The 144179-nt window shown below is 34.2% G+C and overlaps 1 pseudogene; it reads right to left on the reverse strand.

Moving 5' to 3' along the window:
* Positions 1-125356: 125356 nt before the first annotated feature.
* LOC101042361 (small integral membrane protein 7-like) lies at positions 125357-125656 on the reverse strand (annotated as a pseudogene).
* Positions 125657-144179: the final 18523 nt, after the last annotated feature.

Genomic DNA, 144179 nt, shown 5'->3' on the forward strand with positions numbered 1-144179 from the left:
AAATCAATCTCTTCAGGAACACATTATAAACACCCCTCAGATAATCTTACTACTTTTTTCCCCATTAATTCTCGATCTTGCATTCAGTGTGTTGTTCAAAATCTACATATATACTCATATTAAAACCAACTGATTCAATAACATCACAAACATTCCTAAATTTTTTATTTGAATAATACCTCATATTCATACATAAAAGAGATTGATGTTTTAAAGCTTCTAAACAAAAATAAATTATATGCTAGAAAAATATTTTATAACAAAAAATTGCATCCATCTACATACAAAAGAGTCCAGAGAGAATGGCAAGAATCTTGTAATGATTGGAATGGCATCATTCAGGAATGGTTTTAAACAGTTCTTGAGTTGTTTAAAATCAACATATGCAAACCTACAAATGTAATCCACCACATAAAAAGAACCAAAGACAAAAACCACATGATTATCTTAATAGATGCAGAGAAGGCCTTTGATAAAATTCAACAGCAATGTATGCTAAAAACTCTCAATAAACTAGGTATTGATGGAACATATCTCAAAACCATAAAAGCTATTTATGTCAAGTTCACAGCAAATATCATACTGAATGGACAAAAAGTAAAAGCATTCCCTTTAAAAACTGGCACTAGACAAGGATGCCCTGTCTCACCACTCCTATTCAACATAGTATTGGAAGTTCTAGCCAGAGCAATTAGGCAAGAAAAAGAAATAAAGGAAATTCAATTTGGAAAAGCAGAAGTGATATTGTCCCTATTTGCAAACAACATGATCATATATTTAGAAGACCCCATCATCTCAGCCCAAAACCTCCTCAAGCTGATAATGAACTTGGGCAAAGTCTCAGGATATAAAATCAATGTGTAGAAATCACAAGCAGTCCTATACTCCAATAAGAGACCAACAGAGAGCAAAATGAAGAGCAAATTCCCATTCACAATTGCTACAAAGAGAATAAAACACCTAGGAATATGACCAATGAAGGATGTAAAAGATCTCTTCAAGGAGCTCTATAAACCACTGATCAAGGAAATAAGAGAGGACACAAAGAGGTGGAAAAACATTCCATGCTCATGCTTACAAATAATCAATATTGTGAAAATAACCATACTGCCCAAAGTAATTTATAGATTCAATGCTATTCCCATTAAGTTATCATTAAGCTTCACAGAACTGAAAAAAAAAAAACCACTTTAAACTTCATATGGAATCACAAGAGAGCCCACATAGCCAAGACAATCCTAAGCAAAAAGAATAAAGCTGGAGACATTACACTGCCAGACTTCAAACTGTACTACAAGCCTACAGTAATCAAAACAGCATAGTACTAGTACCAAAACAGAGACATAGACCAATGGAACAGATCAGAGGCCTCGGGAACAATTCCACACATCTACAACCATCCGATCTTTGACAAACCAGACACAAGCAATGGGGAAAGGATTCCCTGTTTAATAAATTGTGTTGAGAAAACAGGCTAGCTATATAGAGGAAGCTGAAACTGGATCCCTTCCTTACACCTTATACAAAAATTAACTCCAGATGGATTAAAGATTTAAACATAAGCACTAACGTCATAAAAACCCTAGAAGAAAACCTAGCCAACACCATTGAGGACATAGGCATAGCCAAGGACTTCATGACTAAAACACCAAAAGCAACAGCAACAAAAGCCAAAATAGACAAATGGGAACTAATTAAACTTAAGAGCTCTGCACAGCAAAAGAAATAATCATTAGAGTGAACTGGCAACCAACAGAATGGGAAAACATTTTTGTAATCTACCCATCGGACAAAGAGCTAATATCCAGAATCTACAAAGAACTAAAACAGATTTACAAGAAAAAAACAAACAAACCCATTCAAAAGTTGATGAAAGATATAAACACACACTTTTCAACAGAAGACATATATGTGGCCCATAAACATATGAAAAAATGCTCATCATCATTGGTCATTAGAGAAATGCAAAGCAAAACCACATTGAGATACCACCTCATGCCAGTTAGAATGGCAATCATTAAAGAATCTGGAAACAACAGATGCTGGAAAGGATGTGGAGATAAAGGAACACTTTTACACTGTTGGTGGGAGTGTAAATTAGTTCAATCATTGTAGAAAACAGTGTGGCAATTCCTCAAGGATCTAGAAATAGAAATTCCATTTGACCCAGCAATGCTATTACTGGGTGTATACCCAAATTATTATAAATCATTCTATTATAAAGACACATGCACACGTATGTTCTTTGTGGCACTGTTTATGATAGCAAAGACCTGGAACCAACCCAAATGCCCATCAATGATAGACCAGACCAAGAAATGTGGCATGTATACACCATGAAATATTATGCAGCCATTAAAAACGATGAGTTTGTGTCCCTTTAGAGACATGGATGAATCTGGAAACCATCATTCTCAGCAAACTGACAAAAGAACAGAAAACCAAACACCACATATTTTCACTCATAGGTGGGTGAAGAACAATGAGAACACTTAGGCACAGGGAAGAGAACAACACTCACTGGGCCAGGTTGAGGGGGTGGAGGGGAGAGGAGGGGAGGGACAGCAGGGGTCAGGGGGGAAGGAAAGGGATAACATTGAGAGAAATGCCTGATGTAGGTGACTGTGGGGTCGGGGGGAAGGAGACAGGAAACCACCATGGTATGTATGTACCTATGTAACAATCCTACAGGATGCAGAATGTACACATGTGCCCCAGAGCCCAAAGTATAATTAAAAACAAAAATTATTCCTGACTGTTGCCATTGCAGTCATTGAGTTGTTAAGTTCTTTATGGCACCAGTATATAACTCTCAAATTTTCTCCCAAATTTACATAAAATAAGTACACACAACACAGACTACATCAAGAGTGAAGGAGGTAGAACAAGGTGGGGCTAGTTTGCATTCCCGTACACCCAGTCCTTCCTCAATGTTTTCAGGGCCCCCCAGAGAGTTGAAACTCCACTCCCACTTGGCTTCACACACATACCGACAAATTCACAGGACTCATCCTAGACCTAAGCTTCCAACTTGCCCTGACAGCAACACAGTGGAATGAAGTGTTTTCAGCAGGCACTATAGTTGGCACTCTACCCCTCCTCCAACTTAGTGTGAGCGGGGTCCAGATGGGACCTGAGTTTCTGCCTTCCACAAGGCAATAAAGTGAAATGAGGTGGATAAATGCTTCATTTTCCACCCTCTGTGTCAGCAGAGCCCAGAGTGGGCTGAGCTTGCATCCCTACTGAGTAAATAAGACAGTGCTAATTGAAATGGCTTTTACTGGGAAGATGTCAGTGTGGTTGAGGGGAGAATTGTCCTCTTCCATAATCCTCTTCGATGAGGCAGTGTGAATCAATGCTCCATGTTTAGTATGATTTTCATGGGGTCTAGCAGAGACATGAACATATAGCTCCACCTGAACCTGTATGTAACACCTAAACAGGGTGACTTAAGTGCTAAAAATGAGGTTAATGAGGATCCAAAATCTTAGAACATAGTACCCAAAATGTCCAGTGCAAAATCAATAGTTACTCATCATACCCAGAGCCAGGAGAACCACAACTTGAATATGAAAAGACAATCAATGGGTACAAACACTGTGATAAAATAAATGTTGGAATAATCTGTCAAAATTTTAAAGCAGCCATCATAAAAATGCTTCAACATGCAATTATCAACACACTTAAAAAATAAAATAATAATAGAAAATATGAGCAAATATTAACAAATAGAAAATATAGAAATTATAAAAGTAGAAATTACAAAACTTAAAAATAAAATAACTAAACAATTACTGGATGGACTCAATAATAGTTTAGTGACAAGGTGGAAAGAATCTATAAATTCAATGACAGATAACATGAAAATAAGTATTAAAAATGTAATACTACTTACACTCACTTAAAAAAGGTAAGAAAAATATCTAGTTATAATTAAATTGGTAAAATCATCTAGTATAATTAAATTGGTAAAACATATATACATTCTATATACTGAAATTTACCAGATACCAATAAAATTAATTAAATAAGATCTCAGTAAATGTAGATGTACCTTATTTAAAAATCTGAAGATCTAATATAGTAATAATATCACTTCTTCCCAAATTGATTTGCAGATCAGCACAATAACTACCAGAATCCTAGAACAATGTTTTGAATAGATAAGCTTACATTTAAATTATTTCAACCAAAAGAATGAGGAACTAAAATGCTAACAAAAAATTTTAAAACAATAACAAAGTGCGAATTACTCAGTTTTATGCCGAGATTTGTTATATGTCTGCAGTTTTAAGTCAATATGATTTTGCTGAAGGAATAGCCATGTTGGTCAATGGAACAGAGAATGCAGAAACAGACTGACAGAAATATGACCAGTCCACATTTGAGGAAGGTGCAAAAGCAATTAAAATGAATAATGGACAGTCTTTTCAATAAAGGTGCCAGAAAACTTAGAAATCAGTGACAAAAAAAAGGAGAAATAAGAAAAAATAATTTTACATTACCTAGCCAATATACGCAAAAATTAAAATAAGTCATGGACTTAAACATAAAACTTTTAAACTTTGAGAAGAAAGCATAGGAGAACATATTTGGAACCAAGCACTAAGCAAAGGATTCTTACACATGACATGAAAAAAAATGATTCGGAAAACAATAATAAATTGGACTTCATCAAAATTAAACATTTTGTTTTAGGAAAACCCAGTTAAAAAAAGGAAAGAAAATGGCAACGACAGATTTAGAGAAAATATTTATAACCACATATCTGAAAAAGTCGGGTATCTAGAATGAAAAATAATCCACAAATCTCAACAGCAAAAACAAACAATTCAATTATAAAATGGACATATATACAGACATACATTTTCTCAAAGAGGAAATACATATGGCAAATATGTACATGAGAAGGCTATCATTAGCCTTTAGGGAAATGAAATTAAAAACGATAATAAAATATTACACACATATCACAACAGTTAAATTAAAAAACAGTGATAATACCAAATGCTTGTGAGGATGCAGAAAAACTCGATCCTTCATACATTATTGATGAGAATGTAAACTGTTATAACCACTTTGAAAATAGCTTGGCATTTTCTTATAAAACTAAACATGCAGTCACCATATGATTCATTAATTGCTCTTTTGTATATTTAGCTCTAAGAAATGAACTTATATTTGCACAAATATCTCTACATGAATGTTAATAGAAAAAGAGACAATATCCAACGTTTATATATAGCAGAATTCCTTTTATATAGCATTTTCAAAATGTCAAAACTACAGAGATACAGAATAAATTAGTGGTTGCCAGCACCATGGATGAGAATGCCGGGAGATATATGTAAGTACTAGAAAGTAGTATGAGAGGGATTTCTTTCATGGTAATGAAAATATTCTGTATCTTGATTCTGGTAGAGGTTATATAAATCTCTACACTGGATAAAATTGCACAGAACTGACTGGGCGCAGTGGCTCACACCTGTAATCTCAGCACTTTGATCAGTCGAGGTAGGCAGATGACAAGGTCAGGAGTTCAAGACCAGTCTGGCCAACATAGTGAAACCCTATCTCTATTAAAAATACAAAAAAAATTGAGCTGATCCTGGTGGCAGGTGGCTGTAATCCCAGCTACTCAGGAGGCTGAGGCTGGAGAATCGCTTGAACCCAGGAGGTGGTTACACTGAGCCAAGATCGTGCCACTGCACTCCAGCCAGGGCAACAGTGTGAGACTCCATCTAAAAAAAAAAAAAAATGCACAGAACTTACACATAAATACGCACTAACAAATGAATTCATGTTATAAACATGGAAGCTGAATAAAGTTTGTAGACTAGTTAATAATTACACACTGATGTCAGTCTCCTGGTTTTAGCATTGTACTACAGTTATATAACTTACCACTAATGGGATAAGTTGGGCAAAAGGTACATGAGACTCTGTACCCTTTTTTGTATATAATTATTTTCAAAAAATGTTTAAAAAAAAGAACAAAAACCAATTTAAAGTTTAGAGGATAATATTGCCTTTTCAAAATGTGGACAAGTTCAAATATAAAATGAAATTCTAGCAATATCTCAGTTACATTATTTTTCTACTAACTGAGTGAAAAGAATTCTAAATTTTGTATCTGTTAAGAATTTTTTTAATTACCAGAATTATTCTAGGATGTGAAAACTTTAAGTTCACAATAAGGAATTGAAAGAGTTTTCCTGACAGAAGCAATTATACTACATTTTAACTAAAATGTAAAAATTATTTATAATGATCTTAATAAATTACAATGATTTTATTTGCAAGTTTTATCATCCCCTCACCATAATGGTTAGACACACACTGATAAATGGCCTATGTTTTTAGTCAAAATTATTCTAATACTTGGCACAATCAACCAGATAGATATGAACTTGCCTGAAAAATTTCTTAAGAGGAAATTTAAAAATCTAATAAATAATTAAGAACATATAATTTAATAGGGGCCATAAAGAATGAATACTAATTCATATCAGACCTTTACATCTGGTCTAAGATGAAAACTGGGCAAGGTTAAAGCTATTACAGGGATATGTTTTTAAAGGGTATCATTGAGATTAACCTTGCTTTCTCTCATAGTCACATCCACAGGACCTGCAAATCCATTCACTCTTCCTTCAAGATTCATTTAGTATCCAATTTTTTTTTCTGCCATCCTGATATAAGGTACAATCAGCTGTCCCCAGAATTACTGCCGTGATATGCGAAGTGGTTTTTCTTATTCTGCCTTTGCTTCCTACATTCAGTTATCAACAGAGAACCACAAGGATACCTGTAAAATGTGAGTCAGAGGATGCCATTTCTCTGCTCAGAAGCCTCCAATGTTATATAATCTTAATAAGAGTAAAAGCGAAGTTCTTGAAATGTCCTACAAGATATGACCTGTCAGATCACCTCACCTCCTACAACTCTCTCAATTACTTTATCCAGCCACATTAGCCTCCTGACTATTCTTTAGCACAACAAGCATGCTCTTGATTTCGAACCTCCGTACTTGTTATGTGTTATGCATTGAACACAGTTCTTAAAAATAGATGCATGGTTCTCCTTTATTGTCCCTTTCAGGTGTGTCTGATCAACGGTCAACTTACCATTGAAGCCTTCCTTGTTTACTTTATTTAAGATAGCTTTATCTCCCTCACACTGCCATTAAGAAAACAAAACAAACAAGAAAGTTCTACGACACTTAACACAATCTGATACATTTTACTGCGTTGTTTACTGAATGTTTCCCATATTGTCCCATAATACATGTGTTTGTTTACTATCTCCCATAACAAACACGCATAAAAATAGTATCTACCAAAATATTCACTTAATTTCCAGTGGTATCATTCTTTTTATGTCCATTAGAAGTGAGCCATCAGCCTCTTTAAATTGTTCTAGAGCGTAGTTACTATGAATCCAACTCCTCAAAGAAGTACTTTGCCAAACACAACTTTTCTTTAAACTTCTATATCTTTTTCCTTTCCTCCACCCACATTCATTACAGAACCTTGAGATATATTGAAAACCAAACAAACAACATTTGTTTAAAAGTTTTGAAAACTGACCAACTCTAAAGGAAACAAAACATTTAGAATTCATTTGAAGCAATAAAAGCAATATAAAATTGCTTAATTTAATAAACTGTATTTAATAAAACAGGTTTGCTCTATTTACTGGCCAAAAAAACCTATGTTTGTTTAGGGCTTTATTACATATACATATTTACTATACACATATGTGTGTGCTTGTGTGTGTGTGTGTGTGTGTGTGTGTGTGTTTGTGTGCATGTGTGTGTAGTGTGGTGTGTGTGTATTGCATTTAGGGTACCCAGAAATCACAAGGATTTGAAAAGATTATCATCATTTTAAAGATCAGGAATATTAGTCTCAGAGATTAATCTGGAAATTAATGTGTTACAATTTGGAGTCATATAAGAATCAGAACTAGAATTACAACCCTGTTTTTCTGTATCCAAAGTGCTTTCATTTTGCTGCTGCTACTATGCTGCTCCTTAATAATGACTTTTTGAAAATTGGGAGTGGTGCTTATGCTTTCATAATTTATCATAATAAAAATAAAGTAAACATTTTTATTATTTTTATAACTGAAAAAATTAGTAAATAAAACCATTTGGTCTTAATAATTTAAATAATTTAAATTTAAGACACTGGAGATATGTTTAATAATAATATTCAGTGATGGCAGCAGTTCAGTGAATAGACACTGTTTTTTCTGCTTCCAGAAATTATAAAAAGAACTATCTTTTGGGGGTCAAATTGGCAATGTATATCAAGTATATTATAAATGTTAATATTTTTTACTCAGTAGGTCAACTCCTGGAATTATGGGATTATATCCTAAGAATAAGCACATAATTCTACATAGGGCATGTTCATTACAGTTACAAAATTTTAAAAAAGTGGTGACATCTTCAATACAAATGATGAAAACATTATCACTATTGAAATTCCATATAAAGAATTTTATTCAGGCCAGGCGCGGTGGCTCAAGCCTGTAATCCCAGCACTTTGGGAGGCCGAGGCGGGTGGATCATGAGGTCAAGAGATCGAGACCATCCTGGTAACATGGTGAAACCCCGTCTCTACTAAAAATACAAAAAATTAGCTGGGCATGGTGGTGTGTGCCTGTAATCCCAGCTACTCAGGAGGCTGAGGCAGGAGAATTGCCTGAACCCAGGAGGCGGAGGTTGCGGTGAGCCGAGATCGCGCCATTGCACTCTAGCCTGGGCAACAAGAGCGAAACTCCGTCTCAAAATAAATAAATAAATAAAATAAAATAAAATAAGAATTTTATTCAGCTTTAATGTCATGGATTTCATGAAATTTTAATAACATAAATGTTTTTGATATGATCTTAATAGTAACAATTTATAAAACTGTATTTTGCCATATCATTTTTTTTTTCTGTTAAGTCTGTTTTTTGCTATATGTTACTGAAAGTCAGAAAGTTACTTTACAGCCTCTTCTTGTTGACGATGTTTATCTCTGGTGTTGCATCTAAGCAGTGATAAGATCACTGAGTAATGGAGTAGAGAGGGGGAAGCAAAACTGATTACTTTGTCCCCAAAGGAGCTCCCATAAGAAGACTGAGAAGTAGTTATTGTCCCAAAATAAGCAACTACCCCAGGATGAGCACCAAAGGGAAGAATTCAAGTTCTTAAACAAATATCTAAGTGATATCAAAAGAGCAGTTGAGTGTGGGAAGAACAGAAGGTATAATTCATTGAAAACTTTAAGACATAAAAGCTATATATGACAAACCACAGCTAATGCCATACTTACCAGGGGAAAACTTAAAGCTTTTTCTCTAAGATCTGGAGCAAAACAAGGATGCCCACTCTCACCATGATTACCACTCCTATTTTGTATTGTACTGGAAACCCTAATCAGAGCAATTAGGTCAGATAAAGAAATAAAAGACATCCATATTGGAAAGGAAGAAGTTAAATAGTCTCTGTTTGCAGATGACATGATCTTACATATAGAACACCTTATAGACTCCACCAAAAAATTATTAGAACTAATAAACAAGTTCAACAAAGTTGCAGGATATATCAACACACAAAAATTAGTAGTGTTTCTATACATCAATAGCAAACTATCTGAAGAAGAGATCAAGAAAACAATCTCTCCGGGCGCGGTGGCTCAAGCCTGTAATCCCAGCACTTTGGGAGGCTGAGGCGGGTGGATCACGAGGTCGAGAGATCGAGACCATCCTGGTCAACATGGTGAAACCCCGTCTCTACTAAAAATACAAAAAACTAGCTGGGCGTGGTGGTGCGTGCCTGTAATCCCAGCTACTTAGGAGGCTGAGGCAGGAGAATTGCCTGAACCCAGGAGACAGAGGTTGCAGTGAGCCGAGATCGCGCCATTGCACTCCAGCCTGGGTAACAAGAGCTAAACTCCATCTCAAAAAAAAAAAAAAAGAAAACAATCTCATTTTAATAGCTACCAAAATATTACTTAGAAATAGATTTAACTAAGGAAGTGAAAGATTTATAAAATAAAAGATAAGAAACATTCATCAAAGGAATTGAAGATGACAAATAAACAGAAATAAATCTCATGTTAATGGATTGGAAGAAACCATCATTAAATTGTCTATCCTACCCAAAGCCATCTACAAACTCAATGCAATCTATATCAAAATACAAATGACATTCTTCACAGCAATGAAACAAAAAACAATCCTAAAACATATGTGGAACCACAAAAGATCCTGAATAGCCAAATCAGTCTTGGGTGAAAAGAGCAAATCTGAATATATTACACCACCTGACATCAGAATATATGGCAAAGATATAATAGTCAAAACAAGATGATATTGGCATAAAAACAGACACATAGACCAATGGAAAAAAACAGAGATCCGAGAACTAAATCTATATATTTACAGTTGACTGATTTTTGACAAAGGTGACAAAAACATACTCTAAGGAAAGGACAGTCTCTTCACTAAATGGAAAAATTTTACCAATGTGCTAAAAAAATTTGGAAAACTGAATAGCCATATGCAGAAGAATTACAAATGTGTGACATTACTAGAAGAAAATGTATCTAAACAGCTTACAATACTTGTTTGGACAACAACTTTTTTTAGATGAACTCAAAAACACAGGTAACAAAAGCAAAAATATACAATTGGTATTACAGTAAACTAAAAAGTGTTTGTATAGCAAAGGAAATAAGAAAGAGACAACCTACAGAGTGGAAGAACATATTTGCAAATATACATTTCATAAGGGATTAATATTAAAAATACATAAGGAAATCAAGCAACTCAATAGCAAGAAAACAACCTGATTAAAAAATAGGCAAAGGTTCTGAAGAGTTCTCAAAAAAAGACATGTAATGACCAAAAGGTATATTAAAAATGCTTAGTCCTCAGAGAAATGCACATTAGGACTATAATGATGTATCACTTTATACTTGTTAGAATGGATATTATCAGAAGAGAAAAGATAATGTGTTGGTGAGGATATGGTGTAAAGGGAATTTCCACACACAGTTGGTAGAAATGTAAATTAGTACAGCTATTATGGAAAACAGGATAGCGATTCCCCCAAAAATTGAAACTAGAACTACCATATGATCTAGCATTCCCACTAGTGGATATGCATCCAAAGGAAATGGAATTAGTATGTTGAAGAAATATCTGCATTTCCATGTTTATTGTAGCATTATTCACATAGCCAAGATATGGAATTAACCTAATTGTCCCTCAGAGCATAAATGGCTAAAGAAAATATGGTGTATATATACACAATGGAATACTATTCAGCCATAAAAATAAGGGAATCTTGTCATTTGTAACAACATGAATAAACCTGGAGGACATTGGGTTATGTGAAAAATAAGCCAAGCACAGAAAGATAAGCGTCACACAGTTTTACCCTTTTGTGGAATCTCAAACTTTGATCCACAGAATTAGAAAATAGTGTGGTGGTTACCAAAAACTGGGGCAGTGTGGGAGAGGTTGGGGAGATGAAAGGGCATGGGAAAAGGGCAGTCAAAGGATATGAAATTGCAGTTAAGTGAAATAAGTTTGAGAGATGTATTTCACAACATGGTGTTTATAGTTAACATCCTATGCTAAGAGAGCACATTTAAAGTTCTCACCACAAAAATAATAACTATGTGAGATAATGCATATGTTGATTGGCTAGATTTATTCATTGCGCAATGTATATATTCTTCAGAACATGATGTTGTACATGGTAAATACATATAGTTTTATCTGTCATTTAATTTTATCTGTTATTTAATTTATCTATTATTTAATTTAAAAACTTTTAAGGCTTTTATTTTGTTTCACTGTATCTTCTTAAGGTCCTTTACCATCTTCTATGGAGTATTATCTGTAAAATTTTTAATTCTGCCAGAAATCTCACCTACTCTATTTGAGAGATTAGACTATGATATAAGCTCACCATTTACATATAAGCTATTTGCATTTTTAAGAAAATCCACTTACCTGCTGTAAATATCTATATCTTTGCTTTCCAGTAGGGATGGAGCCAGCTCTGACTGGTTTCTTTTATAGTCCAAAATTTATTAAAACGTAAATGGCAATGATAATGAGCAGCTAATCTCAGAGACATGCACTCCACAGTAACTCTGATAGTCTCTCAATAATAGGTTCATTAGTTAGTTAAAGTTTTTATTCTTTCTATAATCTTTTCTATTATATTTTTTATTTTGTATATTCCCACATTTTAAATGAGCATAAACTTACATTTCTTTTATACTTAGAAATATATTAACATTGTACCAACATACTAAAAAAATTTCAGTAGTAATGCTTGAAACAATTACCTACAATTTATTTAATATCTCCATAGAATAACAGGATATTTATTTGTTTTACTCTAAGTGAGATATAATAAAAATAACATTGGCTTGGGAGTGAAATCTATGTGACCTTGGACTAATCACTTGACTTCAGAGCACTTTTGCAATTTAAAAGCCCAGATTGGCAACACTTTCCTTCCACAGTTTTTGTGAGGTTGAAATAAAACAAGTTAATATGAAAAATTATAATGGGCAATGTTTATTTTATACTAGGCAGCTAGGAAGAAAAATGATAAACTCTAAAATTAATTATTTTTTTGAAAAGTTATGATTAATCAGAGTTCTTTTTTTTTCTTGTTTTCTGTGAAGTACCAAATTTTTACAGACAGACTATTTGAATTTTAATAGCTTCTACTCTGCCCCTGCCAACCCTCTATCATCCACTTCCTTCCAAAAATTGATTTTATTGTGGCATAGATGTAAATGAGTAGTTGTAAAGTATGCCCTAAATTTCTAGCAACCTGCAGGGTTCAGGCAGTTTGAATATTTTAAAGCAAGTATTTCTTATCAAAAATTCCTTGAAACATAATAAGACTGTGATTCCTGGCCTAACTCATGAGCCAGGAAACTAAATCACTATTCTGAATGTCATTGTGGTGGTAGACTTGCTTCTAATATACCTGCAGTAAATAGTTATCCTAAGAAGATAATTGAAATATTCTTGTGAAAAAGGAAGCTATCAATTGCTGAGAATTATTGAACATATTGTACGTTAACATAAAACAGTATAAAAGCAAGTTGAAATTCTTCCTGTTACAAATGATACTTTAAAAGTAGATACGGTTCCTGAGTGATTCAGTCCTCATTAGTTGAACAATTTCTCTGTTCTGAGTCAGAGCAAATATTATGATGTAGAAATTGGGATGGAAGCCAGGTAACTCTGAAAAGTTGAAAGCTTGGCTCCCATTCCTAGAAGAATATCCACTGAAATAAAGTAAGCCCTTGTCAACAAGACTAAAGAACATTCAAGCAAATTAAGTCACAATCAACACACCCACATACACACACACACACACACACACACACACACACAAACACACACACACACACACACAGAGAGAGAAAGAGAGAGAGAGAGAGAGAGAGAGAGAGAGAGAGAGAAAATATTTTATATTAGACTATTGGTAAAATAAAGAGTCTCTTTGAATTAGTGAGATTGAAACCAGGTTAGAAGTAGGAAATGACATTCCAATGCTATCATCTCTAGAAGCTCAGAAAAGCAGAATCAGTAATAAGACATACAAGGACACCAAGGACAGTCCTTGGACTCTCTTGAAAGGTATTCAAGCTATTTGGACCTGATCTGGCTTTGTTTGATAAACTGGTAGTTTGCCCAGTAATGGAAAACCACTGTAGGATCTTAAACATGATTTTCCTGAAGTGACTATTCTCAAGTAGATATGTATATACACAAAAATTGGTATAAATATAATGGTAGAAGTTTAGGGTATAAAGATTTAATTTATGAAGATACTAAGACAACTACAAGTTAGATGCAGTAGTCAAGATTTGCAAGGCCCATGTTTGGAAAAACCCGCCTTTAAGAACAGACGTTAAGAGACTGACATTCTTGAAGAAGCAAGTTGGTATCTCACTGTGGTTTTAATTTGTATCACCCAGATAATTAGTGATGTTGAGCATTTTTTTCATATGTTTATTTACCATGTATATTCTCAAATATACCATATATATTCTCAAATATATATATATATATTTGAGAATCGTCCATTCAGTATGAAAATTCCTTAAAGAACTAAAAGTAGAACCAGCATCCAATCCAGCAATCTCACTGCTGGTTATCTACCCAAAGGAAAAGAAGCCATTAAATGAACAATGCACGCACTTGCACATGTATGCTTTTAGCAGCACAATTCACAATTGCAAAAATATAAAACCAGCCTACATATCCATCAACTAACAAGTGGATAAAAAAATATTATATATGTAAACCATGGAATACTACTCAGCCAGAAAAAGGAACAAAATAATGGCATTTGCAGCAACCTGGATGGAATTGGAGACCATTATTCTAAATGAAGTAACTCAGGAATGGAAAACCAAATATCCTATGTTCTCACTTATAAGTGAGAGCTAAGCTATGAGGATGCAAAAGCATAATAATGACATAATGGATTTTGGGAACTTGGCAGGGAAAAGTGAGAGGAGGGTGAGAAATACGAGGCTATACATTGGGTGCAGTGTACACTACTCAGATGATGGGTGCACCAAAATCTCAAAGTCACCATTAAAGAATTCATCCATGTAACCAAAAATAACCTGTTCCCCAAAGCTATTGAAATAAAATATATAGTATTTTGAGGGGAGGATCTTCAGTGGGGAAGGGTGAGGGGGTGGTGGAATGTAAAAGGCTATACATTGGGTAGAGTGTACACTACTCAGGTGGCAGGTGCACCAAAATCTCAAAAAATCACCATTAAAGAATTTATCCATGTAACCAAAAACACCTGTTCCCCAAAAACTATTGAAATAAAGTATATAGTAATTTAAGGGGAAGATCTTATTTAATTCAAAAATATAAAAAATAAGATAATTTGACCGCTCATAGTTAGTGGAAATATATTAGAACATTTGTTTGCATATTGGTACTAATTAAAGAAAACTTGTATATAAATGTCCTTTCTTTATATCTAACATAACATTATATTATAAACAATTTCCATGTCATTACATTTTTGTAAACATAATTGAGTAAGTAGATAATGTTTTATATTGCATGGATATCACATAATTCATTTTTTCATTTGGAAATTTCACTAACGTAATAAATTTTTTTTCATTCTGAAATTTCACCATCGTAATAAAAATCCAACAAACAACTTCTACATAAATATTTGCCAGAAATTATTTTTAGGTTTATTTCAAGAAAAATAACTGTCTCTAAGGTTAGGAAACTTTTTGTATCTTTTGATTTATACTGGAAAATTCCCTATTAAAAGTGTAAAGACTTACACACTTACTTGTTGGATAAAAATATGTTATTTTTAAGCATTTAATACTGAATATTATAATTTTTTAAGGATTTTTTTCTTAGTGTCACTTTATTTGCCAATACTTTGATGATTAGTGAGAATGAGCATTTATTTTTTATATATTTATTAAGCATATATTATCAAGATGTCTTAGTTGTTCAGGCTCCTCTACAGAGTACCATAGACTGGGTGGCTTATAAACAACAGAAATTTATTTCTCATGGTATTGGAGGCTGAGAAGTCCAAGATCAAATTTCCAACAGATTCATTGTCTGTTGAGGGCTCACTTCATAGATGGCTGTCTTTCTTCTTTGTCTTCACATGGTAGAAGGGACAAAGTTTTCAGGAATTTTTATAATGGCAATACCCACAATCATGGGGTCTCCACTCTCATAACCTAATTGTCTCCCAAAGTCCCCACCTCTACATGGTATCACGTTGAGAGTGATGTATCAACATACGAATTTTGGGGGAACACAAACATTTAGTCTGTGTCACAAAGCAAGAATCCAGATCAAAGTAAGCATTCAGTTATTCATGTAGGGCAAGATCTAAGTCAGGTTGGCATTGGACAGGTGGCAACTTCATACTGGCACAGAATATTGGGTGAGAATCTTTCCAGATTAAGGTGATATCTCATCCTAGTGAAAAGAGAAAGGCTGAGCTTGCAAGTCAAAGATTTGCGACCTCAGCTGTATGTGAAGACACAGGACTCAGAATCTGGGAAACCAGGCTATAATTGGTAAAAGGTAAAAAATGCATTTGAATTTATGTTTATTCTAATCATTTAATCTGTTGACCAGTCAATAAATATAAAATATTTATTTTAATATTTATGTAAACTATAACTTGTCTAATTGATAAATATGCCACATCTTGGCACCCTAGCAGATTAGAATATATACCGAATTATAGTTCATAAAAAATTATCCCGTTTGGACAAATGAATCTGTTTTCACACTGGTTTAGGAAATGCTGCACTTCCCATTTTTCTCCTGGGAATTTGCCTTGCTCATTAAAGTATTAAACATTCTGAGACATATTGCAGTAAACAATTGTTTAATTTTAATGCAGAATTTACAAAATGTAATGTCAATTTCATGTGGTGAGTTTGTTGGTATGTAAAACCTATTTGCTTCCACTAAGACTGATACTCTTTATACAAACACTTTGAAAAAGCTGATAAAACAAATTAAAATATCAGATTTTAGAGCTATTTAAAAATACATTTATATCCTGATGCTGCCACCCATGAATTATATAAGTTATCTAAAATCTCTTGGATAATTACTTAATTTTTCTGAAAATTTATTTTCTTATCTACAAAATTGAAATTAATAATAATATAACAATTGATATATAGGGCTCTTGTTAAATTAGCAAACCACGTCTATCTATTATGAAACATAGTAGAACTTCAAGAAAATCTAGTTATTATTATTAATGTAGATGCCTTTTAAAGTATTCATTTTTAACTGGAAAATCATAAAATTATAATTTTTTAGATAAATAGGCATTTTGTGGTAATTTATACACTTAGTGTTATGTAGGGAATCTTGGTATTTTGAAGTAAATACCCAGTGCCAGACATAGTCATTTACTTTTTAGCATCCATTTGAATTTAAAATATTGGCTCACAAGAAGATATCTACCATATTTAGGAGCAAGCCAGTTTTAACATTATTATTATTATTATTTTTTTTGAGACGGAGTTTCGCTCTTGTTACCCAGGCTGGAGTGCAATGGCGCGATCTCGGCTCACCGCAACCTCCGCCTCCTGGGTTCAGGCAATTCTCCTGCCTCAGCCTCCTGAGTAGCTGGGATTACAGGCACGCACCACCATGCCCAGCTATTTTTTTTGTATTTTTAGTAGAGACGGGGTTTCACCATGTTGACCAAGATGGTCTCGATCTCTTGACCTTGTGATCCACCCGCCTCGGCCTCCCAAAGTGCTGGGATTACAGGCTTGAGCCACCGCGCCCGGCCCAGTTTTAACATTATTATAAATGAATTGAATAATTTAAAAGTGTATATATTTTTCACACATTAAAAACTGACTAAAATTAAAATCACCTAGTTTTCCTGTGACATAAGTAATTCACTAGATTGTCTAGGTTTTCTTCTATGAAGTTAAAAACATGAATTCTACATATATAATATTGCTAGGAGGCATGTTAGCTTATTTGTATTTAAAATTCACAAATAAAGGATGACTGTTTGTGAATATGTCATATTATAGACATGACCTGCATAATTTATAGGCATTTATAGATAGATGGGAGTACTGATACCCCCTCCTTGCTCTATGCATATTTTTGGGAAAACAACAAAATGGCCCATAATAGCTGGGGGAAAACAGGCATAGGCATCAGGTGTTATTCATGTACACACAAATTCTAGTATTGAATTACATGTACTCATATTTCATTACTGCTCATCGTGTTAGAAATTCAAATTAATCATAATGCCTTTCAGCTGTTCTTGACAAAAAAAAAAAAAAACTCCCTGAGCATTTCTCTCCCTTGAGGCAAAAGAAGGTGAAACTCATTTGCATCCGAAAATACCATTACCTCTAAGATTTTATATTCCTTGTAACTCTCTCCAGCTTTTGGGTGGTTTGCCATGAAATTATGCCTGCTTTATAACTATTTAATTTCATCCCATAATGGAAAGTGATTATAGAATAGCCAAAGGCTTATATAGTTAAGTAGCCCTCAGAATACTTTTTTTTTGTTTTGGTTTGGTTTTAACCATTTTATAGAATTTATGTTAAATTCATGACAGAATATTCCCAGGAATCTCCCTTTCTCAAGACCAGATAACACTACCTTTATAAAATGTATTTGAATTTTAGCATACACATTGGTTAGTTCTATAGTCAATTGTGATTGGTACTGAATTTTAGTGAAATAGAAGAACTCATGCTGCTCCGGGTTTACTTGATTAAGGTAGTTAGACTACATAGATAAAATGTAAAATTTTATGAATTAAAATATTCATAAATTTCTTCCTTAATCAGAATACTTACTTTTAATAATAGAAATACCCTGTTTCAAACAGATTGAGAAAAAATTCCCAGAAATATAATTTAGAGCAAATAATGTATTAAATGTTCGATTTGAAGAAGGGTATTCTTTCTAGTGATAAGACATCATATCTACTTATGTTGAGAAATTTCTTAGATACTTTCCTCAGCCTTTGCCTTCTCCACATGACTTGCCTCAAGCAGACTTCTTAAAATCCATATCTTTTTGGCCACAGGTTTGAAATCCACATATTCACCCTCACTGGGCATGTCCTCTTGAGCATGTTTCAAGAGATACTTTTTATTTTCCTTTTACTCTGCCCTCTGTGTAACTTCCAATTCCTGCTAATATTGCCAAAGGTCATTTTTTAAAAGATGTGTTATAAATAACTCCCCAAAAAACCAACTTGCAGAAGTGATTTTACAAAAAAAAAAAAAAAAAAAAAGAAATGAGCCACATTTTCCTTTACGGAATATAATTCTCCCAGGCAGCAACTGTGGGACTCTACTCTCTAAACCAGTGCCTAAGTTTTGCTTATGCACAATTTTGAAAATCATCACACTAAATTGAACTAGCTACACATCAACATCTCTCTCTCTTGGAATTCAGGACTGTTAGAACTGTTTTCCAGTCTGTGGCTACAGTCTATATAACTTCGAATCCAATGTGCAGAATAATTAAAAGCCATTACATGGGGATTACTTGGCTAGAAAATATGAAGAGAAAAGTATTCTATATCTGCGGATTGCCTGCCAAAACAGCACTAACAATGTTTTCAAAATTAATATTTAATAAGGTATATGTACTATATGGTATTTTAAATTCAATGTAGTAATTTACTCTTTGTATTTAAATTGCAGCTATGTGTATTAAATAATATTATATAAACTAGAAAATGTATATTACTTCAACTTTTATCCTCAACACTGGGCAATGTCTAGCATTCTGTTCCCTATTATATAAAATTACTCAAACATGTAGTTTATTTAGGACTTTGTACAAAGATTGAAAAGTTATCATTGCCAGCCTTCCTCTGACTGTTAGTATTGAGAACATAAAAAGCATGCAGAAGCCTTCAACATCAGCTGTTCATTTAAACAATAACCTCAACGCAACCACATATCCTATGTTGATAAAAATGTGCTTTTCATAAAAGGAAACTTCAGTTTCCAGTTCCACTCTCCCCTCAGATATCTTCTTTCCAAATATCATTCCAGTGCAGGGGAGTTAAAAAGAAAACAAAACAAAAACCTTCCTTTGAACCAATGTCTAGAAAGTACAATTATTCTCTGTTGTTTATTTGACATAAGCTGTGATTCTTACACCATTAACAGCAATAAACTATCTTATCTAGAGGGCAGAATTAGTTTGAGTAATTTAAAGTTCAGATTTTTCGTTTTATAAAAAGATATGCAGATATCTGTAATTCATAATGTGTTCTTTAGGTATCAGTTTCTCCAACAATGGATATTTAATGAGTATATCTTGTATATCATGCATTGTATTGAAATAGTACAACATATAAAGTGAGGGTTAAACAAGGCCTTAGAGTTAATCTCATTTAGTTCTTCAACATAGCAAATGAAAAACATCATATTACAGACAATCTTGGTTTTGAAGCTTATTGGATACATTTTGGCAGGCTGCAGGGATGGGAAATAGTTAAAATTTGAATGAAGTAACAGCAAGGCAAGCTGTAGGACTTCCCTTGAGAAAATTAAACAGATTGGCAATTCAAAGTTACTTTCATCCTTTTGTTGATAGAGAAAGAGTCTCATTGTCATGGCTAGGATAAGAAAGTAGCATTTCTTTTTTTCTCCAACTTTTAAGTTCAGGGGTACATGTGCAGAATGTGCAGGTTTGTTACATAGGTAAACATGTGCCATGGTGGTTTGCTACACAGACCATCCCATTACCTAGGTATTAAACCCAGCATCCATTAGTTGTTCTTTCTGATGCTCTCCATCCTCCCACCTACCAACCTCCTACAGGCCCCAGTGTGTGTTATTCCTGGATAATGACAGTACTTGAGGACTGTGTGGCAGCACTGTGATTCTACATAAGTAATACTCTCTGGGAACAGGGCACTTATCAGGGCCTGTGAACTTGGGGAGAAGGATCATGGCAGGTCATGGGCAAGATGAAATAAAGATAGAAGAACTCCCGTAAAATTCCCTAAAGTAGTTGACATCTGAATAAAGGACATTGAGTAGAGTTTACATGACATCTCCATAAAGGTAAGAATAAGGAGGAAATAGGGCTTGGTAAACATCTAGAAATCCAGGGCTAACTTAAGACTCTCTGTATATCTGACTTTCTTAATTCCAGCCTGAAATTATTGGTAGGAATAATCCTGTGAGAACCTAGGTGTGCCTGATTTTGTAGGACCAAGTATCGGTGTCTACAGACAAATGCAGATAGCAAGACCTAGCAAACCAGTGAAACCTATAGAAGGAAAACAATTTCTCCAAGGCAATGAAGCAGGTGACTGACTAATTTAGGGACAAATCCCAGATCTCTCAATTTTAGGATCATAATTATTAAACTATATCTCTAGTCTTTTTGTTCAGAGGACAGGGGAAAACACAAATGTTATGAAGGTAAGCAGAATGAAGAATCAGGTCATATTGTCTGTTCAGTAATGCAGTAAAGAAAGAAAATATTATAGAAATTACACAATAAACTGTTTCCATAACTGTCTCTGTCCACCCTGCTCTGCTTATCTCACATTTAGGGCAGAACAATCTAAAATGCAATCATGTCAGGTAGACTCATCCTGTATATGTTTTTATTCAGTTAATCACCAAATTTTTGTTTCTCTCAGAAATCATATTTTAAAGTATTTCTTTTGAAGCCTGATGCTCTTGGAAATTATGGTGGACAATATCTTAGGAAGATTAAAACAATAGAAAAGGCATTTATGTGAATATAAATAATAAACTATGTGCAGTTTTACAAGCCAGGACAGAATTACAAGGGTCATCAATCCTTGTGTTTCAAAGAGTAAAATGATAACCAGCTGGAGTTAGGAAAAAATTTTCCCCTGTGGTGTAATATTGAACAATTGGACAGGTGCTTTATGAAAGGTAATTTTTTTCTGGCCATCCACTGAAGCATCTAGTTTAGGTCTTTATAAAATGCCAGTCTAATGGGCCATTGATCTTTTCAGCAAATGCAATATGTAGGAATCTCGTTTTTCCAGAAGTAATCAATAAGAATCTTAAACCCATGTTGAAAAAGAAAATAAAACCATACAAGTGATTTACTAGAAGACCTATTTAGAAAAGAGATAGGCTATATTGAAACTTAATGATCCTATAGTCACCAGAAAAGCAATAAAAGAATGATCATGTTATATATGAAAGTGCATTTATAGTGATAACATTGGAAACATTTATACCTCTATGTACAACATCATTCAGGGAAGAAATGAGTTTACTTAGAGATATAGGAGTTGAAATGTGCCTATATGAAATTTTCAGCATGTTTGATATAACTCATATGTATTTGAAATGAAAACAAAACAGATTTTGAGTTTACTGTTTAGAATCATTCTGAGTTCCTGTTTCTCCTTATATTCATATTTGATTATGAATAGAGTTTTGATGTAATTTCAATGCTTTCCAGCTTCTGTTGTAAACAATTCTTAAAAGTTTTCATTATGGAATTGAAAAGAATAGATAATAAATTTGTTTGAGTGAGTGCATATTTAGAAATGTTTCACTGTACATTCTGTGCAATCTGAAATATAGCAGGGGGCTCTTTCTTCAAACCATATAATGCTGTATTAGTTAAGGCCTTTGCATGTTCTAATGCTCTGTTCAGCCTGCCAGAAAAATCAGTGATATAGTGAACATTCAGACTGAAACATCCTGACTTCCTCTCAGCATCGTGTAAAACCTTGAAGCAGACTGTGACCATCTTATCCAGGAACCACACAGGCTGGAAAGAGGCAGAACCATGTGAAAGAGTGCAGATGTTCCATAACCTCCAAGTGTGGTTTTAGGGAAATATTATCAGCAATAATCTGTTCATTCGTTTATAATATTTGCAACTGTATAATTAGAAATCAACTTGGAACCTTCTTTTTCCATTCTAATTTGTTTTCTCAAAGCTGGACTCTACTTCTGATTTAATTCCTTCAAATGGTTTCTAAAGTCCAGTGGGGGTGGGGGCCATGGGGGCTGTATCAAAATCCGGAAGGACAGGAAGAGCCACCTAGCCCTATACTTGCTCTTCTGTATTCTATCCTACCCTCTCTTGACAGACAGCTTAAAGTCTTCGACTTGCAGATTAAATACACATTTCCCAGATGCATTTTGGTTTTTCGACAAAATTGAGGCAATCCTAATTTTGCCCCTCTGCCTTTTGCAGTTTTTCAAATTCACCTTTTTCCCATTGCAGCATATTGTTTTTCTGGGGTGTGATGTTCATGGCAGGAGGTTTCAAAAATATTTGCAGAGGAGGCTTAGAGAAGATGCTATTGTTTAGAAAGCTACGTTAGCTTGAGAGGTAATTTGGTTTTTACAGTTGTAAGAGGATGCAGGTATGGAGCAGAATAGGGGATTTGGATAATTTTTCAAATTCTCCCATTTCAAATCTTATATCTTATGGTGAATTTTTAAATTATGCTCATATCCTGATAATCACAATTCACTGATAGAGGACAAATATAAGTTAATCCAAACTTTACAAGGCAGGATACAAATCCCATTGTTTAGAAATGTATACTGGCATTGATTACCCACATTAGTATGAGTATTATATAATTTATCATAAATAATTATGTTCCCTCTGGGTAATGATGAGAGATTTATGTTATGCAATATATATTCTGTCACTGATAACACTGCTATGAGTACTTAAATGTGGTGATATTTAGTGGGTATGTATTTATAGATAATGAATATGGTCTATCCTCTCAACCAAGACAATGTCCCATATATGTAATTGTGTATGGCACACTTCTGCTTGGATGCACTGCTGTCATATGAAACTTCCCTCCTTCGACGATAAACTCTTGATCTTTATCCCAGACCAATATTCCCTTCAGTTAGTATTTCACCTTTTTCTGAGTCACTTGACCTGAATTCATCTGTGATTCACAGTTTCTCATTTTCCTTTGTTTCATATTTGTAACCCCCAACACCCAGATTCATGTAGTCATGACCCATTCATGGAATATTGTGATGCCCTTCTAATTGATCATAACACATGTTGTTGCAAAAATCATACTTTTAAAGTATGTTTTTGGTTCTATTGGAAACAGAATGGACACACATATATAAGCATGTTCTAAAACAATAGATAGTGAATGATTAGGAGTGTGTGTTGAAAATTTAAACCTAAAAATCATCAAATAAATACAGTTAAATATCAAGATTAATATTCTTATATTCCAGTGGTATAAAAATTTAAGAAAAACCATAATGCCCTAGACTGGCAAATGTGGAGGAATTTGAGCCTTGCACTCTGTTGATGGACATCTACATTTGTGATTTTATTTTGTTTTGATTTGTGTGTGCAATTATAAATTTTTACAACTTTTCTGAGGAGTATTTTTAAAAATATTCTTGTGATTCTCAAATATTGTATTTCTAAAGTGTGTTATCTTGATTAAAATAAGAACTATATTTATAAGAGAGCTTATTTTAGCATTGTTTATAATGTTTGAAAGATCTAAAACTACCAACCATCCACCAATAGAAAATTGATTAGTATTATTATGATATGTACTTGTAGCTATATGATATAAATCCATTAAATTCTTTTTCTGTAGGAAAGAACATACAGATGGTTAATTATATATCATATAAAGCCATTAGAAAAGAAAGGATGGCAAAGACCCTTTTTAATGAGGCTTCTTTTTTATGAGATGTAGGTATAAAAATGTGCAGTTGTGTAAACAGAGGAAGGAGAATTCTGACTAAATCTCTCAATAATTGGGACCAAGAATTCAAGAAAATGGGATCAGAGACAGAGAACAAATGTGACCTAGAAAAGCTCAAGCAGTAAACCTAACAAGAAAGTTTAAGCTATTTTTAAAGCCTACTTTTACCTAGTTTATTTTAGTAACTGTAAATTCTAAAAATGAAGCTATTCATAAAGATTATTTGAGTTGTTTTCAGATAATTAAATGCATGAGAAATGGAAGGAATTTGAGATATAGCAGTCAGAAACAGAGCAGTGCACCAAACATAACTTAAAAGTTTATAACTTTACTTAAGGTAAGTCCTAATGTGACACCAACTTAAAGCTGAATTAGACAGGAATATTGCAATGAATAAGCAAAGACTATTCACAATATACTTAGCATAAAACAGGTTCAATAAAAAAGGTTCTGCAATAACACTCTATGTAAGAGTTTATGGAAACAATTAATTGAATAAAATTGATGTAATGTCTTATGTACTACTGCATTTTACATATTCTAAGGCAATGTGAAGGCTAATTACATGAAAATCGTCGACATTTTATAATGAAAACAATAGCTAAAGTTACTCATATTACCACAGAATATAAACAAAATAAATTAATTTAATTGGCCATTATATCAACATTATTGGAATTATTTAGTATCAATAAAATATTTCATTTTTGAATGTTTATGTAGTTATTACAGGGAGTAGTACTATCATTAAAATAAACACCTGTTTCTCGTATTGGCTATAAAATCTTCTAGCTCAGCAATTTAAAATAAGCTGATGTTGCTTTTTCAGTATCATCTGCAATTTTCTGCATGACTTCTTAACAATTTTGAAAACCATATACTGTGAGGGGGTTGCAGGAATTGCAAAAAAAAAATTTCCTATATTCTTAAAGCAATATGAGCAGATAAATTTATGCTTTAGATGATTTACTCCCAAAATGGATTCTATTCTGTTTTTGGTTTCTTATGGCTCATACATACACCTCTAAGATACTCAAAATAATTAAAAAGAAATCTAGATTTTTGAATTGTTTAAAACGTAATACTATAAGAGAATAGACATGTATTATCACAGTATTTCTTATATGTCATATTTAGAATAAAATATATTTGTTGTTTCTTACATGTCATATGTACCTGAAGTGTTCCTTGTCCCACATATCTAATCAAGCTTAGCTTTATGGATTCCTATAAGACTATGTTGTCATAATTGCTTATCTGAAATTATGAAGCCATGATTAGTGTTATTTACTTACACTAAGTAGTTTACAATAACAATTATCTTTTAGTGTTTATAAGTATTTAACAGCATTGTTTTGTTATATTCCCACCCAAACGTTGGAAATTTGTATTTTATACTCTCTATCATAAAGAAAGTAAGGATCAGAGAGCTAAGGTAGCATACCCAAGGTCACAAAAACAGGTAAATAATAGAGCACAAACTTGAAATTATGGCTCGCAGACTCAGGTTTAACACTTTTCAACTATTTAATTTCTGTGAATTTATTAAAGATTTTACAATTTTTCATTATTTTACAATTTTAAAGTTTTAGATATTTTACTATTGATGTAACTAACAAAATATATTTATTCTATCTTATCATGTTTTTAAAAGGAGTAATACCTATCAAAATGGCTAAAATTTTAAAAATGTATACCAAATGTCGGTGAAGATCAAAAAACCCAATCATACTTATGATTTACCAGTAGAAATTTAAAGCAATATAACCACTCTAGATGACAATTCAGCAGTTACTTGTAATACTAAATATGCACTTACCATATGATGTAGAAATAGCATGCTTGGGCATTTATTTCAGAGAAATGAAAACATATGTTCATACAAAAATCTGTACATGAATATTCATAGCAAATTTATTTGTAATACTCCCTGAACTGAAAATGATCCAACTGTCCTTCTAAATGTGAATGATTAAGCAAATTGTGATACATCTGTATTATGAAATACTACTCAGTATTACAAAGAACAAACTTGTTACATACAACAACCTGGGTGGAATCTCTATATAAAAAAGCCAGTCCCAAAATATCAGGAATGGGTGTGTGAATGTAAAGGAGCACCACACCAGAAGCTTGTGGCGATGGAATAGTTTTGTGCCTTGATTGTGGTGGTTATTACACAAGTCCACACAGATGATAAAAATGCATAGAACACATGCCAACGTAAATGAATGCATCTAAAATAGAGTTTTAAATAAATTCTGTGGATTATACCAATTTCAACTTTCTGGTTTTGAAATTATACTATAGTTAAATGGAAAATTATCACTGAGGGAAACTAGGTGAAGGGTACGCAAGTCCTCTCTATACATTATTTTGTAACTTCCTATGAATCTATAACTATTTAAAACCTATAAAAGTTTAAATAAAATGATTAATGAAATCACAAACTTCTGCCGTAAAACCTTTCTACTGGGAATGCCTGAAAATTCGGGGATAGCAAAATTTATTAACTGATGATATCACTAGTTTAAAGAAGACATGCACTATATTATTTGTTGCCTTTCAGGGCTACTTCATTAAAAACAGACAAACAAACAAACAACAACAAAACACTTGCCTATGTTATGCCATTTTCCCAGTCACTTTCTAGGTGAGAGTAAGAAGACATTTTGACCATACCACTGCAGTACTTGGTCCTTCATCTAGGCATAAGCTTTGATATATACATGTAGCTTCTTGGAGGATGGGAAGTAAAATCAATATTTCATCAATTTTTTAAGAAATAAATTTTAAAATTTCTTGACAAAAAAAGGAAATGAAAAGACATCATGCCACAATATGTCTAATGCAGCAGAAGCAGTATTAAATTGAAATTTTATAACAACAAACATGTATATAAAAATTGTAAAAACATTTTGAATCAACAAAATAATGGTATATCTCAAACAAGAAAAAATCAAAACCAAAATTAGTTGAAGGAAAGAAATAGTAAATATCAGAGCAGAAAACAAATGAAATTGAGACTAAAAAAAAAAACCACACAGAATATCAACAAAACAAAAAATTGGTTGCCTGAAAACAAACAAAACCAACAAAACTTTAGCTATAATGAGACCAAAAGAGAGAAGACAGAAACAAAGTAAAATGAAAAATAAGACGAAACAACTGAGGTTACAAAAGTATAATACAAAAAATCATTAGAGGTTGTCATGGAAAACTATAGGCCAACAATGTATAAAACTTACAAGATTTAAAAAAATTCTCAGAAACATACACCATATGAAGATTGAACCAACTAATAATGAGTACTAAGATTGAAATTGTAATTAGTTTATTATTATGGAAAAGCTGAAGGCCTGATGTCTTCACTGCTGAATTGTACCAAACATTTAAAGAAGACTAATACCGATTTAACTCAAAAACTTCAAAAAATCAAAGGGGAGAGAATACCTCCATATTAATTATAAGAGGTCAATATTACCATGATACCAAAATTATAAGAAGAGGAAACTATAGGCCAGTATCAGTCATGAACATAGATGCAAAAATCCTCAACAAAATACTAGTAAACCAAATTAAACATGTTAAAAAGATCATTCACCACAATCAAGTTGGATCCATCTCAGAGATTTAAGCTTGAACTTGGGAGATGGTGGTTGCAGTGAGCAGAGATTGAATCACTGCACTCCAGCCTGGGAAACAGAGTGAGACTCCATCTCATAAATAAATATTTCACTTGATACCTAAAAAATGCGTTTGATAAAATTCAACATCCCTTCATGACAAAAACCCTCAATAAATTGGATAAGGCAGGAACATACCTCAACACAAAATAAGCCATATACAATAGACCAGCACTAGCATTCTACTGAAGAGGGAAGAACTGAACGCCTTTTCTCTAAGATCCAGAACACGACATGGTTGCCCCTTTTCTCCATTGATATTAAGCATAGTACTGGAAGTCTTAGCTAGCACAATCAAAAAATATTTTTTTTAAAAAAGATACACAGACTTGAAAGGAAGAAGTAAAACTATCCTTGTTTGCATCTTATACTTAGTAAAAGTAGAGAAAGACTCCACAAAATAATCTATAACTAATTTAAAAATCTATAACAAATTTAGTAAGGTTTCAGGATACAAAGTCAACATGCAAAACATCAGTAGCATTTCTGTATGCCAACAGTGAACAATCTGAAAGGAAATTATGAAAGTAGTTTCATTTATAATAACCACAAATATTATAAAATTAAATACCTAGGAATTAATCAAAGAAGTGAAAGACCTATACAATGATATATAAATCCAGGTATTTATGACCATTTCATTTTTAAAAAAAGGTACCCAGATCATACAATAGGGAAAGAGCAGTCTCTTCAATCAACAGTGCTGGGAAACTGCTAACTATACATAGAAAAAACAACATAGACTTCTGTCTCTCACCATATGAAAATCAAATAAAAGTAAATATGTCATAAATAATAGCTGGAACTTTGAAACCTCCAGAAAAAAAAAATTGGATAAACACTCCAGGACATGTCCTGGCAAATCTTTGGTGTGTTACCTCAGAAGCACAGGTAACCAAAGCAAAAGTAGACAAATGGTATCATATCAAGCCAAAAAGCTTCTGCACAGCAAAAGACACAATCAACAAAGTGAAGAGACAACACAAAAAATGGAAGAAATTATTTGCAAACTATCTGTCTGATAAAGGCTTAATAACAAGAATATATAAGGAACTCAAGCAATTAAAAAGCAAATAAAAATATGATTTAAAAACATGCAAAAGGTCTGAATAGGCATTTCTCAAAAAAATTATACAAATGGCTAACAGATATTGAAGATAATCAAAAAAATGGAAAAAAAATCTTCAATGAGTTATCATTTTATCCCAGTGAAAATGGTTTCAGTTAAAAAAATATAAAATAATAAATGCTGGTGAGGATGTGGAGAAAAGAGAACTCTCATATGCTGTTTGTGGAGATGTAAATTAGTATAGCCACTATGGAGAAATATACAGAGGTTTGTCAAAGAACTAAAAATTGAACTACCATATGATCCAGCAATCCCACTGCTAGGTGTATAGCCTGCAAAAGGAAATGTGTATATGAAAGATAAGTCGGCACTCTCATGCTTATGTAATAAAGTTTGCGAAACACTGAGCTCACACACCTGTAGATTGATGAATAACAGGAGATGTTGATATTACAAGGCTAAATCATGTTCTCTTAACTGAGATTTCTGAAAATAAAGATGCAACTTATTAGGTTGGCACAAAAGTAATTGCAGTTTTGCCACGGAAAGTAATGGCAACAACTGCAACTACTTTTGCACCAAGCTAATAGAATGTCTGAATGGCACCCTTTAATCCAATGTGCATTTGGAGTATTCAGGCCAATCAGGTTATTTGAATACATAATCTCTAAGAAACCTACAAATTTTGAGATGAAGAGACTCTTTGTACAAGAGCACACTGATAATTAATGGTAGATCTGAGCAAGGAGAACAGGCCTTCTGGATGTATGCCCGGTGCTCTTTTCACCCAATTTTTTCTCTGTTGATCAGATGTCCTGGGCAATAAAAACTGCTTGTCAAAAGTTGGTTATAACCGACATTTTCAAATAAAGTTCAATTTCTTACTTTTTTTATTACTTACCAGTAGTTTTGATGTTAAGTAATTAATTATTGTCCTCTGTCTATAAACTCAACATAGCAAAACAGTTATCTACAACAATCTATTATGAATGTGCAAAAATACATCATGTCATTCAAATTTTTCAGTTCGTTTAGGTAACTGTGTAAATTAGAATGATAGATTGAAATAGGTCATCTATTTCTTTATTCAGCATAAAGTATTATTATCTAAGATCATTAGGAATAGCATTAATTCCAACACTGGTTTAATATCCTTAGTCATGTGTCTCAAAAAATATGCTCTTTAGAACATTAAATTTAAAAAATGTTCTATAAAGGAAAGTTTCCTGTTGCAATACGTTCAGTAAATACTGCATATTCTGTATCCCGAGTTCTTAATAATCAATATTAAGAAAATTGCAAACTCTGAAAAGTCCTACAATAAAGAATCCTACTCTTCTATGCAGTTTTCCAAACTTAATTGATATAGAACCTATTTTTCCTGTACAACATATTAACATCCAATATAAATGCTATTCTATAGAAGATAATTAGTTACTCCTTTCTAAATTTGCTGGATAAATCTAACAATTGTTAAGATTCTAAACTACCACACATCCAGGGATCTTCCTGTCTGTCAATTCACATTAGCATCTTAATTCCCTCTGCTATCCAGCTTGGGTCTATTCCTGAGATTATCTTCAGTGTGTTGGTCAGTCCTGTTAATTCTACACCATGGGAATGAATTCATATATCATCTACAAACTGTATACACTTGTTTTTTGCCACCATTGATTTCTACTATATGCTCTAGTGATTCACTGACATTAATAATACTTCCATTTTTTTGGATACCTACTCTACTATACTATAATCTCAGTGAGGACAGAGGTCCTTTCTCTTTAGTCATCAGCATATTCTCAGAATCTATCATTGTATCTGGCACTAGAATGTATTTAGTATATGTTAATTGAATTACTGAATGAATGAATAAATGAAATAATGCATTAAATGGCTAATGAGCAAGTTAGGGCTTCTCAATGCTTACACAGAAGATTGCAGCTGTGGGTTGCAGGGAGATTGTACCTTTCAAGTGTTTTCATTATTTTTAATCGTGTATTTTGTAATTACTACTTTTTTTTAGAAAGAAAGAAAAAAAAAAGAAAGAAAGAAAGAGAGAAAGAAAGAGGAAGAGAAAGAGGGAGAGAGAACGGGAGTCTTGCTTTATTGCCCAGGCTAGAATGCAGTCTGAAAATGGGTATTAAAAACCTCTTTTATGCCAATAATTCTGCTTAACAATGGAGACAGGAAGGAATAAGGGAGGAAAATAACAAACAAGCAGCCAACCAATATTTCATTTGAAACTGTGAAATGCTATGCAATTACTGAAGAGTGATTTACTTCCAATTAGGTAGTCACTTTTAGAGTAGGTGTGATGTGGTACTGAGAAGAATGTATGTTTTGTGGACTTGGGGTGGAGTTTTGTAAATGTTTATTAAGTTTACTTGTTCCAGGTCTGAGTTCAAGTCCTGGATATCCTTGTTAATTTTCTGTCTCGTTGATCTGTCTAATATTGACAATGTGATGTTAAAGTCTCCCACTATTATTGTGTGGGATTTGAAGTATCTTTATAAATCATTAAGAACTTCCCTTATGTATCTGAGTGCTCCTGTATTGGGTGCATATATATTTAGGATCGTCAGCTCTTCTTATTACATTGATCCTTTTACCATTATGTCATGTCCTTATTTGCCTCTTTTGACCTTTGTTGTTTTAAAGTCTATTTTATCAGAGGTGAGAATTGCAACTCGGGCTTTTTATTTTTTATTTTATTTTATTTTTTGCTCTCCATTTGGTTGATATATCTTCCTCCATCCGTTTGTTTTGAGTCTTTGTGTATCCTTGCATGTGAGACAGGTCTGGATGCAGCATACCGATGGGTTTTGGCTTTTTATCCAATTTGCCTGTCTGTGTCTTTTGATTGGGGCATTTAGTCAATTTAAATTTAGGATTAATATTAATATATGTGAGTTTAATACTGCCATTTAATGCTAGCTGGCTGTTTTGCCCATTAATTGATGTAGATTTTTCATTATGTTGATGCTTTTTACCTTTTGGTATATTTTTGGAATGGCCGATATTGGTTGTTCCTTTCTATGTGTAGTGCTTCTTTCAGAAGCTCTTGTAAGGCAAGCCTGGTGGTGGTAAAATCTCTGAGTACTTGCTTGTTCACAAAAGATTTTTTTTTCCTTCACTTATGAAGCTTAGTTTGGCTGGATATGAAATTCTGGGTTGAAAGTTCTTTTCTTTAAGGATGTTGAATATTGGCCCCCACTCTCTTCTAGCTTGTAGGGTTTCAGCTGAGAAATCTGCTGTGAATCTGATAGGCTTCCCTTTGTGGGTAACCTGACCTTTTTCTCTGGCTGCTCTTAGCATTTTCTCCTTCATTCCTCAACCCTGGTGAATCTGATGATTATGTGCCTTGGGGTTGCTCTTCTTGAGGAATATCTTTGTGGTGTTCTCTGTATTACCTGGAGTTGAATATTGTCCTGCCTTGTTAGGTTGGGAAAGTTTTCCTGAATAATATCCTGAAGAAGAACATTTTCCAGCTTGGATTCATTCTCTTCGTCACATTCAGGTACACCTATCAAACATAGATTAGGTCTTTTCACATAGTACCATATTTCTTAGAGACTTTGCTCATTCCTTTTTACCCTTTTTTCTCTAATCTTGTCTTCTCATTTTATTTCATTGAGTTGGTCTTCGACCTCTGATATCCATTCTTCTGCTTTGTCAATTCGACTGTTAAAACTTGTGCATACTTCACAAAGTTCTCGTATTGCATTTTTCAGCTCCATTAATTCACTTATATCCCTCTCTAAATTGTCTATTCTTGTTAGCATTTCATCAAACCTTTTTTCAAGTTTCTCAGTTTCTTTGCATTGGGTTAGAACGTGTTCTTTTAGCTCACAGAAGTTTCTTATTATCCACCTTCTGAAGCCTGATTCTGACAATTCATCACACTCATTCTCCATCAGGCTTTGTTCCCTTGCTGATGAGGAGCTGCAATCCTCTGATGGAGGAGAGTCATTCTGATTTTGGATGTTTTTAGCCTTTTTGCGCTGGTTTCTTCCCATCTTTTTGGATTTATTCACCCATTGTTTTTGTAATGGCTGACTTTCAGATTGGATCTCTGAGTGGATGTCCAGCTTGTTGGTGATGTTATTTCTGTTTCTTCGTTTTCCTTCAGCAGATGCCCCTCCCCCACAGAGCTGGACCTTCCCAGGTTCAGCTGTGCTTGCTGTGAAACTCTCAACCATCAGCGTTCCCCATCGCTGCTTTTTTTGTGGGGGTGGGACCAGCTGAGTCCTATCAACTGGTTACCTGCCTTGGAGTTCCCTTATTTGCTTTTCCTAATTGAATGGTCAATTCTCTCCCAGGATCTATGCAATTTCCTGTGTGGCGACTGCGCCGGCTAAAACAGCAGCGTCCGCTTTTCTGCCCAGGAATCTCCCAGTCTGGCTCCCCACTTCAGTCCCCTCTTCAATCAGCTGCATGGGTGACTCTGCCTTCCCGGAGCTCCAAACGCCAACTAAAAGGGCACCCAGTGCCGCATACTCTGCAATAGGAACCACTGCTCTGGGATGCCGGCAAAACAGCTGTGCCAGCCAAAAGAGTCGCACTGATGACCCGTGGGGCTCCTCTGCTGGGAATCTCCTGGTCCACGGGCAACAAAAATTTGTCTGGAAGTCTGGCATCCACTCACTCCCTGCGCCTTCACTGGGAGCTGCACTCCTGAGCTGCTGCTAAATGGCCACCTTGGATCTCTCTCTGTAATTACTATTTACAGTATCTTAGACAAAGAAAGCTTAAAGGTAAGAATTGTATCTCCTTAATTCTATAACCTCACATCTTAATATTGTAAGGTTTATTGCCGAGGTAAAATGAGGAAACTGAGGCAAGTATAAGAAAATGTGAAGCTAACTTATTCAGCTCTCGGGCGAGGTTCTGTGTCCAGGAAGGGGCCAAGGAAGTTGTGCCCGGCTGTTCGGCGTGTGGGGTTTTTTGGGGAGGGAAGGCAATTGATTGGCTATTGGGGAAACAAAGTGAAGGCAATTTCATTGGCTGTTGAGAAAGCAGGAAATGCATGGAGTGAGCTGCCATTGGTAGGTGGGCAGGACCTTGGGTAAGTGGGCCTGCTGAGGGCATACGGGGAAGACTGGTACCGGGCAAGGTTTGGTGGAGCTTCTTTAACATTTTTTGCAGTGTTTTTTAATAGCGGGCTGGGAGTTGGGTGCATATTTTAGTGCTGAGTGTGGGCTTGGGTATGGTATGCAGAGGTGGGTGTGGAGAAGCCATGTGGCAAGGCCAGATAATGAGCTTGGGTGATGACTTAGTTATCAGGCATGGAGAGAGATGGATGTGTCCGTTTAACCCTCTGCGAGGCAGTTGGCCTTACAAATATAATATCTAAGCATAATAATACTTAATGTTAAGAAAACAATACTCTATACTGCCAGTGTCTCCTCAACCAAGCAAAATACTCTTTTAGGTACAATGTGGTAACTTTACCCAAACCAATACCTGTGATTATTTCCAAAGTTTTTCTCCAAATATGTTTATTAAATGTACATATACAGTCCTAAATTAATAGGTAAATACAATACTTTTTCAGATGGGAAAAGTCACATTAAAAGATAGGCATAAAACAGAATTGTTAAGTATTAACTTAGGTCCTTTTTAAGAAAAATTAGTAAACACACCTCTAAATCTTGTTCAAAACCCATTCAATTATTTGACATCCTTGTCATGTTGTATGTCCTAGGAGCACTTTATCCTGTACCCAGACCAAATATTCAATGCCCCACTTGTTGACTGTTTTATGTCCTATATTAAAATTAGAATTTCTATCCCACACTAAAATTCTTCTTCTTCAATTATTATAGTCATACTATTAAGGTCAAATTAATATATGCTAACATGTTAATGGAGATACTCTATTACTCTGAACAAATATTGTCAATTAAATGTAAGGCAATAATATAAATGAGAAATCATGATTGAAAATAGAACTTTAGACATTGTAGTTAGTCTAATTCAACCTCTGGGTTTAAAATTTTGTGTGAACTATTTGTTTGCTAGAACTTCACTGTATCTATTATATCAAACAAACTACTTACAGGCCACATGCAAGTCCAAAATCCAGCGTGGCAGTCAAATCTTAAGGATCAAAAATTATCTCCTTTGATTCCATGTCTCACATCCAAATCATGCTGATGCCAGAAGTGGTTTCCCATGGTCTTGGGCAGCTCTGCCTCTGTAGCTTTGCAGGATACATCCTCCCTCCTGGCTGCTTTCATGGACTGGCATTGAGTGTCTACAGCTTTTCCAGGTGTACAGTGCAAGCTGTTGGTGTATCTACCATTCTAGGGTCTGGAGAATGGTGACCCGCTTCTCACAACTCCACTAGGTGGTGTCTTAGTGGGGATTCTGTTTGGGGGCTCTGACTTCACATTTCCCTTCCACACTGTCCTAGAAAATGTTCTCCATGAGAGCCCTGACCTGCAGCAACCTTCTGCTTGGACATTCAGGTGTTTCCATACCTCTTCTGAAATCTTGGCAGAGGTTCTCAAACTTCAATTCTTGACTTCTGTATACCACAGACTCAACACCACATGGAAGCTGCCAAGCCTTGGGCTTGCACCCTCTGAAGCAATGGCCCGAGCTGTACCTTGGCCCCTTTTAGTCACAGCTGGAGCAGCTTGGACATGGGGAACCAAGTCCTTAGACTGCACACAGCATGGAGATACTTGACCTGGCCCAATAAACCATGTTTTCCTCCTAAGCCTCTGGACCTATGATGAGAGTGGCTGTCATGAAGACCACTGACATGGCCTGAAGATCTCCATTGTCTTGGGAATTAATATTAGGCTCCTCAATACTTATGCAGTTTTCTGCAGCCGGCTTGAATTTCTCCTCAGAAATTGAGATTTTCTTTTTTATCATGCTATCAGGCTGCAAATTTTGTAAATTTTTATACTCTGTTTCCCTTATAAAGCTGAACACCTTTAACAGCATGCAAGTCACCTCTTGAATGCTTTGCTGCTTAGAAATTTGTTCTGCCAGATATCCTGAATCATCTCTCTCAAGTTTAAAGTTCACCAAATTTCTAGGGCAGTGGCAAATTCCTACCAGTCTCTTTGACAAAACAAAGAGTCAGCATTGCTCCAGTTCCCAACAAGTTCCTGATCTCCATCTGAGACCACCTCAGCCTGAACCTTATTGTTTTATCACAACCAGCGTTTTTTATTTTTATTTTTATCAAAGCCATCAACAAGTCTTTAGGAAGTTCCAAACTTTCCCACATTTTCCTGTCTTCTAAGCACCCCCTCAAACTGTTCCAACCTCTGCCTGTTACCCAGTTCCAAGCCTGCTTCCACATTTTTGGGGTATCTGCTCAACAGCACCCCACTCTACTGATGCCAGTTTGTTGTATTAGTCCATTTTCATGGTGCTGATAAAGATATGCCTGAGACTGGGCAATTTCCACGTGGCAAAGGAGGCCTCACAATCACAGTGGGAGGGCAGAAGGGGCAAGTCACATTTTACTTAGATGGCAGCAGGCAAAAATAGATTGTGCAGAAGAACTCCCATTTATAAAATCATCAGATCTAGTGAGACTCATTGACTATGATGAGAACAGCACAAGAAAGATCCGTCCCCGTAATTCAATCACCTCCTACTGAGTTCTTCCCATGACACCTGGGAATTGTGGGAGTTACAATTCAAGTTGAGATTTAGGCCAACCATATCTGTCTCCATTTATAAAAGCTTTAGAAAGACAGTCTTCCTTGCTGTATTAGTTAGCTGGGGTGTGAAGCTTTCCCAGCTCTTTACTTGAACAGGGCAACTCTTCCAAAGCCCCATTAGAAGGAGTCCATTACAGTTCTCTGCTCAGATTGTTTCATATAATTTATATTCTTCAACTAAGTATAGGAAATGATAATAACAACAATAAGAAGAATTTGTTAATAGAGTTAATCAACATTATGTAGGTTAATTTTTTTTTCATATGAAAAGCACTTGGTAAACTAAAGAGTGCAATATTTTCATTTGTTATTTTGTTAAGCCATATAAAACAAACTAAGCAAATTAGTGAAATTTTTTCTGCTCCATTAAACTACGTAGACATCCAAATCTTATTACATTACTGGTTTTCAATTACTAATGCTGATTGTATTATCAAAGCAGTATTAGAAAAAAAAAAACGGTTTATTTTTGTAAGGCAGTGTATACAAAAAATCTTCTGTAATAGGTAATGTATCTTAATATTGTGATAAAAATGTGAATATTTTATACATTTTCATGGATTTCTTTTAATATTCTTGAATCTAATGGGTAATTGTAACTTTTTCACTTTGAGCCAATATTTATTAATTTAGTGGCTTTTATTTGGATGTGTCTCATAATCTACTTCATATAAGGCACCATGTTTCAATGAAACATCAAGATTAGTTCACACTGAAAATTTAGAGGAAGGATTGTATGCATAGACATCACAAAATGTAGTGTTAGAAATCTAAATGTAGATACACACTCATTTTCTACTGGCTGTAATCTTAAGGTAAATTACTGATATACCTTTGTTTATCTCATTTACATGAAGGTGACATAGGGAGAGCTCTAATTACTGTTGAAGACTGAAGCACTATGAATAAGCATGTTATTGAATATTAGACTATGAATAACATGTTCATTGTCTAATAACACCCTGAGTATAAAAAATGTGTTAATAATTCAAATCATTCAAAAGTTTGACTTAAATAGAATCACTGTAATTATCTTAACTTTTATTCTCAATGTCAAAAATAAGAAAAAAATAGATTTCTGTTTCTGACAATATACATAGAAGACGGGTTTAAAAAATTTCACTTTATGAAAAATTCAATAGCATAACTTCTATAGAATGGGAATAGATAATTTACACTACTAAATTGGAATGGCGTTGAAGTTAGGTTTACTAATGCATGATATACACACACCAATATCCACCATTTTGTGGACAGATATATGAGTTATGAGAAAAGTATATACTTGCTTTACTATATTGACTGAAATAAGGAGCACTTGTATCCCCTGCACCCCATCAACTTACTTTTATCCTTTTGTAGTTAATTCTTTTATCAATTCCAGCCTCCTGACAACCATCCATCTTCCTTCTGTCCCCATAGTTTTGTTTTTTCCAGAATGTTACATAAATGGAATAATATATAGTATTCAGTATAAAGTATGAATATGGCTTCATTCATTTACCATAATGTGTTTGTGAATTATTCATGTTGTTTTGTGTATAAGTATGCTAGCTGCTATTTTTTTTTACTGATGGATATTCTGTTCTTTGGATGTAACACAAGTTATTTATACTTTTATTAGTAGAGGTATATTTGGGTTGTTTCCAGTTTGAGGAGATCATGAATAAAGCTGCTAAAAAACCAGAGTGTGTGTATGATTTTTACAAATGTCAGTTTTCATTGCCTTATGGCAAAAACTTAGTAATGAAATTGCTGAATAATATGGTAAGTGGTTTGTTTAACTTTACAAGAAACTACCAATCTGAAGTAACTATAGGGTATTGCATTCCCAGACAGGAATGATAAACATCCCATTTTGCATCATGTATATACTAGCACTTAGAATTTACAGTGTTTTTTATTTTGTTTTGATTTTTACTTAGCTATTCTAATTTTATTATATTCTAATAGTCACTAATGGTATAGTGATTCATAGTGGTTTTCATTTATATTTTTCTAATGAATAATGATATTTAACATCTTTTCATATGCTTACTTGCCATCTGTTTATTCTCTTTGATGAAGTCTGTTCAGATCTTTTCCAAATTTATATTGGGTTGTTTGCTTACTTGAAATTTGATTATAAGTCTTTCACCAAAAATGTGTTTACCTATGCTTTATTCCAGCTTGGAGCTTGTAGGTTAATTCATTAATCATGTCTTTTGAAGGTTGGAAGATTTTTTTACTGTGGTAAGAATTACCCTGTTGACATATTTTTAAGTGCTTAATACAAAATTGTTTACCGTAAGCACCATGTTGCCAGAAGATCTCTATAATTTATTCATTATAAATTGCATAATAGAATATATGTACTTACTGATCAGCACCTTCCCATTTCCCTCTTCATTTATCCCCTGGAAGTCTTCATTCTACTATCTGTTTCTGTGAGTTTGACTATTTTGCAAAGGTGCAATCTTGGCTCACTGCAACCTTCCACATCCTGGGTTCAAGTGACTCTCTTGTCTCAGCCTCCCAAGTAGCTGAGATTACAGGTGCACAACACCATGCTTTAGTAGAGATGGGTTTTCACCATGTTGACCAGGCTAATCTCAAACTCCTGACCTCAGGTGACCCACCCTCCTCAGCTTCTCAAAGTGCTGGGATTACAGGCATTAGCCACCGTGCCCAGCCCAGTATGTGTATTTGATTTGCTTACTTCACTTACCATAATGTCCTCCAGGTAGATCCATGCTGTCACATGTGGCAGGATTGTTTCTTCTAAGGATGAATAATATTCAGTTTCTCCATATATCACATTTTATTTATCCATTATATGTCAATGGATAAAGATTTAGATTTATTTTATTTTATTTTATTTTATTTTATTTTATTTTATTTTATTTTATTTTATTTTGAGACGGAGTTTCGCTCTTGTTACCCAGGCTGGAGTGCAATGGCGCGATCTTGGCTCACCGCAACCTCCACCTCCTGGGTTCAGGCAATTCTCCTGCCTCAGCCTCCTGAGTAGCTGGGATTACAGGCACGCGCCACCATGCCCAGCTAATGTTTTGTATTTTTAGTAGAGATGGGGTTTCACCATGTTGACCAGGATGGTCTCGATCTCTTGACCTTGTGATCCACCTGCCTCGGCCTCCCAAAGTGCTGGGATTACAGGCTTGAGCCACTGCACCCGGCCAAGATTTAGATTGTTTTATAAACAATAGAAAACAGGTTATATTGTTTCTGTATCTTGGCTATCGTGAATAATGTTGCCATGAATAAAGAAGTGCAGTTATTTCTTCCAGATCTTGATTTCAGTTTTTCTGGATGTATTTCCAGAGGTGAAACTGCTGGGTCATATGATAATTCTATTTTTATTTTTTGAGGAACCTCCATACTGTTTTTTCAGAGCAGCTTGAGCATTTTGCATTCTCAGATTATCACCAATAGTACATAGATGTTCAAATTTTTCCACATTTTCACTAGCACTTTTATAGTTTATTTTTTACACATATGGTAGCCATTGAACAGGTGTGAGGTGATACTATATTGTAGTTTTGATCTGTATTTCCCTTTTGAATAGTGATGTTGAGCATCTTTTTATATACTCTTGGTGAAATGCATGTCTTATTTGGTGACATGTCTATTCAAGCCCCTTATTCATTATAAATCAGATTATTTGTTTTTTTTTTTTAATTTACTATTGATTTGTAGAAATTTTTTTACATATTTTGGAAACTAACCTCTTCTCTGATATATGGTCTGCAAATATTTTTTTCTATTCCGTATGTTGTCTTTTCACTCTGTTATCTCATTTTCTACACAGAAACAATTGTAGTTTGATGTAATTCAACTTCTCTATATTTTTTGCTATTTTTCTTGTGCTTTTTAGTTTACATTTTGCATAGTTCATTGTTAGTATATTAAAACTCAACTAGTTTTTGTATATACATTTTATATCTGAAACTTTACTGATTCTTTTGTGAGTCCCAATGTTTTGCGCACGTGTGTGTGTGTGTGTGTGTGTGTGTGTGTGTGTAGTCTTCAGGGTTTTCTACACATAAGATTTTACCATCTGAAAACAGACATAATTGTACTTAGTTTTTTTTTTCTGATTTTAATGTTTTTTATTTCTTTGCCTTGCTTAATTCTTCTGGCTAGGACTTCAGAAGTGACAAGAGTAGACATCTTTGCCTTATTCTGAATCTTAGAGGAAAAGCTTCCAGGTTTTTATCATTAAATATGTTGTTAACTGAAAGCTTTTCATAGATGATCTTACTTAGGTTTAAAATCTTATCATATGCAGTTTGTTAAGAGCTTTTGTCATTAACGTCTGTTGAATTTTGTCAAATGCTTTTTTTGTATCTGTTGAGATGATCATGTGACTTTTATCCAAGACTAAATTATAAAGAAATACAAAAATCTGAAAAAACAGTAAGTAAGGAGAGTGAGTAATCACAAACCTCCCAACAAAGAAAAGCCTAGGAATAGAAGGCTTCATTAGTAAACTCTATTATACATTTAAAGAATTAACACAAATTATTTTCAAACTTTTTCAAAAAACAATGAAAGAGAGAGCACTTCCACAATCATTTTATGAGGACAACATTTATCTCAATACCAAAGCCTGGCAATTAAACTACAAGGAAAAAAAATTGTATTTCTCTGTTTCCCATTTCCTTGTCAGATTTTCCTCTTTCCATTTATTTTGAGCCTGTGTGTGCCATTGCATATGTGATGGGTCTCTTGAAGACAGCATACCAATGGGTCTTGGTTTTTAGTCAAGCTTGTCACTCTGTGCCCTCTAATTGGGGCATTTAGCCCATTTACAATCAAGGTTAGTATTGATAATATATGGATTTGACCCTGTCATCAAGATATTAGCAGATTATTTTGCAGATTTGTTTATGATTGATGTATAGTGTCACTAGCCTAGTGACATTGAACTAGGAGTTCAATGTGTCTTTGTAGTGGCTGGCAACAAACTTTCCTTTTCATGTTTAGTACTTTCTTCAGGAGCTCTTGTAAGGGAGGTCTGGTGGTAATGAATACCCTCAGCATTTGCTTGTCTGAAAAGGACCTTATTTATCCTTCTCTTATGAAACTCAGTTTGGTCAATATGAAATTCTACATTGGTATTTATTTTCTTTAAGAATGTTGAATATTGGTCCCCAGTATCTTCTGGCTTGTGAGTTTTCTGTTGAGATGTCTGCTGTTAGTCTGATGGGATTATCTTTGCAGGTGAGCTTTCTTTTCTCTCTAGCTGCCTTTAACATTTTTTTTTTCATTTTGACCCTAGAGAATCTGATGATTAACTGTCTTGGGGATGCTCTTCTTGTGAAGTATCTTTCTGGGATTCTCTGTATTTCCTGAATTGAAAATGTTCATCTCTCAAGCCAGGTTGAGGATGTTCTCATGGATGATATCAGTAAATATGTTTTACAAGTTGGTTCTATTCTACCCATCATTTTCAGAGACAACAATGACTCATAGATTTGGTCTCTTTACATAATATCATGTTTCTCAGAAGTTTTGTTGGTTCCTTTTTATTCACTTTCTCTGTTTTTGTCTTACTGTTTTATTTTCAAAAGCCAGTCTTCAAGCTCTGAGATTCTTTTCTTTGTTTAATCTATTCTGCTATTAATACTTGTGATTGCATTACTGCATTCCTGCAGTGTGTTTTTCTGCTCGATTAGGTAGGTTACATTAATTCTTTTCTCCACTGGCTATTTTGTCTTTCAGCTCCTGCACTGTTTCATCATGATTTTTATCTTCCTGGATTGGGTTTCAGCATACTCTTGTAGCTCAATTATTTTCATGCCTAACCATATTCTGAATTCTATTTCTGTAATTTCAGCCATCTCGGCCCAGTTCAGAACCCTGTTGGAAAGATTATGCGGTCTTTGGAGGAAAGAAGGCACTTTGGCTTTTTGAGTTGTCAGAGTTCTTTTTCATATTTGTGGGCTTATATTCCTTTGGTCTTTGAAACTGCTAATTTTTGGATTTTTTAAAAATTCTATTTAATGACCTTGAGGTTATCATAAAATAGATTCAGTGGTGTAGCTTCCTTTCTGGAAAATTTTAGGAAGCCAATGCTCAGCTCCCAACTCCTGGATTGTGGGTTCTAACTCTGTGGGACTTGTCTTGACACCCAACTTTGTTCTCTGTCCTTTTGTGGTTAGGAATCCACTGTGCTGTGGGGACGGAGGTGCTCCCAGAGTGTTGGTCACTACATTCCAATGGATAGTGCCAGCCAAAACATTTCATTGTGTAGTGACAGCAGGATTCATCCTTGTGTGCATGTGCTACCAGCAGGTGTAGTGGTAGCTGTGGCAGAGTACTAGCAGGTACTGGGTGCTTGTCTCCCTGTGGGCATTCACTACAGAGATGGAGGTAATGCAGCTGAGTTGGGGACTCCTGCTACTGACTGTGTGTGCAATGGTGCTGGAGGTGGGGTTGGCTCAGGGGTAGGGCATTGGTAGGCACATATCTGGGTGCCTTCTCTGTGCCCTCAAACAGAAATAGTCACTCAGGGCAGGGGAGGAAATGCTGTTTTTTGTGCAGTGTTAATGTAAGGTGGAGCACTGGCAGGGGTAGGGCTGGCTATTGTGTGGGCCCCAAGGGCACCCATGGATGCTCCACAAGTAAGTGTGGTTAGGCTGGGGTCCCCCAAAAGGGCAAAAGATCAAGGGGTGCTCAGGTAGAACTGACATCATCTGATGAACAAGACTTCTTTGCAAAGTTTAAGACTGATAGCTCCCTTAAAGCTAAAGTCTGCACTGGGAGCAAGTCCAGCCAAGAGAGGAGCATCTCTGGCCATGCTGTGCTACAGACACTGCACCAAACCCTCTGGGCTCCACATCAGCTGGCTTGCTGCTCCTATTTCTTCTCTAAGCAGCTCTCCCTGCCAACTCGAGTGTCTGTGGTAGTCAAGGGGTCTCCTCTTGCTAGGACTCCAGAAGCCCAGGGAGAAAGCAGGTTGCTCCTTGCCAGTTCAAGTCACCAGTTCCCCCACAACTGTTGGGGCCAAGAACAAGTCCAAGTGTGCTGTAGCTCCATGTAGGATTATCAGCTTTCTATCCCTTCAGCCCAGCTTCTGTGTTTTTCCATTGATTCTCAGTGCTTTATCCTCTGAAGAGCATGCCAGTCATCTCATTCCCAGAATGGGAGTTGTTCCACGTGGCTTGTGTCTAGTCAGCCACCTTGCTCACCAGCATCTATAAAAAATTTAAGCAAATTTACAAGAAATAAAAAATCCATTAAAAAGTGGGTAAAGGACATGAAAGGGCACGTTTCAAAAGAAGACGTACATGTTGCCAAAAATCATATGAAGAAAAGCTCAACATCATTGATCATGAGAGAAATGCAAATCAAATCCACAATGAAATACCATCTCACATGCATCAGGATGGCTGTTACTAAAAAGTCAAAAAATAGCAGATGCTGGCAAGGTTGTGAAGTTAAAGAAATGTTTATACACTGTTGGTGGGAGTGTAATTTAGTTCAACCATTATGGAGGACAGTGTGGCGGTTCCGTAAAGACCTAAAACACAAATACCATTTGTCCCAGCAATCACATTACTGGATATGTAATCAAAGGAATATTAATCATTCTATTCTAAAGACACATGCACATGTATATTCATTGCAGCACTATTCACAATAGTAAAGACATAGAATTAACCTAAATGTCTATCAATTGTAGACTGGATAAAGAATATGTGGTACATATACATCATGAAATACTATACAGCAATAAAAAGAATGAGATCATATCCTTTTCAGGGACATGGCTGGATCTGGATGCCATTATCCTTAGGAATCTAACACAGGAACAGAAAACCAAATACTGCTTGTTCTTACTTGTAAGTGGGAGATAAATGATAAGAGCACATGGACACACAGAGGGAAACAACACATACTGGGGCCCACTGGAGAGTGGAAAGTAGAGGGTGGGAGGAGGAAGAGGATCAAGAAAAATAAGTAATGGGCACTAGGCTTTATACCTGGGTGATGAGATAATCTGTACAACAAACCCCCATGACAAAAGTTTGCCTATATAACAAACCTGCACATGTACCCCTAAACTTAAAATAAAAGTTAAGGAGAAAAACAACTATGGGTCTATATCCTTGATAAATATAGATGAACAAATTCTCAACAAAATACTAGCAAATTGAATTCAACAACGCATTAAAATGATCATATGCTGTGACCAAATGGGATTTTATTAGTGGGATGCAACCATGGTTCTGTATTCACAAATCACATAATACACCACATTAACAGAGGTTATAATTTTTATCAAGTCCAATATCAATTTATTTTCTTTGATGTCATAACTGATAAAATTTTGCTTAATTCAAGGTCACAAAAATGTTCTGCCAACTTTAGATTTGAGTTAATTTTTAGATTGACAACTTTAGATTGTTTAATTTTTCTTTTCTTTTTGAGATGGGGTTTCACTCTGTCACCCAGGCTGGAGTGCAGTGGCACGATGTCCGCTCACTGCAACCTCTGCCTCTGGGGCTCAAGCGATCCTCCCATCTTATCCTCCCAAGTAGCTGGGACTACAGACACCACACAATGACACCCATCTTATTTTTTTTTATTTTTATTTTTAGTAGAGACAGGGTTTCACCATGTTGCCCAGGCTGGTCTCAAACTCCTGAGCTCAAGTAATCAACCTGTCTCAGCTTTCCAAAGTGCTATAATTTTTCTATATGATGCAATCTATAGTTTGAATTTTACTTACTTATTTATTTGTTATGGATGTTCATATTTGCCAGCACAAATTGGTTAAAAGACACTCTACTTTCTCCATTATTTCTCTACTGCATTGATTTTGTACCTTCATTGAAAATCAATTATGTATGTGGGCCTATTTTGGGACTTTCCATTCTGCTCCATTTATCTGCGGGTCTATTATTTTGCCAGGTACTGTATTTGTGATGTATATTGGCTAGTAGTTTACATTTCTTATAATGTCATTGATTGATTTTAGTGTCAAGGTAATACTAGCCTTATGATTTTGAAATTGTTCTTTCTACTTTCATTTACTGTAAGTTTATAATTTTTTTGAAGGAGTACTAATGAAATGAGTGAGGGAATCTATTTCATTAGCACATTAAAAAGGAAATACTTTTACTTTTAAATTAGGTGTTTCTTCTGACATGTTTAATGCACACAACTAGATTGATTTAGAAAGCAGCTAGAAATCTGGATATAATTATTTCCTAACTTTTTGCTTCTACATTAATATTCTACTTTAAAGAGTATAAATGAGTAAATGTAGCTGCTAGTGAAGAACGAGATTTGTTAAGTACAAGAGGCAAAGCCCTGAAATTCTCATAAATTGGTGGCAGTGGTAATCAAAAACTAAATGAGTTAGGATGTTCTCATGGATACCATTTTCATAAAGTTCAATTATGACTTAGAGGCCAAATTAATTAACAAACTATAAAATTATGGAAACAGTTTTATGAACTTGGGGTCACAAAATGAGTCTTATTGTCAGGTTATGTCTGTCTTTATTTTGCTGCAATTATTGCAGAATTAAGATGTATCATAATGGCTTTCCAAAGGCAATAGGAAAATGTAATTCCATAAGTGAAAATGAAGTTTGAAGACTGGGGGACTATTTTCTTTTCCCAAGAACTTAATTTACTCTACTCAAAGTAAGATCATTTTCTGCTCTTTGAGTGGTCAGTCTCAAGATGTGCCTGTTTTTAAGGCTGACTATTCCCATTGTGCCTAGCTTTCTGTAGTGATTAGAATACTGCAATTATTTCCAATTTCTTCTATCTGATCATGGTTCTCTATAAGAACTTTTCTCATCCCTGATTAAATTTTTAAAATAGATTTTTAAAAAGAAAATAAAAACTTTGTCTTAGTATCTAACAGTATTGTAATATTACAGAAATGGTAGGAATATCAAAAGAGATTTTCTTTTAATTGGTATACCAATAGATGTAGAGAGTTACAGAAAATTTCAAAGGAAGTCACACAAGGATTAAGGAACAATTTATGCAAGAAGTGGATTTGAGTTAAAGCGAAATGGAAATTGGATAAGCAGATAAAGGACATGGGGTTTCAAAAGAAATGCAATGAAGAATAACTTGAACATAGAAAATTGGAAGGTTTCTCTTGATAACAGCAATATAAAACAATTTAATTTATTTTCTTTAAAATGGGTTATTTAACAAGTTACTTGCATATACCAGTTCTTAGCATTTTAGAAACATTAATCTGCTTATAATTATCCCAGTCCTATGAGCAGATGTTAATGGCTTTGTTTAGATGAATAAGTTAAATGTTTAACTAAGTTGTGCCAGGTCACAAAGCAAGGAACTGGCAGAGCTGACATTTGATTCCAAATAGTTTGGTTTCAAACTCCATGCTCATAAATGTAACCCTATAATTTATCTTCCAAAATGGAAGACTTTGGGGAGCAAAGCAATCTTTACTAATAATTAAGAAGGCACAATGTGTGTACAGTAGGACTGCTCTATACACAGGATACATGGTCATTCTGACTATAAAGTTAGTCAAGCAAATAATACGAAATAGGTATTTTTATTTTTCATCATATATCTTGTAGGAATGCCATATATTATATCCAAGTATAAAGTGAGTCTTACCCTTTTAGTCCTTCCTGGGCCAAATGTACAGTTGTACATTGAATGAAGCGCCTTAACAGAAAATGAACATATGTATATTCACATTTGCAAATATCCACACACACAATTTTTAGGTTTACCAATCCCTCAAAACCATTCACTGTCCCCGGAGGGACTAACCTCACACATAAATTATGAATTCCGAATTTAGACATAGAAAATAATATAAATTTATCGAAATTATCTATTAGTTCATTACTATTGTTAACACCAATAACACTGTTACTGAACTGTGAATATATTTGACCTTAGTTTGCACAAATTTTTATTAAGTATTTTGGATTGAGGTCTTCTGTAAAGAATTGTAGTCAGTTAATCGTGTAATAAATTTTATTCCTTCAAAGACTTTTTTTATCATTTTGAAAGTCTAATATGTATAAAATAATATTTTATGCCATTGGAAGTGCATAGAATAACTACAAGATGAATTGAAAAAGGAGTACAAACTCCTACAATCATTATTTCAATATCCTTGTCAAAAACTATTTTTATAACAAAAAACTTATTTTCATTTTCAAGTAGTGAAAATTTATAATTTGGGATTATGATAAGAGGTCCACAAAACTGCAGAAAAATGAAATTAGCATTTCAAGAAAAATGACTGCCTGCTAAACAATTTATTGATTTGGAATTGACCACCAACGTGACATAAATTGTCATATTTTACTGGCAAGCAAATCAGTTCCACCTTACATAGCCATTTTTAAAGTAATAAAAATACAGTTTAAATTGACCAATATGACATTTCTAGGCTTAAAAAGTGATGAAGAATTATCAATATTGAAATTGAAGCTAATCTTTTACATTTGAGAATGTCCATGTATATAAATGATTAGGATCATTAGACCAAATTCAGAATCAGAACAATTCAGTTAAAATCATAGCTTGTGAAGAAACGAACTTTCCATAATGCTACAAAGCTGAAAGCAGTGGCATTGTTCAAGAGCACAGACTCTTCTTTCTGCTGTAGATGAGGATGTGGCTTTGTTGATGTCATGCTGGGCTTAAGAGGATTATGGATGTCTCCAAACATATTCCAGTAAGTGAATAGATGTATCAGTTGTTTGTGTCAGTTTTTCATGATCATTTAGCTCAAAGTATCAAAGGTTAAATGGCACAGCAAAGGTTAAAATTAATGATTCCAGCTAGGACTTTCCTTGCATTTATGCTGTTGCAGCCAGGTGCCACCCCTCCTTAACATCTCTAAAAGGTGCCCTATTGGGATATGCTGCTTCTGCTCCTGATTTTTGTGGCTATTTCACTTCCAGTAGAAATGTATATATTTAGCTTTAGAGGAGAAAGTATTATAACTGTATATATGTGGTTGCATATATATACACACAAAAATATATACATGTATATATATGTGTGTGTATATATCTGTCAATATATTAATTACACTTGGAAAGTGTAGGTATTCCAAATATAGCCAACATTTAAAAAAACAAGCATATTTATTTTAAAATCTTGTGGATAAAAATAATTTTGAATTAGATAAACCCTTTAAAGACTTTTTTCACCATAAGATGAGCAATGCTTTAATTACCATAATGCTGTTAAGGTTCTTAAATAATTTCTTTTATCTATACTAAAGATGCCTCTTGAAATTTTGTATGCTCCAGTACATTTTAACACTTTTATTTCTTTAAAAAGTACAATGTAAACATAAACTCAATCTAGATTAAATCTCAGCAGTTCCAATTTAGGAGAATTGATTTGCTGACTTTTTTTTTTTTTTTTTTTTTTTGGGTATTTTCCAGTTTTTCATTATTAAGAATAAATGTACCATGTTCACTTATGTGTAGGCTTCTGTGTATCCTCTTTGATGAAACAGCTGTGCACATCTTTCACACATTTTAAATTTGAATTTTTTAATTATTATTATTATTATTTTTTTTTTTTTTTTGCAGCCATCAAAAACGATGAGTTCACGTCCTTTATAGGGACATGGATGAACCTGGAAACCATCATTCTCAGCAAACTGACACAAGAGCAGAAAATCAAACACCGTATATTCTCGCTCATAGGCGGGTGTTGAACAATGAGAACACATGGACACAGGGAGGGGAGCACTACACACTGGGGTCTGTTGGGGGGAAATGGGGGAGGGGCGGGGAGTGGGGAGGTGGGAAGAGATAGCATGGGGAGAAATGACAGATACAGGTGAGGGGACGGAAGGCAGTAAAGCACACTGCAATGTGTGTACCTATGCAACAATCTTGCTGACTTTTAAGATACAAATTATTTTCACTATTACAAGAAATGTTTGAGAGCAATTATAATTTATACTTTCTTATTTGCAGTTTTAGTTACTATTTAGTTACTATTAGTCACTATAAAATAAAACTGCCTTAAAAATATTTCAGAACTTGGACATTTCCAAAAGCACTGGTCCATTTCTAACAGTAACGTTGTAAGCATGCTATCATTGTATGAAAACAATTTTATAGCACTGTTGGGGATTGCTGCTTCCTTTTTATGCTTATGATAATAGATAATCTTTGCTATTGATAGATGAATTCAAATTTTGGAAACAGTCAAAAATCACTTAGAGCTAATTCTGCTCAACAAAAATTGTAATTAAGAAAAATAAAACTGCAGTGTTGTTTAAAGAATAGTTTTAAAGATAGCACCACACCATGAATCAGAAGTGTTTTATGGCGAAAACACCATACAAACAAAACAATAGCTAAAAGCTCAAGAAAGAATAAAAACTAACAATTTCAAGTGCAACAATTTTGTTGCACTTAGGAATTAGATACATTTTAATATTTAAGATATTTAGCTACTAGGACCATCCTTGACTTTTTAAAAATTGAATCCTGCCAGTATACTTAAAAAAAATTTTTAATATTGTGAAAAATTTAGGTTGATACAGGGTCATTAGATATGGAAAACCTTTTATTTGTCTAAGTGATCTCAAGCTTGGCTATGGAATGCTAAGGTTTATGTAATTATTATTATTATTGCTATTTTGAAAAGTGTGAGCAAGGCAGTCAATCACTACACGGTTCAACTTCAGGGACAGTGAGAGCAAACATTCATCCTACTTGCTTTCTTAAATTTTCCAGAGAAAACCTAAACAATCATTAACGTTTCATCATTTCTGAACCTAAGATTCTGATCCTATTGAGCAAGCACTATGTCTTTGGGATGGGACATGCCACTTTCATCTATTATCAGAGTACACACACATACACATGCAAACATTAACACAAACATACTGGTAAACAGGTTATATGAATGGAATATCTACAAAGTACTTTTTCTGTTTTGATAAAGAACAAATTAAAATGAAAATGTGAGAAGAAGTTGATAGTTGGAAAATTTAGCACCATCAAAAGGAGCAAAATGTTACGGCAAGTTGTAAACTTCCACAACAAATATTTTCAGAAATACTCCTCCAAATTAGACTGTATATATCTTATTATTACTGTAATTTTAGCAACATTTATTTAGTGAGTATTGAAATACAATCAATCAATTTTAGAAAAAGACATTAAAGTTCAAGAAAATCTTAAATTCTTAAGTTGACAGACTGCTCTGAGTAAACATTGGACATTTCAAAATTTAGTCTATTCATTGTCTTTGTATCATTTTAAATATTTACTTTTTAATTTATATTTTTATTAAACTTTCTTCTGAAAAATTAAAATTCACTCTACTTTTTAATCTCTATTTTATTTCACAATATGCTTTAAAGTTTACATGTCTGGTAATATTTAGTCATTTAACTTATAAAAACATTATCTGTTTCTAATTATAATTTTTGTGACATTCTATTTTATTAAATTCTATCTTAAATGAGAATTGAAACTACCTTTCTTTATTCCATTCCTGCCACCTCTGTCTCATATATAGAGGAATTGTCTTATGTTTTCTTGGGATAACAAAAAAATATTTCAATGGTACTTCCATTTCTATATGTAACCAAATAACTGGTATCAAATGTGCCATAAATAATTTTATGTAGAGACAAAATATTTGACACAATTGTTTCTGTCTTAGGAAAATAGGTAGCACATACAAAATAATACAGTGTTCATGGGTACAACCAATTCTTTTGACCGTGCAAAGAAAAATTTTATTGCATCGAAATGAAATAAATATTATCTTCTCTCTTTCAAGTGGTTAAAAAAATTAGATATATCATTTCCCTTAAGCTGATCTTTATTTTCACTGTATCTTCCTTTCTAGCTCCTGCTTAATGACCTGAGGAACCTTGGTATTGGTATTTTTATAATTGTAATCAATTATAAATATAGACTTCTAGATCATTCTTTGTAAACATTTTAAATTGCCATTCTAACTGTAAAATAAGAATGTTATATATCTAGAATCTTTAGTTACTTGTTTATTTACTATTTAGTTTTATGTTTAGAAATAAATGTGGGGTTTTAGCTTTTATGCAGGATATAATCTTTAACAATATATTTATATAAAATGAAATTAATCCCATGATGTCTGCCATTTTCATGGAAAGTAGGCCCTGTCTTTTCACTGAGATCATTTATCTCAGTGAGACTATAAAGACCTATGAGCTTCATACTTCAAGTGACATAAAATGTTTTTATTTCTCTAGTCTTCCATGGATCAGTTGTCTTATTTAACATAGTTTTTCCAAATTTAACTAAAACTTGATCAATTTGTTACTGTTAAAGGGCAGTTTCTCTTTAGCATTTTAAAGTCTATTCACAAAAGAGAAAATTTATATAAAAATGATGATGTATACAGGTACTTTCCTTTTAAGCTTATAAGTGTTGTAATGAACATTTAAAGGCAAAATAAAAATGCTAAAGGGTGGCCAGGTATTTGTAATCCCAGCACTTTGGGAGGCCGAGGTGGGCAGATCACGAGGTAAGGAGTTTGTGACCAGCCTGGCCAACAATGAAACCTCGTCTCTACTAAAAATACAAAAATTAGCTGGGCGTGGTGGCAGGCGCCTGTAATTCCAGCTACTTGGGAGGCTGAGACAAGAGAATGGCTTGAATCTGGGAAAAGGAGGTTGCAGTGAGCCAGGATCGTGCCACTGCACTCCAGCCTGAGCCACTGCACTCCAGCCTGGGTGATGGAGGTAGACTCTGTCTCAAAAAAAAAAAAGAAAAAAAGAAAGAAAAGAAAAAAAAGTCAAAGGTTATTATTTTAACAAACTAAAATAAAAACTATTTGATTTACATGTTTTTTGTGTCATTGTATATGCCGTAGTTCTGGTGTGTACCATATAGGCTAATCTTCAGCATTGTGGAGTGTGGAACTATTACTCAATATATCTGCATTTATAAGAAAAAGTTATATGTGAAAATATAGTTAATTGGAAGTATTGATATTGTAATGTCATCAAGGTTATCAAAAATGAAATTTTTTTAGAGTTTTAGAATGAAGTACATTTTATTTTAAAGTTAAATTCTTGAAAATATATAATTATCTCTGAAATGATTGAGGACTTTGAGTAAAGAATCTAACATTATGAATGCTCATCAATAGAGTGTGTGCAATAATTTTCAATACCCTATTAACTTAAAGTATTATTTAGAGCTTCTATACGTATTCCTGGATATTCGTTTATAATTAATGATTAAATATACTTATATTCATACACATTTATGTATATATATAAACATATAGAGATGTTTTGTTCTTTTTAGCTCATGTAAACACATTTATCTTCAGAAATATATATGCATATATATATTTGTTTCCTGTTTGCTGACTGGAGATCTTGGGATGTGTAAATCTCCATAACCATTGAACTAATTCTTTATAATTTTTTTTCTGTACATGATACATCTTACTGGTTTTGTTTCTCTGGGAAACCCAGACTATCATAGGCAACAATCAGTATGTTACTTTAGAAATACTTGTAAGATGTAATCCCAGCTACTAGGGAGGCTGAGGCAGGAGAATCGCTTGAACCTGGGATGCGGAGGTTGCAGTGAGCTGAGATCGTGCCAAGGCACTCCAGCCTGGGCAAGAGCAAAACTTGTCTCAAAAAAAAAAAAAAAAAAGAAAAAAAAAGAAAAAGAAAATACTTGTAAGAATTGTGACCTCATAAATTATTCTTCAAAATCTATATATACATTTTATTTTCTCTTATGTATTGTGTAATCCACAATAAAAACATGAGACATATAAACAAAAGAAATAGTTGCCAATGTTTCTTAAAAAGTAAACATAAATTCTCTATCACCTTCTTTTCTTCTGTAGTCTGTTATATAGTCTGATTAATACAGAAATGGCTACCCCATAATAAAATTCTTCCATAGGAGTTAAACTTTTAAATTTCATCACATATTTTACACTTCTTTATTTAAAAATATTTCATTTATTTTTATCTACAGTAATCTAGGTAGTGAGTTTTAATTCTTATAAAGCATTGGTATGTAAATATCTGCTTTTTATGTGTGTTTCTTCTTCTAAACAAATGTAAGTGGCAAAAGAAAGGGAAACCATCAAAGTACATAGTTTAATTTTAGCTTAAGATAAGATGAAAGTTTCTGAGAGAAACATGTATCTGACACATCATTTCACTGGCAAATTCAAAACATATCTGAAATCTCAGTGGGCACATGTACTCCCATTACTACAATGGCTTCAGAGCATCTTTAAACTTTGTAATGTATGCAAAATTTTGTGTATAGTATATTTCTGATAAAAAATTATATGGATTCCATCATATTCTCAAAGATATCTCAAAACTGTCACAATAAGCCACCATTTCAATGTTCTGGAAGTGCTAGTTACTCCATACTATTTTTAAATATGTTGTTTGAATTACTAATATAATATTAGATTAGGATTGATAATGGGTGACAGTTGTGTTAATTATAGAACATGACAAATCTTGTTATAATTTCTGTCCCTCAGAAGTGATCATAATGTAGTTAAACTCCTGTAAGATATATTTATAAGAGAACTAGGTTATATGTTTGACTTGAGTATGGAAATGAATAGAAAGTATGCAGGATAGTCAGTCTTGTATCAATTATATCATTTCTTGGTTCACAGTATAGATGATTATACAGACTGAAAAACAAATGCTTCAAATTACTACAGTATCTCTTTTTTACTTGACATATGTTGTATGGCTGTCCAGCATGCTACTTTACTTTCCAGAAGAATACTACAGCACAAAAATAATTACATCAGTAATTGGGAATGTACATTACATCTGCTTTCCTTTATGAAATGTCAATACATGGTTAAATTACACAAACATGTTACAGGACCATGTAAAGTATACATTTTTATCAAAATCAGAGTACTATAGTTCATTCTTTTGGTTTCTTAAGTGTTTCTGCCTAGTGAATAGCAGTTTCAATATATAAACTCTAGTAATATGCATTTGACTCTAAAGGCATAATGAAAAAATTGTTCCAGCTAGAGGTCTATTGATGTTGCTTATTTTTTCAAAGAGGATACTCTTGGTTTCATTAATTATTTGTAAGAATTTTTGCATCTCAATTCTTTAAATTCTCTAATTTTATTTTCTTCTGTTACCTTTGGGTTTTCTTTTTTCTTTTTTTTTTTTCTAGTTACTTTAGGTACAACTTTAGGATTGTAGTTCATCAGCTTCTTGGTGAAGGCATTTAGGGCTATAAACTTACCTTCTAATTTACTTCAGCTGCATTCTAGAAAGTTGGGTAAGTTGTGCCTCTATTTTCATTAATTTCAAATAATTTTTTATTTCTGCCTTGATTACAGTGTTCACCCAGGAGTTACTCAGAAGCAAGTGATTTAATTTCCATGTATTTGTGTAGTTTTGAGAGTTCTTCTTGATATTAATTTATATTTTTATTACACTGTGGTTTGAGAGTGTGCTTGCTATGATTTCATGTTTTTTAAATTCATTGAGACTTACTTTATGACTGAGTATGTGACTATGTGAAGATAGAAGAATACACACACACACACACACACACACACACACACACACACACACTAGTTGCTGGAGGAGCAACCTGTAGATATCCATTACATTCAGTTAATCAAGTGTTGAGTTTAAGTTCATAGTTCTTTGTTAGTTTTCTGTCTCAAGGATCTGTCTAAACCTGCCAGTGGGTGTTGAAGTCTTCCACTTTATCATGTGGTTGTCTAAGTCTTTTTGTATGCCAGGAAGAGCTTGCTTTATAAATCTGGGTCCTCCAATTCCAGGCATGTATGTATTTAGGATAATCTTATAAATTATACCTCTTATTATGTTCCCCTTGAAAACTGAAACAAGGTAAGGATGCCCATTCTCACCACTCCTATTAAACTTAGAACTGGAAGTCCTATCTAGAGTAATCAGGCAAGAGAAAGAAATGAAAGACAGTAAAATAGGAAGAGAAGAACTCAAACTATCTCTCTTTGCTGATTATGTGATTCTATACTTAGAAAACCCTACAGACTCTGCCCAAGACTACTAGAACTGATCAAAACAAATTTATCCAGGTTTCCGGATACAAAATAAATGTACAAAAATCAGTAGCATTTGTGTATACTAATAAAATTTAGGCTGAGAGTCAAATCAAGGGCACAATATTAATTACAATAGCCACAAAGACAATGAAATACTTATGGAGACATTTTAACAAGCAGATGAATGATCTCTACAAGGAGAACTACAAAACACTGCTGAAAGAAATTAGAGATGATGCAAATACATTGAGAAACATTCCATGCTCATAAATCAGAAGAATCAATATTGTTAAAATGGCCACAATCCCCAAAGCAATCTACAGATTCAATGCCGTTCTTATGAAATTACAAATGTCATTCTTCATAGAACTAGAAAAAAACTATTCTAAAATTTATATGGAAACAAGAAAGACCCCAAGTAGTCAAAGCAATCCTATGTAAAAAGACCAAAGCCAGAGGCATCACACTATGAGACTTCAAACTGTGCTATAAGTCTACAGTAACCAAAACAGCATGGTACAAGTTAAAAAACACAGACACATAGACCAATGGAGCAGAATAGAAAACTCATAAATAAAGCTGGTAACCTACAACCATCTGATCTTTGGTAAGAATGACAAAAACAAGTAATGGAGAAAGAATTCCCGATTCAGTAAATCGTGCTGAGATACCTGGAATTATATTTTTAAGAATGAAACTACTCCCTTTCTTTTCAGCATGTATAAAAATTAACCTGAGATGGATTAAAAATTTAAAAGTAAGAACACAAACTATAAAGATCCTAGAAGAAACCTAGGATATACCCTTCTTGACATTGACCTTGACAAATAATTTTTGGCTAAGTCCCCAAAAGCAACTGAAACAAACAAATGACCATAATTTAAGAGGGCCATAATTTAACTAAAGAGCTTCTTCACAGTAAGGGAATTACCAACAGAGTAAACAGACAAGCTACAGAATGGAAGAAAATTTTTGCAAACTATGATTCTGATAAAGGTCTAATAATCCGAACCTATCAAGAACTTAAATAAAAAGCAATAAACAAATAACCCTATTTAAAAATTAGCAAAGAATATGAACAGATAATAAGACATGCAAGTAGCCAACAAACATGAAAAATGCTCACCAGTAATAATCATTGGAGAAATGCAAATTAAAACCACAATGAGATAATATCTTACACCAAATGGCTATTTCTAAAAAGTAAAAAACAAAACAAAACAAAAAAGATGCTTTTAAGGCCACACATAAAAGGGAATTCTTATGCACTGTTGGTGAAATGTAAACTAGTTGAGTGACTGTGGAAAACAGTTTGAAGTTATATAAAAGAACTTAGAACAGAGCTACCATCTGACCCAGCATTCCCATTCTGGGGTATACACCCAAAGAAAAATAAATCAGTATACCCAAAAGACAGATGCACTCATGTTTCATCACTGCGCTATTCACAATAGCAAAGGCATGGGATCAGCCTAGGTACCCATCAATGATGGATCAGATACAGAAAATGTTGTTCATATACACCATGGAATACTACATAGCCATAAGAAAGAAAGAAATCATGTATTTTGCAGTAGCCTGGATGGAGCTGGAGGCCATAATCTTAGGTGAACTAATGCAGGGATAGTAAATAATATACTACATGGTCTCATTTATAAGTGGGAGCTAATCGCTGAGCACACATGAGCATACACGGGAACAATAGACACTGCAGACTACTAGAGGGAAGAGGAAGGTGGAGGGTTGTGGGCTGAGAAACTATCCATTGGATATTATGCTAAGCACATGGGTACAATATACCCATGTAACAAAGCTGCATATATATCCCCTGTATCTAAAGTAAAAGTTTAAATATTTTAAAAAATAAAATAATATTAAGTAATATGTTTTAATGTTGTATGTTTATTGATATGTACACAAAAACATGCATGCATATATACAGCTTCAGACCAAGGAAGAGCCAATGTTTCAGTTTGAGTCTGAAGGCAAAATAAAACCTATGTCCTAGAGTGAAAGGCAGTCAAGAAGAAGGATATTCTTAACTCCAGCAAGTCAGCCTTTTTGTTCTATTCAGGCCTTCAAATAATTGCAGGTGGCATGCCTACACCAGAGAATGCAACCTGTGATAGTCGGTCTTCTATGTTAATCTCATCCAAAAACATTCTCAACAGACACATTCACATAATGTTTGATCAGTTATCTGGGAATCCTATGTCCAGGCAAGTGGACACATAAAATAAACCATCATATTGCCAATAACTTAGTCTCCCTGTATGCTCCTTCATGATCATATTCCCCTGTCTAACTTTGAAGGAAAAAAAAATCAGATTTAAAAAAATTCCTTGTTTATTAACTTTTCAGAATAATTGTGCATTCCTTCATTAGTTTGTTTACTCGAGTATTATATCGTAAATCACATACACATTGATTCTTGAAGATGCAGTTAGTTAGTTTTCATTGGATATTGACGATGAAGTTAATTAACATATTTCATTGGCTAATGAAATATAGTAGTGTAATGGAGTATAGTACTCCATTGCATTCATGTACCACCTTTCACTTAACAATTCTGCTCTTCATAGATATTTGAAACATTTCCTGATAGGTATATCATGAATAAATCTGCCATATGTTCTTCTTATTCTCATAAAATTATAGGACTTTAACTAGGAGCATAGTTACCCAGTCATGGGGTATGTAAAACTTCAGGAGGGCCGGGCGCGGTGGCTCAAGCCTGTAATCCCAGCACTTTGGGAGGCCGAGGCGGGTGGATCACGAGGTCGAGAGATCGGGACCATCCTGGTCAACATGGTGAAACCCCGTCTCTACTAAAAATACAAAAAATTAGCTGGGCATGGTGGCACGTGCCTGTAATCCCAGCTACTCAGGAGGCTGAGGCAGGAGAATTGCCTGAACCCAGGAGGCGGAGGTTGCAGTGAGCCGAGATCGCGCCATTGCACTCCAGCCTGGGTAACAAGAGCGAAACTCCGTCTCAAAAAAAAAAAAAAAAAAAAAAAAAAAAAAAAAAAAACTTCAAATGGCATATAAGTTGTCCATATAGAGCAGTTCTTTTTCTAACATTTATTGTTTTAGAGTGATCTATATGGCTATTATTGTGCAATTCTGCATTGTTTTTACCAAAATATATATCTTCTTCTTAAATATTATTTTGGCTATTTTTAATTATTTGCATTTTCATATACATTTTAGAGCAATGTTTAAAATCATATTGGAATTTTTATTGGCATTTAATTAAACACCTAAATTAGTTTAGATACAATTAATATTTTTAGTTGTGATGTATCTCATCCAGATGGCTCTCTTTGGGGGAGGCTGACCAGGGATATTACCCACTAATGGTGTTTGCTTTAGGTCTTGGAAACTGTTCTTTAGTTTCTTCACTCTAGAGGTGTTGACTCAAGCCTTTGTCAATTAAACTTTACTGAACAAATGTGAGTCTCACTGGTTGCTCAACGTCAGCTGTTGCAACTGTTTATAGCACTCTCCAGAAAGTCTGTAAGCAGCCACAGACACATATGACACACACACACACACACACACACACACACACACACACACACATGCACTTATATAATATATAATATATATACAATTATATAATATATAATATATATACATTTATTTTTATGGAATACATTATTATTGTAATCATTTAGCTGTTGATTCCTAAGATTTCTTAGTTACTATAATCTTATTAACCACAAGTAATAATTGTTTTCTTTGTTCACTCTGTAATCTATAGTTTTTTTTCTCTTTTTACTTACCTTACTTCATTGACTAGTAAGAAACTTTGTTAACTCTGGTAACTCCAATTATAATATTGAAGAAATGTGAGAGTAGGAGGTTTAATTATCATGTTTAGCATTTCTAAAGAAAATTGCTCAACATTGTATATTATACAGGATAATTGGTAAAAATATTATAAAGTGTAGTAGCTGGGCCTGGAGAGTGGCATTTCTGATGTAACAATAGGTAAGCTCCTAGAAATGTGTATTTCTATTTCATAACTGATTGCCTATAGAACATACCTGAAATGAATATCATGTATTTACATAAAAACCTCTGTATTGAGCTTGTGCCATTTGTTTTACCAATCAAATACCCCCATTCTATGGTCAAGGCATCCACAAAGAACTCTATCGGTGGAGGGTCAAAATTTAAGAAAAGATTGAATTCTTGCTGAAGTTTCAGGAGTGCTACACTGGCATATAATGTTTAATTCTACCTCTGTTAATAGCATTTGGTATTATTTGAAAGCAGCATCTTCCCTGGATCAATTATTCAAGATTGTTTTTGTATTATACTTGCTTACATATCCCTAAATCCAGATTTCCAGGATTCAAGCAATACTTTGAGCTACCTGATACAATTTTATTATTTTGCTCTTTTCCTTAATTCATTAAAGCTATTTTTTATCTTAGTACGCTGACTGATATATATTAGGATTTTCCTATACCTAGACTGATACTTTCATTCCTATTCCTTCTCCAATACTTCCATTTTTGTTTTGAATCCATACCACTTAGGACTTTGCTCTTGGCAATGCTGTCTTTGCTGTGATTGTCAATTTTACCTCCCTATTGCCTTAGTATTGTTCTATCAGATCAAAAACATGCTTTTATTTAAAAAAATACTAAATCATGCCATCATACTTCTATCCAGCTACTTTCCTATTTCTCTGTTTAGCCTAATTACAAAGATCTTCCAAATTTCTGTACTTGCTGTATTCACTTACTCATCTCCCAATAGTTTTACAACCAACTTGAATCAAACTTTTATAGCCACGATGTTATTGAAATGCTCTTCAAGATCACCATGATTATCCTATAGCAAAGCCAATGAAAATGTCCTGATCTTTCCTAGGAAATATGTCAGCAGCATCTAATATGATTTACCACTCATTTTTTTGAAATAATTTATTTTATTCATTTCAATAACAACAAATCTTCCAACTTCAGTGTTCATTTTGTTCTTATCTTTTGTTCAGTTCTCCTCCTCTACCAAACTTTAAAATTTTGTATTTTCTTTCCCTGGTATGACTTTCCCTATATATTTCTGCCTTCTTTTCATCCTTCATTTCTGGTGTCATGTGTTACCATTCAACATCACTCTCTACAATATTGCTCAATTTTATTTTCTTCACATAACTTAATACTATCTGTCAGGCTCACCACCTGCAGCAGTCTGTCCTGCAGACCCTGACTTAGTGACGGATGAATAAATTCACTTACACACAGAATACAGTCAATGAGTGGGCTGGGCATCCATGGCCACTTACAGATTTTCTGGAGAGTGCTGTAACCAGTTGCAACAGCTGGCCTTGAGCAGCCAGTGAGACTCACATTTATTCAGTACAGCTTAATTGACAAAGGCTTGAGTCAACACCACTAGAGTGAAGAGATTAAAGGACAGGGTCTGAGCCCTAAAGCAAACACCATTAATGGGTAATATCCCTGGCCAACCTTCCCCCAGAGAGAGCCATCTGGAATGATCAAAGGTTAATTAGTAAAAAAGTTAGTTAGGTAAACTACTCATATTCCTTTGTCTTTGTACCCTAATCTCTCTGGCTCCTGCAAAGAGACTCTAGTTGCCTTCAGCCAAGAACTATAGAAAAAAACCTTAGGCTTTCCAAAAGGGTTTGAGACTATATTCTATAACTTTCTCTAATATTTTTCCCTTAATATTTTTACCACCACCCTGAGTAAATTCCCACACTATCAGACACATTTTAATTTTTAAATTATATATAAGTATATTTTCTTTCTCATAATTCTGGAAGTAATTGCCTTGAAGGGCAGGAACTTTGATGGCATTATTGTTTGTATCCTCATATATAGATAAACTGTTGGCACGCAAAAAACACTCTCTATATATTGGGCCAATATCCACCAGTCAAGTTCTGTGCCAGCTATTTATAATTAATTTATTCTATCTCCATTTGAGAGCATGGAAGAATGAAAATAAAACTGAATAAAAACTTAGCTATCATCTTTTCAGTAGAACTGAATATCTCATACAACAATTTTCTTCCTGTACTAGAATAACAAATTATGCTTATATCACATCTATTTCTCTAAGCATATAGTTTGCATAGTCAAGTAATTTTGGAGATTATACATAATGTACAATCCTCTTAAAAAGTCCCTATTTAAATACAGATATTAAAGATATAAAAATATTTGAATGAAAAACCTTGTTTAATTATTTCCCTTTAGAATATCTTAATGTTTTATTTAGTATTTGATTTTAACATTTATTATTTTTTAAGTAGTCTTAGGGATTAAATATATATACATATGTATGTATATATATATATATATATATATATATATATATGTGTGTGTGTGTGTGTAAAACCTTTCACAGACTGCTTAGTCTTAAAATTATGCCATGTCAAGTAAAATGTAGAAGACTTAAAACCATATCTCCCTTTACTTTCCCCTACTGATGTGATAATTTTCCTATGTATTATATCTATAATCATTGAAGTTCCACCACATGATGTTGTATCTTGTGATTTCAGCAGTCATGTATATTTTTTTAAAATTAGAAGAAAAATTGTTAGTTAACCCAGATTTTACTACTTTTTATTTCTTTATTTTCCTCTTGAAGTTCTGTTTCGTTGTGGTAGCATTTCACTTCAGCATAAAGAACTTGTTTTAGCATTTCTTCTATCGCATATTTGCTGTTGAAAATTTTTCAGTTTTTCTTTATTTAAGAATGCATTTATTTTGCCTCATTCACTGTCTCTGTGCCTCCATGGTTACTGATGAAAATCTCATAGTTATTTGTATTTTTATTTCATGGCATGTAATATGTAATTTTTATCTGACTACTTCCATTTTGCTTTGGTTTTAAGTCTTTCATAGTACCTTTCTGATGATGGTTTTCTAGAGTTTTTACTAATGAAGTTTTTAAGCTTCCTGACATGGTAAATTTATATTTTTCATAAGATTTTAGAATTTTTAGTCACTATTTCTTCATAGAAATTTTCTGAATCAACTTAATCTCCTTTCCTTCTGGGACTCCATAGTGATGATTGTTAGAGCTTTTAATATTGTTTCACAGGTCCAAGACTCAGTTTTACTTACCTTCATTCTCTCCGTGCTTTAGATAAAGTAATTTCTGCTTCTCTATCCTAAAGCTATGTCTCTCCTCTGTCTTCTTTATTGTGTTATTAGGAGTATCCAATATTTCCAATATTGTATATTTTATGTCAAAACCAGCATTTGGTTCTTTTTAAGTTTCTCTTTGAGGATGTCTATCTCTTTATCTGTTTCAGGATTATAACTGTACTAGACAGAGCACAGCTATAATAGCTGCTTTAGGATCCTTGATAATTCCTACACCTGAAGCATCTCAAGGTTGGCTTTAATTAATTGGTTTTTCTTTGAGAAATGGCTACTTTTCCCTTTCCCTCTTCTGACATTGTCATAATTCTTTGTGTGTTAATAACTTTAGGTAGTATCTCAAACATTTTGAATACTAAACTGTAAGATTCTAGGTCTTGTTAAAAATCTCTGAAAAATATTAACGTTTCTTGTTTCATTCTGTTTAGTCTTGTTTTAGCAGACAATTAATCCAGTTGGTTTTAGACCACAGTTTTGTTTTCTTTCTGTGGACAGCAGTGCTAGCCCCAGTTCAGTTTTCAAAACCTATTCTATCCTAATTTGAGTTGGCTTCATGCACATAGCACTATTGGGACTCTGAGCAGTGGTTTATATGATTGTTTACTTTTCATGTGTTTGCTGTGCTGATGTAGTTATATCCTGCAGGTTTTGGACCTATCCTCAGCATGAGACTTTGGTCATTTCATGCAAAGATGGGGGATGTTTTATCTTCAGCTCTCTTTTATAAGGAACACTCTGCTTACTCTTTCTTATGAGGTACCTTTACTTCTTCTCTCACCACACACTATGGATTTCTCTTGGAACTTTACTTTTCTATGCTGCTATGGCAGCTGCAATTTCAAAATTCTGACCTGCCTCTAGGGCCAAACTATAAGTGAATAAAAACAAAAAGAAAAATATGAAAACAGGCAGATTTTCCCATACCTGGCTTCTTCCAAGTACTCCCTTTCTTCACCTTCTGGACAAAAAGAAAAGTTTATCTTGGAGTTTTTGCTTCCATTGAAGTTCCTTCTGCTTGATGCAACATCGTATCAGGGAGTTAAAATAGAACCAAGCAACAACAAAAAAATATATAAACTGGGAAACACAATTGTATGAGTAACTTCCGTTTTTTTCTGGTTTTGTTTACTCTTTTAAATCCTCACAAAAGTGTTGTTCATATTTGTCTTCAGTTTTAGTTATAATCTTTTTCCACTAGTAGCTCATAAGATCCTCATTTCCAAGGGGCTCTTCCCCATCCATAGAAGGAAGGAATGCTACAGACAGGCCAAGAAGAATCTGAACAGAAAGACATTGTTGGATTTACCCCTCACTGCTAGCATTAGATCAAACCCTTTCTGTCCAATCGTATTTCTATATGGCTATCCATTCTTCACTGAACCTAAGAGTTAAAATAAACAGTTTTCCCAGTATCTTTGGGTCTTCATTCTGAAGGCTCCTATAAACTTTTGATTAAGTAAGTCAAAACTTTTGATTAAGAGTTATGTTTTTCACTTGACTTTTGTTACAGGAGGGTCGGACATGACTCTTATGATGAGGAAACGTGTGATACCTTTTCTCCCTTCAAAAAAAGGAAGGTTGAAATTCTCTGGCAGCAATCTAGCTGCCAGAGAGATTTGACTGGCTCTAGAAGTTAAGCTGGCCTAGGTGGGAAGATGACCTCTGGCAACTCTGGAAGTTAGAAACCACGTAGTAGCCTGGAGACTTCGGCTGTCCCGAGTTAATAGGGAGAAAGTATTTTTTCTTTTTTTCTAAGTATTTTCCCTTCAGCCTGGACCTTGATTCAATCAAATGTGAAATAGAGAAGACAATACTACTTACTCAGGGTTGTTTTGAAGATTAACTGCGTTTATAAAGTGATAAAAGAGTGACAAAAGCCAAAATAAACAAATGGGACCTAATCAAACTCCACAGCTTCTGCATGGCAAAAGAAACAGTCAGTAGAGTGAATCCACAACCAACAGAATGGGAAAAAATTTTTGCAGTCTACCCATCTGACAAGGGGCTGATATCCAGAATTTACAAAGAACTAAAACAGATCTACAAGAAAAAACAAACAAGTCCTTTCAAAAGTGGGTGAAGGATGTGGACAGACACTTTACAAAAGAAGACATACAGGAGGCCAACAAACATATGAAAAAATGCTCATCATCACTGGTCATTAGAAAAATGCAAATCAAAACCACATTGAGATACCATCTCACACCAGTTAGAATGCTGATCATTAAAAAATCTGGAGACAACAGATGCTGGAGAGGATGTGGAGAAATAGGAACACTTTTATACTGTTGGTGGGAGTGTAAATTAGTTCAACCATTGTGGAAGACAGTGTGGTGATTCCTCAATGACCTAAAAATAGAAATCCCATTTGACCCAGCAATCCCATGACTGGGTATATATCCAAAGGATTATAAATCATCCTACTTAAGAACACATGCACACGAGTGTTCATTGCAGCACTGTTTACAATAGCAAAGACCTGGAACCAACCCAAACACCCATCGATGATAGACTGGACAGGGAAAATGTGGTACATATACACCATGGAATATTATGCGGCCATCAAAAACGATGAGTTAGTGTCCTTTGTAGGGACATGGATGAACCTGGAAACCATCATTCTCAGCAAACTGACACAAGAGCAGAAAATCAAACACCGCATGTTCTCACTCATACGCAGCTGTTGAACAATGAGAAAACATGGACACAGGGAGGGGAGCACTACACACTCGGGTCCGTTGGGGGGAAATGAGGGAGGGATGGGGGGTGGGGAGGTGGGAAGAGATAGCATGGGGAGAGGTGACAGATACAGGTGAGGGGAGGGAGGGCAGCAAACCACACTGCCATGTGTGTACCTATGCAACAGTCTTGCATGTTCCTCACATGTACCCCAAAACCTAAAATGCAATAAAAAAAGGAGTGACTGACATACAGCAAGCTTGCAATAAAAAAAATTCTGAAATTTTTTTTGTGTAAGCAGCTTCACAGAAACATAAATGGTAATACAGGTTTATAGGTATATACTAATTATTTGTGAAAGAGAGCCTGCAAATATTAGTATAAAGCTTATTGACACCAAAGACTTTAAATTTAGGTTTCTAAGAATAGGTTTGGGTACTATTTTAAGGGCAGACTTTAAAAAATATTGGAAAATATCAACATCAATACACAGCATGGATTTTCAAATAAGTATGTGCTCAACAATACTAAAACAGATCAAAAATAATAACCTGAAGTTTGGACTATGTTTATGGTCCATAAAGTGTTGACCTGGATAGTTTTTATTTTCTTCTTTAATTAACATTTAATTAAATGTTAATACAAGTTAACAATTTTGCACAAAACAATTTGTTTTTATACATTAAAAAATCTGAAGATTTGCAACTCTGGGGCTGCCTTATTAGAGTGCTCCAATTTGAATGGGCTGTGCCAGTAGCTTTAGCTTCCTAGAGTTGGAGCTTGAAGTCTCCAAATCTCTGGTTAGTTACAGCCCTTCTGCTTGCTGTTGTTTCCACTACACTGAACAAGGGTGTGAATTTCCTTATATCATCCAGTCTTTACTCTTACTTACTTGTTCAAACAGTATGATTAAGAGAAAAATTATACACACATAACTGTGTCCCCAACACACACACACACACACACACACACACACACACACACAGACTGACACGAAGGATTTCAATTGTGAAGCTACAACACTAAGAAAGAAAAATAACTAAATCTCTGTTAAGTTTCTTGGCATCCTACTTGATTTAGTTAGCAAACCTCTATATAATTCTAAGCCTATTTAGGCCATTGTTTTTCCAAGTTTAATGTCCATGTGCCTCTCCAAGGATCTTAAGAAAATGCAAATCCTCACTCAGTAGGTCTGGAGTGGACCTGGGAATGCTACAATCCCAATTGGTTCTTGAATGATGCTAATACTAGGACCTGAAAGGTCCACATTGAGTAGCAAGGAGTGGCCTGCAAGATCTAACTCAAACAGTAGTGTGTTGTTGAAAATAAACCAGTTAATGAAACTTTCTATTTCTTGAGGGGCTCTATAAGGCACTTTTCTTTTTTCCTAAAGAATAATTTTGGATACAAGAAAAATCCTTTCCTAATGATTTGTTCAAAAGTAGTTATGTCTAGCAGATTTTGATGGATACCCACATGGATCCAGAAAATAAAGAAAAGTAAGTACCAGAGTAAATCAAGAAAGTCTCAGGATTTAAGTCAGTCCATGATTCTTCAACTAGCTTATCTGTTTGCATCTGAGAACTTCTACTCTGCATATTGACTATAGCAGAAGATATGAAAGGAAGCTCCGTCTCTTAATTCAGTGGATTCTGAAATTTATCCTGTTGTCTTCAGCTACTAAGGCTAATTTGCATATCACACTGCATGGGAAAGCATAAACTGTAAGCATATATATTAACCTTCATTTTTTATTGTAATAATTCACATATAGGCCTGGTCTACACAAATTAATTTATTTCTTTCTTTGCTTCATGACTTTTTCTTTTAAACATTTTGGCAAAAATTGCTGTGTTCCAAGTACTGAATATATACATGAGAGTAAGATGTAATATTTATTCTCTGACATCTTATAGCCTGGTTTCCAGGTACTGGTCGAGCTCTGTGAGCCTCTTGCCTGGAGACAGTAATTGAATTTGAAACAAAAGTTTCAACTTCACCAGTCCCTTTCCCAGGAACAAGGACCAGGGAGACCCAGGGACTGATTTCTTGTGTCTCAACTTTCTGAGACTTTATTGTATGAACCATTTTGAACATTAAAACTGTTATCTTGAATATTTTTACCACTTGGATAGAGACCTATGTTTCCATTTGCTACCTCCAAATTGAAAAATTTGGGATAGAATTCCTGGCCCAAATTTGATTCATGTTTTAGCATCAGATCTGTTTGGAATCTCTATTTGGGGCCAATGGTACCTTCCTCACATGTAAGCCTCGGAAAGCAATTACGCTTGGCCTTTACTCTTTCTGGACTCTCTATCTCCAAGTATCTCTATCACAGCTCAGACACATTAATATGAAAGCACAAAGTGGCATGATAAACCAACCCTTTTTAATGTTTTCCCATTCCTGGATACTATGTTATTGTCAGTTATAAAAATCCTCTTTTTTCTTTCTTTTCTTTCCAGTTTTATTTCTCCCAATAAATATATTCTAAATCCTCTATTGTATTCAGAATTTGGAAATTAACCCCAGTATGCTGATTAATAGTCATGACTACATCTAGATTATAAAATATGCATGTATATGAAGGAGGCAGAGGATGGAGGAAGGCAGGTGAAAAGATTTTTTGATCCTAATTTCTTGAAATTCTGCCTTTGTGAATCCCTTGACTACTCTTACATGGGCATCATTTTCTCTCTTGTGATCATATATGTGCTTTTATGTAAAATTCATATGACTATATTTTATGCCTAGTTGCATTTTAATACCTTCCATCAAGTGTTCCAGGGTGACACAGGAGCATTTGGGAAGCACTGCAATAGAATGGATTTAGTGCTTATTCAACATATTGGTACTTTCCTAAAATAACAAAAAACGTTGACAGCAAATTGAAGATCTTAAAGGTAAGACAGACTGATCATACTTTGTTTATAAAGCTAAACTTATACATATTCACACTCAAGTTTGGAGAAAATGAATTCTTATATAGAGTATTTCTTTACCCAGAGTTTACTGATCATCTTGGGTTAAAAGAAATTAAAGAATGAAAATGAGTCTTCATCATTTTATTCCTTTCTTTTTCCTACTGTCAACTTTTACATTATTTTCTAATTTTTCTGAACTTTCTTGCCAAGAATGAAGATTTTGAAGTGAATAAGTTGTTTTAATGTCAGTTAGTTCCTTACTAAAACCTTTATTACAACTTTTCTTTCTCACTTGTCTCCTGAGCAAACACGACATGAAACATTTTCACAAGAGCCTGTTCCCAGAAAAATTAAGGTCAGTGAAAGGCCAAATCAAATGGTAACAGATTTAGAAGGAAGGATGAATGATGCATTTCTTAGTTGTACCAGGGAAAGCAAGTTACATACCCTTATTTCTTTTACTTTTGCAGACTAGAAAAATGCAGTTTTTATATACAACAGCATGCAAAAATAATCTTTAATCCAGTATTCTGATTTGTTTTAGGTAATATGTATTAACTAATAATTTTCAGTTGTTAGTTTTTTTTTCTGTTATGAGAAACATAAATGGGATAAATTTGAATTTGAAATAATCAAGTATGAATAATTAAATGATTACATTATTAGAGTCTAAAGTTCAAGCAGAAATAAAATAAGAAAATTAGATTATGAGGATAAATTTTGACCAGATAAACAAAGAACCTCATTATTTCTTAGTAATGATGGTCCTCCTTCCACAAATGCCATCATCACCTTGTAGTCACTCAGATGTTAAGCCTAAAAATCTCCCTTGATTCAGCTAAATGATACATTCTTTCTGGTCGAGTTGATTCATCTAATGAAATATTTTTCCACTTCTTCTCACCTTTTGTATTGATCCTGACAAAACTCTAGTGTAGGTACAACCTTTGCACATGACCAACTGGTTTTCTTACTTGCCAACCTTTTATCCATCCATTAGGTCTATAATCAGTTTTCTATTCTCAAAACATTCATGTCATAAGCATTCTTCTATGCTCAAAAACCTTCGGTATTTCCAAACACTTATATAAGTGGTTCAGCATTTGTATATTATATAAACATTGCCTGAGCACTTTAATTAAATGCAGGTATTAGACACCTAGAAACAACTCTAGATATTCTGTTTGAAAAGATTGTTTGGCCAAAGTTGCTTTTTAAATATTACTCCTGGGTGATTAGAAAGCAGGTGGTCCAAAGTTTACACAAGTGTTATTCTACAAGATAAATTTTAATCATTGTCTTCCATAAGTAAAAGTACAATGGACCTTGCTACCTATATCTCTTATTCAACGAAGCAAGTTTTTTACTTTAGCTGAGATTCATATTGATTCTCTTTTCATACCCTCTTTTTCATTATTGCCTTCTCCCACTTATGAAGAAAAGCGTGAATCTTACTCATCATGAGTCTTCTATAGTGCATTGAGGGGCAAATAAAAAGACAAGCTTATATATTATTATCTGAGAATCCTCCTTTAATAATGGCACCATCCTTTTGGGAGGGCTTTATGACTTTCACTGGCTTATATGTCTGTCTGTCTAGTGTAAGGCATGGAATGGAATTTGTAGAGTGTATTGAAATCAATTTAAAATATACAGTACTTTAGAGTGACTGTTAGGAGCAGTGATAATTTTATTTGTATAAGTTTAAAAATAGCATTTTCCAACAATTGTAGAAAAATAGATGGTTTCTGACGGAGAGCCTCAAAGTTGGTAGAAACCTGATCCCTCTCTCTCTCTCTCTCTCTCTCTCTCTATATATATATATATATATATATATATATGTATGTATGTACATAGATATGTATGTATATATGTATGTATGTACATAGATATGTATGTATATATGTATATGTACATATATGTAGGTATATATAATAAAGTTTATACAGTAAACTTATGTATATGAATTATATTTAAGCTTATGATATATATTTATCATTTGTATGTATATAATATATGCATATTTATAAACTTACAAACTTTTTATCAAAAGCCTTCCTTTTTTGTTAACATCTACAAAATGAATAAAGCTGTACTCTTAAAAGCAAGATATCCAACCAAAGTATTTAGAAATTTATAAATATTTCTGATGTTATAGGAGGAAATGAAATATTATTAAGCCTTAAAAAAGGAGATTATACTATTTGATACAACCTAGATGAATGTGGAGGATGTTACTTAGTGAAATAATTCAGTCACAGAAGCCCAGATACTGCAGGATTTCTCTTACATGAGACATCTAAAAGTAGATAATAGATTGGGAGTTACCAGGGAGTGAAGAAAGGGGGCTATGTGTAAATGTTTAGTTCATGGGTATAAAGTTGGTTATACAAGGTGAGTCAATTCTGGTGATTTGCTGTACAACATATCACCTATAGATAATGATAAAGTATTTTACACTTAAAAATTGTTAAAAGGGTACATCTTACCTTTAATGTTCTTACCACAAACAAAGAGACACAAAAGGAAACTTTTGGAAGTGATGGATATATTTAATACTGTGCAGTGATGGTAAACTGAATACACATGTTCAAACTCAGCAAATTGCATACATTAATTACGTACAGTTTGTATCACAATTTATTTCAATACTGCTGAGAAAGCATTGCTTTGTATTTTTAACGTTTATTCATATATATGTCTATTATTTGGTTTAAATGTTACTCATGTTCATTTTTCCCTATTATGCTCTGTTGCCACAGCAAAATTGTAATCTATTGCTGAACATGGATTTTCTTTCACATTTTAGTTATTTTCTCTGATACTAAAAATGTGTATTCAATAAATTATTGTTAAATTATAATAAATATTGAATTTATTTCTAAAAGCACAATATGACATCTCATCGTTACTTACGTAGAAGACATAGAAGACATAAAATACTGAAAATAGATACAAACTGAAAAAAAAAATTTTCTGAGTATTTTAATAATTTTTAACAACACTCAGAAAAATGTCACACTTCCTTGCCAGTGATAACTGAATTTTGAAATAAAATACCAGTCAAATAGGTATTAACATCTTTCTTTTAATATTATGCAGCCATCAAAAACGATGAGTTCACGTCCTTTATAGGGACATGGATGAACCTGGAAACCATCATTCTCAGCAAACTGACACAAGAGCAGAAAATCAAACACCATATATTCTCGCTCATAGGCGGGTGTTGAACAATGAGAACACATGGACACAGGGAGGGGAGCACTACACACTGGGGTCTGTTGGGGGGAAATGGGGGAGGGGCGGGGGGTGGGGAGGTGGGAAGAGATAGCATGGGGAGAAATGACAGATACAGGTGAGGGGACGGAAGGCAGCAAAGCACACTGCCATGTGTGTACCTATGCAACAATCTTGCATGTTCATCACATGTACCCCAAAACCTAAAATGCAATTAAAAAAAAAAATTTATTTATTATACCTTAAGTTCTGGGGTACATGTGCAGATTGTGCAGGTTTGTTACACAGATATACATGTGCCACGGTGGTTTGTTGCATCCATTGCCCTGTCATCTACATTAGGTATTTCTCCTAATGTTATCCCTCCCCAATCCCCCTGACCCCTGCTATTCCTCCTCTAGCTCCTCAGCCCCCAGAGCCCAGTGTGTGATGTTCCCCTCCCTGTGTCCATGTGTTCTTATTGTGCAACACCCACTTATGAGTGAGAACATGTGGTGTTTGGTTTTCTGTTCTTGTGTCAGTTTGCTGAAAATGATGGTTTCCAGTTTCATCCATGTCCCTGCAAAGGACATGAAATTATCCTTTTTAATGGCTGCATAGTATTCCATGGTGTATATGTGCCACATTTTCTTTATCCAGTCTATCACTGATGGGCATTTGCATTGGCTCCAAGTCTTTGCTATTGCAAACAGTGCAGCAATAAACATACATGTACACGTGTCTTTATAATAGAATGATTTACAACCATTTAGGTATATACTCAGTGTTAGGATTGCTGAGTCAAATGGTATTTCTATTTCTAGATCCTTAAGGAATTGCCACACTGTCTTACACAATAGTTGAATTAATTTGAACTCCTATCAACAGTGTAAAAGCATTCCTATTTCCCCATATCCTCTCCAGTATTTGTTTTCTGCTGATTTTTTAATGATCACTCTAACAATTTTACATCAAAACTATAGAAAAACTTTCAGAATCAAGAGAAATGTGAAACAGGAAACCCAATATTCTATTCTAGCTATATTACTTATTTTCTGTGACCTTAAAACAATTTCTATTCATCTTTTTCCTGAACTAAAAAATGTAAACTATTATGACTAATTCATCGGATATCTTTAGGTTAAAAATCCAAACAGAAAGTATTTTCACATTAAAGACTTCTTCTTATTACAGTGTGGACCAGAGCACACAGAAAATAAAAGCAAGTCAATTCCTTACACATCTTTTGAAATGTTTTTTTCTTAGATAGAAAATTTGGAAAACAAATGGATTCAAGATCTATCTTCAAAATACAGCGTTAGGAAATAAATCTTATCCATTTCTTATCATTGTCAAGAAATAACTATGCTAGAGTTCCAAATGTATGTAGTAAAAAATAATTTAATTATGGATGTCTTCACATTTGACACTGTGACACCCCTGGTAAGGCCAATGCACTTGACATAAAGGCTGAGGATTGCTCAATGAGCAGATATGCCACACTTCTGTCTATTCTGGCAGCTTCTATTAAAGTTTGATGTCAACTCAGGACAACTCTTCATGAGTCTATGTCATGTTGTATTCAAAAACATGTCAACTCTAATGTTCCATCATTTAGACATTTGTAATCATTCTGGTTAATTACTATTGGAAGTCACATCCCATTTTCATTTCCCCTACTGCCACATAACCAAGCAAGCTCAATCAACCTCAAATTCATTGCAGCATGGCAACAGAAAGATTTATTCTTACATGTTTAACTATCATTTCCTTATTTATCAAGGAGAAATTATATTTTCCTATAAATTTCTAACATTATCTATCAAAAGTCAAGCAATTATATATTTCTGATGGCAACAGAAGCAGAGAGAAAACTTAACAACTTGGATGTTTTCCATATTAAATTTAGAATCTCCTACCCTCTTCATACATAGCTTGGTAGAATTATCTAACAAAGACCAAAACTGAAACTTCAGTATATATATATTAGATTGGTTCAATATAAAATATCAACATCAAACACCAATATCAAATCAGATTTTTTTTATTGTACTTTATGTTCTGGGGTACATGTGCAGATCATGCAGAATTGTTGCATAGGTACATACACAGCAATGTGGTTTGCTGCCTCCATCCTCCCATCACCTATATCTGGCATTTATATTTTCCTTAGCAATAATTAGCAATGTGATTGGAAATTTACATTCCTTAGAGTTCAATGAAACCTCATGCTTGAAATAAGAGATACTATAATATTCGTAAGGTTGAATAAAGGAAATTAATCATTATCTAATATTTTACATTCAATAGTAACATGTTTCTATTTTGAGGAAGATTATTTTTGGGGCAAATTTATGAAAAATAAAGATAAAAATTCTCAAGAAAGATGTCAATCAACTCAACTGAATGTCACAAAATTTTAACAGCAGAGGGCAATCTTCTCCAGCAATAGTATATGTAGGGTAAAATCTCTGGCTGTAGATTCTTCACTGTTAATCAACATATTTTGTCTTATTTCTCCTTCTAAAATAAATAAATAAATATATAAATATATATGTATATACAGTATATTGCTATAAATTATTCACTAATCTTATGTGTTTGAACGTTTATTATTACTATTATTTTAAATAAAGTGTTCAACGGTAAGCAAAAAGGGGCAGGATGAGATCTGTTATATATAAAAGTATGAAATATAACATTATAATTTAATTTATATTGTTTATTAGTACGTGTGTCACCTGCAGTACTTCAACATTCTGAGGTAACAAAGAAGACAGTTGGCTTACTGCATCTGAAAAAGGTTTATTGATTTTGTTATTGCTGCAACTATCGTAGGAGCAGAGGAAGCAATTTCTCAAGCCTAGTTCCAAAAGGATTAAATCTGGCTAAGATTTATATAAGCCCAAATCTCTGTATTCTGTTACAACCATATAACAGCATCTTCTTCAGTTTTTACCTTCCTTGCATGACCCCAACAGAAACAAATGAGGCTAGAAGAAATATTAGGAGGCGTCTGAAGAAACAAAAGTAGGCATGCTTGCTTTTCCATTTTGATTGCAAACTAGAAAAGAATTTTCTTGTTTAAAACCTCATGTAGCAATTGGTTGCTTTTATGGGTTCTTGGCATACAAAATAACTTAAGCCAAGATATTATTGCTTTTTAAAAGAAAGGCTGATATTTGAGTTTTCATCTATGGCCTGTATTGGAAGAGAAGATAAATATTAAGTTTAAAAATATGAAACACAATTTAAGGGAAATTTATTTTTTGACAAAAGAAAATATAGATTAGCTGATCCAAAATATCTGTCACTGATATGATATGACTGTCCCATCATTGCATTTTGGAAAGAGCTAACTTGTATTTTGCATTTCATAGGTTCACAAATTGGGTCTCAGGATGGATCACACCCAAAGTCTCACTCATACCTGACATATCTGATTTAGATAATTTAGATAATGAGATGTGAGGCTGTTTAGCTGCTGAAATTTAGATAAGATTTTAGACTTAAGTTGTAATGACTGAGAATTTTGGAAACCTTGGGATAGAATACATTTTGCATGTGGAATTGATATGAATCTTTGGGGGCCAAAGTAAGACTGGAAAAATAAGGATCCCAAATAACATCCTTGTTTGAATCCCCAATATCTGGAAATGTGTTTCTTATTAGGCATAATATAGTTTCCAAACATGATTAGGTTAAGGAAATTGAGTGAAAGAGCTTATTCTGGATTATTTTAGTGGTCTCAGTCTAATAATATGACACCTTAAAATCAAAGACCTGTTCCTGGCTGGAGTCAGAGGGAAATATGATTATGGAAAAATAGTCAAAGAAATTCAGTGTTGCTGGCTTTAAAAATGAAAGAAGGATGTCCTGAGCCAAAGATTATGGGTGGCTTCTAAAAGCCAGAAAAGACAAGGAAATGGATATTCCCCGGAGCCTTCAGAAAAGAATACATTCCTGCTGACACCTTGAAACCCACCCCAGACGTCTAACATACAGAACTCTAAAATAATACATTTGTATTGCTTTAAGCCTCAAATAGAAGGTGATTTGTCACAGCAGCAGTTAAAAGTAAGACAGATTATAACAATATTAACTAGTTGTAGAGATTACATGTATTATATATATATATATAGAGAGAGAGAGTACTTGCTATATATAGGCATAGTTTTAGTTATTAGCATTCTGTGACTTATCCCAGGACATCTAGATCCTGTTCATTCCTAATTTCTTCAGTAATATATAATTTTACCCTTCCCCGAACTCTACCTACTTTATTTATATTTACTATTGAATAGACCTTAGCTTTTCTACTATACATTTGTCAATGACAGAGTTGAGGCTCATTTTTGAAACTCTTTACCTTCTTGTACACGCTTACTGTGCCAATAAATATCTGGCTGAAATATATTTTAGACTATAAAATCTACATAGTCTATTCTCTAAACTATTAAAATAGTCAATAAATCAGACTCTGTCATTCTGCATCCATTCATTCTTTATGATAAGCCTATCATTTGTTTTTAATGAGTGTTCTCAGATAAAAATCTGTTTAAAATTTTAATCCTGTGCATTATTGCTGCCATTACTAGTTATTTTTGTTATTGCTGCTGATTTTTAGAATAAAAATATTATTGGCTGTAGATCTACTCTGCTTTAATTTTATATATTTATTTTTAAGAATAATAGCATTATTCGTCTTTGGAAAAAATATACATAGGCATTGTAAAATATTTAACAATATAAAAATACAATTAACAGAGTTAAAAACATCCCTATATGCGTAACAAAGAAATGTCCATTGTTACCCTTTGACGACTATCATTTTACATATCTAAAAAAGAGAGAAATCAAGAAAAAATAGAGAAAATAATTTTATAATAGTAAGACAATGATACACATTTTATTTATAAAGCACACTAACATGATGTTATATATTTACATATTTAAAGTATAATTATAATAAGCATGTACAAAATATTATACAAAAACTGCAATTAAGAGGATTGCTGAATTTGTTGGATTTGCTCTTGACTATTACCTCCTCTGAATATACGTGAATTTGAAGTTCCCCAAGGATGCCTCTTAGATCTTTTCGGATTTGTTTGCTTATCTTGACTGCTGGTTTGCTGATGAGTAAAGGTGTGTAAAACAATTCTTTAGAGTAAATCTTCTCCTAATCTCCTCACCTTGCATTCAGTTATCAGAAAATTTATTTGTATGGGCAGAAAAAGTCAACAATGCTGAGACAAGTATACCTGAGGGGTGTGTGTGTGTGTGTGTGTGTGTGTGTGCGCGCGTGCTCCCAGAAACAAGCTGTTCAGTGGCTGCGGATTAACTCCCAAACACTGACGTACTCAAGAAGGATGACCTCCCCTTGACACCAATGCTACTAGGTAATAACAACCACTGTAACTCAGAACAAATTTGATGGGAGCAGACAGTGAAGCTTCTGGCCTCAGGTGGTACTCTTTCTCCTGTTGATCTTAGCATATCACAAGGGTGAAACTATTCGGTGGCCTGATGGTCTTAAATTGATCAAATTAATACTATCAAGCAGAAAAGAAATTCCCTCTCTCTTTTTATATATATGTATGTGTGTGTGTGTGTATATATATATACTTATATACATTTATATAGATACTAAATATATATATATGTATTTATACTTATATAAATATTCTCTCTCTCTCTTTCTCTCTCTCTAGTTCCCCAAGGATGCCTCTTAGTTCTTTTCAGACTTGTTTGCTTATCTTGACTGCTCGTTTGCTGATGAGTAAAGGTGTGTGAAACAATTCTTCAGAGTAAATCTATTCCTAGTCGCCTCACCTTGCATTCAGTTATCAGAAAATTTATTTGTATAGGTGGAAAAAACAATGCTGAGACAAGTATACCTGAGAGTTTTCTCTGTGTGTGTGTGTGTGTTTGTGCTTCCAGAAACTAAGTATACTTATATATATAAGTGACTATTACCTCCTCTGAATATATGTAAATTTGAAGTTCCCCAAGGATGTCTCTTAGATCTTTTCAGACTTGCTTATCTTGACGGCTCATTTACTGACAAGTAAAGGTGTGTAAAACAATTCTTCAAAGTAAATCTATATATAATATATATAAGTATATATTATATAAGTATATAATAGATATAGTGTACATATATGTGACATATATTTTATATAATAAAGTAAAATATATATTTTTACTTTACATAAATTTTGTATCTGTATATTACTTTACATACATAAAATATAAAACATATTTTACCTTATTATATAAAACATATTTACAAGTAAAATATATGTTACAATTTATAAATATATATAATATACATATTGCTGAAATAAATCAGAGGCATGAAGTATGCTTGTGTGAACTAGGTACCAATCATAAATTTACAGTAGCTAAAATTTCTAGATTTCTATTTTCATGTAGTGAAAGAGAAATTTTAAGAATTGGTAGGTTTTTCCTCATGTTTAGACTTTGATTTTGCTTGATTAATCTGTTTTGCAAAGTGCATTTTATCATTCTTATTAGTCACGGGTTAAGATTTAGATTTTCCGAGTGTTTTTGCTACAACACTGCAATTTCTGTCTGTGTGGAACGATTATAACAGGGTAATTCAGGTGACACCTTATGTCAGGCTGATGAGTTTTCACAAGTGCCAAGCAAAGGGACAGAATGTCGGGGTTAGAGTCCCTGGGAAATAATCCAGAACATTCTATTAGAAATAAGTAAATACTGCCCCTCTATAGATTTATAACCCTCATACAGTTTAACATTTTACATTGGAGATGCTAGTACTCTCCAAGCCTAAAACATCTTTCCCTGGAAATGAGTGTTAAACAAAATCTGAAGTAATGGCATACTAATCAATTTAGGTAAATAAGAAAGATATATTTTATTACTATGGATAATATAGGAAATAATATATATTTAATTTTATTTTCCAGTCATTTTTATCACATAGAAAGACAATTCTTTTTTATATTGACTTTGTGTCCTGCAATTTTGTATCCTGTTAATTTAGTAAGTTTTTAGAATATCATATACATGCAATTATATTACAAGTAAAATAGTTTAACCTTATTCATTTTAATCTATATTCATTTTCTTTTCTTTTTCTTGCCTATTGTACTGGGTAGGACTTCAAGTATCAAGTGGTATTAACAAATATCCTTGCCTTTTTCCAATTTCTTATTATTTCACTGTTAAGTAATCTGTTAACTGTAGGAATTGATAGATTCCGCTCTTGAAACTGAATACATTTTCTTCTACCCCAGTGTGTTGAACAGCTTTTATTATTCATAAATATCAAATTTGGTTGAATAGTTATTGTGCTTCCCCTGACATAGTTATATGGTCATAATTTGCACTTCCCTGGTAACTAATGATGTTGAGTAATTTTTCATGTGCTTACTCTCCATAAAGATTTTTTTGTGTGACTTCTCTCTTCCAGTTGACTCTCCTTTTTTATTGAACTGTTTTGTAAATGTTTTTCATATATTCTATATATCAGCCTTTTCTATGATGTATGTTTGTAAGCAACTTCTCCCAATAATGACTTCTCTTTTCATTTTATTAGCTGTCTTCAGAAAAAGTTTTTAATTCTAGTAAAATTTGTGTATTTTTTAATAGTTTGTACTTGTTGTTCTCTATTTAAGAAATGTCGTTTGCTTATCTGAAAACAAAAAAATTTTTGATACGGTTTGGCTGCATCCTCTCCCAAATCTCACTTTCAATTGTAATAATCCCCAGGTGTCAAAGGCAGGGCCAGGTGGAGATAATTGAGTCATAGGGGCGGTTTCACCCATACTGTTCTCGCGTTAGTGAATAAGTCTCAGGAGATCTGCTAACTTATAAATGGGAGTTCCCCTGCACAACCTTTCTTGCCTGCCACAATGGAAGACAGGCCTTTGCTTCTCCTTTGCCTTCTGCTATGATTCTGAGGTCTCCTCAGCCATGTGGAACTGTGAGTTCATTAAAACTCTTTTCTTTATAGATTACCCGGTCTTGTGTATGTCTTTATAGAAGTGTGAGAATCGACAAATACAAAATGTTTTTTCATATTTTCACATAGAACATAACAATTTTACTTATTAGGTATAGATGAATAATTTATTTTGAGGTTTTTTAAATGGATGACTTAGAGACAAAGTTGACGTTTATTCTTCCTCCTCAAACGGATATTCAGTTATCCCAATACCACTTGTTGAAAAAGTTTCTTTTATCCGGTAAATTATCTTCACAACTTTGCAAATAATTAATTGATCATGTAAATGTAGATCTATTTCTGGATTTTATTTTTTTCCATTTCCCTGCTAGGCCAATGCCTTGTCTGGCTTTGTTTTGATTACTACACTTTGAAATGTCTTCTAAATTGTTCTGCTTTCCAAAGGTTATTTTGACTTCTCTAAACCATTTCCTAATATGTAAATTTTTAATCAGTTTATCAACCTCTCACAAAAAAGCCTACTAGAATTTTAAGTGGGATTGAATTCTGTCTCCAGGTCAATTTGGACAGAATGGCCATTTTCGGCAATAATGAATCTTTCAGTTCCCAAACATGATGTATTTACTCCATTTACTTTTTTTCTATTTCTCTTTGCAATGTTTATTAGTTTTCCATTTACCAATTTTATACACTTTTTGTTGTTTATTCCTAGTATATTTTTATAGATACTACTAATAATTAAACTTTTTTTTTTATCATTAGACTTCAGTGAAGCTTTGTATTTTGAATGCTATATCTAAAAATCTTTGTACATGCATATAATAGAGATGGTGGCTTTTGTGTAAATTTCTTAGTATTTTCTATAGGAACAGTTATACAGTCTATATAACATTTTCTTTTCTTTCTTTCTTTTTTTTTTTTTTTTTTGAGATGGAGCCGGTCCCTTGTCACCCAGGCTGGAGTGCCGTGGTGAGATCTCGGCTCACTGCAACCTCTGCCTCCCGGGATCCGGGATTCAAGTGATTCTCCTGCCTCACCTTCCCAAGTAGCTGTGATTACAGGCATGTGCCATCACGCCCGGCTAATTTTTGTGTTTTCAGCGGAGGTAGCGTTTCACCATGTTGGCTAGGTTGGTTTCCAACTCCTGACCTCAGGTGATCCCTCCACCTCAGTTTCCCAAAGTGCTAGGATTACAGGTGTGAGCCATTGCACCCAACTGACATTCTTTATTACCTTGCTTTATTGCACTGGCTAACAATTATGATTAAATGCTGAGTAAGAATAAAACAAACATTTTTGCAGTTTTCCCCCTGACCTGTAGGATTCAGATTTTAACCACTAAGAATGATTATATATGGTTTTTATTTGTAGATGACTTTCCATTGATAAATTAAAGTTATCTTCAATTACTAGTATGCTGAGGTATTATCATGAATAGATTTTGAATTACATCCAATATTTATTGAGCATGTATTTACATATCACTTTATTAATACGGTTACATATGGTAATTAATTTTCTGAAGTTAGTAGAATATATTCAATATTTGAAATATACCACCATATTTGGTTCTGATGCATTATCTTTTTAAAGTAACTGCTGCAATTCATTTGTTAACATTTTATAAGGATTTGTAAAACTGTTTTAATTTCTGTTAATGTCTTTGTTTGACATTGGCATCAGAGTAATGCTGACCTAACAAAATGAACTGGAAAATATTCCCTCTAACTATATTTTCTAAAATCCTTTTGAGGGTGATATTATTTATTTGTTAAATATTTGATAAGAGTTCATCAGTGAAACAATCTGGGCTGGGACTTTTGTTTGTTTTCTACTTGTTAGGAGGATTTTATCACAATTTAATTTATTTAAATGGCATAGATATTTAGACTCCTATGTGTTATCTCCTTCTGAATCAGTTTTGGCACACTGTGTTTCTTTCCAACATTTTTCTTTTTCATACAGATTCTCAAATTTGTTGGTATAATTAATTCATAATACTCTCATATTATCCAGTCTTTTTCATTGTATTTGTCATGACATTCTTTTGCATTACTTATATTGGTAATTTGTATTTTAGATTTTGTATATTTATTAGTCTAGTTAGAGGCCAATTAATTATATTGATCTTTACCGCTAATCATTTAATTTCATTAACATTCTCTTTTTTGTTGTATTCCTTTTTTTTCCATTGTGTTTAATTTGCTTTCTTGTTTCTTGAGGTAGAAAGTTGTATCTTTAGATAATTGATTTTTAAAATTTTCTTCTACTATAAACATTCATCATTGTACATTTCCCTTTAATCATTGATATTTTCTTATTTGTATTGTTATAAAAATGTTTTTATTTTTCTTATTTCCTCTTTGACTCATGGATTATCTAGAATTATATTTTTAATTTCCAAATAATTGGGGTTTCCCTAGTTGTCTTACTGCAATTGGTGTCAATTTTAATTCTACTGTGTTCTCTGATTTGATTTTAATCTTTTCCAGGTTATTATTTTTTTATGGGCCACAATATGGTCTATCTTAGGAAATAGCCCATGTGTATCCAAAAAGAACAAGTATGTTACAAATTTTGCATGTATTGTTCTATTGAATTAGTTTTGTACCGATGGTGTCAAAAATTATCACATACTTAGTGGCTTAAAAACAATTCCTGCTTATTAACTCACAACTCTGTAGATCCTTAGTCCAGGCAAAGCATGGCTCAGCTATCATAGGCCACAGGAAATTGTCTGCAGGGCTGTACTCCTTTCTGGGTGTTCTTAGTGTGAATCCACTTCCAAGTTCACTTAGGTTGTTGGAAGAATTCATTTTCATGCTGTTGCAGAAATGACGGTTCCCCATTTTCTTCCTGGCTGCTGGTGAGGAGTTGTTTTTAGCCATTCATTAGTTCAGTATTTCTTTCCCGCATCTCAGAATCCAGTAATAACAGTTTGTGTTTTCTTCATGCTTCAAATCTTTCTGACCTCCCTTGAGTCTTATCCTCATCTCTTACTTTCTTTCTCTTCTTATGCTTTTTCCTGGTTTACTTTTCTGCCTTCCTCTTCTGCTTTTTAGGTCTCATGTGACTGTACTGGGCCCACCTAGGTAGTCTAGGATGATCTCCCTACTTTAAGGTCTGCTGTTTAGTAACCTTAATTACATTTTCAAAGTCACTTTGTAGCAATAATTGATTAGTGATTGACTGATTTATCAGATGATAGAAATCATGTTGGAACATTTTTAGAATTTTGTCTACCATAGTTGGTAACAACTTTAATCATAATTTTGTGGTTTCCCATTTCTCCATTTAATTTTGTAATTTTATGGCATGTTGCATTGAAGCACCTATTTACTAACCCACACACATTTATTTCTTCCTTATGAATTCACATTTTTATCTAAATGAAATTCTTACTGTGTCTATGCAGTACTTTTTGCCTTGAAATCTATTTTATGTAATTTATGCCCCTTTTTGCTTTCTTATTTTATTATTACAATTTGTATGGTATGTCATTTACTCCCAGGTATCTGTATCTTTATGTTTAAAATGTTTTTCTTATAGAGAAAATATGGTCAGATTGTAACTTTTAAAAATGTTACTTTAGGTAGTTCTCTTAGGGTTCCTAAAACTAGTGTGCTAGACTGCACTTGGTCTTTAGACATTTGTTAAAAATTCAAACTTTTTAAAAAATCTTATTATTTTTATTTTTTTTTATTGCATTTTAGGTTTGGGGGTACATGTGAAGAGAGAAATGACAGATACAGGTGAGGGGAAGGAAGTCAGCAAACCACACTGCCATGTGTGTACCTATGCAAAAATTCAAACTTTTAAAAAAAAATCTTCATCTATAGAAGTTCCAATCTTATTTTACTACTACTCTCAGGATAAAGGCAAACTTAGTTTTTTAAATTTTACACTGAGGGACTAATTATTTTCTTTTTCAAATTCCTTTAGCAGTCTCTAAATTATTATCTTTCTGGTGTGTTTTAAATATATTAAAACATTATGACATGACATGTGATTCTAGAAAATATGGAGTAAAAGGGATCAGGTTTACTTCCACTTCACACAACAATCTTCAAAACTTTGGGCACATAGCAATAGAAGCCAGCAATCCCTGAGCGAGAAGAAATGGGTGAACCCTAAAATTTGAGGGCTAACTGCATGGAGCCAGTATCCAAAAAGGAGGGTGGGTAGGTGGAATTCAACTGGAGTCCTGTGGTACACTTTAGTATACTAAATCATGATGAAAACAATAACGTAACAAAAACATAATTTAAAAGTTATAGATAAAAACTGTGAAGCACAGAAAATGCAATAATTTGATAAATATGTATATTCTTTTACACTTAGAAAATGATATGTGATTATATTTATTAAGGTATGTTTTCAACTGTATAAAAACAGAATAAAAAATTAGGAGAAATAAAAATGTTCATTAGATAGGAATAATATTTAATAAATAGAATATATAAACATAGGTTTAACAAAAACAGAATACAATATTTGAAGGAAACTAATAATATAAACAAACCTCTAGAAATTTGTTCATGAAAAAGAAAGAACTCTCAAGTAGCATTTAAAATAAGAACATAAATGTATGTTTTTTTTTTTTTTTTTTTGAGACGGAGTTTCGCTCTTGTTACCCAGGCTGGAGTGCAATGGCGCGATCTCGGCTCACTGCAACCTCTGCCTCCTGGGTTCAGGCAATTCTCCTGCCTCAGCCTCCTGAGTAGCTGGGATTACAAGCACGCGCCACCACGCCCAGCTGGTTTTTTGTATTTTTAGTAGAGACGGGGTTTTCACCATGTTGACCAGGATGGTCTCGATTTCTTGACCTCGTGATCCACCTGCCACGGCCTCCCAAAGTGCTGGGATTACAGGCTTGAGCCACCACACCCGGCCTATGTATGTTTTAAAAGTGCTTAGTAAACTGGGAATGAAATTATCTATTCTCTTTGTAGATAAGAGTATGGGTCCATTTTCATACTGCTATAAACAACTGGCCAAGACTAAATAATTCACAAGCAAAGGAGGTTTAATTGACTCAAAGCTCTGCATGGCTAGGGAAGCCTCAGGAAATTTACAATCATGGTGAAAGGCAAACAGGAATAAGTTACCTTCTTCACAAGGCAGCAGGGAGGAGTAGTACAGAGTGAAGGGGGAAGAGCCCCTTATAAAACCATCAAATCTCGTGAGAACTCATTCATAGAATGAGAACAGCATAGGGGTAAACCGCCCCATAATTCAGTTATCTCCACCTGGTCTTTCCCTTGGCACATGGTAATTATGGAGATTACAATTCAAGATGAGATTTGGGTAGAAACAGAAAGCCTGACTGTATCAATAATCCTTGAGTAGTATCTAGAAAACCTTACAAATGTTTGCATGATCAAACACAAGAAACATCTTTTAAAAAATCAGGAAGAATTTTCAAAATTAAATCTCTTATTCAATATTTTGAAAATTTTCTCTAATGTAGGCAAACAAACAAAAAACATGAAAAATTTGGAAAGAAAAGATATAAACTGTTTAGAGGACATTTTAAAATCTATGTACAGGCAGATGGTTAGAACTAATGCTAGAGATTTGCCAGGCGGATATTTCTATAATCAAAATATAGAAATCAACTGTACATCCATAAAAAAGAAAAGATGACAAATAAAACATGATTTTAACAAATAAAGCATAATTTTAGGAAAATATATTTAAAATATTAATTTAGATAATGCTAAATTTATTTCTTATTTTATTTTATTTTTTTAATTGTACTTTAGGTTCTGGGGTCCATCTGCAGATCATGCAGGATTGTTGCATAGGTGCATACATGGCAGTGTGATTTGTTGCCTCCATCACCCTGTCAACTATATCTGGCATTTCTCCCCATGTTATCCCTCCCCAACCTCCTCACCACCCGCTGTCCTTCCCCTGGTCCCCCCAACAGACCCCAGTGTGTGATGCTACCCTCCTTGTGTTCATGTGTTTTCATTGTTCAACACCGACCTATGAGTGAGAACATGTGGTGTTTCATTTTTTGTTCTATTAGTTTGCTGAGAATGATGGTTTCCAGATTCATCCATGTTCCTACAAAGGACACAGACTCATCGTTTTTTATGGCTGCATAGTATTCCATAGTGTATATGTGCCACATTTTCCTTGTCCAGTCTATCATTGATGGGCATTTGGGTTGGTTCCAAGTCTTTGCTATTGTAAACAGTGCCGCAATGAACATGTGTGTGCATGTGTCTTTATAATACAGTGATTTATAGTCCTTTGGGTATATACCCAGTAATGGGATTACTGGGCCAAATGAAATTTCTACTTCTAAGTCCTTGAGGAATTGTCACACTGCCTTCCACAATGGTTGAACTAATTTACACTCCCACCAACAGTGTAAAAGTGTTCCTATTTCTCCACATCCTCTCCAGCATCTGTTGTCTCCAGATTTTTTAATGATTGCTGTTCTAACTGGCATGAGATGGTATCTCAATGTAGTTTTGATTTGCATTTCTCTAATGACCAGTGACGATGAGCATTTTTTCATATGTTTGTTGGCCTCATATATGTCTTCTTTTGAAAAGTGACTATTCATGCCCTTCACCCACTTTCAAATGGGTTTATTTGATTTTTTTCTTGTAAAGCTGTCTTCGTTCATTGTAGATTATGGACATTAGCCCTTTGTCAGATGGGTAGTTTGCAAAAATTGTTTCCCATTCTGTTGGTTGCTGGTTTGCTCTAATGATTGTTTCTTTTGCTGTACAGAAGCTCTGGAGTCTAATTAGGTCCCATTTGTCTATTTTGGCTTTGGTTGCCAATGCTTTTGGTGGTTTAATCGTGAAGTCCTTTGCCTATGCCTATGTCCTGAATGGTTTTGCCTAGGTTTTCTTCTAGGGTTTTTATGGTGTTAGGTCTTATGTTTAAGTCTTTAATACATCTGGAGCTAATTTAGTGTAAGGTGTCAGGAAGGGGTCCAGTTTCTGCTTTCTGCACATGGCTAACCAGTTTTCCCAATACCATTTGTTAAACAGGGAATCCTTTCCTCATTGCTTGTTTTTGTCAAGTTTGTCAAAGATCAGATGGTTGTAGATGTGTGACATTTCTTCTGAGGCCTCTGTTCTGTTTCATTGGTCTATATCTCTGTTTTGGTACCATTACCATGCTGTTTTGATTACTGTAGCCTTGTAGTATAGTTTGAGTTCAGATAGTGTGATGCCTCTGGCTTTGTTATTTTTGCTTAGGACTTTCTTGGCTATGTGGCTGTCTTTTGGTTCCATATAAAGTTTAAGGTGTTTTTTTCCACTTCTGTGAAGTAGGTCATTGGTCACTTGATGTTATAGCATTGAATCTATAAATAACTTTGGGCAGTATGGCCATTTTCACAATATTGATTCTTCCTAACCATGAGCGTGGAATGTTTCTCCATCTGTTCGTGTCCTCTCTTATTTCCCTGAGAAGTGGTTTGTAGTTCTCCTTGAAGAGGTCCTTTACATCCCTTGTTAGTTGTATTCCTAGGTATTTTATTCTCTTTGTAGCAATTGTGAATGGGAGTTCACTCATGATTTGGCTCTCTGTCTATTACTGGTGTTTAGGAATGCTTGTGATTTCTGCATATTGATTTTGTATCATGAAACTTAGCTGAAGTTGCTTACCAGTTTAAGGAGATTTTGGGCTGAGATGATAGGGTCTTCTAGATACACAATCATGTCATCTGCAAATGGAGACAATTTGTCTTCCTCCTTTCCTAATTGAATGCCCTTCATTTTTTTTCTTTCCTAATTGATCTGGCTAGAATTTCCATACTATGTTGAATAGGAATGGTGACAGAGGGCATCCTTGTCTAGTGCCAGCTTTCAGTTTTTATCCATTCAGTATGACATTGGCTGTGTGTTTGTTGTAAATAGCTTTCATTATTTTGAGATACACTCCTTCGATATCTAGTTTATTGAGAGATTTTAGCATAAAGGGCTATTGAATTTTGTTTAAGGCCTTCTCTGCATCTATTGAGATAATCATGTGGTTTTTGTTTGGTTCTGTTTATGTGGTGGATTACATTTATAGACTTGTGTATGTTGAACCAGGCTTGCATCCCATGGATGAAGCCTACTTGATCATGATGAATAAGCTTTTTGATGTGCTGTTGCAATTGGTTTGCCAGTATTTTTTGCCAGAAGAATTTTGCATCTATGTTCATCATGGATATTGACCTGAAGTTTTCTTTTTTTGTTGAGTCTCTGTCGGGTTTTGGTATAAGGATGAGGTTGGTCTCATAAAATGATTTGAGAAGGATTTCCTCTTTTTGTATTGTTTGGAATAGTTTCAGAAGGAGTGGTACCACTCCTCTTTGTACATCTGGTAGAATTTGGCTGTGAACCAGTTTGGATCTGGACTTTTTTGGTTGGTAGGCTAGTAATTGCTGCCTCAACTTCAACACTTGTTATTCGTCTGTTCAACGTTTCAAATTCTTCCTGGTTTAGGCTTGGGAGTGTGCAAGTGTACAGGAATTTATCCATTTCTTCCAGGTTTACTGGTTTATGTGCATAGAGTTGTTTGTAGTAATCTCTGATGGTAGTTTGTATTTCTGTGGAATTGGTGGTGATATCCCCTTTAATGTTTTTAATTGCAACTATTTTCTCTTTTCTTTTTTATTAATCTGGCTACTGGTCTGTCTATTGTGTTGATCTTTTCAAAAAACCAGCTCCTGGATTTATTGATTTTTTTTGAAGGGTTTTTTTTTGTCTCTATCTCCTTCAGTTCTGCTCTGATCTTAGTTATTTCTTGTCTTCTGCTAGCTTTTGAGTTTTCAATGTTGCTCCTCTAGCTTTTTCAATTTTGACAACAGCGTGTCAATTTTAGATGATTCCTTGCTTCTCATGTGGGCATTTATTGCTATAAATTTTCCTCTAGACATGGATTTTAATGTGTCTCAGAGATTCTGGTATGTTGTGTCTTCGTTCTCACTGCTTTCAAAGAACATCTTTATTTCTGCCTTCATTTCATTGTTTGTCCAGTCCACATTCAGGAGCCTAATATTGAGAGTGGAGTGTTAAAGTCTCCCACTATTATTGCATGGGAGTCTAAGTCTCTTTGTAGGTCATTAAGAACCTGCTTTATGTATCTGGGTGCTCCTGTATTGGGTGCATGTATATTTAGGATCATTAGCTCTTCTTGTTGCATTGATCCTTTTACCATTATGTAATGCCCTTCTTTGTCTCTTTTGATCTTTGTTCGTTTAAAGTTCATTTTATCAGAGACCTGGATTGCAACTCTTGCTTTTTTTTTTTCTCTCCATTTGCTTGATAAATCTTCCTCCATCCCTTTATTTTTAGCCTATGTGTGTCCTTGCATGTGAGATGGGTTTCCTGAATATAGCACACTGATGGGTCTTGACATTTTATCCAATTTTCCAGTCTGTGTTTTTTGATTGGGGTATTTATTCCATTTATATTTAGGGTTAATATTGTTATGTATGAATTTGATCCTGCCATTTTGATGCTAGTTGGATGTTTTTCCCTTTAGTTGACACATTTTCTTTATTGTGTCACTTGCCTTTACCATTTGGTATGTTTTTGGAGTGGCTGGTAGTGGTTGTTCCTTTCCTTGTTTAGTGCCTTTTTCAGGAGGTATTGTAAGGCACGCCTGATGGTGATGACATCTCTCAGCAATTGCTTGTCCATAAAGGATTTTATTTCTTGTTTGCTTATGAAGCTTAGTTTGTCTGGATATAAAATTTTAGGTTGAAAGTTATTCTCTTTAAGGATGTTGAATATTGATCTCCACTCCCTTCTGGCTTGTAAGGTTTCTGTGGAGAGATCCGCTATATGTCTGAAGGGCTTCCCTTTGTTGGTAACTGACCTTTCTCTCTGGCTGCCCTTAGCACTTTTTCTTTCATTTCAACCCTGGTGAATCTGACAGTTATGTGCCTTAGGGTTGCTATTCTTGAGGAATATCTTTGTAGTGTTCTCTGTATTTCCTGTACTTGAATAGTGGCCTGGCTTGCTAGTTTGGGGAATTTCTCCTGGATAATATCCTGAAGAGTGTTTTCCAGCTTGGATTCATTGTCTCCATCACATTCGTGTATACCTATCAAATGTAGATTAGGTATTTTCACATAATCCTATATTTCTTGGAGGGTTTGTTAATCTCTTTTCACTCTTTTTTCTCTAATCTTGCCTTCTCATTTTATTTCATTGAGTTGATCCTCAATCTCTGATATCCTTTCTTCTGCTTGGTCAGTTCAGCTATTGAAACTTTGTTTCATGAAGTTGTTGTGCTGAGTTTTTCAGCTCCATCAAGTTGTTTATATTCCTCTCTAAGCTGTTTATTCTAGTCAGCATTTCATCTAACCTTTTTTTCATGGTTCTTAGTTTGTTTGCATTGGGTTAGCACCTGTTCTTTTAGCTCAGAGAAGTTTGTTATTATCCACCTTCTGAAGCCTGTTTCTGTCAATTCATCAGACTCATTCTCCATCCAGCCTTGTTCCGTAGCTGGTGAGGAGTTGTGATCCCTTGGAGCAGGGGAGGCATTCTGGTTTTTGACATTTTCATCCTTTTTGTGCTGGTTTCTTCCCATCTTCATGGCTTTATCTACCTGTGGTCTTTGTAGTTGGTGACTTTTGGATGGGGGTCTCTGAGTGGACATACTTTATGTTGATGTTACAGCTATTTCTTTCTGTTTTTTTCTTTTTTTTTTGCAGGAGGAGGGGTTCATACTTTCTGTTTCTTAGTTTTCCTTCTAACAGTCAGGCCCCTCTGCTGCAGGACTGTGGGAGGTCCACTACAGACCCTGCTTGCCTGGGGATCACCCATGGGGCTGCAGAACAGTAAGGGTTACTGCCAGTTTCTTCTTCTGTTATCTTCTTTTTCCAGAAGGTTATCCACCAGGTGTTGGCCTGAGCTCTCCTTTATGAGGTGTCTTTGGGTATAAGGGGGTTGGGGAGCTGCTTGAGGAGACAGTCTGTCCCTTGTAGGAGATAAGTGCTGTGCTAGGAGCTCCATTGTTTCATGCAAAGCTGCTGGGCAAGTAAGTTTAAGTCTGCTGCAGCGGAACTCATAACTGCCTGTTTTCCAAGGTGCTCTGTCCTAGAAAGTTTGGGCTTTATTTATAAGTTCCCAACGTGCTGCTGCCTTTTTTTTAATAGATTCTCGGCCCAGCACAGAGATAGTCTAGTCACAGTCTGCCAGCAGAGATGTTGCAAAGCTGCCATCAGCTCTGCCCAGCTGCTGTATGAACTTCCTTGAGGTGTTGTTTACAGAGGTACAGTTAGAACTGCCTTGGTAGTGGTCGACACCCTTCCTTCCACTGAGCTGGATCAGGATGACCCGGTCCAGCTGCACTTGCTGGGAAATTCTCAATCCAGAGCATTTCAGATTGCTTGTTTTGTGGGGGCGATAACCCCTGAGCCAGTTCACCTTGCTCCTCCTCTCAGCCCATTCCCTTTCAGTTGAATGGGCAGCTCTGTCTCCCAGGCATTCCAGGGACCAGTTGAAATGTCTGCCCAGATTTGTGTGAGTTTCTGTGCACCAACCAGGGGCACCAGCTGAAACAGCCATGCTGGAAACTCATGGAGCTTCTTGGCCTGGGAATCTTCTGGTCTGTGGGAAGTGAGAACTCTTTCGGAAATGTGGTGATCACTCACCCTCTGGGTTGTTCTTGCCAGGAACTGCACTCCAGAGTGGCCCTATTTGACCATCTTGAATCTGTGTCGATAATGCTAAAATTTATTAAAAGGAAGTTAAAAATACTTACATAAGTGAATACAGATATGTTCTTCATTGAAAGAAAGACTTATTACATTAAGATAATTGATTTTGCTGAAATTGAGTTATGGATTCTATGTAATTCCAGTAAAAATTTCAGTATTCAAATGAAACTGACCAGCTACTGCTAAAATGAAAATGGAAAAAAAGTGCAAACCTTAGAACAAAGTAAATCAAGAAAAAAAATATTAAGACTATATATTAATTATAACATTTAGTGAAACATTATGAAGTTACAGTAATTTATATCCTATTGCACAGGTGAAAAAATAGTAAAACATAAATAAAACAATATAAATAGCTAAGAAGCAGGTTCAATTAAAACTTTTATAAAGATAGAGATACGTTACATATTCCTGAGAAAGGCTGACCCCCACAAAAAATAATGCAGAGCCAATTAGTTATCCATACAGACAAAATATAATAAATAAAATTTGATATTAACTGAATTTTATGTGTAAAATTAATGTCAAAATTTTCAAAAGAAAATTTAAAGCTGTGTGACCTTACAAGGAGAAGACAGTTTTTACAAAATACACAATAATTAGAATATAAAATATTGATACATTCAACTAAAATTACAGGTTTCAATTTATCTAAAAGAATCCATTATTTCCTGAGAACAAGCCCAAGACTGGGAGATTGTGCAACTCACATATTGAATAAATAAAAACTAGATCAATAAACAAGTAGAGCAGTAGACCAGAAATATAAAAGGAATTTTACATAAGAGAAAACATAACAGCAAATAAATATATGAACAGATAATCAGGAAACTATAATAAAAACTTTAGGTCTAGTGAACCATATTTTCATATCCATTAGATTCATAAAATATCTGGTGTCTGGACAATGTGGAACAATAGGATACTTATACCACACTCATAGAAGTGTATATTGGTACAATTTCTTTGAAATTATAACATGCACATAGCCTACAACCTGGTATTCCCCACAATAAGTAAATAAAGTATTTAGAATCTTCCCCTTTTCACTGAGGAATATGTAGAGGAGTATTCAAATCAGCATTCTAACCTAGAACAATGAATTAAAAACAACTATGAACATTCAGAGAAGTGTGTATATACAGTTTCAGATTCACTCAATTTCACTGAAGAAAAATTAAATGAACTGTTATACACTAGTATAGTTGAATCTTAGAGATATAATAATGAGTGAATGAGGCAACATTCAAAAGAAGTAGAAACTGTATTATGGTAATTTTAAAAAGGAAAGTAAAAGGGATGGAAATGGAGCTCACAGGTTTCTTCACTGGCCCTATTAATATTCTATTTCCTAGAGATCATGAGTTACACCTGCTACTATTTTAAAAAATACATATGTAAGGTTTTTTTTGCATTTCATATATCACATAGTGAAATAAAACATGCTCTAGATTAAACAGCTAAGAAATGGAATAACTGGAATGCAATCAGATATCAGCTTCAAAAATAACTCTATTTCCTCTATATCACTTAGTCTCAGTGCATGTGTTGGAATTTCATATTATCTATTTAAATTTATTGCATTGATAATGTATGTTGAATGGTTTATCAGTTAATCATCTTCCCATTTCTTAAGTGTTTGGATATGCAAGGTGAGTCAACATAGTAACAAATATTAACTTTCAAGCAACTCATGATTTGAATCAAGTCATGTTAAATAAAAAAAGCACTGTATTAGAAGTTAGAAGTTATTTCTAGGCTTATCTCACTATACTCTTTGTCTCTGAGACAACTTCTGAGAAATTATGCAAGAGGAAATAGGTATTTTCTTAGTGTTTTATATTTAATGGTTCTTACACAAGCATTGCTTTCAATGACACATGAATTTACTAATTTAGTAGTTTGCCAAATGTCTCAACTTTCATTGCATTCCCTATTGGAAATAATTCAATTCAAAATAGCAAAGCAGAAAACCAAAATCAGAGATTTTCTTTTTTAAAATATTGTGAAAAATAGAATCTTTCTATTTAAGACAAAATATAAAAGTGTTCAGTATCTTAGCACGCCAGTTTATCAATATGTTGCCTCTTAGCACAAAGTTCATTCTTCAGTATCTCTTTCATTATATGATTGCACAATTTAAGCACTTCTTTACAATGAGAACAATGTTGTAAAGAAGTCAGTAAAAGATGCTGGAGAGTCATTTCAGGAAGAAGGGGCTTTTCTCCCTTGTACCATATACTATACAGTTCTCATTACTCATTCCTACACTGGCACTCTGAGTTCCCCTGCATGACTGCTCACCAGCCTTGGTCATCTGTACCCCAGAAAGTTGTTTCCTGTTTTTCTGGAAACTACTACAACCATGTGAACTTTACCATCCAATGGGAGACAACCATATTCTCTCCAATGAAGTCTGAACCCCAGCCCAGAAAAGGAGGCTCCCTTTCAAGTTTGTTGCCCCTTGAATACTCTTCTTTAGTCCTAGGAAATTCTTTAAAGTTCTTGATAGTTTTATAGTTACTCTATCATAGTTTAATAATGTTTTTTATTAAGCTTTCTTCATTTAAACTACTGAGTGGTTTCTGTTTTTAGATTGGACTCAGACTTATATATATAACAACCATAGAATCATTATCTCCATTTGATTTCAATTTCAAAACATTTCTGTTTATTTACATGGCATTTATTTAATTCACTTGATCTGATTTGGTAGTATTAAAAAACTTACAACAAGAATTGTGAAAGTTAATAATAAATAAACTGAAATACACATACTAACTGACATACACAGAAGGGACTACTATTGTGGATATTTTCACTCATTTAAAAAGGCAACTTTGTTTTTGAATTGGTAGGTTACAAAAAAATGACTTCATAAATGTTTTGCTTATCAAGATGATAATCTACCTAAGGCCAAGCCCAGTAGAAGAAACCACTCTAAAGTATTTTGGAAAGAAAGAAAAGATCTCTTTTATGACACACATCTGCAAAAGATATAAAGAGTTATAAATTGTCAAGTGAGAAAGACAATAGCCCAAATTTATATGGATATTTGTACTAGAAAGTGTTAGTGAAAGAGATTAAGATATTAGAATTTCCCTTTGAGGTAGTTTTCGTCTTACCATAACTGGATGGCTTTTTTGTGTATCTAGTGTAGTAATGAGTCATTTTCATCTTTCATAATAGAATCCCTTTGGAGGAGTCCCAGGACAATTTTGACTCACAATTAAGCCTTCTTTAGGGGGACTAAGAAGAGAGGGTCATCCCACTGTAATTTCCCTATACAGTTTACAGTATAATTAATGAAGCCCTTATCCTGGAAATCTTTGTGCATTTTCTACCACTTGCAAACCAGTTAAAAATTTCTGCATATTTTCTTCCATGAGTAATTTACCAATGACACAATGTGGGAGGGCATTTTACAAAGAATGGCAATAGAGTGTCTTTTATTAACACACACACACACACACACACACACACACACACACATACATACACACAAATTCTCTGAAATATCCAATATACCCCTAGGAGAAATGCCAGCTCTGAAACACTTTAAAAATCTCCACAGTTGACTAGAAATGACATTTAAACTAAAGGCTTAGAGAGATTTGACAGTGCTCTCTTGAAAGCATTATGACAGGAACCCCTTTATTTCTATGAATTTTATATGAATGACTGTTGGAGATAGATTGTGTTATTACTGAAAAGTACAGACATGTCCCTTTTGCTAAAAATGAAAACGCCCATTAGTGATAGATACATGTTTCTTTTCCCTATTACCTAATCTATTTTAAGTTACTAACCCTCAAGAAAATATGCCTAGAATACAAACAAGGTGTTTTTATTCTATAGCATTTGTTACATACAATGGGGATGACATGTCACTGCTTCATCTAATTCATTGTCAAGTATTTAACCTATTCTGTAAATCAGTTATCACGGTAATACTCTAGCTTATAATGAAACAATACTACAACTGTTCTGAACTCCTATTTTTCACTTCCCTAGTTAAAGTTAATATGCAGTTCAGAAAGATGTAGTTGACCAACCATGGGAAAGGAAAAAATGACAAAGAAAATATATGATATTCAGACTATCTAAAATGGGGATTGAAATGTCCAGAATAAAAGTTTTTTTAGACATATTTTTCTTTTCTTTTCAAAATGACTGGAACGGTTTTCTGTTAAATAATGGCAGTAGGCAAAGTAGTATCCTTTTGTTTGAAATGCATGTATTCATGTGATACACTCCATTGTACTTTATTTGCCATACAAATTACTAGAGTAAAAATAAACACCACAGATTTTTTTAAAAAGTAGGAATTATCCTCATTTTAAAAATGTCTGTGCAACATTTAAGCTCTCCTTCTGGAATTTATTTTTTATGATTTTTACCAGCATTTTTTTTTTCATTTGAAAGTTGATAAGTTTAGACCAATCAGATTAGTAGTTTCTCTTTTTGCAAATGAAATCAATTGTTTTATTTCCTGCTTTGTGTTTTATATTCTTTAAGCTGAGTCTGCATTTTGTCTTATGAATTATATGAAACCAGTTTTTCTTTCTTGTTTGTAAAACTGTTCAGGTTGTAATAAGGTTAGGCGTAGTATGCACTATTGAATATAAATTCTAGATATTATCCTCTAAGAGAATATATGACTAGAGAAGTAGTTTGAAAAATGTTACATTCAATGGATCTACAACATTTTCTTAAATGTTTCCAGTGAATATATGGCTATTCCATTTGTTGGTAAAATAGGAAATGGCGTTTGATTATTTTTAAATGAATTTTACTAACTAATCAATAATAAATACAACTCAAATATTGACAATAATCAACAAAAATACAAAAATAAAAATAGCATAGTCTTTAAAACACTCAGATAATTTCACTAGTTTTCAATTTTAAAAAAGATGAACCTAAAAATTTTGTAATGATACTCTGTTTTCAGTGGACATGAAACAAATAGAAATAATTGGCAATGTAATAAAATCTGTATATATATTTTGGAAATAAAATTATAAGAACAGTAACAGAAGAGACCTTGGAAAACTAATGTCCAGGTTTCAGCCTGGTAATTTACAACTGCTATGTTGATTAAGCTTTGTAGAATGTAGCTAAAATTTCATTTAGTTTTTTAACAAATAACTAGCATAGGGGAAAATTTATGATTTAGAACATTTTCATTTAAATTGAAAGACTATTTAAATTAAAATCAGGCCTATGGCCATAATAAATTAGTCATCGAACTATATCTTTCCTTGTTTACTTTAATTCTTAATATTTGTCTCCCACTACACGCTTTTAAAATATATTTATAATTTCTTTCTATAATTACTCAAAAATTAACCTCTGAGTTATCATCATTTTATAGACCATAATTTGACCTGGAAAATGAAAAAGACAGAAAAAGAAAATTTGCTCATTAAAGATGTTTTTAAAAATTCAGATAAGGCATAGCCAAACCATTTTGGCTGACCTATTTGATATGTACTAAGGAATATCAAGCTTGAGTGGATCACTATCTGTGAGCCAGGTTAAATGCACTTATATCTGTGTGCCTTTGTAATTGGAATAAGTTGAAACCTCTTTAAGGTCACCCCATTTCTAAACTCAATACCAAAATTTCTCCCTTTTCTTTCTATTCTGCCTCTTTAGCCACATATATACATACATCATGTCTCTTCTTCCTAGAAAAGTAATGTTTTCACACAATTCTGCTATTGCCTTACTACTTGTGATTCTCTGCTATGGTTTGATGCTCTGAGCAAAGTTTGAAACAGAGAGAATCAATTTTCTCAGACTCCCAATTGGGTGAGTAGTCTATACTGTACTGGAAGATAAGCTGTAGCTAGATTATCTTCATGTAATGATTCAGATAGAAACAATTTGGATTAGTCAGAAAGGGAGTCTAGAAATCGGGGAATGGGCAGAAAATTCATAATCCAATATCAAATGATGAACTAATGTCCAAGGGGAGCAAGTGAACTTGAATTAGACTGAAGATTTTTCTCCTTTCAACACTCCCACTGCAGTATAAAGTGCAAGCATGCAAAAATATTACTTTTCAGTCTTCAACATCTAGAAAAATGTCTGCAAACTGTGCTCAACAAATATTGATGGGATAAATAAATAGATACTTTGTGAAACTATCAGAATAATCTCATGTCTATATAAAGGTGAGTAGATCAGAAAGAAAATGCACAGTAACTAAAATGGCATATAATAATTAGCAGTATAAGCATTAAAATAAGAAACAATGTTTTAAAATAAAATAACATTTACTTGCTATAAATCTTACTGAATCTCAGTTTTATCACTTTTAAAATGGGGGTAGTATATTATAACTATAGGTACATATTAAGGAAGTACTCTAGGACACTGTCCCCGTAACTCCTCACTAGGTTCATATGGGAGGCCAAGGTGCTATTTATTAACCACTGGAAGTAAGCCTACGTCATGGAAAATATTGAAAACAGAATAAGCTACATGTATTTGCAAAGGTATTTTATTGTTGCCAGCTGTCTGTATGTTATTAACACTAAAACATTTAGACACATAATTTTGAGTGACTTTTGTTTGACAGAATGAATGGGAATAGAAGGCTAGAACAACCATCACAGACAGAATTGCATTAAATCTAAAGTGGTTCTCCTGCTAACGAGGTCCCCTTTCATGCTCTTTATAAAAAGTTTTGAGGTTAACATAGTGGAGACATTTATATGTCTACCATAATACATGCCGTTTGCATATCAATGACCTTGCCTTTGGAATATGAAATTTTAGCTGCTTGCATCAGTTGTTGATAAAGATGGGAAATTTACAACATAGACATAATGTTTGGGGTGGAACATTAAGGAACCTTGACCTGGATGGTGATCACACAAATATGTTCAATTTATAATAGTACTCAGAGTTTATATTATTATTTATATGAGACAAATTTATGTTGTTTGAAGTTCACAAAGTACTTGTCTTTTATAATTAAATATAACTGGAGTCATATGCATGTATTGTTAGATTTCTAGCTTCTAGCACTACTTTCATCAACATCGAGAAATGTATGTGTGACGTAATTTTCATTACTGCACAGTGTTTATTGAATGAATATAATAAAATTGATTTATTCATTCTTTCTAATTGATATATGAGTTCTTTCAAATTTAAAGTAATGCTTCTGTATATACTTTAGCATACATTTTGGCACATTTATTTTCAGCATATATTTAGGCATAGTATGTTGAACTTTAAGAAATAATGTCAGTTTTCTAAAGTTAAAAGACATGGAATCAACCAAGATTCCCATCAATGGTAAAACGGATAAAGAAAATTATACAGAGCCATAAAAAAGAATAAAATAATATTTGCAGCAACAATAATGAAGCTGGAAGCTATTATCATAACTGAACTAACACAGGAACAGAAATCAAAATACGTCATGTTTCAATTAAGTGAGAACTAAACATTGAATACACATGGGACTAAAAATAAGAACAACAGACACTAAGGACTGCTTGAGGTGGGAAGACAGGCGAGAGACATGGGCTGGAAGGTTACCTATTGGGTAATATACCCACTACCTTGGTGATGGAATCACTTGTACACCAAGCTTCATTGTTATGCAATTTTCCCGTGTAAGAAATTTGTACGTGTACCCCCAAACCTAAAATAAAGGTACCAAAAAAAAAAAGATAAAGTGACTGTATATATATATATGTACACACACACACACACACACACACACACACACACACATATATATATATATATATATATATATATATATATATATATATATATATATATTCCCACTAGCAATGTACTACAGTTCAAGTAACTCCTCATCTTTGTCAATACTTCTAATTTTAGGTCTCCTCACTGAGAATCAGCCATGTTAGTATTCCACAGTTGTTTAAACTTTAAATTTCTGATTAGTAATAAATTTGAAGCAAATCTTCACATTCCTATGACTATTTTATATTTGAATAATTTCTTTAGTGAAGTGTCTATATATTTTGCCCAATTTTATTGGGCTGTCTTTTCCTTATTCATTTGTAGAAGCTCTTTATATGCTCTGGATACAACTAATTTTTCAGATTTATTACTTGGAAATATATCCTCTCATTCTGTAGTTTCCCTTTCATTCTGTAGTTTCCCTTTTCTAAGAGTGTCATAGAATACTCTTAGAATAAGAGATTCCTTATGAACACACATCTTCAACTTCAGTGTAGTCCAGTTTATCAATATTTCTATCACAGTTTTACATGATTGCTGTTTAAGCAATCTTCATATTCTTCAAGGTCTTGAAGCTATTTCTATTTCTATGACTATGTTATAATCTAGAATTTGTGTTGTTTTACTTTCTACATTAGTTTAAAATATAAGTGTGAGAGCACAGATTGGAGTCAGAAAAAAGAGACCACTCTTTGTTTCTTTTTTCTTTTCTCTAAAAGAACACCAACATAGTAGTAGACAGAGAGAATAACTAAATTGGTAGGTTTGTTTATTGATGTGTTTTTATTTTTACATATTGACTTTCAAGGCATCAGAAATTGTCAACTCTAAGAAGAATCAAAGAGAAACAGAGAAATTCATGACAAAAGCAAAAGGAATACGTGTAAGATTGAAGTCCTTGTAAGGTGAGTGATGAGGATTTGATATTCGTTACTCAAGCCCTGGAATTTTGCACTGACAGGAACAAGGGGATTTCTTGTCCTATAGATGAGTGAAAAAAGAGAACATGTGCATTAACATAGGCAAATGAAAGACAGTGTCTCTTTGAGTACCCTTATTTACTAACTGAAGTATGATGTAGTGTCATTACTTGAGAAGGGTTGGTAAGAGCAAGACTTTAATCGAGAGAAGACATTATACAACTATTATCAAACATGGGAATGCAAATTGTTGCTCTCAGCTACTGTCCATAGTCTCCTATATATTTTGCATTCCTGAGGGTGTGTTTGAGAATGTGTGTGTGTTTCTGTGTCTGTGTGTGTGTGCGTGTGTGTGTGAACTAAATTGAATACATTTAAAAAAGTATTTCAATATACTATTTCTTATCCACTGTCTATAGTCCTAGATGTACCTTTTCAAGATAAACAGCACTTTCTATTCTCAAGAGAAGATTTATCAAAGTAAAAGTGATGGGTCAAAACATGTGTGAACTTGAAGTGAAGGATAATGGTGTTTTTGACCTAGAACCATGCTGAAGTGCAATGAGAACTGGTTATGAATTATCACTATGGCATAAATCCTTAAACCATGACCCGTTGGCCCACTGAGTGCTACCAAGTGAACCATAGCAACAAGGTAATTTCCTACCAGGTTGTAAGTCACATATTAAAAAGGTCCAAGGCATTCTCTCTACAACTGTACTGTAACAATTTGAAAGCTCTGTAGCAGATGGAACATATTGAGAAATATAAAAAGCATTTTAAAAATCTCCCAAGGAAATCTTAAATCAAAATATGGTAAATTGCAACTTAAATTTTTTAGGAATTTTTAAATTTGCGTATTTTTCCATACATCATGAATATTGATTCATAATTTGTTTAAATTTGTTTTTCTTCCTTAGCATTACTAAGTATTGGATTTATAAAATTATCCCAAATAACACATTGAAGATAACGTTGAAAGCATAGTGAAATTTACATAAGGGAAGAAAGGAGATATATTTCATTTTACTTTGAGATAAAACTTATACTAGAAATTCCTTTTTTAAAGTGTATTTATATTGGGGGGAGTTTTCTTGACTTGTCTCCATTGATTTTGCTCGCTTCTGCTATTTTTTTTTTTTTTCTGAATTCTTGATAGATCCTTTAAGTGTAAATCTATAGGTGGAAGCTTTCAAACATACATTGAATCTTCAGAATTTAAAAAATCAATTACTCCTTTCTTCTTCTTTTCTCTGTCACTTTTTTCCTTTTATCTCCTTTGTTCTTTCATAATTAATTTGGACAAAATTTACTCTATGATTATATCTCACATCATCTAGTTAAAGAGTAAATGTGACAGATACACTACTGTAAGTCTGTAGCCTACCAAACAAATGACATTTTATTGAGTAAACTCATTAATTTATTGGTCCTCTAAAATGGACAATTTACTGGACAATTCTATGAAAGAAATAACAATAGTGATAGTTTTCCCATAGCCACAGATGAGGCCCATTCAGTGATTTGAAGCAATAGATAATACTGGTGATAAACAAGATCTTAAGCTAGATTGAGTTTTAGCTTTTTCATTAAGTTTTTATATGACAGTACAAAAGTTACTGAGACTCAGTTTTCTCATGCATGAAAGAAGATAATGCTAGTACTTTTCAAATAAAACTATTATGATTAAATCATATAATACTTAAAGGATTTGTTCTGATGCTTAATATATAATAAAGGTTGAATAATGTTACTTAATATTATTGTTAATTGAAAAAAAATTTGATTAGCTTTTTCCCCAAATATTTCCACAGTGACACCATTCTTTTTTTTAATTGGCAATGTGGTAGGCAATCAAAATAGTGTTTTTACATGTGTTATATATATGTACATACATATATGATACACACATATAATATATATATAGTTTCAACCAACCAGATTTACATTTGTGTTGTTCTCTGTAATGATCCTATCTCTTCAAGTAGTAATAATGAGAGACTATTACTCAGTTTGAGAAAGATCTGTAAAATCATAAAAACTTGCTATAAGGAATATTGTGTTATAATATAGATTGAAACAATATATAATTCTATTAAAATATTTATCTTTCTAAATTTCTCAAATATAGAGGAAATTCTAGACTAAAAAATACTGATCACTATGATTTCTAAGATTTTAAAAGATTTTTGTTTCTCTTGATTAGGCTTTATTTTATAAAGCAGTTTCTTTTTTTTAATTATACTTTATTTTATAGAGCAGTTTTAGGTTTATAGTAAAATTGTGTTGAAAGTATAGAGTTTCCATATACTCCCTTATCACCATGTCTGTACAAAATGTTTCCTACTGTTACCTTCTTGCATTAGTATAGTGCTTTTTTATGATTGATGAGCCACCATTGGTCCATTATTATTCACTAAATTCCATAGTATACATATTCTTTTTGTAGCTGATAGCATATTTCTTTTTATCACAGAACAATACTTGATTGCATGGGCATATTACTGTTGGATTATATATTCATCTGTTGCAAGACATCTTAATTACTCTCAAATTTTCTGAATTATAGGTGAAGCTGTTATAACATTAATGTACAGATTTTCATATGAACATAAATATTCAACTATTTTGGTTAAACAGCTAGGAGAGTTGATATGGTTTGGCTGTGTCCCCACCCAATTGTCATATTGAATTGTAGCTCCCATAATTCCCACTTGTCCTGGGAGGTACCCCGTGGGAGGTAATTGATTCATGGGGCTGGTCTTTTCCATGCTGTTCTTGTGACAGTGAATAAATCTCACAAGACCTGATGATTTTATAAAGTGGAGTTCCCCTGCACATGCTCTCTTGTCTCCTATCATGTAAGTTGTGCTTTTGTTCTTCCTTCACTTTCTGCCATGATTGTGAGGCCTCCCCAGCCATGTGGAACTGTGAGTTCATTATACTGCTTTCCTTTATAAATTACCTAGTCTCAGGTATGTCTAATAAGTAGCATGAGAACAGACTAATACAGCAAATTGGTACCAGGTTGTGGGACACTGCTATACAGTTACTAAAAATGTGGAAGCAACTTTGGAACTGGGTAACAGGCAGAGCTTGGAAAAGTTTGGAGGGCTCAGAAGTAGGTAGAAAAATATAGGAAAGTTTGGAACTTCCTAGAGACTTGTTGAATGGTTCTGACCAAAATGCTGATAGTGATATGAACAATAAAGTCCAGGCTGAGGTGGTCTCAGATGGAGATGAGGAACTTGGGAAATGGAGTAAAGGTCACTCTTGCTATACAAAGAGACTGGTGGCATTTTTCCCCTGCCCTAGAGATCTGTGAAGTTTTGAGCTTGAGAGATGATTTAGGATATCTGGTGGGAGAAATCTCTATGCAACAATGTATTCAAGAGGAAGCAGAGCATAAAAGTTTGAAAAAAATTGCAGTAGAAAAGAAAACCAATTTTTCTGGGGGGAAATTCAAGCTTGCTGCAGAAATTTGCATGAGTAACAAAGAAACAAATGCTAATGATTAAGACAATGACAATGGGGAAAATGTCTCCAGGGCATGTCAGAGACCTTCATGGCAGCCCCTCCCATTACAGGTTCTGAGGCCTAGGAGGAAAAAATGATTTCCTCGGCTGACCCCAGGGCCCCACTGCTGTATGCAGCCCAGGGACCTGGTGCCCTCTGTCCCAGCTGCTTTGGCTGTGGCTAAATGGGGCCAATGTAGAGCTCAGGCCATTTCTTCAGAGGAAACAAGCCCCAAGCCTTGGTGGCTTTCACATGATGTTGAGCCTGTGGTGCACAGAAGTCAAAAGCTGAGGTTTAGGAACCTCTGCCTAGATTTCAGAGAATATATAGAAATGCCTGCATATCCAGGCAAGTTTGCTGCAGGGACAGAGCCCTCATGGAGATCCTGTGCTAGGGCAGTGCAGAAAAGAAATGTGGGGTTGGAGTCCCCACAATGAGTCCCTGACTGGGCACTGCTTAATGGAGCTGTGAGAAGAGGGCCACTGTTCTCCAGGCCCAGAATCGTAGATCCACTGACAGCTTGCACTGTGTGGCTGAAAAAGCTTCAGACCCTCAATGCCAGCCCATGAAAACATCCAAGAGGGGAGCTTTACCCTGCAAAGCCACAGAAGCAGAGCTGCCCAAGACCATGGGAACCCACCTATTATATCAATGTGACCTGTATATGAGAACCTGGAGACAAAGGAGATCATTTTGGAGCTTCAAAATTTAGCTGCCCCACAGTCAAGTTTGGATTTGCACGGGGCCTCTAGCCCCTTCATTTTGACCAATTTCTCCCATTTAGAATGGGTGTATTTACCCATTGTTCATACCCTCACTGTATCTAGGAAGAAACTAACTTTGCTTTTGATTTTACAAGCTCATAGGTGGAAGGAAATTGCCTTGTCTCAGATAAGAATGTGGACTGTGGACTTTTCAGTTAATGCTGAATTAAGACTTTGCTGGACTGTTGGGAAGAGCATAATTGTGTTTTAAAATGTGAGGGCATGAGACTTGGGAGGAGCCAGGAGCAGAATGATATGGTTTGTCTGTGTCCGCACCCAAATATAATCTTGACTTGTAGCTCCCATAATCCCCACGTTTTGTGGGAGAGACCAAGTGGGAAGTAACTGAATCATTCTTGTAACAGTGAATAAGTCTCATGAAATCTGATGGTTTTATAAAGGAGAGTTTTCCTGCACATGTGCTCTTGCCTGCTGCCACGTAAGGCATGCTTTTGCTCTTCCTCCACCTTCCTCCATGGTTTTAAGTCCTCCTGGCCATGTGGAACTATGAATCCATTAAAATTCTTTCTTTTACAAATTACCCAGTCTTAGGTAGGTGTTTATGAGCAGCATGAGAACAGACTAATAGAAGAGTGATGACTGAATCATATATTAATCCTTTAATTTTTAAGAAATTTTCTTCATATATGAAATAATGCTTATCATCATTGGTCATTAGAGAAATGCAAATCAAAACCACATTGAGATACCATCTCAAGCCAGTTAAAATGGCAATCAGTCAAAAATCTGGAGACAGCAGATGCTGGAGAGGATGTGGAGAAATAGGAACACTTTTACACTGTTGGTGGGAGTGTAAATTAGTTCAACCATTGTGGAAGGCAGTGTGGTGATTCCTCAAGGATCTAAAGCAGAAATTCCATTTGACCCAGTAATCTCGTAACTGGATATATACTCAAAGGACTATAAATCGTTGTATTATAAAGACACATACACACGCATGTTTATCATGGCACTGTTTACAATAGCAAAGACCTGGAACCAACCCAAATGCCCATCAATGGTAGACTGGACAAGGAAAATATGGCACATATACACCATGGAATACTATGCACTCATGTCCTTTGTAGGGACATGGATGAACCTGGAAACCATCATTCTCAGGAAACTGACACAAGAACAGAAAACCAAACACTGAATGTTCTCACTTATAGGCAGGTGTTGAACAATGAGAACATATGGTCACAGAAAGAGGGGCATCACATACTGGGGTCCATTGGTGGGGGCTGGGGGGATAGTGGGAGGGAGGGTGGGGAATGATAATATGGGGAGAAATGTCAGGTATAGGTGATGGGGAGATGGAGGCAGCAAACCACCTTGCCATGAAGGTACCTATGCAACAATCTTACATGATCTGCACATGTACCTCAGAATCTAAATACAATTAAAAAAAATTGTCAAACTGTCTTCTGAAGCGGATGTGCTTTTTACATTTCCACTAGAAATGAATTCGAGTTCTTGTTGTTTGACATTCTTGCCAGTATGCGGTGTTGCAGTGTTTTCAATTTTAGCAACTCCAATAGGTATGTAAGGACATGCCATTGTTTAAATTTTGAATTCCCTGATGACATATGATAGTAAGCATTTTTTAAATAGGCTTATTTGTCATTTGTGCATCTTTGGAGAGGTTTCTGTCAGATGTTTTAGCCACTTTGTAATTAGATTGTTTTCTTATTGCTGAGGTTTGAGTTCTTTGCATACTTTTTTAAAAAGTTGTTTATCGGATATGCATCTTTTTTACATTTTCTTCCAGTCCTCAGCTTGTCCTTTTATTCTTTTCCCAATTTCTTTTGCAGAACAGTTTTTAATTTTAATGAAGTCCACCTATCAATTTTTCTTTATAAATCATTCCTTTGGTATTATATCTTAAAACTCTTTGCAAACTCAAGGTCACTTCAATATTCTCCAAGTTACATATTAGGCGTTTTTGTTTGTTTGTTTGTTTGTTTGTTTGTTTTTGAGATGGAATTTTGCTCTCCTTTCCAAGGCTAGTGTGCAATTGAGTGATCTTGGCTCACTGCAACCTCCACCTCCTGAGTTCAAGCAATTCTCCTGCCTCAACCTCCTGAATAGCTAGGATTACAGGCATATGCCACCATGCCCAGCTAATTTCGTATTTTTAGTAGACACGAGGGTTTCTCCATGTTGGTCAGGCCGGTCTCCAACTCCTGACCTAAGATGATCTGCCCACCTTGGCCTCCCAAAATGCTGGCATTACAGGCATGAGCCCTTGCAACTGGCCCTTCCAGGCATTTTATTGTTTTGATTTTAACTTAGGTATATGTTCCATTTTGGATTAATTTTTGTAAAAAACATAAGGTATGTCTTTAGATTTTCATTTTTTTAGCATGTGGATGTCCATCTGTTCCAGCTACTATTTGTCAAAAAGACAATTTTTTTTTCTCTTGGATTTTCTTTTCTTCTTTGTCAAAAATCAGTTAACAAGATTTGTGTGGATTTATTTCTGGGCTGTCTGTTCAGATGATATCTGTTTGTTCTTTCACAAATAGACATTGTCTTGATCACTGCGGTTTTACCATAAGTCTTGAAGTTCAGTAATAGCTGCTTTCTAACTTTATTCTACTTCCTACTGACTATTCTGTGTCTTTTGCCTTTCTGCTTATTTTTTAGACCCAGTTTTTCATATTTACAAAACAGCTTGCTAGAATTTTAACGTGGATCACATTAAGTCTATAGTCAATCTGAGACTGATACCTTCTCATATATGAATATGGAGAATTGCTCCATTCATTTAGATCTTTGTGTTTTTTTTCCTCTCAGAGTCTTAAAGTTTTTCCTACATAGATCTTATGAAATTTTTGTTAAATTTGTATCTATGTATTTTTTGGTACTAAGGTAAATGGGGTTGTATTTTTAATTTTAAATTTCAATTGTTCCTTGTTTATATTTATTTTCTAGGGTTGGCATAATAATATAATACAAACTGGGTAGCCCATATTAGCAGAAATTTATTTTCTCACAAGTATAAATCCTAGAAGTCTGAGATAAAACTGTTGGTTGGGCCATAATTCCTCTGAAAATTTTATGGAAAAGTTTCCAAAAATGTTCCAACTATGTCTATGGAGATATAGATATAATATTGCCTCTATAATGTCAGTGAAATCAGCAATCATGACTCCTCTTTTATTTATAATATTAGTAATTTGTATCTTTGCTTTCTTTTTTTGCTTAGCCTATATAGAAGTTTGTCAAAGTTATTGATATTTTCAACAAATAAGCTTTGGTTTTATTGATTTTCTCCATTGCTTTACTGCTTTTAATCTTGTTAATTTCTGCTCTGATTTCTGTAATTTATTTTCTTCTGGTCAATTTAGGATTAAATTTTTCTTCTTTAGTTTTCTAAGAAGCAAGTTAAAATGATCAATTTTAGATTTTTCTTCTTTTCTTATATATGTATTCAATGCTATAAATTTCCCTCTAACTAGTAATTTCAGAGTCTCGCAAATTTTGATAAATTGTATATTCATTTACATTTAGTTCAAAATAGTTTTAAATTTTCTTTTAACTTTTTTTTCTTTCACCTACATGCCATATAGAAGCATGCTGTTTAATTTACAAACATTTTGGAAATTTCCAGCTATCTTTCTAGTATTGATTTCTAGTGAAATTTTATTTGGTCTGAGTATATTTTACACAATATTTTCTACTTTATATTTGTTAAAGTGTAGTTTTTGGCCCAGAATATGGTCTATCTTGGTGAATCTTTTTATGTGAGCATGAGGAGGATGTGAGCTCTGCTGTTGGTGGTTGAAGTACAGGTTGAACATCCCTAATCTGAAAAGTCAAAATCCAAAATGCTCCAAATCTGAAACTTTTTGAGTGCTGACTTGGATGCCCAAGACAGAGATACCTCGGCTTTCTGATGGTTTAATGTACACAAACTTTGTTTCATGTACAGAATTATTTAAAATATTATATAGAATTACCTTCAGCTTATGTGTATAAAGTATATACGAAACATAAAGAAAATTTTGTGTTTATACTTTGGTCCCAACCCCTAGATATCTTAGTATTTATTCATTACAGCAGGAGGAGAAGCATTTGAAAATTCTTTAAAAAAATAAACATCTATGTTTACACAATAATCAGCAGTGAAGAGTAATTGGAATGTAGTGTGCCTGGGTGAGAGTATCAGGGGATGAGACAGATAAGATCTATTATGAATAAACCTCAAAGAGCTACACAGAGCAGTATGCACCAAATATGAAACTTTGTTCTAAGCCACAAAATACTATTTGCTTTTTCTTTTCCTAAGAAGAGACAAAACCTAATATAATATGTAACCTGATACAGTGTGAAGGTAATCAAACTCCCTGGCTGTTTTTCTGTTTTTCTTTTTGTTTTGTTCTTTTTTTGTAAATAAAGTGTTATTGGAACACAACCACATCTATTAATTTACATGATGGATGGCTGCTTTCCCATTATTACAGTAGATTTGGGTAGCTGTGTTAGGGAATGGATGCTCTGTAAAACCAAAAATTCTTACTATCTGGTCTTTTACAGAAAGTTTGCTGACTTTAAAGAACAGAATATAAAAGCAGGAAGACCAACGCAGGGATTGTTGCAATGCTTCCGTCAAGCATTGTGATGGTGTTGAGTGAGATAGATGTGATAAGATTAGTTCAGTAATCATTTGTAGCAACAAATAAAATAAAAAAATAGGAATGGTTTTGTCACATATAAGAAGACTAAAGTCTTCATTAAAATAGTCAGCAGTATCTCTTAATGGCTGACAATTTTAGATAATGTGATTTCTAAAATTTTAGAGGAAAGGAAATGTTCCCATATGTATTAATCAGGGTTCTCTCTTAGAGGGACAGGACTAATAGGATAGATGCATAAATGAAAGGGAATTTATTAAGCAGTGTTGACTCGAAATCACAAGGTGAAGTCCCACAATAGGCCGCCTGCAAGCTCAAAAGTAAGGAGGTGAATCTGAGTCCCGAAACCTCAAAAGTAGAGAAGCTGACAGTGCAGCCTTCAGTCTGTGGCCAGGGATCTGGGAGCCCCTGGCAAACCACTGGTGTAGGTCCAAGAGTCCAAAAGCTGAAGAACTAAGAGTCCAATGTATAAAGGCAGAAAGAACCCAGCACAGGAGAAAGATGGAGGCCAGAAGACCTAGCCAGTCTTGTTCTTCCATGTTCCTCTGCCTGCTTTTATCTCAGCCACCCTAGGAGCTGATTAGATGGTGCCCATCTAGATTGAGGGTGAGTCTGCCTCTCTTAGTCCACTAACTGAAATGTTAATTTCCTTTGGCAACATCCTCACAGACACACGCAGGAACAATACTTTGCATCCTTCAATCCAATCAAGTTGACACTTCATGTTAAACATCACACTGCAGTAGACTCTATGATCATTTTTGCATGCTCCAAAGACGGTACTAAGTTAGTAAGTGTTCCTGCTTGTTAAGTAGAAGTGTGATTTTCTTCAGTGGGAGCATCCTTCATCCTCAAAACTGTTCTAGAGTTGTGGAATTTTATTCCACAATCTTTTCTTCATGACAAAATTCTGAGTTTTTAGAGATAATTTTATTTATTTTTTATTTATTTTTATTTTTTATTTTTGGAGTCCACCTTGGCCATGTCTCTCTTTTTTATTAGATCTCTAATAAGCTATAGAAGAAGAAAGTCCAATAAAAGGAAGCATACAATGTGATATAGCAGTAGAGATGCTTATCGCAGGTGACTTTTGTACTACTGACAACTGTGGATTTAACAGAGCAAGGGAAGTTCACTAAATTAATCAGGAACTGAGTGAAAGCAGATCCCAAATGAGTCCTGGGAATGAGGCAACTTTAAAGACAATTTGTCACTGAGTGACATCTCACCGTTCAAAGTGATGAAGGAATAAATGACCGTGAGAGAATTTATGTTTTTACTCTATTGAAAAACATTAATCATAAACATAATTTTAAAACAATGTATAAAATAAGTATAAACCAATATTCAAAAATAAATATAATACAAGTAAATAGAAATTCTCCAGTAGTAACATAAATTATTGGCAAGGACTATACTGTTTTATGAAAATTTCAACAAAATTCTGAAGTCATGATTAAATAAATGAATATATGGATTTATGTATATTCCATATATATATTCCTTTCCTTTTATCATTTGTTGCTGGGGAGGAGTATCTTCTATCATTAGCTAGAAGTATTATTAAATTAAAACCACCTGTGCCCAGTCCTAGCCTTGTCCCTGTCCCACTTAGGCCTTGGAAAAAGTTTTCAGCGATTTTTTTTCCCCCTCTCTCTAGGACTTTCACAAATCCTGGAGATTTTTCCAGTTTTCATGCAACACAGAACATAAGGCCTTGGAATCAGAAGTCGTCAATCTTAGACCTTGAATAAAGGTCATAAATGTCATATTTAAGGGTATAGACTTTTCAAAGCCAAGCGGATCTGGCTTCAAAACTGGTCTCACAATCTAACTCATTTGGCAGCTTACTTAACTCCCTGTTTCCATTTTTATGTATAAAACAACAACAAAAAGTCTTTCCTGTGTTTTTGTGGAGTTTTAAATGTATTTTTGTACATAAATCATTAAGCCTAGTTTCTGGCACATAGTAGATGTGCAATAAACAACAGCTTATGTAATTGCTGCACCCAAATTTTGCTGATATTCCATTTTTTGAACTCTGTTATTCCTTCTTGTACTATGGTACTTTTTAACTCTTTCTGATACATAAAATCTCCTGTTTCTGCCTTTTTTGCTTACTCCTCTATTCACCACCCTACTATACTTGACCCATTGTTTTCTTGGCTGAGCCTTTGTTGTGTATGTTACATCTTTTCTGCCATGCCACTTCTGGAGGGCTGTAAATATTTACACGTAATTCCTCCCAGGCTGCTAGAATCTGTCTGCTTTTTAAATTAAAAAAAAAAGACGTTAAATATAAGTGTGGTGACCACACAATTTACAATCACACAGGGATAATTTGAGGATGAAAGTGAATTCTCTCAATAATTACAGCAAGGCATCTGGTATTACCCAGAATCTTCCTAGGCAAACAGGTAAGTATCGTTACCATATTTATGAGCAAAGTTACTGCTGAAATTTTGCTTTGAAAGCACAGTAAAGTGCATTTCCTCATTGCCATCTATCATTCAGGACCTTGCAAACAGTTTCATTTTCTAAAAAGTGCTGATTGTTATGGTTTCTGGATGCTCAGATCAGCTTTATGTACTGAAATGGGAACTGGCTCGAAGCCCCCAAATACTTACAATTAAAAGATGCAGGTGATAGTATCAACAGCAAAAACAAACAAACAAAAAAAAAACCTCAGAGGAAATATAAGGCCAGGTAATCACTGACTCTGTGTGTTACCATATCACATCAACCATTTTCACTGCTGTGTTTTATAGTGATTCATTTCATTGTCCAAATAAAGATTGATGTAGATGGCCAAAATTAAATAGCCCTACTTTTGCTTACAAACAGTGCCAAAACTCATGAATGACTGCAGCAGCAATTAATCTGAATCATGTATCAGATAGCCACAGTCAGTGCAGTTTCCCTGTGAATGCATTAGACTTAATTTAAAATGCCAAAATAAGGGTAAATAAATCAATAGGTTACTCTGATAGACTTCTGTTGTGCGTGTAGAGTAGCTCAGTGATAGAACTGGCAGAAATTCCCATTAAGTTGGTGAACATTTATCGAGCAGATGCTGTATGTCAGGCACAGTGCTAGACATTGAAGACAGCGCTCTTTGTGCTGGAGAGGAGCAGGGCAAGCACCTTGCCATGCCTGTCACTGTGTTTCACTTAGCTTGCTGGGACATAATTATCAACTCATTTTTTCCATATATCACAGATATGTAGGGTGAGGAGGACATAGCATTTTCATCCTTTAAAAATATGAATGAATCATGTATGTCACTTGGTGAAAGTTGGCAATATTTGCTTGTAACCTGAAAATTGAAAAGTAGCTTGCCTCTGGATGTTTTATATGTTGCTGGAAATGACACTATTGCCTCAAACATAACAACTTCACCACAATCCTATCTCAAAGCAATGAGATGCTGTATGGCTACTGGATGGATGATTTGTGTCCAAGTCATGCCTCTTCTCTTCCTTAAGGCAATCATATCAGACTCCCTTGTTTTATTTGTTTGTTTGTTGGTTGGTTTTTTTTTGAGACTGTGTTTTGCTCTTGTTGCCCAGGCTGGAGTGCAATGGTGCAATCTTGGCTCACTGCAACCTCCACCTCCAGGTTCAAGTGATTCTCTTGCCTCAGCCTCCCGTGTAGCTGGGGTTACAGGAACGTGCCACCACACACAGCTAATTTTGTATTTTTAATAGAGACTGGGTTTCTTCATGTTGGCCAGGCTGGACTTGAACTCCTAACCTCGTGACCCACCTGCCTTGGCCTCCCAAAGTGTTGGGATTACAGGTGTGAGCCACTGTACCTGACCCTTACCTCCTTCTTAACAACCAATTACCTCTTTCATTAATTTAAGTTTGATTTCTGTCAGAATTATGGATAGCCAGACTATTTTACTAATGTATCTGATTTGCTCCATGCATTCAGAATTCTGGTCATTCTTGATACTTTCCTCCTATTATGCAGCATTATAAAAGTCTGAGAGGCTTAGAGTTTCTAACCAGATTATGTAGTAGTTTCCTAGTACTGCCATAACAAATTAATACAAGTTAGGTGGCTTTAAACAACAGAATCTTATTCTCTTACCTTCTGGAGGCTAGAGCTCTGATGTCAAGGTGTAGTCAGGACCTTGTGCCCTCTAGGACTGTGGACAGAATACAACCCTTCCTTGCATCTGCCCAGCTTCTAGTGGTGGTCATCAATCCTTAGCATTCTTGGACTTGCAGCTACATCCCTCCAATCTCTGCTTCTATCATCACAAAGTGTTCTCCCTGTGAGTCTTTCTTCACATGCTGTTTTCCTCTTACCAGGATACCAGTCATATTGGAATAGATTCACACTGATGACAGCATCTTAATTTGGTTATATCTGCAAAAGCTATTTCCAAATAAAGTCATAGCAACATGCACCTGGGGTGAGGACTCCAATGTATATTTTTGTGGGACAAAATTCAACCCATAACAAACGATGACATCTGAATCTCCTACTGGAGAGCCTACTGGAGAGCTGGTTCTCCAGCAGGAGATTCAGATGTCATCGTTTGTTGTGGGTTGAATTTTGTCCCACAAATGTATAACCAAATAAGGCAAATTCTTTGTTTACTGAAAGTCATCCCTGATATCTAGGGCAAAGTGATTTCTCTCTTAACTTACATTTATGTCTATTATTGTTGTCATTACCATGAATTGTTCATTGTCAGCCTCTTCCTCCGAAATATAGGAGAGGGGTTCTTTAAAAGCATCATTTAAAAAAAAAAGATGGGTCATGAAGAAAGAATCATTTTCAATTCTAATGTCTCACTAAGCAGGCTGTAAGGGATACCCTCTAGGGCAGGCGTCCCCAAACTTTTTACACAGGGGGCCAGTTCACTGTCCCTCAGACCATTGGAGGGCCGCCACATACTGTGCTCCTCTCATTGACCACCAATGAAAGAGGTGCCCCTTCCTGAAGTGCGACGGGGGCCAGATAAATGGCCTCAGGGGGACGCATGCGGCCGGTGGGCCGTAGTTTGGGGATGCCTGCTCTAGGGATTCTACACTGCTAAGTACCTATTCAGGGCATACCACTCTGATCTCATAAGGAGATATGGATGAGGCTCACAGCACTAAAGGAAAGGCTTTAACACAGACACCTGAAGTTAGACCCCCAATGGTGACCACATAGACAGCAGTTGGGATGAGATAGCCAGAAAAACAGTACTCTTTTCTACAACAGCAGGGGACCAGAAAAGTAGCTCTCAGTCTAGGCAGATAAGCAAAAGCCTCCATTGCCTGTAGACACAGCCTTAACATTAGTCCATGGTCAAAAGTTTCCATGTGAACTTTCAGAGTGAGAGAGGAAAGGCATTAGCTAAAAACTAACTCAGGGAAAGAGAAGTTAAAACACTTGGTCTGTTACATTTTTCTACTGATTCTTGGGTGATGCTGACAAAAGAGAAAAAAAAAGGAGATAAACGTGTTTAATTTTCTTGCAAACATGCTGATATTTACCTCCAAAAAACTAGACCTAATATTTTCTAGAAGGAGAGTTCTTATCTGTCGAATATTTGTAATGGAATATTTCTCATCTAGGATAAATTGTTGTAAACACTCTTAGAGTCTATGAATTTATGATGCGTAGCTTCCTTGAAAATGTCACATAAACTAAGCAATTATTTATGGTAGAAAATGAATATATTTCATTACCTAAAACCTTCCTGCTGTGCAAGATTATTTTCATCTATTACCCTGGAGCAGATAGGGTATCCAATGAGGACATGTGGAACTCAGAGAGCCATGTGCGATGACTCTCCCTTACCCTGTTTTCCTGTGTTCTTATTTGTATTTCTTTGATGTCGTTAGTGAAGTTTTTCAGAGGGCAAATTTCTGATCCAGATAAGTTTGATGTGTCAATATAATCATTTATGTACACTTTTCTGCTGTGTTCTAGTTGGAAGCTTTCAGAAGCTTCCATATCTTTCTCTGGGTACAGCAAAACAAGAAAAGGAGGCACAAGGATATGGGGACCCACACCTCTTCCTTAAAGATGAAGGATATCTGGAATTTGCCATGGATAAAAGAACTACTGATGGCTAGAAATTCATGAGGTAGACAATTTTGTGGGTTTAAGATTCTCTAAGGGAAGTGGGTTTTTTTTTTCCCACAATAACTACTGATACATCAAGTTTTATTTCTGATTACAAAAACAATAAAAATTTAGAAATTCTAAAATCTTTAAACATTCATAATTTTGAAAGCAAGAAGCATTTTGACATTTTATTAGTTTAATAGTTTCAATATCTCATTCTCTCATTTTATCTCTTTAATTAGCAATTTTAAACAGAATCGAGATTGCAATGAATAGTGTTTTAAAACCTGCCATTTAACTTCATGTATATGAGAATTCTTTAGTGCTAAAGTTCTATAAAATCAAAAAAAGATTTTCATAATTTATATATTAGAGAGAAAAATATTAACCAATACCCTATTAATCATTTGCATTTTTGACAATTATGAGGAAATCTGTCATGACTGTCTCTGTGTTTATATAATTACTCACTGTCATTCCATAAAATAATCAATTATATAAATTGATTATTATGACTATGCCATAATTTATTTTTCTATTCTGTGGTAATTGGGTAGTTTCCAGCTTGGCCTTATGCCCGAATATTGTTTCTATGAAGATTTTACTGCATGCCCTTTGGTGAATATATGTGTACCTAGGAGTGTACTTTTTGGATCATAGGGTGTTGTTATTTTTAGCTCCTCTCCCACTTTTATCTGAACCTAATGTTGCCTTTATTGTTTCTGTGATAAGTTGAGTTATATCCCCAGCTATTTCTTTTCTTGGGTGGGGATTTTTCTTGGAAGGAAATTTTGGTCATAGTTGTTTAGATTTTCCAGATGGCTACAGCTCCTTCATGCTTTCCACAGAGACCTTATGCTCAGCTGCTGTTGGCACATGTAAAATGTTTTCTAGTTTCAGCTGCTTTTTTTCAAGTGAATACATTGGTCTTTCCGATTAATATTTTTTAAATTATGGGGTTCTCTGATGTTTCCTTCTACTTCCTTTTGCACAGATGCTGATAATGTGCAGTTCTTACTGTGGTTGGTGATTTGTCCTCACCCACATATATTTTGGAGTTCCCTGGAATACAATTTATCATCTTACTATCCAGTTGTGCTGTAGATGTTACCCATGAATATTTGGTTTTGCTACTACTGTTGGTGCATCTATTAGGGTTAGGGTTTAATATGAAAAACAAGCTTCCTTTGCTATCATCTCTTTTCAATATTTCTTTTAAAAAAGAGAGAATTTTTTTTTTTATTTGAGGAGATTGTACAGGAGAAACTGAAGTAACCGTTTAAGCCTTTGGACAGTGTTATATTTCTCCAGTATTGATTTTGCTCTGGCAGTAAGTTAGGGTATAGGACAATCATAATAATCCCATTGAAGATTAGGTTGATAGGGCTGTGAAACCAGTCTATATATAGCTTACAATTCCTCCTATAATGTAGTTTTTCAGGACTTTCAAATGAGACCTTGAAAGTCTATTAAGATACCTCTTATTTAAGATGCTGATCTTCATTTCTTGTTTCCTCAACCATGTAAACCTTCCAGAAACCCTTTATGTTTTTCTTGTAATGATATATTGCATTTGTTGACTTATGAGTGTTAAGTTAGGTTTGCATTCTTAGTATTAGCCAAATTTGATCATGTATTATCTTTTTATATATTGCTTTTTAATTTACTTTTATTCTTTTAAAGAGGTTTGTGACTATGTTCATGAAATATTGGTCTGTAATTTTCTTGAAATGTTTTTATCTGGTATGGTATTTAAGTAAGGCTGCCCTCATAAGTTGGGAAATGTTCTCTCCACTAATATTGTTTTGAAAAAGATAATGCAGAGGTGGTATGGTTTCTTTCTTATTTATGATTTCTTTCTAAAATATTTTTATCTTATACATCTATTCACCAGTAAAACTGTATTGGTCTGATATTCTCTTGCTATTGTTTTGTCCTGTGTTTGGAATGTATTTACTAATTCAGTTCTTAATATCTCTAAGTTACAGGGTTAAATAGGTTATCTGTTCCTTCTTGAATGAGCTTTGGTACTTTGCTTCTTCCAATAAATTGGTCCATTTAATCTCAGCTATCAAATTTATAGACTTGGGAGGTCACAGTATTCTCTTATAATCTTACTAATTGCTAGGGGATCTGTACTAATCACCTTTTTAAAAATGTGCTTTTAGTAATTTTATCTTCCCTCTTTTTATTCTTGGTTATTTTTATTTTCAAAGAACTCTATTTTGTCTTATTAATTTTCTTTATGCTCTTATTATTTTTAATTTTATTGATTTCTGCATTAATTTTCTTCCCTCTTGTTTTATTTCTTTAAATTTAATGTACTCATCATTCTTCAGTGTCATAAAATGAAAGCTTAGGCTATTAATTTTATGCTCTTCTAGTTTTTAAATAGACATTTAATGCTACAAAAGTATACTTTCTAGCACTGATTTAGCAACATTTTATATATTTTGATGTTAAATTGTCAATTTTAATTAGTTATAAAGAAGTCTTATGTTCTCCTTAGACATCTTATTTTTGGTTATTTGCAGATGTGCTGGATCACTTCCAAATACTTAGAAATTTTTCATCGATCTTTCTCTTTTTAACTTCAAGTTTAAATCTGTTGTGGTCTTAAATTACATTGTGTGATAACTATTCTTTTACATATGTCAAGCTATGTTTTATATCCCTTAGCATAGTCTATTCTGGTGTATGTTCTGAGTGAACATCAAAAAATGTGTTTTTATTCTGTCGTTTGAATTTGGAGTGTTCTATAAATGTCAATTAGGTTGATACATAACCCTGTTCAGATCATCTATATTCTTACTGGTTTTCTGCCTGCTTGATATATCAGTTATTGTTATGTGGTATTGAAATTTCCCACTATAGTTCTGGTTTTGTCTATTCTTTTATTTATTTTTTATCAGTTTTTATCTCATGTCTTTTGATACTCTGCTGGTATAATACAGTCTTTTAAAATGTATCATGACTGATCTCTGAGGAATCTGACTAGTGTCTGCTTCGCCATCTTCTTGAGTAGATAAGTCCATACTCCCAGTCACTTGGGCTCTCTGAGTTACTGCATACAGTCCCTAACTGCCCCAGGGCCAGGTACCAGATACAGGAACAGCCTCTGTGTTCCAAAGCCTACTGATATTTTTCAGACTAACTAAACCTCAGCCTGTTTAAACAGCCTTGCCCTTTCCTTCTGAAGAAACCTGAGTGATTCTGTGTGACCTACTATGCTATTGAGTGGAGACTATGAAACTATACAACTTTTTCCAGTTTCTCTCTCTTCATCTGTGTCTGGCTTCATGATACCATATCTAAGCTAATATGGTTGAAAGAGTTGGTCAGTACACACATGTTTAGGATTGTAATGTATTTTTGGAGAATTAATTGCTTTAGCATTGTGTAATGTTTTTCCTAATTCCTAATGATCTCTGTTGACCAGAAATCAGCTTTGTGTGAAATTATTATAGCTACTCCAGCTTTCTTTTGACTACAGGTAGTATGTTTTATTTTATCTCATCTCTTTACTTTTTACCTATCTGCCTTTTACAAATTTATCAGAAATATTATGTAGACATCATATAGATGAATCTTCTTTTCATTCAGTCTGTCAGTCTTTCCTTTTTAACTCTTTGTTTAATCTACTTACATGTACAATTACTTAAAATATATTTCTATTAAAATATTACGACTCTTTTCTATTTATTGCATCTTTTTGTTATTTCTTTTTTCTTTTTTGGCCTTCTCTGTTTTCATTGAGAATTTTTATGATTTCCTTTATGTAAGCTATTAACTTATGTACACTGAGAAAATTAGTTTTGCTCTAAGATTTATAATGTAGACTGTTGTTGAAATCCTCCCTAAAATAATACTCTTGTGTTCATTGTGTTCATTTGCAGTGTAAGTACCTTATATTAAAATACTCCAAGTTCCTCCCTCCCATCTCCTGTGACATAGTTGTAATTTATTTCCCTTTTATATAGCTTTAAGTACCCAATACATTGTTATGTTATTTACATCATACATGTAATTTTGTAAAATGAAAATTTATATTAAAATAGTGTTATTTAAACAATCTTTTAGATAAATTTGAAATAAGAAAAATTAATATAAAATATTATATTTTAACTTCATTTGTAACTTTTCTCATGCTTTTTTTTTTCAATATAAATCCATGTGTCTTATCTATATCATTTTTTTGCCTTAAGAAGTTCTTTTAGCATTTTTCTTGAGGCTGGTCAGCTGGCAATGAAGACAATAAGTTATCTATTTTGTTACTTGAAGAAAATGTTTAATTAACTTCTATGTTTTAATAGTTGAGGCCGGGCGCGGTGGCTCAGCCTGTAATCCCAGCACTCTGGGAGGCCGAGGTGGGTGGATCACAAGGTCGAGAGATCAAGACCATCCTGGTCAACATGGTGAAACCCCGTCTCTAATAAAAATACAAAAAAATTAGCTGGGCATGGTGGCGTGTGCCTGTAATACCAGCTACTCAGGAGGTTGAGGCAGGAGAATTGCCTGAACCCAGGAGGCGGAGGTTGCGGTGAGCCGAGATCGCACCATTGCACTCCAGCCTGGGTAACAAGAGCGAAACTCCGTCTCAAAAAAAAAAAAAAATAGTTGATATATGATATCTGAATATATTAGATAGGTACATCTGATATTTGATTGATATTTTCAATGTTTCAAACATACAATATTTTCATTATATTTAGAAATTTAGATTTGCAGGGTTTCCCCCCAAGACTTAAAGATTTTATTCCACTGACATCTTGTTTTCAGAATTTGTTACAAAAAGTCTGTTTTAATTCTTATTCTTGAGTAGAAAAAAAGTTACCCACCCTCCTCCTGGAAGTCTTTAAAATGCTCTCTTTTTCTTTGGAAAATAGGATTTTTGCATGAGGAAGTATGTTGATCTGGCTACAAGGGTGTTTTGTTTGACAGTTTTTTGTAGTTCTGTCTTCCAGAGATTTCTAATATCATAATGACCATTTTTTGATTCCTTGATTAGCTTTGGAACTTCCCTTTTTGTTGTCCCTCAGAGAAAGTTTGTCTCTTGCAGCTTTCTTAACTGACGTCCACTGTCCTTTGGAGGCTTACTAACCTGGTGTTAGAATGTAGGGGAGGGGCATTCTCTAACCTTCTTTTTAAGTCTAAATTATTGGAGTGCACTGTTGACCTTTGTCTTAGCGGTGTAATCTTCACAAGTATCCCTCTTTCAGAAGACTTTGGTTCCTTTTATCTTCTAGTTCTTTCTGTGACTGTAGCAAGTGTTTTCTAGGGTCTCCAGTCAATGCATTTGAGCCCTTTCCCCTAGAGTTTATGGCTTCTCATACCCCTCCACACATAGGTGAGACAGGGAGGCTAAATTAAAGTTGGGGTAGAATGAAATTAACTTCTAGCAGGAATAAGATTTCACTTTTGTCTTCTGGGAAAGTCCTTCTCTGGATTAAGCTTTTTTATTTCCTAAACATGTGGTTGTTTTTTTATGTATTGATATTCCTTATTAATCAAATATCAGTATAAATTGTTCTTCAGATATAGTCCCAATTTTCCCTGGCTTGGCGGTCATTTGTTCCATTGAATGCTCAAAGAACATTGCACACATCTTTTTTTATAAGTTCTCAGGAAAATCAACATTCCAATTGTTTGTTTGGTACTAGGGTCTCTAAATAAGTTGTTTTACAAATCAGAAAACTATCTTTGCCTTCATAACTTTAATACAATGCCTAATGTATAGTAGGTTCTTTAGAATACAATTAATTCAGTCAGTCATTCTGTGAAAGTGCATTGAGCTCTTAATTAAAGGTATTGCTTAAATTATTGGAAATACATCAGTAAACAAAACAAATACAATTTCCAACCTCAGGGAGTGTATTTTCTGGTAGGAAGAAAAGTAACAAGCAATGAATCAAATATAGTATGTCAGGTAGTGCTAAAAATAAGAAGAGTAAATTAAATAAAAAGTGACTGAGGTTGTTCTTTCACTGCTCTTGATAAAATGATCAAGGAAGTGCTCATGTCTGAGTTGGCATATGAACATACTTGAATGAAGTGGGAAATTAACTAAACACTGCTATAGTAAGACTTGAATAGTAAATGAATTACAAGGACAGGTGCATTTAAGGGTTCCATGGTTTTCTGCTTGTCTTTGACTACCTTTCCCTCATAGTTTCTGCTTCCCTCATATTGAGATAATAAGCTAAGTCACAGTCAGTTATTTTTGGGAGGGTCTTCAATAAGCCTGGGTGATATAATATACTTCTATCTGTTTCAGAAAAGCAATTTGGTCACAGGGAGTAATTTTCACTAGTAGAAAAATCACTGCCTACTCTTCCAATCCTACAAAAAATTATTAAATATTGGAGTCATAAATAAAATGTAATCCTTCCATCCTTAAGTAATCTCTATGTGCTTTACCATTTAGACCTTGATTTACCTGAGACAGACAACTTAATCTGCAGCTCTATTTGGCATTTGTATAATCTGCTATTATAACAGTTAGTACATTGTTTTAAAGTTAATTGCTTAACCTATATATCAACTATAAGTGTGGGAGTTCTTCCAAAGCATGGATTGCATCTTATTCATTAGAAAATTTATCAAGATTCTTGGCACAGAGTTCCTATTAAGTAAGTGTTTGTCAAATTATATTGATGATTAGTCAGTTCTACATTTTAAGTACATTTGCCATAATATTGAACAAGCAAATAAATCCAGTGTAGAAAGTTCTTTTAGTGTTCATGCAGGGACCTCTTGAAGTATATCTGTTGATTAATATTTTTCAATTGTCCCTTTTTAATTTTTTAAAAATGAAGAATCTTAACAATGAAAGGCTTTATCTTGAATCTAAGTGGCATAAAATAATTTGCTATTATTTTTGGAGACTTGGAAATCTAAAACTGTATAATATTGTCAGCTTTTGCCTACTGGAAAAGCATCTTTATATTCTGAGATTAATTCAGATAGGATACACTGCCCTGTCATTTTATTCTGCTCTATTAAAATGTTCTTAATTAAAGAGATCATTAAGAATATTCTAATTCTATTGAATTCTGCATTATATTCTGTAATGTATTTGGCAGATTGCTGATGGACATAAAGATAAATAATATTAAAGATTTTAAAACTTGGATCAATTTTCTTTTTCTTTGCTGTTATAACACTTCAGGAAATATTTTTTAGATGTCTGAGGCCCAGATTCAGACTGGCACAATGAAAGGCTACTACTCAGTAGATACATAGAATTTAATATTGACAAACATTCTCTACCCACCTTTCACCAAAAGCCACTCATTTCATGTGTGCTTTTCTGCAGATGATACATCCTGACTTATTCTTTACTATCTAAGCCAATGCAAAATAAAATAAATTTTGAAGCATATATTCACATTTCCATGAAAGAGTAAAATCATGAACAACTGTATAGTTTTCCCATTGCTCATATGAGATATAATTGGCTCCTTCTTAGAGTTGAAATAATAAATAAAAAGCCTCAAATTCCCACATTAAAAATGAATATATCTTTTCTCTTCAGGAGAAAGATTAATGTTAAAGGATCAAAACCACATTCACTCAGGAAAGTTTTGGCGATCTGTGCCTAGAGAACATTTACTATGCAACTGATTTAAATTTCAAAGTAACATGGGATTGAATTGTGTAATTAACAGAATAAAAAGGTTCTGCTTGTCCAGATAATAGAAAATGTGAGGTTATATATATTTAAACTATTAAAAGTATATCTGAGCCCATAGACTTGGAAAGGAAGAGCCTAACTGTCCTAAATACAAAAGAAAGGAAAACAACAACAGAAAAGACCCCACGTCAATTTTGCTAACCAAGAATCAAAGTTAAACAACACATAAAGTACAATAACCATAGAAGATAAATTGTAGGTTAAGAATGAGACACCGACAAAAGAAGAATAAAGGACTATGTACATTCAGCAGTAAGAATAAAGATCCCAGTCTGAAATTGGATTTTAAGAAACAGTGTCCTCATATATAAACACTGGTCTAGGGTTGTATTCTGGAAGTCAGAGTAAATGAAGTCACAAACAATTGAAACCCTGAGCATAAGATACAAAGTTTCAGAGCTCAACTTTGTGCAAACCACCTGGTAAAGAAACCATAAGTCTAAAAATCTCAATTATTTAAGAATTGGTGAACCCATTAGGAAAGAGGTGAAAACAACCATAAAAATCATGCTCTGGAAGGCATCCACAATACACAAACCACGTGAGACTGCTGAAGGTTTAACCTCATGGAAGTTGAATTCCTAAACCACATATATGTATAGCCAATGGACATATAAGAAAAGTACAATGCTAAGAAAGACAACCATAAATTAAGTAACTGGAAGGATTTATGACTGGGGATTTGAGATATTAAAGTCACTTGAAAAGAACTTTAATATACATATTTAAAATGTGTAAATAAATAAAGGGAGTAGTAGCATCCAAAAAATACGAAGGGGGAAATTAGGAAGCAAGATGAGACAATATAAATCAACAAAGTAGAAATTTTCTTTTTCTTTTACTTTTTTCTTCTATATCTCAGAAGAAACTAGAAGAAAAGGTAGAAATCTTAGAAGTAAGGGTTACTCACTGCCTGTGAGATCTTAGACGTGTTACTTAACCCCATTCTTTTTGGTTTTCCAGTCTGTAAGATTGGATAACTAATTGAGGTGATGTGAAATTTAACATAGTTAAAGCATTTAGATTAGTGCTTGGTTCAGCTTAATCAGTCATTATATATTAGCACTTATTTTTATATAAAATAATGTAACATTTGTAAAATATAAAAAGGTTAAAATGAGCAACTAGGAAAACATGTTCTTGCCTGTATAAATATAAATATAAATATATATATATGCATACACACACACACATACACACATGCCTGTGTATTTTTAATATGTATTTTAATGGCTCCCAAATTCACTTTCTTTAACAAAGGATGCAAGACAAAACAAAATTTATTCTAACACCCCCACAATTGTACCACACTTCTCTTCTGTGGAAATACTTCACCTGGAACTATCTCTTCCTTTTTGCTAACAGCTTAGTGTCTAAACAGTAAGGTTGGTGTCCCTCTTCCAGGAGGCCTTCTTCTTAGTCTAAGGGATAATTTCAGCTGCACTGAGTGGTCAAGCTGACCCTGTTCATACGGGAAAGGAATTTGGTCACAGGGCTCCTGGCTTACCCCAGATGCTGTCAATTTCAGCAAGAAATACTGAATGTCCTTGTGACTTATAAAAATTGTTCAAAAATGAGGCTGTGATAAACTTAAAAACCAACCCTTCCACTCAGATCCCTAGATTAAAAAATGTTTTTTAAAAATCTATATGATTCTTACCAAAAGGATGGCTATTAAAAATAAGCCAAGAAATACCCAGAAACAGGTTTCTTGGGAATGCTTGCGAGGCATTGCAATATGGTGAAATGATTTTGGCATGTTGTTTTATCTGTGGGGAATTCAATTTTATCACAGCCCTGTATATAAACCCTCCTGAAATCCCTTCAGTAGATAGCATTCGAATTCAGAGACCAAAGTGAAAATATATTTGAAAACTGTAGGTGGCTGGGAAACTATGCACATCTTGGCAAACATTTTTCAACCCACCACTGAGAGAGGAGGCAGTTAGAGGCTGATTACGCAGATAGAGAGGGAAGGTCTTGGGAGTGGAAAAATGCCTGTGGGACCACACCTGCACAACCCCTGTAGCTAGTGGAAAGAAATTTGATTAAGAACTTCCTCTAATGCCAAAATTTCTGCTCAGAAAGGACCGTCCCAGCCTAGGAGCAAATGTAATAGATCAACCTAAATGTCCTTAACTTGACCCAACTCATTCTATTGTCCTTAGCAGGACGTTAGCATTGTGGTTTTAGTTTCCCCATGGGTTTTGCTTAGCCATTCATGGAAAATAACCAAGATCCAGTCATGCTGGCCAATCCTAACCAAGCGCAGATGCAACAGCACAAGGAAGAACATCGCCCCTCCTATCTGGGCAGAACCCACAGAAGACTTCCTTGTCTTTGCCATATAAAAGAACTCAGCCTCATTTCTGGCAATCTGCTTTCAGGACGCCTTTCTTTGCTGAGAGCTTTCTTTTGCTTAATAAATCTTACTCTACCCATTCCCTGCTGGCTGTGCGCCTTATTGTGTTTGGTCATGGGACAAGAACTTGGACGTAGCTGAACTAGGGACTAAGTAGACTGCAACACCAGGAGCTTGGGCTTTCTGTGAGGATCATAAGTGTTGTGGTTAAAAGCATTCTTGAAGCCATCAGAAATGGAGGAAGAGAGACTTAGCATCCAAGAAGGTAAGTTCCTGGTTCCATGTCTGGTAATTCCATATCCAACAGCCAAACGGCATAATCATGTAGCACATCATAAAGACGTTCCACAGGATGATGAAGACTCAAAATATCTGAGGCTCAGTAAGAATTCCCTAATGTTGTCACCTGTGCTGTGCTTCCACACCTCCTTCCCAAAGCCCTGCATGCCCTTATTTTTTCAGTTTAAAGTTGAGTCCTGCTCCAGCATTCATCAGCAACATCCCAAACAGTAAGATGTCTCTGATCATCTTTATGGCCAAAGCATACTGAGGGTAATATATTTTAACAGAAAATTAAAAATCAGAATAATGGGCAAGGCTGAGGGACAATATAATAATATTGTATATAAGGTTAGGAAAGTTTCACAGAAATTTAAACAAAAGGGCTTAGATTTGGAAAACAAGAGAAGGATCAAGGCATGCAAGAATTAGTGCTAGAAATGCCAGTAGATTCGTAATACAAACACAGAACACAGAGAAGGTTAAGAATAATTTATTAAACAAATGAAATAATTATTTTTCTGAGTTAAAAGCCATTCAGTTCTAAAGATAATTAATAAATCTACAACTGAACTGCAGATATATCCAAAAGTGTATGAAATAAAAAATGTGACTTGTATACTTATAATACTCACTTTCTATTACTGTTTTTATTATTATAATTATTTAGACAAGAATGAATTTTCTTTCCTTCCTAAGATGAGGCTGGTAGAAAATTTTGATGAAATTTTATGTTAACAAAGTAAAACTTTCATTTTAATGCAGTTTTGTTATAAAATTTTGTTTTTGGCCGGGCACGGTGGCTCAAGCTTGTAATCCCAGCACTTTGGGAGGCCAAGGCGGGTGGATCACGAGGTCGAGAGATCGAGACCATCCTGGTCAACATGGTGAAACCCCGTCTCTACTGAAAATACAAAAAAAAAACTAGATGGGCATGGTGGCGCATGCCTGTAATCCCAGCTACTCAGGAGGCTGAGGCAGGAGAATTGCCTGAACCCAGGAGGCAGAGGTTGTGGTGAGCCGAGATTGCGCCATTGCACTCCAGCCTGGGTAACATGAGTGAAACTCCGTCTCAAAAAAAAAAAAAAAAAATTGTTTTCATGAAAATCCACTTAGACTAAGGATCATGGGTTCTTCCATTCTCATTCTCTAACATCTCTTCTCATGTGGACTATCAAAACACCTAAGGAAACCTAATATTATCAATCTCTTCTCCCCAATGATCCATGAGTCTTAGTCTTGACATTATTTGAATGCAGTTGTTCCAAGAATTTCATCATTCAACAAACAATAAGAAGATGTCACAGCCTGTACTGCACAGGTAAAGCAACAAACTGAGACGGTTGTTTAGCACAGAAATAGTTTAATTATTGAAAGGCAGCTGAGCAGTAGGACAGGATATATTTCTCAAATCTGCCTCCCCAGGAGCTTGGAGGCTAGAGTTTTTGAAGGAAATTTGATGGGCAGGGGAACAGGGAATGGGTGCTGCTGATTGCTTGGGAATGAAATCAGTGCCCAAACTGTCATTTCATGTTGAGTCAGTTTTTGCTTGGGGGTCATAGAACCAGTTGAGTCAGTTCTTTGGTATGAGTCACAGGTCTGGGTGGCATCAGTTGGAATGCCCAAATGTAAAAGGCTCAAAAATATCTCAAAGACTAATCTTAGGTTTTCACAACAGGTATGCCATCTCTAGGAGCAATTTGGAAATTACAAATCTTGTGACCTCCAGCTACATGATTCTCGAGCAGTAAGCAAGCCAAAGAACAATTATTATTGCTTAACTACGCTTATAGCTTAACAGAATTCAGGCACCACTGTAATTCTAACTTAGTATACTTTTCTTAATTTTACAAAGGGGTTTTCAGTCTCTGAACAAGGAGGACCTTTTTTCAGGAAAAGACTATTATCATCCTTGCTGTAAGTTAAACTATAAACTAAATTTCTACCATAGTTAGCTTGGCCTACATCCAAGAATGAGAAAAGGCAGTTAGCTTGTGAGGTCAGAAGCAAGATGGAGTCTGTTCATGTTAAATTTTTCTTGCCATCATAATTTTTGCCAAGGTGGTCTCAATGATAAGGTGATTCATTTATTTCTTTTCTTTCTCTTTTTTTTTCTTTCTTTCTTTCTTTCTTTTTCTTTCTTTATTTCTTCTCTCTCTCTCTCTCTCTCTCCCTCCCCCCCTCCCTCTCGCTCTCTCTCTTCCCCCCCAACATCATAATTTTTGCCAAGGTGGTCTCAATGGTAAGGCGATTTCTTTCTTTCTTTTCTCTCTCTCTCTCTCTCTCTCTCTCTCTCTCTCTCTTATATCATAATTTTTGCCAATGTGGTCTCAATGATAAGGTGATTTATTTCTTTCTTTTCTTTCTTTCTTCTCACTCTCTCTCTCCCCTCCTCTCCCCCCCACTCTCCCCCAACCTTTCTATCTGTCTGAAAGTCTTTTCCATAGGGTAGTAACTGGATTCCTTAGCAAAAGTCCTTTCCATATGTCCATAGGGTAGTAATTGGATTCCTTAACAAATGTTAATGCAGATATGAGACCCTACAATTGTCTCATAGCTATTCTATTCTGATATGAGCTTTCTATATTATAATTCAAGAAGCCTAATAAGAGTAAAAGTAACCATATGAAAAATAAAGTTTCACTAGGATTGAGCATAATGCTTAGAGTATGGTAAAATCATTTTTAGTTCTTCAGAGTTTTAATGTGTTGAAGAGTTATTTTTGGTTTGTTTGCTTTATTTTTGAAAATAACAGACTTTTTTCAATCAAAATGAACACAAAAATTCTAAACCAAAAATGGAATTTAGTTGGGCAAGGCCCTTACTAAATGTATCTCCACTCTTGTGAGAATGCTAGATTTCACACACTACAGACTGCATTATCATTCTAAAATAATGGTGAGTCTATGAATGTTCTGAATCAGGTATCTTCTGTGTTTTGAGATCAAGGTAAGGTTGACCATAATAGATATGGTCCATCTTCTATCATACTTTACTTTGGAAAGGCTCTTACCATCACACACTTAATCCAATTGTCACAACATATTTCAGTAGGTAATGAATTAATTATGAGCCAGTTTAGTTCTAAATGTGCGACAATGGGGATAGTCATACATTCTTTCACATTTTAAAAACACATTTTAACAAAATGCTAGTATTGATGACCCAATGAATCCAAGAGACCAAGAAAGAGCAGGGGAGTAAATAAGGGCATGTTTTGAGAACACATGATTTTGGAAATTTCTGAGAGGAATTTATTTTCTATCATTGTTTTGTTTTTATTTATGCATGCACACAATGTGTAGAGTAGTTATAACGAGGAAGCATAGATTATAAGTGATATTAATCTCCTCTGATAGAAAATTCTGTGGGTTCATGTGCTAGTTCACCATGTCTCTTCCTCATCTGAGAGCAGAACCTAGCCCAATATTTCTAATGCCAATTAGTGCTATTACAAGAAACATCCTGTTAGTTTTCACATTCTCACATATTCTCCAAATAAATTCAGAAGATTGAGTTAAAATGTTGGAAGCTGGGCCAGGTGCAGTGGCTCATGCCTGTAATCCATCACTTTTGGAGGCCGAGGCAGGCAGATCACGAGGTCAGGAGTTGAAGATCACCCTGGCCAACGGGGTAAAACCCTGTCTCGACTGAAAATACAAAAAAACTTAGCTGGGCATTGTGGCACGCACCTGTGGTCCCAGCTATTCAGAAGGCTGAGGCAGAAGAATCACCCAAACCCAGGAGGTGGAGGTTGCAGTGAACCGAGATTATGCCACTGCATTCCAGCCTGGGCAACAAAGTGAGCCTCCATCTCAAAAAAAAAAAAAAAATGTTGGAAGCTGCAGACTGCCCCAAAATAGGACAATGTTCAACTGAGACCATGCAATTTTGATTTTATGAGGTAAATAAGATATGACGAGAAATTGGAAAATAATTAGTCAATTTCTCAGGTTTGTGAATAGTGTTGTAAGGCAAATTTGAAGATTTTTATGGAGAAATTGTAAAGAGAACCTTTATAATTGATAATAAGTTGTCTATACACATCCGTAGCTACCAATTCTGTCTACCAATTTCAGAGCACAAGATCTTAACCAGTACCTAAGTAATATTAAAATATGCCGCCAGAAGCAAAAAATCAAATACATCTCCCATCTCTGATGAGTTCATAGGACTTTATGTCGTTGTATTTGGTACTATAACCTCTTTCTTATTTCCAGTTTATATTGCTATCTCTAATTACATGAATGAGCAACTTGTATTTATGTAAGGTGCTTTAAGTTTATTTTAAAGTTAGTTATTTGAAAGTAACTTATTGAAAAAGTTACTCAAAAGTCATGATATGATATGCCTTTTAAAATTCTCACAATAAAATGTATTGAAGATGTCTGCATTTCACATGCAATACATGGCTGACTTAAGGCAGGGACAGTGTTTTATATACCGTACTACACTGAATACCTAAAAAATTGCCTGACACATGGTAAATGTTCAGTATACATATTATTTCTATTCAATCTTGTTATTGACTTGGCAGTAGGAATATAATACTATGCTAAGAATGATTTGATCAATAAAAATATTGTAATAATATTCTAAGGTTGGTAGGGATGATTGAAAAAAGAACAGGAAATATCAGAGAAAAATATCCAGTTGTCTCTTCTTCCCTACTCAGCTTCAGGTTTTAATTTTTAAGGGTAGCTGAAATACTAATCATTTTGATAGGGAAATCTGCCTCAAAAACACTTTCTAATTTGAATAGAATCTATTTAAATTTACATATTTTTTTTCTTTTTGGTACCAGTTCTTTTAAATTATTTAACAGAATAGTCTTAAGGCATTGAAAGAGACCCATTCAGCATCATTTAAGGCAACGAATCAGTCAGCAGTTTCTGGTCCTCTCACAAAGGAATTAAGCATTTTATTCAGTCTGTGTATATGATATTTCACGGGTCTTCATAATAGAGCTATCAATTTTCTGATTTGCAAGCCAGTTGACAGAGTTAATACCCCAAAGGGCTATTTCAGTGTTAAGCTCCTAAAATTGTTTTAGACTCCCCCATAAATTAGACTAAAGTCCAATCATGTACAATGTTATCCTTTTGCTTTTCAGAAAAGCATGAATTTTGTGTTCCAGAAACAACACGCTTTTAGAAGAGTAACCCAATGGTTCTATTTATTTACATTTTAACTTTTGAAAATTCAGATTCACCATAATATGCTATAAGTCACACAAGTAACAACAGAAAATTGCTTAAACTAATATTTTTGAAGTTGGCACTTTAAATACTGGCAGAGCCTCACGTAACTGATCTGTCTATGGTTGTTTGCTTTTGTTAGCTAAAATGAGTAGGTTTATAAACAGGCAGGCATGAAAGTTTGTATACTATGAGTAAACTATATATTTTGGCCAAAAGTTTATCTCTCTTGAGAAAAAAGAAATCCCTTTAAAAATATAGAAGACCACAGAATATGTTTCCTTATGTTCATATTTTACTCACAGGATTGCCCTGCCCAAAATATGTTTGTGGTTTGTTAAAAATCAGCTCTATGTCTGACAAGAAGTTTGTACCTGGATTAGTGCATTTGATTAAGGTTAATGATATCAGTGATATAAACAAACACACTTTTATGTCATTGTTTGTTAGATTTTAAAATTCTGGCCACAAACAGTTTTAATAGGACTCCTATGAGATTTTTTTTCTGATTAAATAAAATTAAGATGAAGAAGGTGAAAATATAAATACAAACATCTGTTGCCTATACACACGTGCACAATTATATTAGGCTGGTGCAAAAGTAATTGCAGTTTTTGCCATTACTTTTAAGGGCAAAAACAGCAATTACTTTTGCACCAACCTAGTAGTAGCAAGAATGACACACCTGATCCAGCCCACTTCCCCTCTCCACTACTCTCTTCTCCACTTTAGCTCACTGTAAGGCCCCCAATTACATCCTGATTACCAGATATTAAGGGTATGTTCTAGCCCCTATCCTACTGCACATTTCAGTGCTTGGTTTTATTGAGTGGTCCTCATCCCTGCCTCCCAAACACTATCTTTTTGAAGAGCTCCTTTGTGATGCCTTTCTATTATGCTAGTTTTCCAGCTCCAATATCTGTGTATTCCATCAAGTTTTCTTCTCACAATACTATCTATAGTCCTGATTCTTGAATATTAATTTCTCTAAGAAGTCAGTCCTCCTCCTCTCTCTTCAATTTAACTCACTTTTCTTCATCCCTCTTTTCTATCTTTTCTTCTCTTCACTTTTAAAGCACTTCTTCTGGAAACAGTCCCCTCATTCATACCAATAGCTTTGACTGCTACCCACCTGCAGGTTAGAATCCTAGAGGGGGCTAATAAATGACACCATTTTTTCTCCAGCTTATTTCTGGCCATACAGAGAAAAAAAAAGAGACTTTGGAATATAGAAATAAGAATATCAAATTTATGTTATTTAAAGAGTCATGTTTTGTGGCCTATGTACTTGGATATGTAGAAAAAAATAACAAACTCCAATGTAATAGCAGATTCCAAATAATGGATCCTCTATTACATTGGGATTCATTATTTTATCCTACATATCCAACGATGCCTGCCAACTCACTGGTAGTAGTGAGTCACCATGGTCTGATCTGCGGAAAAATGATTTTTCTCTAAAGCACACAATACAGCAAAGAACATCAAAAACAACATAATCTCTGTCGACAGAATGAAACTCAACACACAGGAGAGTGTCAAAGATTCTGAATTTTGCACACTCACTTTTCCCTTTTGAATACTCAAATGTAAATAAAAAGATGGACTGAAGGAAGGGTGATTCAGAAGTAATCTCCATCCACAGCAAAACTCCTTTCCACCTCAACATGAATGCTAACTCTCAAATCAATATGTCTAATGCAATCCTGTATTCTCAGATGTAGTCTCAGGAATTCTATAAACTAAAATAATTTTTACTCAATTCTGTAGTGCAACCTTTAAATTCAGTATGTTCAAAATTGAACTTACTATCATTTTACTCTTCTTGTGTTCCTGTATCAGTGAATAACATATTATTTAGCTAATTATTAAAATAATGAAAAATATAATATTTTACTTCATTTCCCACATGTACTTGGTCAATAAAGCCTATCAGGTCAACTTCTAACTATTACTTGATCTTAGCTCTTTCTACAATGCCTTCTATCATGGATTTATTTCATGTTGTCTTAATTTCTTAACTGAATACCAACAAAATCATTTAAAAATGATCTCTGTCCAAAATGCATATCAAAACCACAATGAGATATCATCTCACACCAGTCAGAGTAGCTATTATTAAATATCAAGAAATAACAGGTGCTGACAAGGTTGTGGAGAAAAAGGAACACTTACACACTGTTAGTGGGAAGGTAAATTAGTTCAACCATTATGGAAGATAGTGTGGCAATTCCTCAAACTCCTAAACACAGAAATACTATTTGACCCAGGAATCTCATTACTGAGTATATACCCAGAGGAATAGAGATTGTTTTATTATAAAATACACTTACATGTATGCTCATTGCAGCACTATTCACAAAAGCAAAGACATGAATTAACCTAAATGCCCATCACTGATAGACTGGATTAAGTAAATATGGTACATACACACCATGAAATACTATGCAGCAATAAAAATAAATGAAATTATGTCCTTTGTAGGGACATGGATGGAGTTCAAGGCCATTATTCTTAGCAAAGTAATGCAGAAACAGAAAACCAAATACCACATGTTCTTACTTATAAGTGGGAGCTAAATGATGAGAATAAATGGACATATAGTGAGGAACAAGAGACACTGAAGCCTATTGGAGGTTAGATGGTAGAAGGAGGGAAACGATCAGGAAAAATAACTAATGGGTCCTAGGCATAATACCTGGGTGATGAAATAATCTGTTATAGCACATGTATCCCTGAACTGAAAATAAAAGTTAAAAAGAAGACCTAGTGTCAAATAGATCAGCAGAGTGACTATAGTTAATAATAATTTACTGTACATTTCAACATAGCTGGAAGAGAATTAATTCAAATGTTCCTAGCATCAAAATATCACATGTTCCCTGATCATCTATACATTTATTATGTAGCAATAAAAAAAAGACAAAAAAATCAAGAGAAAAGATCTCTATCTCTGTCTAACTGTTCTACAACGCTTTCTCCAAACTGCAACCAAAGTACTATTTCCAAAACAAAAAAGTAAAAATAATATTTATTATTATAGTGGTAGTGATATTGATGGTTACCATCTACTCTGAAAGTACTGTATATAAGGCATAATTTAAGTAATCTCACTGATTACACACATGCATGCAAAGTAATACAGGTAGCATTATTACTCCCACTTTAGAGGTGAAAAATTATTATTTGTCAAAAGTCGTACACTAAGTGGTAGAAAAGGAAATTTGACTTCAGAAATTTAGCAATTAAGTACTTTGCCATGCTGCCTGATTTGGAGAGAGCAACTGAATATCTTCTTGAATAAATCTGTAAGTGGTTTCCCTTTGCCTTTAAAATAATGTGAAAACCCTTGGCCCAAACGTCTGTAAACTGCTCAGATAATCTGTTTTCTCTTCTTGTCTCATAGTTTACTCTCATTATGACATCATTTCAAATATGGCTTCCATGGTTTTGGTTGTGCTGTTCTCCCTACTTTGAAATCCTGATATGGTTACCCTCCTTAGATAATATAAGGAATAGTTGAAATTCTTCATAACTAACCCTACTTTCATTTGCCTCTAACAACTGAGAAAGTATTTATCTTATATTCATATTCTGTGATATAGGTGGGCCACATTTACTAATGAATGAGATCACTATTTACTTTGAAGTATGCTTAGAGGTAATTCCCAAACACTCCATCCATCATCTCTTACATGCACATACACTGACTTACTCTTTGACACTCTCTTCCTTTGTATCCTCCCTCTACCTTGTGATTAGCATATTAAGATCTTCCCTGTGGCCTAACATGCTTACCTAGGACTCTCTCATATCGTCTCTTTTCTCTTTGCTTCATTTCCCCAGCCTTTCACTGAATTAGTATACTCACTTCCAACTGAACAGTCCTGGCTGAATTTGGGATCCATACTTCCCATCTTCTAAGTTTGAATCTTATAGGTCTCCCTCACTGATCTCTAAAATTGGTAAGAGAATTATCTTAAATTCATAACATCAGAATTTTAATATGGCTTTGCAAGTTATTAATGATATAGTATATGAGCCACCTTCCCTCCATATTAGCAGTTTTCTTATTGCAGAATGTTTATAGAAATAATTCTACCCTATGTAGTTGAGAACTATTTGAGATAATGTATTTAAAAACAAACCACACAGTGCCTTACCAAATCATAGATTGTGAAACCTGCAACTAAATATATAAAATTCACACATAAATATATACAAATGTGCACAAAATGATTTAGTGAATTATGGAAATAATTAGGAAATGTTCAGTTAATTTCAATTGGGGATATATAGTATCATGTTTATTCTCAAAATACTGAAAATCTAATTTCAATAATCTATGTAATAAAGTAATATTCTAAACAGCTTTGACTAGAACATTGATATTTCATGAATGTGGGCATAATTCTTAATAATCTTTCTCAAAACATGGTTTGCAGTATCATTCTTTGATTTCTGGAGTTAGTAACATTTTCAGAAAAGAGAAAACGAATGACATGAGAATTTGTATTTAGGCAAACCTTTCTCTACCATGCCACTATTGACATTTGGAGACAGATGATTCCACATTTCAGAGGACTGACCTGTGCATTGTAGAATGTTTAGCAATGTCCTTGGATTCTACCACAAGGTACCAATAACAGTTTGTGATGACAACAAAAGTCTCTGGTTGACAACCACTGACTTATATCAATCCAAAATAACTAATGGATGTGTCTCATAAGGTAATTTGGGGAACAACTGATAATTGTCAAAGTACTGCTCACTTTAAGTTGAAGCCACCAGTGTGATAACTGTAGCAACATCAGGACACTACTCCTGAAGAATTTACTCTGGTTTCTATATATTTTCTTATTATGTCATCCCTTAATAACAATATTTCTAATCCTCCAGTAAATTTCATATTAGCATAATCCTTTTTGTGGGTAGAATTTATTTTAATGTAAAGGAATAGTGTGATGAGTTTAAAGATACTTTCTTCATTTGAAGTAACTGAAACATACAGCTTTCAAACCTGCATAGATGGGACACCTCTACCCTAGTCAGTGGAATTCTCACAATGTGACTTGGGGAAAACATTATTTAAAAATGAATGCATAAACTAAAAGACAAAGACATCATTTTCAAAGAATTTAAATGAGCATCTGACAGGTTTTTTTTCCTTTTTTTACATGGTCACATAAATATGCACTGGGTATAGGAGAGAAAAAAAATTTAATAGTCATTCAGTAAGGAACTGCATTAGCAGTTTTCACTGACACCAAATTTTAGCCCACATAGCCATTTTGTGGATGAGCTGCTTTAGAATAAAGCCATTTCCTGTAAGTATCTAGTAAAAGACCACAAAAGTACATGCATATGTGCAAACCAAGATGTGTGAATATGTTCTCTCTCTCTCTCACTTTGTAGCACCACAACCTGGTCAGCTATAAAGTTATAAAGTTCATGAATATAATGCATATTCCATGGACACATAAAAGTTTGAGGTTTGCATTGCAGCTAACAAAAGTAAATTTAATAGAAATAAATCCAATTGTAGGGGAAGAGACTACAATTAGCAAAAGTCTATGCAGACTCCGGGGTTTTTAACTTGGCTATAATTTCTCTTTGAGTCATCAGGATGATATGGCTGCCTAAAAGGCTCATGCAATTGTAGACCACATTGATAGAAATATAAATTCTAACTCATGGGGGAGAGTATATTTACCACTTGGTGCCAATTAGCCTACAGCTATCCTTGGGAATTCTTGAAAAGTAATAATAATAATGAATCTCAGAGTTATAGTGGATTCTTCTCTTTAGAGGTGCTGATTTTTCTCTTTAAGATTTCTATTATTTGATTCTTCAAGATTAGCAATGTTTCAGTTCCCTTTCTTACTGCTTTAAGCAATGTTAAGGCTCCAATTTCATTGTCTATTAAACTGTACCATCCTGTGAAATCTTTATTGCATTATTTTCTCACAATTTTCACAATTTTTCTCTTAATTACTATGTAACTAAGCAGGATTTGTATAATTTTCATAATTTTAAATCTAATAAGTCTAGAATTTTTGAAAGATTGTAGGCAATCCTACAGGATTTAGATTTATGGTAAGGAAAGAAACAATTATTCAGTTGTTAAGGCAAGGGATACAAAATCACTTTCTGTGGAAGCTAATACAACAATTTATGGAGACCTTTGAGGATACATATCTCTTTACAGTGGGCATACTCATTATCTATGCCCTTTCGATAATTGTATCCTCCAAATTCATTCCATCTGTGCCTGCTCCTTACTCCTTAAATTTCTAATCCTAAAACAGAATAGATTTGAGAAAGGGTTGTAAAATTCCTCACAGCAGAATGGCTTCCAAATAATCATAAATATATGTTTTACTTATTTCTGCATGGTTTATAAGATATTGATTCTTTTGTATTGGTTGAAGCTTTATCTGTGATAAATATATGGTCAATTTTTGTTTAATGATTCATATGTGCTTTAAGGTATGGTTTCATCTAGAATTGTTGGCTATAGAATCCTTTACTCATTAGAACAAAAATTATGATAATACAGTTCTAATTTTCTCTTTGTTTACTAATTTTTGCCTATCAGTTTTAGTTAGTGTGTTACAAGTCTTTATAAATGATAATGAATTTATCAAATTCTACTCATAATGTTATTTTTTGCTTTACATCTTTTGATTCAGATGCTAGTGCTTTTTATCTGATAATATCATGACTACACTAACTCTCTTTGGGTTATTCTACATTTTTATTTCTTGTTCGTATTTTTCTATTCTATCATTTTTAGTCATGCTGAGTCATTCTGCTTTAGTTAAAAAAAAAAAAGGACATCCGATTTCATTCCAATATGGAATGAGCTTGGAAGTTATCATTACTATCCTATCAAGAATACAAAAGCTTAACAAACTATAAATAAAAATCAGAAATATCAAATCAAAGGGAAAATTGGTAGTTTTTATTATGTTATATTTAACTCATTGAAAAAACCTTGAGATATACATTGGATTTTGTTTTGTTTTGTTTTTTTCTTTTTTTTTTTTATAGCATTTTATGTTTTGGGGTACATGTGATGAACATGCAAGATTGTTGCAATCTAGGCAAAACCATTCAGGACATAGGTGTAGGCAAGGACTTCATGACCAAAACACCAAAAGCAATGGCAACAAAAGCCAAAATAGACAAATGGGACCTAATCAAACTCCACAGCTTCTGCACGGCAAAGGAAACAGTCAGTAGAGTGAATCGGCAACCAACAGAATGGGAAAAACTTTTTGCAGCCTACCCATCTGACAAGGGGCTGATATCCAGAATTTACAAAGAACTAAAGCAGATCTACAAGAAAAAAACAAACAAGCCCATTCAAAAATGGGCGAAGGATATGAACAGATACTTTTCAAAAGAAGACATACAGGAGGCCAACAAACATATGAGATATACATTGGATGTTTTAAGGCCTCCAAATCTCATATTGAAATGTAATCGCCAATGGTGGAGATACAGGCTAGGGAGAGGTGTTTGGATGATGGAGGCAGGTCCTTCATGAACGGCTTGGTGACCTCCTCATGGTAATAAGTGCATATGAACTCTGAATTCATCTTTAAAATAGTGTGACACCTCCCCCTTCTCTCTTTTGCTCCCTCTCTTACTAAGTGACATGCGTACTCGCCTTCACCTTCTGCCATGATCAAAAGCTTCCTGAGGCACTCACCAGAAGCATATGACACCACTATGCTTCATGTACACCCTGCAGAACTGTGAGCCAATAAACCTCTTTTGTTTATAAATTTCCCAGTCTCAGATATTCCATTATAGTGACAAAAATGGACAAACAAACTGCTTTAAAAAGGTATGGAAATTAAAAATATGGTGACTAACAGACTAAACAAACTGACAGACGTTTTTAAAAAATGAACAAAGCTAAATTCGAAGTAGAAATGTCAAAAATAAAGGTAAGAGCATTTTTCAGATTTGAGCAACATTGTAAGGTGATCAAAAGTTATGGTAAAATTAATCATGGATAATATTTTTATAGTAGGAAAAATCTAATAATAGAAATGAAGGAGAGAGAAGAATAGTCAATAATGATCTTTCCTAAAAAAAATGTACCTGATTTAATAAACTTTTTAATGTTAGAAATATAAAGGCTAAGTAAGATGACTAAATGTGATGAATGAAGGAACACACACACACCATTTTCTCTTTTCAGATTATTTCATCTATTTCCTATGTGACTCATTGGTTTTAAACATCAAGGTGACTTCTATAACTCCAGTCATAAAACACAAGCTTCAAAAAAGAGAAAATAACAATCTATCTTTAAAGAAAAATAATTTCTAAAATCTAATTTCAATGGCCAATCCTTCCTCCTGAATATTTCACAAAAAATTAACTAATGAAAGTAATTAGAGTAATATTTTAAACATATAATTAAATTATAGGCATACCCTAACTGTATCAAGAAACAGCAACATTCAAACCTAGCTCAATTCCTGATTAGACTGTCTCAACTAAAAAAGATATTTTCATACCCAATATGAATACTTTTTAACCTTAGTCTACATTGTTCTACAAATAATGCTTAAAAATCATTAAAACATTAAAGATATACACAAAAAAGTAATGAAAACAGACCATTACCAAGATAGAAGGTGATCAGTAGAATCTGACTGACAGATCAACAGGATATTAAATATTTAAAACAAAGATTTTAAGGTAATTATGTTATGACATGTTAAAGGGCTTATTGGAAAGGATAAATTACTTGCCTTAATAGATAGAGGTTCTAAGAAGGACATCAAAGATATTTTTCAAATATCAAATAAAAATGCTGGAGATATAAAAACATCATATCAGAGATGAAAAATCTGTTTAATGGACTAATCAGTAGACTTAGAAAAAAGAACAATTAATGAACTTGGAAATAGGTCAAAGTCAACAACACTGAAACTAAAGAGAACAAAAAAGTAAAAAAGGAAAACAAACAAGATTTAAGAGCTATGAATTGTGCAACAATATCAAGTGATTGAATGTAGGAGTAATTGGAGCTCTAGAGAGAGAAGAGAAACAGAATATGGCAGAAAAATGTAATGGTCAAAATATTTCTAAAATAATGAAAATGATCAACCTCAGAAATGAGAAGCTCCATGAACACCAACATTTAGACATGTTACATTTAAATTGCTATAAGCAAAAGGTAAAGGCAAGATTTGAAATGCTGATAAAGGAGAAACAAACCATATTTTATAGAGTATCTAAGATAATGGTTGGAGCATGTTTCTCATTAGAAAACAGGAATACTACCAAAAAAAAAAAAAAAAAAAAAAAAAAAAAAACAAAAAAAAAACAAAAACAAAAAAACGTGGTACATTTGAATTGCAAAGAAAGAAAAGGCTGTTGTTAAAACAGAATTCTAAACTCAGTAAAAATGTTTTAAAATGAGAGTAGAGGGCAGGCATGATGGCCAACTAGATGCAGCTGATGAAACATTTGCCACTCAGGGACCAAGATGACGGGCTTGCTCCTAATAGATCTTCAGAAGGAAGGTACCAAGAGTGGATGGAAGGAAAACAAAAAAACGTAGGCTGAAGGAAGAGAAAGCTGGGAACCCTACATGGGGATACTGTCCACCTGGACTCATTCCTGGCCACCAGTGACTCTGGGAGAATGAGTCAATTGAAATGGCAAGGAACAACCCACAGGCCTCTGGAACCCCAGTAGGATGGGAAGAATATTTTTCAGGGACTAATGGAAGAAACCAACTTGGAAAACATTTTTCAAGATATCATCCATGAAAACTTCCTCAACCTAGCTAGAAAGGCCAACATTCAAATTCAGGAAATGCCAAGAACCCTATAGATACTTCACAAGATCATCCCCAAGACACACAATCATCAGATCTCCAAGGTTGAAATGACAGAAAATATGTTAAAGGCAGCTAGAAAGAAAGGTCAGATCACCTAGAAAGGGAAGCCCATAGACTAACAGCAGGCCTCTCAGCAGAAGTCCTATAAGCCAAAAGAGATTGGGAGCCAATATTCAACATAAAAAAATAATTTCCAATCCAGAACTTCGTATCTGGCCAAACTAAGCTTCATAAGCAAAGAAGAAATAAAATCCTTTTCAGAGAAGCAAATACTGAAGGACTTTGTTACCACCATATCTGCCTTACAAGATATCCTGAAGGAAGTACTAAATATGGAAAAGAAAGATTACCAGCCACTACAAAAACACATACTGAAATTGAAGTACACAGACCAGTGATACCATAAAGCAACCACATAAACAACTCTGCAAAATAATCAGCTAAAATAACCAGGATCAAATCTACACATATCCATACCAATCTTGAATGTAGGGGGCTAAATGCCCCAATTAAAATGCATAGAGTGGGAAGCTGGATAAAGAACCAAAGCTCAAGGGTACGTTGTCTTCAAGAGACCATCACACATGCAATGACAAACATAGGCTCAAATTAAAGATGATGGAGAAAAATCTACCAAGCAAATGGAAAACAGAAACAAGCAGGGGTTGCAATCCTAGTTTCAGACAAAACAGACTTTAAACCAACGAAAATCAAACAAGACAAAGAAAGGCATTACATAATAGTAAAGAGTTCGATACAAGATCTAACTATTCTAAATATATATGCACTCAACCCAGGAGCACCCAGCTTTATAAAGTAAATTCTTAGAGGCATTCAAAAAGACATCGAGTCCCACACAAAAATAGTGGCAGATGTCAACAACACACTAGCAATATTACATAGATTAAAGAAACAGAAGTTTAACAAAGATATTCAGTACCTGAGCTCAGCACTGGATAAAATAGACCTGATAGATCTCTACAGAATCTCCACCCAAAAACAACACAATATGCATTCTTCTCATTACCATATGGCACATAGTCTAAAATGCATTACATAATCAGAAGTAAAACACTCCTCAGCAAATGCAAAAAACTGATATCATAACAAAAATTCTCTCAGACCACAATACAATTAAAAAAAAAAAACCTCAAGATTAAAAAATTCACTCACAATCATACAATTAAATGAAAATTCAATAACCTGCTTCTGAATGACTTTCAGGTAAATAATAAAATTAAAGCGGAAATCAAGTTCTTTGATAACTAATGAGAAAAAAATATAGAATATACCAGTATCCCTGGAACACACCTAAAGTAGATGTAAGAGGGAAATTCACAGCACTAAATGTCCACATCCAAATGTTAGATCTCAAATTAACAACCTTTCATCATAACTGAAATAATTAGAGAAGCAAGAACAAACAAACCCCAAAGCTAGCAGAAGACAAGAAATAACCAACATCAGAGCTAAACTGAAGGAAGTCAAGACATGAAAAACCATTCAGAAGATCAATGAATCCAGGAGTTGGTTGTTTTAAAATAATATATTTAAATAGACTATTAGCTAGACTAATAAAGAAGAAAAGAGAGAAGATCCAAATATACATAATCAGAAATGACAGGGAGATAATATCACTGACCCTACATAAATAAAAATAACCATCATAAAATATTATGAACACATCTATGCACACAAGCTAGAAAATCTAGAGGAAATGGACGAACTCCTGGACACATACACCTTCCCATGCCTGAACCTGAAAGAAATGAAATGTCTAAACAGGCCAATGATGAGATCCAAAATTGAGTCAGTAATAAATTGCCTACCAACAACAAAAAGCCCAGGACCAGACAGATTCACACTGAATTCCACCAAATGTAAAAGAATAGCTGGTATCATACCTGCTGGAACTATTTTTAAAAATTAAGGAAATAGGGATTGTTCTCTAATGCATTTTATGATGCTAGCAGCATCCTGATACCAAAACCTGGCATGGACACAACAAAGAAAGAAAATTTCAGGCCAATCTCTGGGATCATCAACACAAAAATTATCAACAAAATGATGACAAACCAAATTCAGCAGCACATCAAATTGCTTATCCACCATAAGCAAGTAGGCTTTATGCCTGGGATGCAAAGCTGTTTCAGCATGCAGAAATCAAAAAATGTAATTCATCACATAAACAGAACTAAAGACAATAACCACAGGATATCTCAATAGATGCAGTAAAGGCTTTTGATCAAATTCAACAATGCTTTATGCTAAAAAACTGTCAACAAAGTACTGAAATAGTAAGAGTCATCTATGACAGACCCACACCCAACATCACACAATGGGCAAAAGCTGGAAACATTCCCATTGAAAATTGGCACAAGACAAGGACACACTCTCTTACCACTTCTAGTATTGGAGGTCCTGGCCAGGGAAGTTAGGCAATAGAAAGAAATAAAGAACATCCAAATAGGAAGAGAGAAAATCAAATTATACCTGTTTGCAGACAATATGATCCTAGATCTAGGTAACCCTTTCGTCTTGACCCAAACACTCTTTCAGGTGATAAACAACTTTAGCAAAATCTCAGGACACAAAATAAATGTACAAAAGTCACTAGCATTTTTATACACCAAAGTCTAGCCAAGTGCCAAATCAGGAATGAAATCTCATTTACACTTGTCACACACACAAAAAAACAAAATACCTAGAAATACAGCTAACCAGGGAGGTAAAAGATCTCTGCAAGGAGAACTACCCCTGGAAGAGAACCTAGGTATTCTGGACCTAGGAATAGCAATGCTATTTTGGACATAGGAATGGGCAAAGATGTCATAATGAAGATGCTAAAAGCAATTACAACAAAAGCAAAAATTGACAAATGACATCTAATTAAATGAAAGAGTATCTGCAGAGCAAAGGAAACTATCAACAGAGTGGACAACTTACAGAATGGGAAAGAAAATTCACAAACTATACATCTGACAAAGGTCTAATAACCAACATCTATGAGAAACAAACAAATTAACATTAACATGAGAAAAACAACCTCATTGAAAAGTTTGCAGAAGAAATGAACAGACGTTTTTCAAAAGAAGACATATATGAGGCCAACAAGCATATGAAGAAAAATTTATCATGACTAATTATGAGAGAAATGCAAATCAAAACAATGATAAGATACTGTCTTACACCAATCAGAATGGTGGTTATTCAAAAGTAAAAAAATAGCAGATGTATGTTGTGGAGAAAAAGGAAAGCTGATACACTGTTTAGTAGGCGTGTAAGTTAGATCAACTGTGTGAAAGGCAGTGTGGTGATTCCTTGAAAATCTAAAAACAGAACTACCATTTAACCTGGCAAACCCATGATTGAATATTGAATATATATCCAGAGGAATAGAAATCATTCTTTCTTAAAGACACATGCACTCCTTTGTACATCACAGCACTATTCACAATAGCAAAGACATGGAATCAACCTAAATGCCCCATGGTACACTGAAAAAAAAAATGTGATACATATACACCATGAAATACTAAGCAGCCATAAAGAAGGACGAAATCATGTCCTGTGCAGGAACATGCATGGAACTGAAGACCATTATTCTTAGCCAACTAATGCAGGAACAGAAAACCAAATACCACATGTTCTCACTTATAAGTGGGAGCTAAATGATGAGAACACAGGGTCACAGAGTGGAGAA

This window comes from Saimiri boliviensis, chromosome 1, assembly GCF_048565385.1.
Source record: "Saimiri boliviensis isolate mSaiBol1 chromosome 1, mSaiBol1.pri, whole genome shotgun sequence".
NCBI lineage: Eukaryota > Metazoa > Chordata > Mammalia > Primates > Cebidae > Saimiri > Saimiri boliviensis.